This window comes from Symphodus melops, assembly GCF_947650265.1.
Source record: "Symphodus melops genome assembly, chromosome: 4".
Taxonomy (NCBI): Eukaryota; Metazoa; Chordata; class Actinopteri; order Labriformes; family Labridae; genus Symphodus; species Symphodus melops.
This window is the reverse complement of record NC_136694.1, coordinates 25678757-25822935: the sequence shown is the minus strand read 5'-3', so window position 1 is coordinate 25822935 and position 144179 is coordinate 25678757. Positions and strand designations below refer to the sequence as shown.

General features: G+C 40.1%; 7 protein-coding genes across 12 annotated transcripts; 3 read left to right on the top strand and 4 right to left on the bottom strand.

Moving 5' to 3' along the window:
- Window positions 1-2508: 2508 nt before the first annotated feature.
- On the top strand, window positions 2509-14007 carry LOC306823097 (immunoglobulin-like and fibronectin type III domain-containing protein 1; the record flags this gene model as incomplete). The annotated part of the gene is made up of 22 exons (XM_079342462.1): window positions 2509-2536; window positions 5311-5433; window positions 5530-5669; window positions 5755-5854; window positions 5974-6040; window positions 6118-6313; window positions 6555-6668; window positions 6748-6910; window positions 6990-7262; window positions 7747-8076; window positions 8485-8609; window positions 8786-8927; window positions 9007-9300; window positions 9395-9694; window positions 9955-10131; window positions 10248-10376; window positions 10553-10861; window positions 11587-11672; window positions 11794-11986; window positions 12162-12458; window positions 13239-13565; window positions 13982-14007. 22 exons carry the CDS (start codon window positions 2509-2511, stop codon window positions 14005-14007), a joined length of 3939 nt encoding a protein of 1312 aa, XP_079198588.1.
- Window positions 14008-14751: 744 nt separating this feature from the next.
- On the top strand, window positions 14752-17769 carry LOC306822514 (uncharacterized protein). The gene is made up of 4 exons (XM_079341595.1): window positions 14752-15137; window positions 16097-16575; window positions 16694-16841; window positions 16930-17769. The coding sequence occupies exons 1-4, from the start codon at window positions 14868-14870 to the stop codon at window positions 17434-17436; spliced, it is 1404 nt and encodes a 467-aa protein (XP_079197721.1). The 5' UTR covers window positions 14752-14867; the 3' UTR covers window positions 17437-17769.
- A 2342-nt stretch (window positions 17770-20111) lies between these two features.
- LOC306822794 (protein phosphatase 1 regulatory subunit 12B-like) lies at window positions 20112-29706 on the top strand. 2 transcript variants are annotated; one of them, XM_079342013.1, is made up of 7 exons: window positions 20112-20479; window positions 24819-24835; window positions 24996-25134; window positions 26036-26137; window positions 26559-26609; window positions 26707-26757; window positions 29327-29706. In XM_079342013.1, exons 1-7 carry the CDS (start codon window positions 20378-20380, stop codon window positions 29411-29413), a joined length of 549 nt encoding a protein of 182 aa, XP_079198139.1. In that variant the 5' UTR covers window positions 20112-20377; the 3' UTR covers window positions 29414-29706. The 2 variants fall into 2 exon arrangements, with proteins under 2 accessions (XP_079198139.1, XP_079198138.1); XM_079342012.1 differs by having other exon boundaries at window positions 24996-25146.
- Window positions 29707-33364: 3658 nt separating this feature from the next.
- Window positions 33365-61410, bottom strand: LOC306822100 (synaptotagmin-2-like). Of its 4 annotated transcripts, none has more exons than XM_079340835.1 (10): window positions 61229-61410; window positions 61076-61098; window positions 42454-42688; window positions 42192-42352; window positions 40040-40174; window positions 39095-39262; window positions 38279-38446; window positions 37125-37242; window positions 36462-36595; window positions 33365-36324 (listed from the first exon to the last, which is right to left on the bottom strand). In XM_079340835.1, exons 3-10 carry the CDS (start codon window positions 42662-42664, stop codon window positions 36109-36111), a joined length of 1311 nt encoding a protein of 436 aa, XP_079196961.1. In that variant the 5' UTR covers window positions 42665-42688; window positions 61076-61098; window positions 61229-61410; the 3' UTR covers window positions 33365-36108. The 4 variants fall into 4 exon arrangements, with proteins under 4 accessions (XP_079196961.1, XP_079196964.1, XP_079196963.1 ...); XM_079340838.1 differs by having other exon boundaries at window positions 40040-40165; window positions 61229-61405; XM_079340837.1 differs by lacking the exons at window positions 61076-61098; window positions 61229-61410 and adding an exon at window positions 60803-61011.
- A 5017-nt stretch (window positions 61411-66427) lies between these two features.
- mybphb (myosin binding protein Hb) lies at window positions 66428-77497 on the bottom strand. The gene is made up of 12 exons (XM_079340834.1): window positions 77212-77497; window positions 74498-74632; window positions 73724-73891; window positions 70639-70727; window positions 70346-70541; window positions 70096-70235; window positions 69835-69994; window positions 69107-69243; window positions 67728-67914; window positions 67534-67587; window positions 66878-66909; window positions 66428-66790 (listed from the first exon to the last, which is right to left on the bottom strand). The coding sequence occupies exons 1-10, from the start codon at window positions 77426-77428 to the stop codon at window positions 67556-67558; spliced, it is 1461 nt and encodes a 486-aa protein (XP_079196960.1). The 5' UTR covers window positions 77429-77497; the 3' UTR covers window positions 66428-66790; window positions 66878-66909; window positions 67534-67555.
- LOC306822102 (uncharacterized protein) lies at window positions 74650-76396 on the bottom strand. The gene is made up of 6 exons (XM_079340840.1): window positions 76363-76396; window positions 76197-76250; window positions 75979-76044; window positions 75769-75825; window positions 75527-75592; window positions 74650-75315 (listed from the first exon to the last, which is right to left on the bottom strand). Exons 1-6 carry the CDS (start codon window positions 76363-76365, stop codon window positions 75238-75240), a joined length of 324 nt encoding a protein of 107 aa, XP_079196966.1. The 5' UTR covers window positions 76366-76396; the 3' UTR covers window positions 74650-75237.
- A 371-nt stretch (window positions 77498-77868) lies between the features above and the next one.
- On the bottom strand, window positions 77869-142425 carry nav1b (neuron navigator 1b). Of its 2 annotated transcripts, XM_079340829.1 has the most exons (31): window positions 142005-142425; window positions 130304-131103; window positions 130016-130104; window positions 117105-117207; window positions 114856-115209; window positions 97466-97616; window positions 95982-96282; window positions 94274-95018; window positions 93055-93471; window positions 92675-92716; window positions 92421-92581; window positions 91669-91842; window positions 91252-91304; window positions 90937-90960; window positions 90357-90434; window positions 88658-88741; window positions 88155-88272; window positions 87911-88032; window positions 86996-87174; window positions 86512-86671; window positions 85889-86087; window positions 85636-85733; window positions 85442-85537; window positions 84836-85004; window positions 83018-83253; window positions 82758-82912; window positions 82568-82639; window positions 81767-81963; window positions 81538-81656; window positions 81217-81414; window positions 77869-81113 (listed from the first exon to the last, which is right to left on the bottom strand). In XM_079340829.1, the coding sequence occupies exons 2-31, from the start codon at window positions 131074-131076 to the stop codon at window positions 81030-81032; spliced, it is 5751 nt and encodes a 1916-aa protein (XP_079196955.1). In that variant the 5' UTR covers window positions 131077-131103; window positions 142005-142425; the 3' UTR covers window positions 77869-81029. The 2 variants fall into 2 exon arrangements, with proteins under 2 accessions (XP_079196955.1, XP_079196956.1); XM_079340830.1 differs by lacking the exons at window positions 130016-130104; window positions 130304-131103; window positions 142005-142425 and adding an exon at window positions 123242-124276.
- Window positions 142426-144179: the final 1754 nt, after the last annotated feature.

Below are 144179 nucleotides of genomic sequence, written 5' to 3'. Positions count from 1 at the left end.
TTTTGACACACCTGATTGAAATGCATGTTACGTTCTTGAAGACATTTTCAGCTAAAGGCTTATGCTCAAACGTTTAAGTGTGTTTCTTGTAAAAATAGAAAAAGTGACGTTGATGCCTTTGAATGTACGCATTTCTTTCCAGAAGAAAAAAAAGAAATGAAATGGTTTTTTTTGTTTTGTTTTAAAATCTACTTGTATTCTAAAATGTGGAAAATAGTGAAAATAAAGAAAAACCCTTCTATAAGTAGATGTGCTCTATATACAGCTTACAGCTGTATTATTGTGTTATTGATAATACTGTTACTGTTGTGTGTCAAAATTTTTGACCGGTAGTATACATCGATTTAGTGATTGATTTATAGCTTTATTGCAAACATGTAAAAAAAAAAAAAAAGCTGTAGTTAAGAAATTACGGAAAAAAAGAAAAGAAATAATTACATAACATAAGAATGAAAAGTCAAAGTTATATTTGCGTTCACATTTTATGTGCTCGAAAAGGAGGATAGGTAAAAGTAAAAATGTAGTTAATCCTATCCTTTTTAAAAAAAGTCACATTCTGTCCTTATTAAAATCCCCTCAGATCAATTAACTTGTAAGTTCATAAGTTCCCCTCATGAAGTGTTTCGGTCATTGGTCACGCATTGTAACGTCACCTTAAGGTCTGGTGAGTGGCAGTTAAAGTAGGTCACAGTCTTCTCCTTTCTATTTCCTTTAAAGCTAAGGAATTGGGTTACTGTAAACACAATTATGTATCTAATAATAACTTTTAAGATATATATATTTTAAAATAGGCTAATCAAATCAATCTTGCTTTTCACCATCACACACATACCAAAACTCTACATAGTTACTTTTGACAAGCTGTTGTAGATCCAGATTTGTTTTCTAGTTCAGTTACCGGCTTCTCATTAACAACATGGCAGCTAAAGAGAATTACTGCGCAAACATAAATTTTAAGAGTTGTGTATAAAAAAGATTTACAGATATGTGCATCAGCTTAACAGTTTGAATCAAAGACATTCTGCTCTTTTCTATGTTTGGACGCTGAGCAGTAAAATTGCTGGCATAGCCACTTGACCCCACAGCCAGTCGGGCAGAGTCAGCCACTAGGTGGGATTTCACATTCCCCTTTTACTGTGTTCCAGCATGTCTCCATATGTCTGCATGAGTCACACAGGAGTCAAGGCACCACCACTCTGACAGGCGGATGTCATGCAGTTACATGGATGATACATGAGGAGAACCTCCAAGGCATGGTTTCTCAGCCTTTTCTGGCCAGCAACCCCATGTTTAGGTCTCCCTGGTTCTCATGACGTTAACCATCGCAGAATGGTCAAGTAAAAAATGGAAACACCAAATTAAAGAAAAACAATACTGTATGAATAAATTGTAAATTAATAAACATTACAATTATATAGTATTAATAATCCCACCATTCATTTAAACATTCAGACATGTTAAGCATTTATAAATTACCTAAATAAAATAAAAGCTTAATTGGCAATTTTGCAAATATTTCAGTACTTTTGTATTTTGTTTACTTTCATGGGGTTTCCTCAGGTGTGTTGTCGTACTCCAAATTGGTCTTGGTCTTAAGACCACTTTTTGAATGTCTCAATCTCAGAATCAAAAGCGGTCTTGTCTAAGCCTTAGACCGGACGCACAGAGGAATTTAAATCAAGACCAGCCAAGACCACCACTGATTTTTCCAAGTCCTAAGACTATTATATGATAATCAAGAAAACGCCTATTTCTAAAATAAGAAATAACTTAAAACTAACTAAAAATTTGTAGTGGGATTTCTTTTCTTGGCTGTTTATGGCAGCAACCTTCCCAGAGTTAAAGCCTAAGTGAGTGAGTCTCTTCCTGCAGGATTTTTCCCTGTTATTTATGGACTTAGTCTTATCTCGATCACACCCTACCTTGGTCTTGGTCTTGACTCGGTCTCATCCCTAAATAGCTTGGTCTTGTCTCAGTCTCTGAGCACTGTGGTCTCTGGTATGATTGGTCTGGTATTGGTCTCAGTTAGTCTGGTCTTGAATACAACACAGATGTAACATCATGCAATTTCATCGGATTTTTCAAAAATGATATCAACAGCACAGACTCCCGCACTGCCCTCTTTGTATTTTAGCTGAACCTGATTAAAAACAGTCAAAGAACACACCAATGATGTGTACCATAAGAGAAACGAGACTAAAATTAAGAACCATTATGCACCTGCCATATTATCATTTGAGATAAAGGTTGTTAAAGTGTACTTCCTGGACTATACTTACAGTGAGCAGAGCAAATCAAGAAAGCTCAGTGAAGTCTTAACAATGATGGGTTTTTTGATTTATGCTAGCCATGTAAAAACTGCAAGATAAAATAATGTTTGATGACTCTAGAATATTTAAAATGCTATGCATGCTGATATGGCTACATTTACGTATACTACTAGAAGTTTACTCTTTGTGTTTTAAGAACAGACTGACCAAACCCTGGAGTCGAGAGTGAATCAACAACATGAGTTCAAAGGAGCCCAAAGCCTCAGGTAAGTCTGAGTGGCTCATGTATGTTGCTGTAAGTGTTTCTTTTTATTCGTTTGTTGAAAAAAAATTATCATTAACACTAATTTGCCCAAATTACTAAGTTGTGTTAGTCAGAAAGCTCCTGATAAATGCTCTTCAAATATTTTTGTGGTAATATGTATGAACTATTTAAAAAACAGGTTATTCTGTTATATTCAGCTGAACAGAACCTTGTTTTGTCGCAACATATGCACACCATGGATGAGCCACAGTTTGATTAACCCCCCCCCCACACACACACACACACACACACACACACACTCTGAGAATTGTTGCTTTAACCCCCATTTACTAGTAATGTTGACTGAAGCCTTTAAATGAGCTATGAGACAATGCCGCAAACGTTCAATCTGAAAACAGAGTTTTAAACTGCCAGAAGAGCTTAACAATAGCTGTGTGGATAGTTGAGGGTCCTTACATTAAATACATTAAATACATCAGCCATGGGTAATGCACTCTCATGTGTCATTGTCCTCAACCCTGACCGTTTTACTATTGTCATGTACACAGACGACGAAGAAGACATTAATCGGTAAAATAATGCAGGAAAAGAAAATAGAAAAACGCAGACAAAAGAGCCAAAGTAACTACTACTATCAAAACATTAAAACAAAACAAAAATAATTATTATCATATTTAACTGCAGAAATATCATTCATTGGAACTAGCAATAGAGAAAAGTCTGTCTTTATAGAGGAAATGTCTTTATAGATATATGAATTTAGAGCATTCATATCTGTGCAGGAGGCCGAGTGTTTGTGTCCCAGCCTGGTTTATGAAAGGGTTATCTGCTTTAAACAGCCAGCCGATATTGACTTAATGTCAACTGTAGCCCGCCGGGGTCCAAATCTAACAGTGACTTCAGGGAGTGTTTGGTATGCAGAAGCAAATAGTTGCCTTGCTGTGCAAGAAGTCTTGGATTATGTGTGTATCAATGCTGGAGGGACGAGGTTACGAGAATCCTGCCTGCATTCAGATGATATAAGAGCATAAACCAAAACCCTTGAGAGATGACACCGAGTGTGATGAATATTCAGTATGTGCCCTCTAACTGAAGTAAGACTGCTGAGGAAAAAGTCATGAAGAACGGATGATCGGAAACAAATGCACATTACTGAAATAAGAAGCAGACACTGAACATTTGGTCACTGCAAAACCACGTTTTTTGCATTATGCATTCTGATATTGTTGAATTAATGTGTTGCAGATAAAGATACAAAACAGAAGACATTTTGTTTTGCTTTTTCATTAAACCTTGTTTTCCTTGTGTATGTTTCTGAAAACTATTACTACTGTAGAACGTCAGAGTTAAGGCCTTCTGGAACAAAACATTTCATTTTAAAAGTGCATTTTTATAATAATTTCTCGACTGTGTCTTGGAATCAATCAAAGTTATTGATATATCTAGTGAAATATAAACATTGAAAAGGTTATGGTTATATATGCGGATCATTTTTAAATACAAAATGGTACAACCTGTGACTCCTTTCCCGCATGTCACTCCCCACTCTCCCACTCCCCCCAACACCAGAATCTACCCACGGTCCTATCTCTAATAAAGGTGTAAAAAGCCCAAAAATTAGTAATTGACTAATAATGACCACGTTTCTTGTATTGTAACTTCAGTCTTCTATCTTTATGGTGAACACAGTTTCATTAATCAGGACGATAATTGCTCCATTCAGCTTCAAACCTAATTAACCTGCCTAATGGTTGGACACGGTCTATGCTTCACACAGTTGTAGAGATCAGCTGTGACTCACATATTTATAATGCAGCAGTAAAAGTTGAAGCTCGGGGCGAATGAAGCGGCTCTGAGTCACTCCAACGTGTGATGCTTGTGCAGGAAAAGGAGCAACTGTTGAGGATCATGATTTCAGCAGCTGTTGGATGAACTTTGTGTCGTCTGCTGAGTCATCCTGCAGTTTAAATCTTGGGGAGGAAAAGGCCGACAAAATGTGTCAGCCTTCACTTTCTGCAATATCCTTTTGCCAGATGATCGAATAGTGAATTGGCCAGGGGTCAGGGTCAGGTCAGAGTCAAATTTGGTTTTGTATTATAGCTCATTGATCTTGTAACATCAAGTAATACCTGAGAGACACAGACTTGTCAAAATACGTTTTTATACCACTAGATTTACATTTCTTTTAGATTTCCTCCAAATAAAATGGAAATGTTATTAAAATCAATTTGGAACCTTTATTAGCTATATGTGTTGTTCATTGTAGACAAAATCAGACATGAATGAATCAACCATGGATGGTCATGAACACAAGCTCAAGGACTTCCATGTGAAACTTTAGAAAAGAAATACTGACATCTTGTGACAATCTAGCATAACTGCAACACAATGTAAAAGCACTGACGATCATTAAACAACTGTGTTATACTGTATAAGGGATGCAAAATATACTGTTACCAATGAGCAAAACTTAAAAAAGGAGGTCTTAATATAGTAAATACTTTAAAGTATTTGGAAATAAATCCAACCATATTGACTCCTTTTGCTCTGTCAAACAGTGTTTTCATTTTTTTAATTTAAATAAAAAAAATTATCGATTTCATTTGGATGCAACACCAAGCATGAATAACATTTGTGTTTACATTTTATTTGAACTATTTTTACCTTCATCAATTCATCAATTATAATTTGTAAAGCGACAGTTCATAATAAATGTTACCTCCAGTTGATAACTTCAGTAGCTTATCATTTTACTTGTTTTTACGTTCTTCACAGTGGCTATCAAGAAAAGATCCAGAGTCCCTGGAGTAATGATCACTCAGTATGTCGAGCAGCTGCCTTTGGGAAAGTCCACACCTGACTTCACTCGAAAGCCAATGGCTATGACTGTTCAAGAGGGTAAGAACACCTCAAACATAACCTTTATTATGACCACACTTTTAAACACCATCAACAGCTGTATCACAGCTGGACTCAATGTATTCTGGATTTCAGGTAAAAAAGCCCTTTTTAAAGCTATGGTTAACGGAGATCCAGCACCAACTGTAACATGGGGGCGCAGTAAAGGCGAGGTTAATGACCCAGAAAAGTACAAAACCAGATTCGATGAAAGAGCTCAAGAGCACATTCTTGAGGTGAGCAAGAACCACAAAATATAACGCTGTAAATCTTTGAATAAAAGGTTCATTCGAATTCATGGAAAATGTTTTTTTTTTTCAGATGCCCGTTGTGACACCAGATGAAGCTGACGTCTACAAATGCTTTGCCACCAATGAGTATGGAATGGCGGTTGTCAGTGCAACTCTCAAAGTGACCGAAGGTAGACGACAGATTTTGATGTTAAGAAAAGTAAATTAAATATAAGAAAATATGTGTATAAACTATGGAGCTTTGACTCTTAACTTTTGCTTGACTGTTTTATTTGATGATGTTTTTCAGCTGGTTTCAAGAAGAAAGCCGACGCAGATGGACAAGAAGTCAATTTCAGATCTATGCTGAAGAAAACGTAAGTACGAGTTTTTGTCTCATCTTCTTAATGGACATCTACATAAAATACATTTTGCTTTTGTCGTATTTTTCTAGTGCTGTGGTCACCAGAAAAAAACAGCTTCCGCCAAGAAAAGAAGGAGAAATTGATCCGAAGCTCTGGGAACTGCTTCTCTCTGCACGAAAGAAAGACTACGAAAAAATCTGTTCGGACTTTGGCGTTACTGACTTTCGTTGGCTGCTCAAGAGGCTCAACCAAATGAAAAAAGAAAGGGAAGATGAGCAGGCAAAGGTACTGGACCTGACAGCCACCAGTAACAACTATTTAAAGATTATCCTGAATTATGAGCAGCTAAAGTTAATACTTGAGTTTGCACATTTCAAGTTGGAAGTGTTATAACGACACCCATTATTGATGTCACTGTACATCTGTGTATTATTGCAAGGGTGAGAAGATCAGGACTTCTGGACTGGCATATGTCTTATAAGTGGATAAAATGGATGAATAATAACGTGTTGTGCTTATTTTGTAGGTAGTAGAGAAACTGGAAAATGTTAAACAAATAGAGGTAAAACCCAACGGGAGAGCTGAATTTAGCATGGACATGAAGTTATGTGATCCCAACAGTACAATCAACTTATACAAGGTGAGTTGATATGGGTTCCAGCATAAACTATTTAAAAGCCAAACAAACAAGTCCCTGTTTAATTACAATTCTTTCAAAGGATGGGAACGGTGTTCCATATGGCGATGATGACAGTTCAAAGCACAGACTTCAGAAAACCGGGGAGAAGTATGTTTTCAGTATCAAAGATCCTCAGCCAGAAGATGCTGGCTTTTACCAGGTTGATGTTGAAGAGGCAAACGTCCTAACCACTGACTTCCAAGGTAAAGTACTTCGATTTGACTATTCAAACATGAATGAGAAGCCAGTTATTCCACAGCTAACCTTTTTCCTTTCTCTTAGTGCCTGCTGTGGAGTTCATAGCAAAGATTAAGGATGTGAAAGCCGTTGAAAGTGAGGACGCCATCTTTCAGTGTGTCCTGTCGACACCACTGCACAGGATTACCTGGTCCAAACAGGACTCTTCACTTGAAAACGAGGACAAATATGAGGTCACGGTCTCAGAGGACAAACTAATTCACACGTTGAGGGTCAAAGACTGTGGAATGGCTGATCATGGAACATTTTATGCCATTGCTGGGATAACTTCAAGCAGTGCTTCCCTCATAGTAGAAGGTGGGTTTCATATTGGAATAGATAAATGAAAAATTCCTCCAAACTGGATGGTTTGGAATGTGGGATATTTACTGAATGAATAATGCTTCAAAGAAATAAAATTCGGGCTGCAACACCAAATGAACATAAACTATATGTTTAAGTTTGAGCAGACTATAGGCTTGATAAGTTCATGATATCTTTATCGCTTTTCAGTTATAATAATATCTTCATTAATTTGTAAATATTGGCTATTATGAAAGTCTGACTGGATTTGGTATTAAAAGAAGAACATGATATGTGGTTAACTATGTTCAAGAGTAAGTGCTTCTTTTGTACCAGTGTTAAAAAAAATGTATTTTTCATAAAGTGATAAAAACTAAAACCTTTTTCTGATTAGATTTATAGATTGTTAGTTGTGGCTCCAAATGAAATGATGTTGTTATGTCCCCTAGATGACAAACATCTGTATTGTTTTTATTTCTCTGTTTTCTCTGTGACCCAGCTGATCCAGATGGAAGTAAAGGTCGAAAAGGCACCCAAACTGGGGATCAGGATGCATTGACTAAACTAGCATTGGAACAGAAAGCCGAGTTAGAAAAAGACAAGGAGGAATGGAAAGGGAAGGGAGACGGAGGAGATGCAAAAGATAGCTCTGGTGATGGGAATCAAAATGGAGATGGATCAGGAGATGGATCAGGAGATGGCTCTGGTGATGGATCTGGTGATGGGTCGACTGGAAAGACTGAGAAGGACCTAACAGATGGAGATGATGCAGATAACAAGAAAAAGAAGCGATTGCGAACTGGCCCCTTGGTTCCTGACACTGTTATAGGTAAAATAATTATATTTTTGGAATAATGTGTTGCTGCATTGAAAGAGGATTAATTTAGTATCAATGTTCAAATTTCAATCTATCTATCAAACTGTTAGAAAGGGAACTGGAGCAGAGGGAGGGTCTTTGTTGAGAGATACATCACTGAGAGCTAATAATCCATTTGCCTTTAATGCTAAATTGTATTTCAGTGCATTTCTTTACATGACGTTGGTATATCATACAAAGTAAAACAACTTCAAATATGTGAGTCTAGATACTTGTAGGGAAAAGATATCTCCTTAACATCTCACAATGTTTGCCTTTTTGTAAAATCCTAATAATTGTATTCATTGTTTTATAGAAGAAAATACAATGCACAGTCATTTTGATTATCTCTACATGCTCTCTATGTTTTAACTGTTGCAGATCCAGGCGTTCAGTTTGTCAGTGGGCTGTCAGATACTATGGCTAACACTGGTGAAAGGGCAGAGCTGTCTTGCAAACTAAGTAGTGAGACTTCTGAGGGCCGTTGGTATAAAAATGGGAAGCTGGTGAGTAAATTATTCTCGTAGAATAAGATGTGTAGGAATACTGCAATGGTATTGCTGCTTATTAGCTTATAAATATAGAATGGTCGATTTTAGTCAAAAATATAGTTTAATATATTCCATGCATGATTAATTAAAGTGTTTTTCATTCATATTTAATATGTTTTTTATCTTGCAAGCTAACTAATGAGGATGGAGTAACAATTATCAAAGATGGAGCCTGTCACAAGTTAATAATTGATTGCTGTAACAAAGACGATGCAGCCGTGTACCGCTTTGAAGCGGAAGGCCGTAAATCTGAAGCAACATTGAATATTCAAGGTATAAAAAATTTTTTGAATAAGAAGAATCATATTTAAAAATGCATAGTTTCTACCAAAAACTTTCTTTTCCATTGAAGACCCACCAAAATTTGATGTTGATGCACTCGGAGAGTTTACAAAGCCAGTAATTGTAAAGGTGGGTGAAAATGCAGAATGGAAGCTGCCATTCTCAGGTGGGGCACCGATGAATATACAGTGGTATAAGGATGATGATGAACTTTTGCCTGCCCTGAATGTAAAGATTGAAACATCAGCTACTGAAAGCAAACTACGCCTCACTAAGTGCCAAAGGAAAGACTGTGGAGAGATTAAAATTAAAATAAAAAATGAATTTGGTACACTAGAGGCAATTTCTAAACTCATTGTTCTTGGTAAGTAAATTCCAAGTATAACAACTTTTACAATATTAAAGGTGATAAAATCCTTTAATGGTGTCTTTAATATAAGTTATTTTTTTGTCAACAGACAAACCAACCCCACCTCAAGGGCCTGTAGACATCATGGAGAGTGCTGTAACATCTGTTGAATACAAGTGGAAACCACCAAAAGATAATGGCGGATGTCCAGTCACAAACTATATCATAGAAAGGCAACAGGTCGGCCGCAATAAATGGTCAAAGCTTGGTGAGATCCCTGGTAGCAACCCGAGTTACAAAGATACAGATGTGACCCCTGGAAGGAAATACTGCTATCGGATCAAAGCCAAAAATGCAGAAGGCATCAGCAACTACCTGCAAACAGAAGACATACCAGCTGGTGTATTACGTAAGTCTTTATCAAAGCCTGTAGTGCAACGCATAGTTTTGCTCCCGCCTGTCTCAGAAAGCAGATTTTAGAGTAAAAGATTTTAATTATTTTTGAAAATTCAAACAGATCAATGTCCAAACCGATCCTCAATTCAAATCAATTATTTCAACCTACGAAACCTTATTTGACTGATGAATCATATGTTCTAATTTGGAGGTACAATAACTAATAGCTCAAAAAGCATTACATGTACTATATATTATTACGTTTCCCCACAGGATATCCGGGAACACCAACAGCACCAAAAGTGGTCAGTGCCTTTAAAGACTGCATTAATCTGTCTTGGATTCCTCCATGCGACACGGGAGGAACTAAAATAGTTGGTTACAATCTGGAAAAAAACAAGAAGGGCACAAATTACTGGAGTCTTGTAAATCAAGGAGGGCCTATCACAGGTATCTGACACATATGAAAAGCTTTAGGAATATACCGTGATTGAAATTGTTGTGAAATATGCGAAATATCCATCATACAATATTTTGAATGTTAAAGCCATGTCTTGTCTACTCAGATACAAAGTATGCAGTGAAAGATGTTTTTGAAGGAGCTGCATATGAATTTAGGGTGGCTGCTATCAATCTATCTGGTGCTGGAGAGCCGAGTATCCCATGTGACACAGTAATCGCCAGAGATCCAATGAGTACGTACTGCACTTACAACTGATTCAGATATTCAACTAAGGCTTCCTTCAATGAAAAATTAGAAATGCTGGGCTTTGGGATGAATGAAATATTTGAAACATAATGCTTTGGGTAGCTCGTTGTGTAATATAAAAGCATGACATTGCTGGGCTAATAACTCTATACTGTTTTTCAGAACCCCCAGGCAAAGTCACAGACCTGAAGTTGACATCCTCAAATTACACCACACTTTCATTGGCTTGGACAAAACCTAAAGAAATAAAAGGGTTGGAAGATGAAGCCCAAGGGTACTACGTGGAGATCAGACTGATAGAAAACCTTGAATGGATTCGCTGTAATGTCAATCCAGTTACTCTTACTTCCTACACGGTGCTTGGCTTGAAAGCAATGGCTGCATACTGGCTGAGAGTAATTGCCACCAATTACGGAGGTGATGGAGAACCTCAGGGCTTTGACAATTACCTCATTGCCATGCCCCCTCCTGGTGAGAAATTTAAAATATTTTTTTTAAACTAAATTTGAAACATGAACTTAGCTGTGCATTTATAATGACATAACAGTTTTTCCTTTTAACAAAAAAAGGTCACGTCAGAACTAGTTTTTAATTTAATAATACATCCTCACAAAGCTGAATTTTCCTTCAAATAGTCCTTTATCAAAAACATTTGTTATTTTTTGTAAAAAATATATATATATTATCTGTGCCTGTGGAGTTAAGGGGAGCCTTGTTTTGATAAGACAGTTACAGAATTAAGGAGCCAGCCAAGAATGAGATGAAGTTGAATAAATGGCTTTTAAGCTTTCATCAATAGCATTGTTGCATTTGAAAAGAAGTCCCATATAACACCACAGAAGAAAAAAAGACAGAATGACTGTGCATGAAGATAACTTGTAAAATCTGTTTGTATTGACATACTTGAAACTTCTCTTTAGTTTAGTTTAGTCATGCCAGTTTTTGGTTCTGAGATAGAAATATAGTGTGTTGCTGTAACGGACCAAAAGTAGTATTTAAAACAGCTGTTGTACCTAGATAACACATCACATCAAAAAATATATGATTAATGGAAGGACATGAGTTGTCCTAATCATGATAAATTGATAATCCTGACTCCATCATCACCCTATTAACTACAGAAATCATTTAATCCATATTATTAATCTTTTAAATACAAAAATCTAAACCTTTCATTCTACATCCTGCATTCATAGTAAGGCCAAAGTTCAAAGATCGAAACATGAAGACCTTTGTGGTGATAAAATCTGGAAACACAGCCCGCTTAAACATCAACTTTGAGGTACTGCAATTCATTTTCTTTTACTACTACTGTGTTTCATTGACAGATGTAATTTACTTTTTGAACCTTTGATGATCATTTCTGTAAATAGACTATTCTGAAATGCTCTTACCGTCCTCAGGCCTCCCCCCTCCCAGAAATCTTTTGGCTAAAAGACGGTGTTCCAGTGGCCAAACATGTAACAATTACCAACTTTGATAAGGGCTCTCAACTGTTAATCCCCACATCTGAGCGGTCTGACACCGGCATCTACACCATAACTGTCAAGAACATTGTCGGCCAGGAGAGCTTCAATGTTGAAATCAGAGTCACAGGTAAAATACAGCGCTAAATATGGCCAAGAACAATGTATCTGAAATACAGAAAGACATACTTTCTGCTAGCCTAATTAAGATGTTTACTCTGCTAAAAAGGATAGAAAATCATCAAACAAACCCAGAAAATTAAACATCTTTGTGTCTGTATCTCGTTTTAAAAATATGACTGTAGATGATCCCAAACCTCCTGGTGCAGTGGAGCTGGATCAGAACATCCCAGGGACAGTGACTCTGACTTGGACCCCGTCTCCAGATGAGAAGAGGGATGACAGACTACACTACATGGTGTCAAAGCGTGACTCCTTCAAACGCACATGGAGGACAGCGGCAGACAACCTTTTTAACAACAAGTTCACAGTTGTGAACATCTTGCCTGGACGAGAGTACAACTTCAGGGTGTTTGCCAAAAATGATATGGGTCTTTCTCCACCTTCTGAATCTCCTGTGTTTGAAACCAAAAAGGAAAAAGGTTTGTGTCTCATGCTAACTTTCAGTCAACCTAACAACAGGCTGGAGCTGGAGCTGGAGCTGAGGCGGGATTAAAGCCTCTTAACGAACCGTTGGATGTTTCTGTTGGAACCTCCAGACCTACTTATTAAGTTGTTAATGTCTCTACTCTACTAGAATTGGAGACATTAACCATTAAACATTATTCCTGGTTTAACAAGGAACTTGTTACTTGACAGCACGGCTGACCTAGTGTTTAGGTCGTGCCCCATGAACTGACACTTTAGTCCTACAAGCAGGCAGTCTGGGTTCAATTCCAATCTATGGCTCCTTTCCTGCATGTCATTCCTCACTCTCTCTCTCTCCCTGATTTCTATTCACTGTCTTATCACATAAAAGCAAAAAAGTCCTAAATGATTGAATAAATACACAAATATGAAGAGCTGGCTGAAAAGCACTTGATTCTAGGGATGGCAAATAAGCTGACAAACTTACCAAGATGTGAAGAGGAGGAAGTAGATGGACGAGGTTTGGGAGACATTCCACCCCAAACGAATCATTCTCACTATCGCTGAAGATTTCCTTCTCTTGCCACCGAAGACAATTGTGTCAACTACCTTAGCAATTTGCACCATTTGCTGACTTTGTGTCTGTAAGCTAGCTTGATGCAACGTACAGATGCTGTTTCAAATTAACATTTTGTTTAATGTATCAAATATATTCTCAGTGTAACAAACCTTGTGATTTACAATTTTAAAACTTTCTACAACCCTAACTTTTTTTGCTTTTGTCTGTGTTGCAGTTAAGTTCAAAGTAAAAATGCCCGAGGCAAAATGCTTGGATTTCCAGTCACCTCCATCATTCATCGTTCCCCTCAAGATGCGCACAGCTCCACAGGGTTACGAGTGCTTCATGAGCTGTGCGGTTAAGGGTGATCCAACTCCGCGTGTGACATGGTACCACAACAACATTAGCCTGAACACAAACACCAACTTCCACATCACCAATGTTTGTGGAGTCTGCTCCATGCTAATACTTAGAGTGGCCCCCAAAGACCACGGCGAATACAAAGTTGTTATTGAGAACAAACTGGGGACAGCTGCGTCCACAATGATGCTGAATGTCAGAGGTAACACTGAACATTTTTAAGAATTGATGTCATGACTGGTTTGTATAAGATCACACTGATCAGTATTATCAATATGTTTCTTTACAGAGTGAAGAAATGATGCAGCTGATGGACAAAAGCTGAACCATCAGATTCCTTGCTGTGTTTTTAAACCTTAGAATCATATATTCAAATTGAGTTGCAACTTATTCTATTTGTCACGAGTGTGTTTAAACCCTTTTTAAAGACTGTCAAAACAGGAGCAAGTGTCCTTTCGGGAAAGTGCTCAGCTTTAAAACTTTAACAATGTGTCATGCAGGTTCCTGGTCCGATAGGTTTAGTACAAAGCATTATAGTTCTGTAAAATCGGACACATTTCTCTGTCGAGACAGCACTGTTTATCTTGATATGTCTGTTCTGTTTACTTCTATGTCTAGCTCCACTGACAGTTCTCATACAGTAGAGTGAGCTTGCAAAACAACTTCAGAGCTGTAACTTTAATTGCCTTTCATTAAACTGTTCCAAGACAGTCCTGACAACTGTGTTTTTTATGCTCTTCACAACGGTCAGACACATGCAAAACCAACATTAAGCACTACAGTCTATGTTTTCATCCTTTTCCAATGATTGGTGTTCATAAAACAACGCTCACAGTCCAGTGCTTACTGCTTGATTGAAATGTAGACCTATGATGGGCACATTACTTTATAAATTTAGCGTAAGATTTCAAGTGAACAGACCGTGACCATATACAGGCACACAGATAAAATGCAGGTATTTTGGATTTGCTTATGTACAGTTTTTCTTCTTACTTTTTTTTCTGCTTTTTTTTTCTGTTTCACAGGAAATATTGCATTGCAACTGCATTTATGTATCATTTAGCCTTATTATAGTGTATTTACATACTAGTGAATTATAGCCTACAGGCTTTTATAGCTGAAATATGTTCTCAGAGAATCTGTGTTGCTAACATTATTTTAGAGTTTGTATTCATTTTACTACTTAATTACATTGTCCAGCTGATACTTGTGCACTTTCATTATGAATGAAGAACGTAGAAGTATTTTCATGATGACTGAAGTGGTTTGTCTAATTCAACAACAACTGCAGTTACATAATAATATCCTGTAACGCCCCCCAGGACCCGAGCAGTTGCTGTGCATCTTATCAGGGGGGTCCAATGACTTGTCTCCGTCAAATGGTCTCGCTTACACAACGTGACATCGTAGTAAAAAAAGACAAGAGGGGCACACTTTGCTGAATCTTCCTCACTGGAAGCACATACCTTTTGCAAGTCCGTCCAGCCCCTCTTCATCTGCAGCCATGGCCAAGCGTAAAGCCAAGAAGCCGCAGCTCGACGACGACAGCTCCGTGTCGCTGCAGTCATCAGGGGCCCCAGGGTCCAGGAGAAGGCTCAACTCCAACACCACCTCAGCTTTGTTGTTCCTAATTATCTTCATGGTCGGAGTGTGCATTATGGGGTGGTTTTGTGTTCAACAGCAGCAGACTCTTGACCAACTATCAGAGTCCTTTACAACTATGCAAGACAGAATCACAAACTTCCAGCAGGCAGTGACCATGACGGACGAACAGGTGAGTGAGCCAAGCTTATACTGTAGCTCTGTTGTTGTTGGTTTTTTTATGTCTGGCTGACTGTATTTATATGATGTTAAAACTTTTAAATCAAAATTGAACCACATATCAGAGGGAAATTAAAACAATGGCTTTTGCGTCTCGTGTTATCGTTACAGAATCTGACAATCCAAAATGAATGGATGTCCTTCAGAGTAAAGGAAATCAATTGTTTCCTTTTTTAATAAAGTTTGTTTGTAAAAATACAAATAATGTAAAGTAATGCTTACATGAAAAGCTATATTTTTCGAGCCTTTTGATTTTTTTGTTAATGGCATCTATGCGATATTCTCAATTAAATTGTTGCTCAGTGAGATTTACTTTGAAAAGCTGTGCTTGTTAGACATTTCCAAGGGGCTAACTCGATAGCCCTCATAGTAACACCTGTTGCTATTTAAAGCTCGGCTTGCATGTGAGCGGCTTCATTGTCACGTTTCAAAAACATTAGCAACCTCAGAGACAAGAGTGAATATTTACAATAATTTTAGATATTTATAAGTTTTTAGCAGTAATAAGTGTATTAATAGCTTTATTATTTCAGTGCGTCTTATAGCTCTTTTAACATTTAAACAAATCGTTCTGTTGCCAACTTGTCATGATGTGGATTTGATGTCATATTGTGCGTCTGAAATAGGAATATATCTTGAAAAAAATAAGTCACACAATCCCAATGAAACAAAAAAAAAATGTATGTAAAGGAATTTGACTAAGTGATTTATAACGCTGACCAAAATTACTTGATCTATCTGGCAATATATAAAGGATAGTTCTCAGGGTTTAAACAATATTTTGTTACCTGATTATAAATGATGTTGTTGTACCTTGCAACATAACACAACCCTGCTCAGTATGTAATCAAACAAAGGCAAGACTGGATTTCAGATGAATTATTCAAGCAAAAAAAATCTCAATCTGTCTAGACTGATACAGGTTTGGATGTAGAGGAGAGGATCTTCGCCCTGGAGGAGGCTCATAAACAGGCTCAGGAGAAGGCTGAGGTTGCCCAAGCCACATCAGATAAGTTGAAAAATGCGGACCTGTTCTCGCAGATCTCGGACCTCCATGATGAGATGAATGCCCGACGAGCTGTGATAAACCAGATCTCCCTGTCCGTCACAACTCTCCAGACCTTGTTCAAGAACCAGAGTGAGGAGTTTGAGGCCGTGAAAGAAAGTGTTGTGGCTGGTTTGAGCTCCAGCTATGAACTTTCTGAAAATGTGGCAGGGTTGACGAACACTGTGGCCTCTGCATGCTCCAGAGTAGACCAGCAGGTTGCATCGGTGGACGCTCTTAGTGAAAAGATAGAGGGACAGGTATCAGAGCTGGATGAGCTGAAAGAATCAATGGATCTTCATAAAGTTTCACTTCATACAAACAACCAGGAGATGGCTGCAATAAAGTGAGTACATTTAATCTTTCACAGTTTATCTGCATATCTGAAGAGTGTTTTAATTTGCTGACTTTACAGAAGAAACTCACGTTAGTCCTGTCTCCTGTGTGTTTCTCTTTATTTTAAGGGAGCTTATCAGAGCTGAGCAGATCATGCGGGCCCAGGCATTACAAGAGATGGTCAATGCAGTGCAGATGACTCTGGATGAGCAGTTTTTCACTTCACAGACACTCCACAGCAGCGTGATGGCTCAGTTGCAGACTTTTCACAAACAGGTAATCCTGCTTTGTTTGACTGAGGCTATTCTTTAAATACCTACATTATCAAATGCAATATATAAAAAAAATGTTTCTCTCATCTTAGCTGGCCCATACTGCTTCTTGGTCTTTGAGAATGAAGTCAAATGAGGAGAGCGGTGCAGCAGAGGAGCTCATCTCCGCCACAGCACAGAACGCTACCGAAGTGCAGGAAAGCACAAAGGACGCTGAGGAGGAGGTTGAGCAGCAGGATGCAGAAGATGAAGCAGACTATGAGGCACAGAATGAGGAGGATGTTCAGGACGAACAACCTCTGGAACAGGAGGTGGTGAGGGGCGATGCAGAGCCCCAGGAGGAAGAAGAAACTACAGAAGAGGAAACAACAACAGAAGAGCTAGAGGAGGTGGACATGACAAGCGAGTGGGGTGGGGAGCAGGGAGGAGCTGGAGAGGACGTGGCAGAGGAGACGGTAGAGGATCACGTTTTAGAGGAATCATTCGAGGAGGAGGAGGATTTTGAAACAGAAGTTGTGGAAAGCTTTGAGACCTTAGAAGAAGAGTCTGCAGAATGTAATACTGGTGTGTTTTTGGACGAGAATGAGGGGGACGAGTAGTTCACAGGCTATTTTTAAAGTCTTATTTAGATAATCAGGAACCTTTTGTACTTACATTATCCATTTATAGCTAAATTTTGTATTCCAACTGTATGTTTATCTGAGGTATAGGTAGTATCAGATAAGAAGTCCTTTGGGGAAGAAAAAGTAAGAATTTCCAAGAATGTGATACATGAAGTGCTTTGATATTTAATTTTAATGGGAAAAAAGTCATTCAATAAAAACGTACCATATTTCCAGCTTCTTAACACCTGTACTGAAAGCTTCATGAATGTTGTCTGCCTCTTTTTTGAACACATCTGAGTATGTCATTGACCATTTTTTTTAAATAATAAGCCCAACAACTACCTGATTGACAAAATAAACTGATCAACAGTGAAACGTGTCGTCATGTGTGTATGACGGTTTTTACTGCTCTTCAGCCCGCATTAGGTAATGTTACTGAACTTACTTGAATTTAAATGTGATAGAAAACGTTATGATTGATTCACTAATGAATAGTCTGAATGAAAAAAAGCATGCATCTATCTTTGGGAGAGAAAAAAAGGTTTGAGCTGACGACAGTTCTGTTTGAGCAACAAATTACTGGTAGTAATGTGTTCATGAAAGTGACATGTTATGTTAATTAATGTGCACACACATGATTTCAAATAGATTACATTATAAATAGATTTTCATAGAAAAAAGGGAGTGTTTTTTGCACTAAAGGGAGAGATTGAGTGTGACAGTCTGTACAGCTTGTAATTTAACACATGAACATCTCTCTGCAAAGTTATTTCTGGCACAAGACAAGTGGACATGTGGGTACACATGTTTCCCCTGGTACATTCTGATCTTTCACAGGAAGCCCCCTTTATGAAAAGGTCAAAATACTATTTTTTCTCCAGCAGGTGGTGCCAGATTATAACTTCAGACCTACTTATTAAAGAGAATCTATGAGGAAGTCCTCTGTTTGAAACGCTGGGATTGGGAGGAATCAAACTGTTTTGTGGCCTTCTCGCCACACTGCTGGCCTTCTTCGTCCTCAGTCTGCTGCTTTTACACCACCCTGCACCTATGTGGTGTGTATATAACTACCATCTTTTTCAAATCTGTGAGTGTCCTAACATTTTGTCCATATTATTAAAACGGATAGCTAAATCTAGTTTATACCATGGGCTCCTCAACAGTGACCTTTAGTGTTTCCCTCTCCATTATATAATGGACCCTACCCTGAAGAAAATCAAGCTATCCAGGGTGCTGGTTTTGCAATTGATATAATGGTGAAAGTCTTTGCAGTTGTTTTTCTTTTTTTCTTTTTTTTTCAAAACATCAGAGAAGGGGGAAGACAGGCCAGGTGAAAAAAAGCTATAATGTACACTATGTTATGTTAATAGTAGCAGTGTGGAAGGGCCATGACTTTAAATGAAAACTCATTGTTACATCTCTACATTACAAAATGCTTCAACTACAGACAAGAAGCAGCAAGAAAAATAAAACCTGTCGAAAATGATCTGTGCTTTTCGAAGCGCTAAATCCAGATCACTGAAAGAATTGCAATTAGTGACGGCAATTGTTGTATTTATTAAATGAAAGCAGCTGCAGGTGCTCTGAAAGCCAACTGTTTCTCCGGCTTGAACTCATTAGAACTACACAGAAAGCTGAGACTCTGAATGTGTCACCTGGTTTGTTTCACTACGAACATTTATCAGTTCCTTTAACATTTACATGCTTGATTTATTGCAGTTGTTGTTTTTAGCTGAGCGTTTCATTATGACACACATTTACTTTGTGATAAATTTGTCACATTCCTTTACTATTTAAAACATGAGTAACACACAGGCAGCTCACCTCTTTAGAATCCCTTTTAAGAGAATAAATTACAAACAAATGGCCGGGCTGCAGTGTCCTGATACATACACAGAAAGGTATGTTGGTGTGTTAACTGTCAACACATGCAGCTTCCTGCAGCTTGATTAAATAAAGACATCTTAAAAAAAACACATCTAACATGAAGCACTGCAAATGTGTTCATCTGTTTGACCATATTCCTATCTTACACAGAAACAAAGGGTTTGTCTTTGTGACACACAAATCAAGTCTTACTTCTACTTTCAGTTCTTCTTTCTACAAGTTAACGGCCCTTTTTAACCTTTACAGATAAACTCATGATTAATCAAACTATTTTTACACGCACAGAAAAGTACACTTGAAATGATGAGAACTCTCCTGTGCATTTATTTCATATGCATCCCTATACATTTAGGTATATGCTTAGGAACCAGACCAGTTTGTAAGCTCACTGAAAATAACTTACTACAGCATTTTTGGCCCCCAAGCTTATTTGCAATGCCTGCTCCAACCAGGGCCAACAATCATACAAAATCAACAGAGAATACACAAAACACAGCACAAAGCTTTACATATAAAAAGAACACCAAATTGCAGCTCCAAATGAAAGACGCATGAAAATACAAATATATTGTCAATGGTGTTTATCTTCAGAAACAACTAACATAAGACCATTGATGAAAAGAATGCTGCTATACTCTCAATGTTATGCTGAGTGACCCTATGGGAAGCCCTTGTGAACAATAGTGCTGTCAGATCCATGTGTTCCCACACACACACACACACACACACACACACACACACAGAGAGAGACGACAGCCCACCTCCTCCCAGTCCCACCACTTCCTCTCCAGATCTCACACTTGTGCAGTTCTTTCACTCTCATCAGATACCCCGTGTCTCACCATCACATGTAGATCACACAATAGTTAGGGTTACTTTCACACAGGAAACAGGGCATCATATTTTCACACGCGTGGATCACAAATACATCCGTCTGTTTGTTTTGGTTGCTTTTTCTCATTTCGAAGAACTTAAACAAACTTTTTTTTTTGGAGACACCCTGGGACCACAGTGCAGCTGCATGCAGAGGACCAGCAGCTGAGGAGCGATGTCATCTCTACTTTCTCAACACAACGATCAGCCGCGGATCAGAAAGTCAATCTCTGACTCCTCTCCAACTTCCTCTGCTGCCACCACCAAGAGCCTGAGGGTGAGTTCTGGTTGTCCTTAATCTTTTCAGGGTCTGTTTAGTCAGAGGAAATGCCGTGGATGACATCATACAAACACTAACATTTGAGTTCAGACAAATAACTCTGTAACAATCCACAGTATTTTGGACAGGCTGTTTTCATATAACATCCTTTGTACCGTCATTTCAGAACCGTATTTCATCTTAAAGTCCATTTTCCATAATTTCTGGGGAGCACAGTTAAACTATGGCAAGTGGAGTGCGTCCTGAGATTTATTCTAGTGTTTTCTAACCCACGCTGACATTTCTATGGCACCATATTATTTCAGAAAAAAAGTTCATTTTTAAAACACAATCTAGAGAAAGTTTATCATGTGGTGGTGATCAAGAAGCATTTAAGATATCCAGATTGTTTTATAGATGTTTGTATTTTCACCAATGTATCAGTGTATTTAACATCTTAATGTCTTTGTGTTTGCTGAATGTGAATGTCTCTTAATGTTCTTATTGTTATAAATGTTGTGTAAAGCACTTTGCATGACAATAGATATTTGCTAACATGTTATCAGGGTAATATCTATCTAACCATGCACTACTCCACCTGATTTGAATATGAGCTGTTGTGTGTAAACTTTTTTTAAACTCTTTGGGGATTTTTGCTTCTTCTTTATAGTTAGGTTGAGTCATTACATGGAAATTACTTGATTCTGCTTCTAACTTTTCTCACTTGTCCTTTTGTAGTCTAAGATCTGTTTCTATCTGTTTTCCTTTTTTTCTCCTCCGTCTCTTCAGCTGTATTCCTCTATAAATGCATGTTCATGATTTATTTATTTTTTATTCAGTGAAGAAAAAAGTGCAAACAAGCAATTAAAGAGACAAACATTACCTTATTTAAGAAAGTTGGGTGCCAGAAAGCCTCGCAGTTACATCGTGCACCTATGTGCAGAGGCTAGTCCTCATCACAGCAGCTGTGTGTTAGAATCTGAACCCTGCACTTGGCTGCTCTCTCCTCCAGAACTCTCTTGTCCCTTGACTTTCCTGTGAAGACACGCAAAAGAAACAGCCCTTAACAAAGTAAAAATAACATTTGTAAAAAATCAACAGTAAATTGGCAGTTTAACATTTGCACTAAATTTAGCTATTAAACCTATTCTTTCATGCCTGACAGATACATACTTTGTTTTATACAGTATTAACATTCAAAACTTAATTAAGTGTTAACTTTCATTCTCCAAAGTAGCTCTACTGGTGTTGTAGTTGACCTGTTTGAGAAACACTGCCCCTATTCAACCACCTAATAATATATATATTTTTTCTTTTTCTTTGGCATTCTTCTAAAAGCTTTTGATGAGCGTGGAGAGAAAAAAAACCTGTAGGAGAATCCCAGGCAACATGATAATAGGCGGGTAATCTTTTCTGTTTATGTGAAATTAGAATCCACTAGGGAAATATAACGGGCCGGAGAGAGAGAAAGAAGGGAAGAAAGCACAGGGTGAAAGACAGGATGACGGGGAACAGAGGGAAGGAGGGACAGAGTGCTTAGGACTGGCTTGTGGGAACTCAGATGCAGTATTTATGGATGTTTATCTCTCTGCGAGTCCTACGGGAAGCTCACATTTTCCACTGGGGAATAACTGGTCAGCGGACAAGAAGTTCCTCATGGGATCTAGAGCAGCTGGAGGAGAGCTCTGTGACACAGACACAGGACAAATGTCACGAAGAAACAGAGTTTCCATCAGCATCTGTTTATATGGGGTGTCGCTTAATCTAAACCAGAGCCTATTCCAAGTCTGCACACTGTATATCATTAATGACCGTTTACCGAGCATAGCCAAGTGTCCACAGAAAGTCTTTAAAGAAGCTGACATCAGAGTCTGGTGAAGATCCAGAGGTCTTGTAAATGTCTCAGCTGAGGCCTATCACTGTGTTTACACATAGTTTCTGTAACTTAAACCCTTGTTTCTTTCTTCTTCTTCATCTTTTTTTTTTGCAGAAATCCACTTGCCTCTCTTCATGATTTCGTCTGCTTTTGGTTTTTAGTTTATGTGACTGTCACAACAACTCTGTTTGAAAGAATAAAGAAAATGGAACTGTATGAACTTTCTCAAAAAAAAATAATGAGACACATCTATACAGCATGTCTTTGATGTATGCAGTAGTAGTTTCAACAGGTGAGTTCACTTTAAACATTGTAGTTGTAATAAGACGGAAAGATGGAGACATATATATATATATATATATATATATATATATATATATATATATATATATATATATATATATATATCAGTGTCATAGTACAATGTATGTTTTGTTTAAAGCTTACTGAATACTTTCTTGATGTGATTTCAGAACGCTTAAAGACAGGACTATGAGTCTGCAGCTCTGTAGGGCTTACTTAGGCCGAGCAGTGTAGTGCAGTGTATGGAGCTCAATGCTAACAAGATGACATGCTTGCTATAATTCTGTGACAATGTTAATGTGCTGATGTTAAAGCTCCTGAGCTAAATGTTTGTCAGCGTTGTGGACAAAGTGGTAGCAGTTAACTCTGCTCATATCCTGTTTTCTATTAACAGTCAGTCATGTCGGGGCACCGGTGGCACAGTGGTTAGTACGCGCCCATATGAGGGAGGCTAGTCCTCTGAGCGCGCGACCCTGGCTCGAATTCTTAAGTCATAAAGAGCAAGTCTAGATCCCACTCTTTTGGTATGTTAATGATAAGAGCCCAACTTTAAATCACCATGAGCAAGAACATGTTAAACAAAGAAGAGATGTACAGCTTGGAAACGACAAAATGACATCACAAAAGGTATAAGATATACTGTAATTGTAAGTGGGAAGTCAATAACACATTATGGCAACCAGTTCTCTTTCCCAAGTCTTCATATACAGATAACTTTCATGGCTCTTAGAGTCCAGGGTGTATGATCTGCTGCACTGTAAAACCATCTAGGGTAATGTTGGACACTGAGAGCAACAATGCTTTTGGTGACACAGTAAGAAAGTTAAGTTCCATTTGGGGTGGTGGTCTTTGGTTGGCTGGATGAGTTATTCATTGAACTAGCCAATGATATTTGTACTTCATTAAACAATTTCTTTAGCTAACACATAAATGATTATCCTGATCACAAACAATGTTCGTTACGATCTAAACTGAAAGTCCAAGGCACTCCAATACCATTACTACAACTAACCTCTGCATGACAAACAAAAGACATTAAGTCAGTCCTCAGATTTTAACTAAAAGGATTTGAACAGATTGTTTAAAATCTACATCCTGCAATGACAACAACTTGAACTTGCAATCACTTCAGTAGTCTGTTCACTATGATAACAATGGAGATTATGCTGTGTAATGTGGCCACCAAGTCTCCAACTATAAACCATATGAAACTCCTACAGTATGAGTTAGTCATTATTCTCCAACACTACCATAGAAAATAAAAAAGATGTGCAAGAGGAATGGTTTTATTTGTACCAAGAGTTCAGAGAGTTCAGTGTGAAGAAGCACTGAAGCTGTTCCAATAGATTGTGTTGGCTCGACCCTGAACACCACATTTTATGTTCATCTTTTTTTTTACTTGTAACTTATTTGTGTGGGCTTATATCAATGGGGTTTATTTGACTTTTACTGATGACGTAAGAAATACAATCTTTGTCTCTCACCGTGATTTATTTGTCCATATATCTCATCTTTTTAAGAAAGGCTAGGATTTATTTGAGTATCGTTTTCTCTGCTCTGCCACTTAAAAATCTCTCATCAAGGAAACTTTTGAACTCTTCCAACGTCAGCAGAACGTAATGAACAAACTGTGAGGGCCACTGGCAGAGCTATTACCTTTTTTGGATGTGTTTAGTTATCTGTACTTGTCAGTTTATTTTAGGGATAATTTCCTCTCTCCTTCTTTGACTTGGCTCAGTATTTGAACTACCATAACCCTTTTCTTGGAAAACTGAGAAGGAAAAAAAAACAAAACTCTGATGAAGAATTCCTGGTGCTGTCACTTTAAAGAAACTCTGGAATTGGCTTTCAAGGGGATGTATTGGTAATGAATACTCTTGTGCATGGAATAATACAGGTCCTATGTAGCCCATAGTATGTAGCCCATGCTTAAGCTGTAACACAGAGGAAATGGTTCACAATACAACTTCATTTGTGCATTTGGTTCCATATTTCACTTCATAAATCTCACATGATCAAACTGCTTGCCAAGCTAATGGGGAAGTCTGGCTCTGTGTTGTCATTATTTGAGAACCAATGAATGACTGTAGAGGACACTCAGAGAATGTCTTTAAACACGTTGTTGCTGATGTATTTGTTTATTTTGTTCTGATGTAAAACGTTTCTCTTCTCTTGCAGCATGAGAGGCTGTCCAGGTGAGCATCCTCTAATGTCATTCACACCATCAATACATAACAATACCTTTAATTATCCCATGACACGAGGAATCTATGTTGGACTCTGTGTCTCTAAACACTGACAGTAACTGAGTTAAACCACATCGATGAAAAGCCAATACCTCTCATGTGTTGTCAGACTGAACTCATCCGGATCCTCCGATTGCTCCAACAAAACATCAACGAACCACGCAGAGTCGTACTTCAAACTCAGAGAAAACAGACTTTCTGCAAGGAAAAAAGCAGAAGAAGAAACTGCGAACAATGATTATAAAAAGGCAAGTGATGAGGTTAGCATTGCAATCATAGTTTAAAGGACTATTGTTAGGTTACTGGAAGTCAAAGGGATCATCTGAACATCAATTACCATACCTCAATAATCTAAAAGTTATGTAGCCAATGGAGTTTTCTTTGCCTTCAGATTTTGATTGGAAATGTCTTTAGGTCCTGACAGACATCAATAACTCATGTGCTCTGAAAAAAGGAAAAAAGAAAATCTGTGATGTGTAGAAAGCCTGTAGAAACTTCAACCAATGTCTGCCACGAGGTACCAATTTTAAGAACCAATCATGCCTCCCTGCTCGTTCTCTACCCGATGTATGCACAAGTATACACTCAAAGCATGAGCTGAAGTATACTTCTAGACCAACGGCACTCTTGCATGTAAGTGAGGGCTTTTGAGAGAGCACACCAACTTCCAGGAGTGGAAGGAGCACCGAGGCAATGCTACTTCAAAAATCGTGCTAGTTTTCGATAAATGACCAACCTTGCTTTTAAATTAGATGTAAGGACATCCCATATGTATGCTTTTGTTTATCAGAAAATAATAATAGGACACAAAAATAACCAGACCCCTCAGGTTTTACGTAATCTGATCAAAATGTTTCAAAATAAAAGTAGCCAACACAATCCAGGCAGACAAGGCAGGGCAAAGTGGTTTTTTAAATTATTTTTGTAAACTAAATTATTCTAGATTTTCTTTTAGTTAACTGCAAAAAAAAAAAAAAAAAAAACACAGTTTAAATAACTCTTCCATCACCTTCACGTTTTAAACATTTTGATGTGAATTTGAACTGTGTTTTGGTAAAACATCAGCACAGTGTGCCTACTTTGTTCACCGGTGTCTTGAAAATAACTAAAAGCTCCTTTGGAAAACCCTAACAATTGCTTATTTTGTAGATGTATGAAAAAGCACTGGCCACCAATCAAAGGCTGAAGTCGAGGCTACAGACAAGTAAACAGGAGCTCACCGTGATCCAGGACCAGCTGCAGAGAGCACAGGTCGGTGCGGAAAGTCACCTGCTGAAGTCCCCTCATAGGACTTCTGAACTGACTAAAGGAAACTGAAGAGTTACTGAAGAGGGAACTGAACATTACTGTTAAGTTTCAGAAAATCTTCATCACAAAAATCATGAAGATTTTTAATGCCATGTGCACTGATATCATGTTTCATTGTAATGTGGGAGAAATGTGACATGAACGTTTGTTGTTATAAAATTAAGCTGAAACGTTGTGACTAAAGGCCACAGGGCCAACATTTTAAAATGATAACAGTCTTCTGTGTGCAAATGTGGGTTTATTGGATATTTCATATCAGGTGCTCACTGTAATGTATACTTATTATTATGTGTAATTGAGTGTGTGCGCAAAAAACAGTTGTAAAGCAATGTAATCTTTTCTTAATTATCTTTCATCCTTACAGAAGGAACGACCAGGAGACGGTAGCTCCAACATGCTTGAAGCAGAACAGAAGGTAATTCCTTCCAATACTATTAATAACATGTTTTATTCATCTTCTATTATATGTTTACTTGAAACTAATTATGATTGTAAAATGATCCTCTTCATAGGAAAGTTGGAGTCTAAAAAAGAGAATATCAGATATGGAGGAACAGCTGAAGGTAATTCATTACTTTACACCAGAGGTGTGTCCAGAGTGATGCAGGGGTTGCACTGGCCCCCTTGAAATGTAATTGGCCACCCCAGGTTCAGCCAAAAATCCAACTCTAAAATAGGCTATTTGCCTAATCAGAGGTGTGACTTGTGTGCAAATGAACTTTTCTGGCTGTTTTCAACAGGCTACTTCCAGTTTTAAATATGTATTTTGCTCTTTCTGGAAACATTTCCAAAGAAAAAATAATTCACACTGCATGCCATGAGTTACATGGATAATAAATTAATTTTTTTTTTGCAAATGAGTTACATGCATTTGTATGCACTTTTCAAAGCACTTCAAATTGTGATTTCTCACATACATATTTGTTATTGATTCCCGAAAGAATCAAGCTAATAATTGTGTTTATGTATTGGCAAATTATGTTAATCACAAGAACATGTTGGTGGGGATAGATAGGGTAAACATTTGCATTCATTTTTGCCCACACACTTAATGCTAGCCCTTCATGACTCAGTGCCATCGGTGGGTCACCCCAGTTAAAAAAGGTCTGGACACGCCCCTGTATTACACGCTCCTCCTTTGTTGTTGTGTTTATATTGAATTCTGTACATATCACATTTGCACACTTTAAATTTCTAGTTGATATTGTTGCAAGCTTTCTGACCCTGGAGAAATCTAAGGTGATTTGACATGATGACAACAATAAACAATCAAATCGAGGCAATGTAAAGTGTCTGTGGGCCCTTGGTGCCCTCGGTGTTAGCTGCTCTGTCTGTGGAGGTTTTAGCTGACATCATTTGTCACAGTTCTGCTCGGCTGCCTGAGGAATGTGTGAGCACTTTGACACAGCAGCGAGTGAGCCATCAGCGTTCATCTCCAGGCTAACCATCACAAATGTCTGCTGTGTTATGCCCAAGAGGACACAAACAAAAAGCTTTTGTTATCTGTGAATGAGGGGTCTGAACAAACATTGGATGCTGCTCTGAAAATAGACATTCACAACAACAGAGGAGCACTGTTACTTTTTTTTTTTTAATCACAGAAAAAAAAAAAACAGTCTGGTCCAATTGTGTTTGTGTGTCACTTAATGGATGCAAGGGTACAAGATTTGTTTAATTCTGATGATTTTCTAGATTTATCTGGATCAAATTATTATCTTGTTTTCCTTACTTTCTTTGTGGACTAGTTTGTAGCAGGAGAAAAAAAGAAGCACGTTTATTTTGGTGCAGAGCCTATAGCTCAAAATCCCAACAGTGGCCGTGACTCACAGTGTAATTATGATTATAAACAGACGCTCTATTCAATACATTTTTTATGAGAAGCAATGGAACTTATAATTGCAGTGAGAAATAAATCTATAAAAACAATCATCCAAAATTACACCAAAGGAAAAAGAAGAGACAAAGTTCTCTGAGAAGAATGAATAAGGTATATAGAACATCTTTACACTCCATTGTCACTGAACAGAAGCTATACAAATTGTGACTAATATAGTTGAGACTTTTTTTAAGCCTTTAAAAAATGTTGCATGGGTGGTTTGGTGATTGATAGAGTTTTATAAATTCTAATAATTCCTCTTGTGCGTACCAGCCATGGGGAGATCCCTTAATAACACGACTCAGATGTGCACATTCTTCATTCCTTTGTAATACATTTTAAAGTTTAATATAAGTTAATATGAGGCTTCACTGGTCTACAGCAAGAATCAAGAGCTCATTAAAGGTTCTATATAATGCAAAATGTACTTTACCATGCTTTTTTAACACTTATTTGTGTGCATGGCCTGTTAGCATCAGAAAGGGCAGAAACCCCTCCCCCATGTGGGTGACACTCACGTAGTCGTGGCCCTCTCAGTCAGTCTTTCCCATGTAAACAAAAACATAGTCGAACAGTTATTTAGCATTTAAAGCTACAGACACAGAAACCGTCTGTTGGGAGCAGGGGTTTATAATATGTACCGTAATATATGACCTTTAAAAGTAACTTTAATACTTGTGTAATGCATATTCTTCTTCTGTATAAACCCTGTTTCTGAGCCAAAAGTTAAACTGAAATCTCTTTGTTACCCCTTATCTACCTTGGTTTGCTGACTAGAACAGATGTTATTTTTGATCCTATTTTTATTGACAGTAAGACCAGCACCTGCTCTTATGGATGATTGTAGCATTGTGAGTTATGTTTGGAGAATAAATTGGGTCATTTTCATGTGTGGGAGCGCCACATACTGTTTGGATATCATCTTGCAAAAGCCTGCAACAACACATTTGTCATTCATGTCACTGGTTCCACTTTTACTTAATGAACAGCATATAAAAAAAGAAACAGAAAAATACAGATTAATTTTTATAACTGCAATAGGTATAGGTTAATGTGATGTTAGCATGGTCTGGCCTTCTTGCCTTTATTAGACAGCTGATTTGAGACAGGAAATACTGATTTGAACCCAAGGTAGCTCCCGCAAGGAGTGGAGTCTCCGTACATGAGGCGCACAAACATTCCTATACATTTTTAAGACTTTTTTTTACAACATGTACATCTGTGCCCACTTTAGTTATCTCCTTCTCCTTTTTAAGGCCAAAGCTGAGCTCAAGATCGAGAACCAGAGGCTGAAGGATGAGAATGGAGCTCTAATCCGGGTCATCACTAAACTGTCAAAGTGAGACAGAAAGCAGGAAAGATAAGAGGAAGTCAGATGGGTACCAGAAGCCATATCTCTACCTGCATTCATCCCATCCTCTGAAAGAATGTATGTACATAGTTTTCCAGTAAATTGGAAACTTGATTCCATGTTGTTTTCCTATTCTCCAAAACATCTGCAATGCCCAGATATGAAAAAGTTTTCTGTTACTGTACTGGATCAAGTGACACATTCCTCGACAGAAAACACATTTAATCAAACTTCATTTTATATATTCATGAAATTTTCGTAATTAAAATTTGCCAAAAAAAAAAACTGCTTCATGCTTTGTTCTTCTTTGTGAACATTTTGTTAAAGAGAAAGTTGTAGTACAAAAGAATAACCCTGGATACCTAAACAGACAAAATACTGTAGGTATTTCAAAGAGGTATTACCATGGAAACGACAATATTTCGTTCATTCTGCATGCAGACCTTGAAAATTGGCTCTTGGCTGTCAGGGACAGAGGATGATGGATGAGCTACATTTTTCAGGAACGTGGGAGAGTCGGCTCTGATTTAAGAGCTGTACCTTAGAGAGGGTGATGTCACAAACGACAAGCTTTTCTTCCTTACCTGCATTAGAAAAACGATTAAATGCTTGGAAATCACAACTTTCAACTTAAATCCAGGACTCAAACGAAAACTATGAACCAATGAATTCATGGCAGATTGAAAAGCTTCAGATTCTTCTTTAAAAAAAACAACAAAAAAAACCATCTTTGAATGTAATTGATTAAACTGTCAACCTCAAGATCCATTTAATAACTTTTCTGGAGCTTTCATTCACATGAGAATTAGCTAAAAGTTATTATCAATTTGTGTTTTTCTGGCGGGAAGAGATTTTATACCACACCTTTAAATTCACCAATTTTGACAAAATTACTTTATGTGGCTTGAATTGAAAACAGTTTTATTACACAGAGAGATGATGAACTTATGGCTAAAATATTAGGTACCATAGCAGCCTCTTTGCCTATTTGTGAGGCATGCCAGAATAATAAACATTATATAATGTGTACAATGACTAACTTTGTAGTAAAAGATAAATGATTTAATTAAACAGTATGAATACTAGGAAATGCAAAAAAGGGGCAATAGTTGACGATTAGCTGTCTTGATGTAAAGCAACAGAACAGACTTAAGTTAAAGTATTATCACAGATATCCAAGGGAAGTAAAGGGAACAAACTGAGGTGCTATGTGTATCTGTGATCATGATATTTAATAAACAATTCTGAGTAGATCTGTTTTTGTCCTGGCGGTGACAGGCATAAAAGAATGACCAAAAAGTAGCTCATATACATGCATTGGATCCAAGTGTATTGCTCTACTACTGTGTTACATTTGGTGAATGATGCCACCTGTTGTCTGTAGGTGGAAAAGCATCATCTAACTTGACACACACATCACACAGGACCGGGCTACTTAAAATGCCTTTATTTCCTATGATTACACTTTGACAACACACAAGAAATGTCCTGACCACAGCCACTATTCCCAGTATTCATTCAGTTCCACATAAAATGAGTACACATTTATTTTATTTAAGTTTTTTTGTCGTTTTGTTGCCCCACTTTTTTTTTTTGCTGGAAAACATGGATTTTGTATGGAAAGTAATCATGCAGATCACAAAAAGGCACAACTACTGACACACCTAAAACAAGACTTGAACAAGAAAGACTGTCAGGCATTTCCTTTGTCTAGTTTGTAAAGTGGATGAGGTATGGAGCAGGATAGTGATCAGGTCTTTGGAAGTTTTGTGTTATGGTTATGTTCACATACTTATGAGGACTTAAGAGGAACTCTTATTGAAGCAGCTGGCTGGCAGTATTGCATTATGAATAACTTTGCTTTGCACTGTTTGGGTCAGGATGGCTTAGGAAGACAGGGATTTTGTTGCCTGCACTGCAGAAAACTGACAGTCACATACTTTATTGACAGAAAAACACAGAACAGTTTCAGGCTCTATTTTTCCTATATTGGTGGACAAAACAGACCGAAGATGATAGCGGCTCAATTACATGAAGATGACACGGACTATAACTGACCTCAGGGAGGATAACGTCGCATATTGAATATCTGCACAGCATCAGTGAATTGTTTCTCAAATTTCCAATGAAATTTAAGTAACTTTAACTTTTTTTTTGATAAGTACCATGATCTATAAGGGTTTGACATTTCTTGAAAAACAACTTTAAAAAGTCCTTATCTGGTGAAAATATATGATGAATTTAATAAAAACCTAAATGTGTCCTCTATGTCTGCAAAATGCTTTAGATGCTAGTTATCTAGTGGGCTAATGGGTTGTCACTGTTTTAGTATGATAGTGTTTTAGAAAACACTTCTTCAGGACTAGTACACTATGCTAGCTGTTTCAGCACATTAAAACTGAAAGGTGCTATGTAGTCCTCTCGGTCAACTAAAAGAAAAAAAGACAATACACACTAAAAGACGGACTGTCATTGAGAAAAAGGTAATTTTTCTCGATGTCCTGTTTTGTTTTATCAATAATCTGACTCACAAACATGGCGGCCATTTTCCACTGAGGTTACACTGTTTTTGAAACTATGCTGTTATGAGCCTACATTTAACTGATTATTTTAAGTTTGAAAAGCATTCATTCAGGTTTAGGGTATTTTAGGGCTCCTTACTTATCACCCACTAAACAAAAAAAAACAACTGATAGTAAAAATCTGTGATCTGTGATCTGTGATGAATCAAATGTATGATTACCCGTAAACTACATATAGCACATTGTAGCATTCAACCACTACCTGGCTAGGATACTGGAAAAAAAAATTCTAAGTTCTGGTAATTTTTGTAATTTATTTGTAGACTGAGCTAGTACTATTGCAAGCTAGTTATCTAACTTTAATGTCAGCTAGCTCATGGTAATATTAGCTGGAGTCTAGCTTAGCTTCCAACCAAGTCCTTTGACTTACTTAGTTTTCTGTCTGTATTTAGCTATATTAAATAATAAAATACCTTGTTTAAACTTGAAATATGACTAAATGTCTCTGTCAGTTATTTAGTTTTAATTGCTGACCACAAAAGGTGAGGAAATGAGTGTGATTTGTTCAATTCCCAACGTTACATTAATTTCAAACTAATTTCACTTTATTAAATCATTTTTAAATCCATAATACAGAAGTAGATTAAAAGCATATGAGCTTTCACCCTTTCCGTGAAGTCACAGGAAAGTGGTCTGTGTTAATATGGCAAGAAGTGAATGACATTGACTTAAAACATGAAATGTTATGGTCAAAAACAGCATCAATATCTTAAAGCATGCACAAGTAAGACAACACAATACAAGCTCATCCCATTGCAATTGACTTGTTAGACTCACTCATTGGGAGACATCTATAATAAAAAAGACACTTGATAGTTTAGCTGTGACTAAAGCTGCCAAGGAGCACCGCCACAACTAAATTGTGTGATCCTAATACATAGAGCAAAGACCAAACACAAATGATTGTAACAAAATTAAATATTAAGGCTAGTTATGTAGTATGCACATAAGTGGCTTTCTTAATTTCTCACATTAAAGGTTACATTTGACAAGTAAGGGCAGGTTTATTTAAAAAGCAATAAGATGAGAAGGCAAAACGTAATGGAGTAAAGAATGAGGGGGCTACAAGTCAATTTGTTCTTACAGTGTATCTACGAGTAAAAAACTAGAGTTTGATACCTGTCTGACAGGAGTAAATAAAGGAAACACTTTAGGTACGCTGGGATAGAATTTCAAGGAGCTGGCACATTTTTACCTTTTAGACAATTCACTGATCAGGGACCTACAGTATATGCAAGCAGAGAAGAACTAGTGCCCGACTTGTAGCCCAAGCATACCAAAACACTGGATTTATCACAGAGGACACAAACAAACAGTGACAGGAAAACAGACAACCATGCAGCATTATGACAACTGAACTGTTATTTTTTCTAGTTTACATATGTTACACAAAGCACTCCTGCATTCATTTCAGGCAACAAAGACACATGTGACTCCAAACAGGAAAAATCCAGACATACGTTCAGTCTCATTCAGCAATAACACATACACAGTTTGCAGTCAGTGCATACTCTTTTTTTTTTTTTTTTTAAACTCTGTTTTATTGTAAAAAAAAAAAGACACAGAACACAAACACACATACACAATATAATCATGGTTTCTCTTTAAAACATGCTGCTATTTACATTTTCTTTTAAATACATGCTGTAGCTTATTCACAAAGGTTGCGCAATGCAGAATGTTAATAGCAGGAAGAAGAAGTATTGTGAATGGACCAATAAGTGCGCGGCTGTTTATCCTGTTACAAGTATTATTATTAATAGAGATGACTTAATGGCGTCCCACAGAAGCAAAAAATTGCTTTTTTAATTTTAACGTTCTGTTTCAGTAAAATCCAATTCTGAGATTTAATCATAATGTGTACCACAGAAATGAAGATACCAAAAAAAATGTAAGAACTTAATATTAAGCATTAAAAACCACAATTTTTAATTCTCTTCCACTCTCTGATGTAAATAAATCCTGGAGGGAAATTCACGCCTCGATAGTGTCATGTCCGTCATCTTGTTTCGGTACACTTTAAATTATATGAAGCATTTATAATAAAGGTTTTTGTATTTCAAAGAACTGCTGATTTCGGCCCCTTTTATTCTGCAGGGTGGCCACATTGTTATAAGAGTGGCAGGCACCACATATTCAACACATTTCCTTTTTAATTTTAACCCTTTGTTTTCTTACTCCTGGATGAGAATATGAGCCTTTATTTATTCTTCTTCTTATCTAATCAAAGTTTCTGTGTCCTAATTTTCTTTTTCTTTATTGAGCTGAGCCCCTCTGTGATATTTCCACATGACCTACGGCTACAGAGAAGTCCTCCTTGAGTACAAATGATTGGGATGTAATAAAATAACTCTGAGGGCTACAGCTTGAATAAGTAATCATACAACCTGAACTTTACAGTAGAATTCTCAATCATATCTTTTTACTGTTTATGAATCAACTTCACAAGAATGTAGATAAAACAATACTTTAACAGCCTGCAACACATTTAAATGTATACTATACATGTATACTGAATTCAGGGGTGCTCCTAGATAAAATATATTTCAGTGGTGTTCACTTGAATTAAACTTCCAAATAACTAATTGAGTAGCTTTTAATGTGAAAATCCATTTTTTGCCTGCGTCCCTCTACACTCCACCGCAGTGCAGTATGTCTGAGATGATGTTTGAACACCATCGTGTTTGGCTCCTGGTTTACAAATCTTGTGGCTGATGACTGAACCTGTCAAACGACATGAAATACTGCGAGGCATGATGAATGTTAGATTCTGCTGCTCGATTTAGTTCAAGCAAATGGTCCAAGATATGTTTATCATATGTTATGTTTGACGTAGCATTTGCCTTTACAAATATGCAGTTTTTACTTGAATTCCCCTTCTCTTAAAAAGTGGCGGCTACAACTTACAATTCGGAGTCAGTTTTCGATAAAAAACATTTTCTTTTTGACTGAAATCCTGAATCTATTTCGCAAGCATTGAAGTGCACTGCAGCGTGTTCTGTAAACGACCTCATTGGACAACAAAAGACAGACAATCCATTCGTTGCGTATCGAAATCAAAATGCATCAGATGGCACTGTTCTCAGGAAGCAACAGCAGGATTTAAAAGAAGCATAGTCATTGTGGGTTTGAACATCATTGGTTAGCCTTCCTAAGTAGCCTTACTTTGTCCTAGGATAGGTAAGGTTTTACATCCAAGTGGTCACACAGCTCAAAACAGATCTCAAATGGCACATTCACAGTGTCCCTGACTGCTTTTGAATGATTTCAACTCGGTAAGTTCCCCTTCAAAATACAACAAAAGAAGCAAAGAGTCATATCAGGAAAGGCACCCTTGTTCTCCATCAGATTGGTTTGAAGACACAGACATGCATTTTGTTCCTAAATGCATAGATGAAAACAGGCAACTTAAATAAAACAACTCTGTCATCCCTGCCAAATGATTTTTTTTCTGTATGTGTCTCCTTCTGAGTTAGTTAGCTTATAAAATGATGATGATCATTAAAACTGCTTTTTCCTTCAAATAAATTGCAACATGGATTGCAGCATTAAGTAACATTTATCTCATTCACTCTCAGTTTAATCATTTTTGCATTAATAGACTTAAACAGACTCTATGGAGGAAGTAACCCAACACTACAGTACTTTCTATTGCAAGTTATAGCACACTTAATAGCAAGCTACAATACTGGGAATGGAGTATGCAGAGCAGTGGGGAGGTAAGTAAAGCATGCTCTATAAACTAAACTAAACTAAAGCTTTATTTCCAGTATGATCTTCACCTGGACTCTCATTCAGTTTCAGCACCCTTAAAATCAGTTTCTGAGTTTCATCAAATGAAAGAAAGACTAAAAGTCGATCATTCATGAAGCAATCATCCGATAACTCGACGCCACTCCTCCCAACATACAGTAATGTGTGAAATGTGATGTTTAAAATAGTTTGTTTTGACTTAATCATGAATGACTGGGATTTCTAAGATGTCTCTTTTTTGCTGAGCAGGTTTCATGACGACTTGTCATTTTGGTAAATCGTGGATTTTCATGCAAAGTAGGGGCAGGGGTTGGGTTTCAGAGTTAGTGCATTAGCTGGTTGGCGGAGCATGTTACTTCTTTGCATTCAAGGACGCCAGCTGACCATCGATATCCTCCTCTGGCTGCAACGGATGCCACTGGGCAATGGGACGGCGGGGATTAGCCAACATGTCAGACCAGTGCTTCAGGCCGAGGCCTGACGCCTTACTGCCCACAAAGATCTTCCCGATGGCGTCATTCTTACCGATCTTGTCGTAGTCAAACACAGTGACTGCCACCAAGATTTTCTAAAAAATCAGAACAGATCGTGGTGTTTTTGTTGTGAAGTAACTCAATCAAAATGTGAATTTAAATTACGTAAAACAATATATGTATTGTGCATGCATTACACAGAATTCATAGTTTGATTTGATTTGTACTGTACCTGCATCTGTTCTAGGGGGATTTCAAAGCTGAAAGATTCATTATAATAAGGGTTCAAGGTGTTCTTCTTCACTGTAGTCTTCTTTTTCTTCAGGCGCTTACCCCCCTGCAGGAGCTGGATCTTAACATAAGGATCTGAAAAGGGCATCAATGGGATCAGCAATAGAGATTATCCAACAGAATTATTGTTATTAATCTTTCCCTGTTTTTATTCTGCAGAATTTGTATGAATGTATCACTTTCCGTCATTTAATTTATTAACAAAATATTTAGTGTGATCTATATTTTTTGTTCTTGGTTTTTTTTTTTTTGTATCTGCTCCTGCTAAAGTAAAATTGGTGAACTACATTTCCCAGATGTACCTGCATGACAATCCCTTGCTCCATTTGAGGTCAATACAGGCTCTGGGAGTCCCTTAAACCCCAAACATGCTCTTGTTAAGAACAAATGATGGTCTCTGTTATAAAATAAAATAGTCTTTTTACTTTTATGTATTCGGCCTGTTTGACCAATAGACCTGGTGCATTCCCCCCTAAAATACTGCAACTTTTATCGTTCAGTCAGCTCTTTGGGGAGTAGATTCAAAGCCACTAGCATAGCCAGTACCCCATAAAAAAGCACCAATTGCTAAAACTTTAAAACTCAGATATTTGCATTTCTTTACCAGATAATCCACAGGCATCCATCTTCTTCAGGTTCTTTGCCTCCAGGATGCAGACGGTGAGCTTCCCAGCGGTGGGGACGTAACGGAGGGAGATGCAGATGTCTCCGAGTTTCTCAGGCTGAGTTGTCAGCACAGAGAGAGGAGACAGAAATGACCGTCACTAATGCTCATCAGCAAACATCAGGAAGAAGCAGTTTTAGAGAGTAACGATGGACTTAATGGGAGAATGTGCAACATTTTACACATAAATACAGCGCAAGTTAAGTATATGCTCTGAGTCATGACTGTCTACAATGATTCAGAAGCGTGAGTCCGGCCTGCTGTATTTATTGTCGGGTCGTGTGTACGTCATGGTTACATGGATAGAACGGCCTTTGGTAAAGCTCTTTTAGAGAGAGAGAGAGAGAGAGAGAGAGAGAGAGAGAGAGAGAGAGATACTTTATTGATCCTGAGGGAAATTCAAGAATCAAGGACTAGAGAAAGGAAGAAGAAAATAATCACTACTTATTAGGATATTGCGTAAGTGTCTTTAGATCAATTTGGTCATTCCTGGTCAATTTACGTGCAATATGGAGCCATGAGTAAACCAAAGTGTGCTAACATTAGCCTGCTCACACAACAATGCAGGCCAAAGGCAATTGCAGCTTAAGTAAAGAATTTTTTTTTTTTCGTTAACTGTGCTCAATCACGGTGCGTTCTAATTAATAACTACTTAGTTTTTGGAGGTGTGTCGCTGCAGGAGAGCAGAAGCTGCAGAGTGACAGACGTATTGTCAAACAGCAGTTTGTTTTGGCTTCATGCTGGTACTCAAGGGCAACATCTACTGGCCCAAAACTCGCACATTCTTCCTTTTTATGAAATGCCCCCAGTCTTTCACTTTTCTTTTGAGCTGAAATTGAAATTGTTAGCCTTGATAAATATTCAGTTATGTGGTTGAATTGAGAACAGTTCAAGGCTTAGAATGTAAAAGCTTTCAGATCTGCTGCTTTATGCCTAAGAGGGTAAAAATATTTTCAAAAATAAGTCCCTGAAAATGATAGAACTAATGGATTTTTTTGCACCAACCTTTCACAAAAACCTGTTTAAAAACCTAAATCGTTATAATAAATTTTTCTTTTAGTTCTGAATTTATGAAGTGTGATTCTGGACAGCACCTCTTCTTGATCTGCACTCTCCAGATCCCGCCACTCCTCGATTGGTCGTCCGAGGTCGATGGTGTTCATGGCGATCTTCACCTCTCCAATAATGTCATGTTTGGAGAATCGGTCATAGTCGTAAACAGACATGCACAAAGTCTTCCCACCCAGCTCCTCATAGGGCACCTGACGAACAGACACAGTGATTTAGTTTGAAATACATTCTTAACTTTTATTTATGTTTATAGGACTGTATAAGTAAAATAAACCTCCAATAATATGAAAAGAAATTAACTGAACTCTTAATTTGAGAACTCAAGTTTTATTTAAGAGGAATTTTTTTTTTTTTTTTTCCAGCAAAATTTTTCAAGACAATGTTCAATCATTCACAGGAAAACATGAGCGAAAGCTTAAAATCTGAACAAAAAAAATTGAGTTCAAATGAGACAAACTCATTCAGCAGATTTTGTGTTTTTCTGCTGCTGCACATTTTCAGACAGACAGAGCTGAACCAGAGCCTTGTCAAGTTTCTGTGGGTTTTATTAGTCAGGAAAAAGAAGAGCAGAATGTACCTAAAGCTGCACAGACCAGTGAGTCCACACACTGTGACAAGACACAGCCAGTCCTATTACACCCACACAGTTTAAAGGACACACTGGCAGGGGTAAAGATAATTATGTGTGCAGTTCATGCAGACTTTTTCTCACTATTATTCATAAATGTTTGATATCTTTCTGTTTACAAATGCATCAATTCATATATTAGATATAATGAGATGCAATCATCTATTGCACTAAAGTCTGCAACAGTAGATCACAAACTGACAGGCCTTACCTTGAATACGAATGTCTCGTTGAAGACAGGGTTCAGTGTTTTCTTGTGGACTTTGGTGTCATACTTCTTCTTCTTCTCAGGTAGGAGCTGGACTTTAACATAAGGGTCCGAGGTGCCGCCTGAGTCCATGGATATGAGGTCTGCGGCTTGAAGGATGCCAACTGTGAGCTGTGTGGGGACAAAGACGTGAAGGGAGAGTTTTCTACGGCAAAAATAAATGTGAAAGTTTTTTCTGAATTTCGTCTCTTTCAGGGTCACTGCTGTAGAGGCAGGTTATATAACATCATCTGACAAGTTGAGCCTGGCTATCAATCACAGCAGACCTCCTGCTCAAATGGAAACATATTGAGTGTCACTCGATTGTCACACAGTGATATACTATATACTGTATATACATTTTCAGTGTAGATATATCATTTAAGCATTTGAGCGAGTTATACAAGGAACTATTGGACTCTCTGCTCTGATTTTTTTTTCTTTTCTGACCAAGTTAAAGCATTTTCTCTTTGATTTAACAGCTAAGTGTCAATTATTCATTTCATAAGAACAATGTGTCCATATGAAATTGACAAAAGGATTCATGGTGGGGATTTTTGACGAATGTGTTTTCATTTCTCTGAGTGAGGGTTATGGTAAAAGTTATTTATCACAAAGAGTTTGTGTGCACTGCGAGCACAAAAAGATCAGTGCATTTTCCATAGGTGGGTTTAAATACTGCAAAAATTATAAAACTCCATATATGATATATCTATACCTGTATGTGTATGGATGAAAAAACAAAGTAGACAATTAACCACACTCTCCAATATGATTTCTGCAAGACAAATGTTCGGAACTAGTTTTTGTTACATCTTAATCTGTTCACTCTGCTTCAGAAACCAGGCCAACTGGTGTTTCCTCTAAAAGCTTAACGATATGTGGAGTGCATTTCAAGTGACCACATACCTTTGTATTCTCAAAGTCATAATCAATAGAGTATTGCAGCTTCCCAAGTTTCTCTTCTTCTTTCTCCTCTTCTTCTTTTTCTTCCTCCGTCAGTCCGGTTTCTCCCTCGTCATCATCCTCCTCATCCTGGAGTTTCTGTTGTGCGCAGATAACAAGACAAACACAAGTGTCAAACGCTCAGGAGACCACTGCAGAGGAAAAGCGCTCCCACAACAGCCAGCATGCCACAGACGCTGGAGCTCTTTTTTTTTTTTTTTTTTTACATGGGAGATACATGTTTTGGTTACTGCTTACCTTCACAGCACCTGATGATAATAACTAGGTTTATCTGTCATTGGGAATACATCAATACATACTTTAAGGGAATTCTGCACACCTTCTCCAGTGTTTTTGGTTCAGTTCCTTCAACATGCTTGTGCAGTAAAGTGACAGCCAGAGTCAGTAGAGGCTTTGCATGCTACAATAGTACCACTAAGAAAGGCAATGTGCATTCAAACGTTGGCCAATCAAATCAGATATTAGCATACATCTTCCCTTTTCAAAGGGCTTTGATTTCACCTAATGATCAGAGAGATCAATGTTTTCTTCCCATTCCTCAAGGAACTAGCAAACAAGAGCGAAGGCCAGTGCATTTGATAAAAGCCAAATAGAACATAGTATGCAGTCAAAGGAGATGCCTTTCAGATAATCTGAAACTTTTGGCAAGATTGCAATTGGTTGTTATATAATGCCCTGCAGTCAAACATTTATATTTCAAGATAAAATCCCATGCATGCCTTGTTTCACCTTTGAATTCATAAGGCGCCAGAAAAGGTTTCTCTCTTTTTTTTTTTTTGCTCACAATTATTACAGTAAATAGTTCATGATTAAAGGGCACAGGCAGCTATTTGAATAATGTAGATGCTGCAGTTTATTATTGTAGCGAAAGGTGACCATGACTTTGAAAGGTCATCCATTGTCTCAACCTCATCTTTGTATTTCACATCCAAAAGGAAGTATTTGGCTCTCCATGCAGTTTTATCATCACAGTTTTCATGTCTCCCAAACAACCAACCATGCCCTTAATCACATGCACAGATTAATAGTGTTAAAAATGTCTTGCATATCATCTTTTAGTCCAATACTTTGCATATTGGTGTTAAAGGTACATTGTCCCAGGAACAATGTGTTAGATGGTTAGACTCTCCTCTCTGGGGTTTATGGAGCACATCATAGCTTTCCATTGTAACATTCCCAAGCTGTCATAACCAAAATACAAAAAAAAAAAAAAAAAAAAAGAAATTGGGAGGGCCTCAAAGTAAAAGAGCAAAGGAAGCTACGACTTTCATTCCATGAAACCCCCTCTGCCCTGGGGGTCAGAGAGCATCACCGTGAGCTATCCACCTACCGTAGAGCAGGAGTCCACCAGTCAAGAAACACGATGCACACACAAGACAGACACAACGCGGGGAACAAAAAGAAGGAGGAGAGCAGAGAGAGGAAGAGATTCAACTCACAAGACACCAAACACACTACAAGAAGGGGGCAGTCAACACCACCACCACCACCACCACCACCACCACAATCATGATGAGTAATGACACACTTGTTTTCAGCTGGGGATAACACATTCACAATGTGGGCACACGTTGTTGATCGCTTTAATTAACTGTCACTGCAGTCATGGCGATATATGGCAATGTTAGTTAGATTACTCCTTTAATGAATCACTGACTTTTTCCAAGATTTATCCTCTGATTGACCATCCTCAGCTTTCAAAGTCTCTCAATTACTCTGCGAGTCTCAAACCTTCATTTATTTTAAAATGCAGCTCTAGGTTCTTTCAACTGGTGGAAACAAACGTTCCCACTTATGGTGCTCGTTTTTCCTTGCCAACCAGTTTCAAAATGTGTCATTTATCACCACGAGCCCCAATGGAATATGTCAGACATTTAAACAACCACCACAACAACATTGAATAAAAGCAGGGGAAGAGAGCTCTCCTTGTGTCCTCTACAGCCTGGGCTACAAAAGCTGCTGGTAAAAGATCAAATGTGGTTAGCTACATATTTAAATGCAGTTCTTTTAATACACAGCAATACATGCTTTGGAAATGTATTGATTGTGAAAACTAAACACAGCCTGTCAAAGTAAGGGGCACAGTGCGTCATACCTCACCACCCTGCATGTTCTTCATGTTAAAGCCATCCTTGCCCTTCTTCCCTTTCTTGTTCTTCTTCTTCTTGCAGCAGCATTTTTTGATTATGCAGAAGCAGCACGTAAGGATGAGCAGTGCAGCCACTACAGCAATGGCAATCAGAGCCCAGGGAGGCACTGTGTGTTTCAGATAACAGAGAGAAATGGAGATTAGCTTTGGAGTTTCTCACATGTACACATCTCAGCAAGCAGAGAGGATCAATTGCACCATTACTCACATGGGATTTTATCGATTTCATTCAAGAATTTGCTCTTGATCTCCTCAAACATGTCATTCTTGCTGATCTCTGTGTTGTTGGACCCAGTGATGTCTGGGGCAGATGTTGAGATGAACGCTGGGGGGACAGTGGGAGCCATGGTCGCGGTGGTGGCACCTGTGGGCTCGGCCGCTTCCACAGCCTGTGGCCGTCTGAACAAGTTGAACTTCATTGTCAAAGACTAGGTGCAGCGTCCCTGAAGCACAGACAGAGAGGGTGGGATATGTCAAAGAAGTGTCATGACCTCCATGGTGAAACTACAACAAAAGCACCAAGAGATAACATCATCTTCATTATTCATACACTTCATCTTTATGGCTTATGTTTCAGAAGTAAAACACAGTGTAACTTATTTTCCCAAGTAACCCGAACCATATTAGATTCCCAATTAAAGGAAGAAAGCCATTTAGTTTGGTGCATTTGAAACCATGGCGCTCACTGCAAGGCACTTATTGTCAATGATTAATGCTTCAGATAAATAACAGACACTGGATTTCAGAGCAGGACGTTGAGGTAAATTAAGCTGATAAAATCAGAAAAAGGTTGTTGTTTGGTGTCTTTTTTTTTCTGAAGGAGGAGCAATATCAAGGTTATATCAATGGACCAGTAAGAACTCCCCTGGATACTAAAATCTAAATCACAAGTTAAGTAAAAATATTACCTTATAATTTCATAAAAGTCGAGTAAGTTATCCTTGTAAACCGTCTGGGTAACTTCCCCCACACAAATATGGAGGTTTGAATAGTCTTGAGAACTTGCAAGGGCTTACTCTGATGTCTGTTGTGTTGTTAGCAAGAAGGTAGTTTCCTCAGGTAATGTCCGGAGCCAGCTCTGGGTATACAGTTCAATAAAAGCTCACTTAAGAAATGTTGTAAACAACGGAAAAAATTTCCGTTTTATTACTCGGTTTCAAAGTTCTAATTCCACTGTTATGATTGTGACCGACTAATACACTTGTTTTAATTGATTTTTAATCAACAAAAAGCGGGTAAGAAAACAGTTTGCTTTCGAAGCTCACAAGCACTGCTACATAATCACAAACAAAATTAATAGAATATATCGGGCACAAATGCGATCTTGAAGAGAAAGTACACCTTTTTTTTATCAACTTCCAAATCACTAAAAAACATGAATGCTGCTATGCTTTTAACAATTCTATCATTTTTAACTGTATTTATCATAATGAACTGTTCTTGTGACTCAAACAATAATGAAGATTTCAATGTGAGTCTACTAATTAATTTTTTACCCCTTTTAAGGAAAAATAAGTTCGAAATTGATGGAAGGGGGAAAAACACATTTTCTACTCCAAGAATAAAATGCAAAATTTGATTTTTAATTTTAATGGAGCTGAAAAGAGAAGTAATTAGCTAAGAACATGGAGTGCAAAACTGCTAATAGGGGGAGAGCAAAGTGATCAACAGGTGTCTCCAGAGGTTTATAACATAGTGAGTATCTCCTGCTCGTCGTTGAGTTAGTTATTTCGCAGCTGTTTCTCTATGAACAGAAGCGTAAGAAAAGGCAAGACAAGTGTATTTATATAGCACATTTTGGCAGCAAGGCAATTTTAAATGTTTCACATAAAAAAATTAAAAGTATCACGACAGGGAGATGAAGATTAGAACACTTTAAAATCTTTAAAACAAACCATTAACAATCACAGAGATGACTAAGTATAACAAGTCGCTAAAATCAGAGTAGCTTCTATAAGCTAGAGCTCCGGTTGGTTGGTATCCTCACAGTGAAAGACTCCCTGAATAATAATGTGTTTAGCTGTTTGTGAGCCTTGAGGTGAGTTCAGACAGAATATGAGCTTTGAAGGCTAAAACTGCTTACAAAGGCGCTGGAAAAATGTCATTTACTGTGGTTATGACAAACCCAAGTATGACTTATCTGCTGATTTGAACACGTCTTAAAGTGAACAGTGCAGGTTATTCCCTGGCTTCATGAATCTACTTCATGCACATACAGAGAAAAGAGAATGGGAGACCGGAGGGAAATAACATTAAGAACTGGAGTTCCTGGTGAGTTATGGCATCAGTCATTGTATGAGCTGAACTCAAGTTCACAGTTAAGAGGTCATAGTAGCTCCGGGCCAGTTATAGCTTATTGTGGAAAAAGTTGCAACAAATCTACACTGACTCATAAACGTTCCAGCTGTCATCGGACAAATGCTGTAGAGCAAAAGTTGCCAAAATTAAAGTCTAACCACATTTAAAGGTACCGATGGGTGATAGTGCCTTTAACACAGTTTAAGGACAACCAATGGACTTTCTGAAGTGAACAATTCTCCGTTTAATACAAAGTGAATCAACTTCGGGCTGCATATCTGAATGGAGACTGGTCCTCTAAATGGCTGAACTCAGTCAGTACTTTGAAAGGGGAGGTAGGACGGAGGGCAGTGAGCTGAAGGGGTTTTGTTTTGGTATAGTGCCACTGCCAGCAAGCTTTTCCCCAAATTGTCTCTAAACTGTGCTGTCAAGAAGAAGTGCTCAGTTATACAAAACAGATGAATGTGTGAGTTGTTGCCCATCTTCTAAAATACTTTATTTTCTCCTTTCCTGTTTCGTTGCTATATTGTCACTGACTAATACATTAAGATGATTCTATTAGTTTGACAGATGATGAGATCAAGAGCTACAGTGGAATAACTCAGCTCTGTGAAAGGTAGATCGAAGTCAAAGCGTGGGAGTGATGAAAACAGCAGTATTTATTGTTTGTGAAGAATTAAACCAAAAACAGTTTTGTAAAATTCTCTCCTGTGAAATCCTCAAGGATATAAAAAACAAACTAAGTAATTCATTACGCTGATGATGTGAGAATTACTGTCAGAATGAAGAATGAGTAGAAACTCAGTTATCTAGTTGAACTATAGTGTTAGAGAGAAAGACCTGCATCTGTACAGGAAGGGACTCAGGTAGCTCAACGGTTAAAGGAATAATAGAGACATTTCTGTGTGTTTAGTAAGAAAATATAGCCAAGAGAATAACTTCCCATAACACACTTGTACTGTATGCATTTAAATAGAGAGCTCTGGAGAAGCTAATTGTATTGTTCAATTTGGACAGAGTAAGCTACGCTAACAGGCTCCCATGTTTATGGTACAGAAAGAATTTCTCCCCTCACTTTTAGCAAGAAAAAAAACAAATATCCCAAAAATCTCTGAAACTGCACACTGTTGGCACTGACTGCAAATCTGTGAGTAAGGATTTAGAATCAGTCACAATAGTCTTACAGATGTTGTTTTTTTTCTTCTTATGAGCCTTGCAGGGCTTCTTATAAATGCATGTAAAGTTCAGAGATTGTGCCAAAAACCAGTGTTTTGCTCCAGGCACGAGATCTCACGTGCATTAATATTCAATTCAGGTGTCTTTTCAAATTGGTTCACATTTTAATCCTGTAGAAAGTCAATCCAATGCAAACAGCTCACACAATCAATTTTTTCACAGCCTCAAATGAGCAAGTTTTTTTTTTTTTTTTTAATCTATGCAGAAGATGTGCTAGTTTGACCAGCATACTGTTGGGATTTCCCGCTGAGAAGGAAGGTGTTGTAGCTTTGGTGTAAATGAGGCTCGATGTTTTTGCAAGAAGCAGGGAAAAACATATGCTGCATATAATTGGACACATTTGACAACTATAGCATGGACTCAGTTTGAATTAAATCAGAATCTGTGAATTATAATCTAGTGCAGTGAATAAGAAATGCTTCTCTTTGTTATCGTCTATTAGATTACATAAGCAGAGAGTAGCATTGCACTAATTAGACATTCGGAGCAAAGGCGATTCAGTGATTTAGATTTTGGCAACAAGAATAATGTTACTGCAGTCTCATACATACAGTCTCTGTGGGTAGATAATATAATATTTCTGAACTGGACACTGTCTTTGTGCTTCCCTCCACCAGCTCAACATGATACCCAGAATAATTGACAACTCTACAACTGTGTACTGGTTCTGCAGCCAGAGCATCACCATGTCTTTTTGTTGCTTTGTTTGATCTTGGTCCAGGGTGAAAAATTCAAAGGAGGAAAGTTCTTTGACAGAAAGGGTCATGACATGTTTTCATCATTTGTAGCTTATCATACTGCTGTAACAACTGGAGAACAAGCTGCGGCACAAAAAAAGAAGAACACATAAAAGAATCAGCATGAAGTGTATTATGTCCTAGTCTTTTCTTACAGCTTTAAAATGTTCGGAGCACCTCTGTTTTATCTCTCTCTGTCAATACAAATCAAAAGATTTGGTAAAAATGAAGTCAGAAAGTCCTTGCATTGTTTGTTAAGCAAAGACAAAAACGACAGCATCCCAATCACACACATGAGTTTTAAATGTCAACTAAGGATGATACGAATTGAGTTTTATTCCATGGAGATTTTTTAAAAATGTGAATAGGCTGAGAGTGCGTGTGAGGATATCTGTATCATAACATCACAGATAACCAGCAGACCTCAGACTTCCCCATCAGCACTCATGATGTAACCACATCTTCTTTGACACAAAGGAAACAGATCAATAAGTATTGCATTCCAACATCAGTATTTTAGGGAGGACTACGCTCGCCGTAGGGTAAATAATATGTGGTCAGATGTGTGCGGCTGACACACAGTACAGTATAGGAAAGAGAATGGAGGCCTGTGTGCTGTGGGCCTGAAGATTATTGTTGCTAAGCAATCCTGATAGTGTCCAGCAGTGGACTCGAATTGCCCGAACCAGACTATGGCTGAGGTGACCATCCAATCAAATAAAAAAATTGGCTGAAGGCCAGAGTCAAGTCATTGCCTGAGCAGTGAGTATGGGGCATGAGATGCATGCTGACTGCTCTCCCCTGCTGTGATGTATCATGAATATGATTTAAGTTGCAACATCTCCCAAAAAATAGAACTTGATTTCACTTCAAGACTGGACAAGAAATATGCACAGCGAATTACACATGAAATACACGTAACTGACTGTGACTGGGATATATGAGAACTTCAACTTCCCTAACTTAGCAGACGTCTTCCATTTGCCGTCAAATGATGGATGATTAGAACGCAAAGGAGTTCAACACACCTTCATAAGCCCCTCTATTTGTTGTGGCCTTGTGTTTACATTAATGTCATTAGCACTCAGTCCTTATCTGCTCGTGATTTCTGCAGCTCATCTCTGGCCAGCATCACACAACAAGAAAAAAAAAAGGCAGTGACACATTCTAATTCACAAGGATATTCAGGTCTTGAAGAATACCAACACACTGTAATAGTCTATCATGACTTAGTTTAAAAATGCAGACATCATTCTCTAAGAAAGCAAACTACTAGTTTTGCTTAGCCGCTTAAGTACATCTTCATTTAAAAAGGTCTTTCAACAAGACTTACCAGTCAGATGTTGTATTCCTCTTTGCGAGGAGGCCCATCCAATATCAAAAACTGTACGGGCTTCAGTCCCTCAGAGCTGTGGCAACATAGTCTGATCGCTCCCATAAGCAGAGACTGCAGTCTCCTCTCACTTCTCTCCACTGCAGCACTACACCCCTCCTCCTCCTCCTCCTCCTCCTCCTCCTATTCCAGTGCTCACCATCTCCCCCGTTTTCCACACACACCTCCCTACTCTCTCTGCTCTCCCTCAATGTACTCACGCACTCAGCCCCTTTACCTCTTTGTCTCCATCTATCTCTCTCTCTCTTTCTTTCTGCCTCTCTCTCTCTCTCTACCTCCAAGCTTATTTGTGATGCTGCTCACACAGCTGATTGCAGCACGCCACTCTTTGGTCTAGCATTGGAGGGCAGTTGTAAAAGATCAATATGCACAAGCTTTGGGGGTGGAGGGGCCGCGTTTCAATCAAGCCACCGTTTGCAAAGATCAGAGGCGCAAAACATGAGCGGTGGGCCATAGGAGGGCGGACAAACCGTTAAGGGTGTACCCAATGTACCACAACAGCTCCACACAGTATCGTCACACTGAGCTCATGCAATTAATTGGATCTCCAAAAATTGATCTCAGAAGTGTGATTTAACCCTCTGGGGAGAGCCTCCCTTGTTAAAGCGATTCAGAACAAAGAGCCAACACCATGAATGATTGGGTCAACCTGTCTGCCTCTCAATGATCCCTCAGGAGGACCGTCAATGATAATTGGAAGTGAGAAGATCACGAAGCATCATCTCCTGCTACAAAGCAAACATAAATGTAGCCTGTAGTGTTTAGTGAGATCTATTACCTCATGAAAACCACTAATGTGTGATAAAGAACTTCATGCATGAAATGAGAGAATAAGGCTTCAACATGAAATAAGGTGAAAAACGCTGTGCCCTTATTCAGCAGGTTTGATTTAAATCAGTAGTGCATATTATACTGATTTCAAATCAACAAATGCACAAAAACGTGTCTCAAGAGTCACTTTCCCACACGTTTGAACCTTTTTCAATTCCAGCCTTTTCTCCTCAAATGCCTCCCTTCCTCTCCTCTCTCTCCTTGGGGAAATACCTTTCCGTGTGCTCATGTTCAGCCACCAGCTGTCAAAAGCCAGTGTGAGGTGGCTCCTTTTACTTCAGCTTACAGTGCACTGAGCTTTTTCTGCCAGTAGGGGGCTGGAGATCAAAATGCTGCATCAAACCGCATACTTTTTTCCCCCCCTTTTCCATGTGCTGCTAAAGTTGTGAATTTTCCTATTTTGTGAATGTCTTTCCCGAGTTTAATTAAAACGTGCATAATAAGTAAAGCGAAAAAAAAAAAAAAAAAACTACTTAAAACTTTGCGCAGAACTTTTTGAGATGCTTCGAGACTTTTGTTTCATTAAGGCCTTTCACTTCCTGCGAAGCATAATTTTTCTTGCAATGCCCAACGGATGTTTCTTCATCAGATTCTCTAAGTGCTTGACTCTGGTAATGAACACACTCACCTTGCCATCAACTTAGGGGACTCTAATTTCTAATGAAATGTAGTGCTGAGTAGGCTCGGTAAGAGTAAACGTCAGGAGATGGTCAAGGGTGAAGGACACGGGAGAACAAAACCAGCGATTGGAAATGAGGACGCACACGTTGCCTGGTTATGGTTTCAGAAATGAGACGCTGAGAAGATAAAGATGTTTGTGTGATGGAATTTTTGAAGCTTTACATGTTAAATTAAACATAGACGACACTGGATGTCATCATGTGGGTACTTCTAAAGAATAGATGTCTAATTTGGGGAAGAGAGAGAGTTTCATGAGATGAAGTTAGACTGGATAGAAAATAAAGTAGGTCCTGTTGTAAACAAACATCTGGAGTCATGCGAGTGAGCAGAGTCATCTATAGTCTAATACATTAACATTGCCTTCACGGTAGCCACAGCCATGCAGACAACATGTTGATATTTTGGCCTGTATTAACTAGAAGGTAAGTTTGTGTTGAGCGTGCTGTTCACAGTCTAGAGACCCACTTTTATTTCAAGATGTTATACTGTTAACTAAACTAAAGTCAAATGATCCTGGACATGTTCTTACAGGCAGGACTGCATCTTAAAACCACTACATCCAAACAATTCTCATATTGTCATATTCTTACATGAGTGCAACAGAACCAATGTTTACCTTATTTAAATGGATTCATAAACACATCCTGAATAGTCAATTAAAAAATAAACGCTGTTCATTATTGAGGACAATGTGTGGAGTCAAAGCTGCTGCAATGTCAAGGTCACAGAAGATTCCTTGAGTTAATTATTTTAATGAGTCAAATGAGGAGGTGCTGGCAGACTGACTCTATTTTCACGACAGACAAAGTCAGAGTCCCCTTCTTGGTGTTCATAGAGTTTCGTTTTTGTTATTGGCACAAAGTGACAGCCAGACTGAAAAATAAAATCAGTCTAGACAGGTGTTAAAATTGGTAACCTGATTCACACAGCAGACAGCTTGCTGAGGGTGCCGTGACTCCGACAGACTCAATTAACTGATTCTCAGGGCTGGTGACGATGAGGGGGGGCGGAGCCTGACTCTTTGAGGGCTGTGTCAGAGAGAAGGATGCTGTCCAAGTTACGTGGCATCTTGGACAATGTCTCACAGCCACTCCACGATGTACTGGCAAAACACATCCCAGAACGTCACAGACGGTCATTCTATAACTCATCCCCTTTGTGAGTCAGACACTTAGTCTGAACACTCTCTGGACTATTAAAGACTTGGACTTATTTAACAGCCACAAATGGAAACTTCTCCACTGTTTATTCTGTTTATTTTTTACTGTACACAATGTGCCTGCTCACTGGTCAACAATTCTACACACTATGACATGTCTACACCATTCAACACAGCACCTATTTGTAAGTAATGTTTAATTCCCTGTTCTTTGTACATGGCTTATTATCATTCAGAGACTCTCAGTGGTTACTGGAAGTAACTATAAACAGTATATCCTACTGCTTTATTGTGTTTAAGAGCCACTGTAACAATCAAATTCCCCCCTGGGATAATTAAGGATTTCTTATTCTGTTTCTGATTGAAGGAGTTTACACTCTATCTAGTTATACACAAACAGCTTACTGATATAATGTGCTTTTTTTATTCATTCAGTGATCATACAACGAAATTCATGCAGAGTACGGCAGCACTCACCGCAAATCTACATGTTGCAAAGATAAAACTTGTCGAGGAAATTAATCGAGATAAACTCCGCACAATCAGACTCTTTTGACTCACGTTGATGAAGGTTCATACATCAGATGAAGTCTCGAGGAGACATGATTCAACGTCACACTTGTGGTTCAGTGTCATGCTCAAGCAGAACTGCCAGACACTTCCAAAGGCTCTGCGTGTATTCAAAAAGATATGATCGTATCAGGGTCGTGTCACACTGATCCACCTCGACTAATCTGTGACGTCGAGCAGCCTGGAGTGAACAACAAGTTCACCCCAAAAATCCCTGCAGATATCAGGAAGAGCTGTTGACTCTCTCCAAGCTGTCCTGGGTCTCTAAACAGAGCTGAACTGTATCAGGTCTGACTGACATCAGCAAAAGTGAATTAACATTACACATTAATTACGTAGTTACAGAAATTCTATAACAAAACTTTGCAACAAAGAAACTCAAAAGTTGACAAACGTCATTTTTTCAGTCTGCATTTGAAACAGTTTACAGGAAAAAATGTAAAAAACGAATGTTGATGGAAGAAACCAAACCAAACGGCTCCGGTTTGTTCGGAGTGAGTCTGAATATGCTGCTGTGATGTGTTTGATTCCTTTATGTTGTCTCGGCTTCTTTTAATGAGGCTGTGAACCTGAATTGCCCTTCTGGGATCAATAAAGTTATCAGAATCTGAATCTGAAAATATATGTGATACACACATCTGCACATCAACATATTTGCAGAGAATTTAAAAAAAAGAAAAATAAGATTAGAAATTATCTGAAGAACAGCCACAAAAACTGTTTTTTTTTTTTTCATTCATTTCAAGTCACAGCTTTCGTTTGATGAACATTAACTCATTATTTTGAACCTGGTCACTAGTTGTAATCAGCTAATGTTCCTGAGCAGAATCAATAAAAAGCTACCTCCTGACTCAGCAGCTTTTCGCTCGGCAGACTTTAATGCAAGGTCACAACGCAGCCAAAGAACTGACAGCAGAGTGATGGTTTTACTTTGATTCCCAGTGCTTTATGGGATACTCAAACTCTTCCCTGAATCTGTGAATGAGTAAAAGGTTTCCTTTCTCTTCACTGGATGTCCTCTCCACAAAGGATGAGTCAGGCCCGACGAGTGTGCTGTGCTGGGACGTCAATAAGAGTGGCACAAATGACTATCAAAGCCCCCGATATCAAACATGTGCAGAGAACAGCTGCTGCCAAAGTGTGCCGGGACACTTTGATCGAGCTGATTTGTCTCCAACAGGGAGGAAGAGGGGACGTGGAAAACACTGCACCCTCTTAGCTCCTGCAGGGAGTGCTGCAATGCAGGGGTGTAACAGAGAATCACAAAGCTAAAGGCAGTTTGTCCGACAGTCATCTGCAAACACTCTTCCTTCATTTCCTGACGTGCCTCACGCCTTTCTCTCCTTCTTCCTTTCTTTTTTTTCCCCTTGCATCTCTCCGGCCTTTTCTGCCTCCATAATCCCCCTTTCACACACAAACACACACACACACAGACACATGCACTTAAGGGACCAGTCAGACTCTGGCCCATGATACTGCAACGTCAACAACAGGAAACAAAACCTACCATATGGTCCTGTTTGGCTCTGTACAACAGTTGCAGTGTTTGGGTGACTTGGAAGAAGCAGCTGGTCAACGGGCTGAGGCTGTATGTGTGTGTGTGTGTGTGTGTGTTTACATTTGTGTGTGTATTTGTGTGTCTGCAAACACAGGTTGGATTTCTTTTGGACTCTCGTCGAGTGGGGAGATGTCTGTTAAAGAGAAACTCTTGTGCCTTGACAGCAACTTTTTTACTGTAATTGAGTTAGTGTCATGATGATGCTGCAGAGTCTGTCTGCTGAGTAAAGGACGGGAGGGCCGTGACATCCGTCAATGTCAACAGGATTAAGAGACTGAAGTTAAAGCTGCTTAAAACTTAAATTAAAGGGTTAGCCCCAAAAATATGTTTCATAACAAAGCAGACAAAGCCCATTTTTTAGAGCTGCTGGGACAATAAGCACCCAAACATGATGAATATTTATACAAAGAAAATCTGGAGGATGTGACTGAGCATATTTTCAAATGTTAACAAATAGGCAAGATTGTAAAATGAAATAAAAACATTAAAGCTGTTCTTATTGAGGCATCCTCCATGAAATATTCATCAGCAAAGTGTACACAAGACATACACAATTAGAGTGAGGAGCAGGGTGACCTAAACAAAAAGCACCTTTTTAACTTAAATGTTAAGTTCAATAATACACGGCTTGTTGTAACTTGAGAAATTAAACCCCTTTTGACAGGAAAAGCACAAGTGAAACTGATTCTGCAATCAGTGGGTCCATGTTAGGCTCTCAACACACACAAACACACACACACCTACACACACACACACACACACACAGGTATGGACTTCTGTGTGCAGTCATATTTAAAGAATGCATTAAAATGTTAATTACATATAAACAAAAGAACCTATCCTTATAAGGTCCTTCAAAAACATATTGGCCTACTTTCTTTTGTAAGTAATTGCATGCAGGCATGTTTCTTTTAATGATGAATTATTTAATCTTTATGTTCTCCATATTTGAACATTGCCGACGTCTCTGATGACCATGCGAAATAATCAGTATCAAATTTAAGAGGGATTGGAGCACATTTAACCTCCAAATCAGAAATAACTGGTCTGCATTCACAAATATGCTGAAAATAACACATAAACGTTCCCACGTTTTACAGGCGCTTGATATTTTCAACATAAATACTTCAGACTTTCATTCAGCAGCATTTCTACTTCACAGCAGATCATTAATTATGACAGGTATCTATTTATATGTCCCAGTAAACCATGACAGTGTGACAGTGAGCCATGATGCACAGCAGCATCAGGAGAGGCTTCTAAATTAAGTTCAGTCATCATCGTTTAATTATTGACTCTTTTACATTTCAAGCATTAAAAGATTCACCAACCAATGAAGATTCCTTCATTCGATTTTCACACATTACTAGCTTAAAGAAAAGCTTGAAGTAAATCTAAACCCTGACAACAGAAATACGAGAATGAAAACGAGATCATTGTCACAACTCTGCATGCTTTCAAGATTTGATATATAGTAGAGTTGTAAAAATAAAAAGAGAAGGTGCTGAGTCAGCTGTTGTTTAAGATTTAAAATGATCCGGTTGGGGGCGGGCAAGGCAGATATGATACAAAAAGCTAACAAAGCTTAGTTTCCTTTTAAAGTCACCCATGATAGGAGATATTTTACTGTTAAATTAAAGTCCACTTTTCAAGTAATTGAAAAAAACAACTAATTAAGCCCTTAAAGAAGCCTTTAAATCAAAAGTTGGCGTCTTGTTTGCCAATAGAAAATCCATTTATTGTACAGAATATTGCCATCTACTTGAATCATGAAACAAATGAAAAACAATTGTACTCATGGGTAAAAGTCACAAAAGCAATAAACTGCGTAATATCTTTCTACTTAATTTCCCCTGTGCCTTAATTATTCTATGTTAGCTTAAAGGCAAATTATTGCCACTATAACACCCATACACATTTCCCTTTGCTAGTCTGATCAACAAAAAGTGCGTGTGATCATTTGAGCTCAATGACTCTCTGGCTTGTGATCAGAGAACATCGTTTGCATTTTTCATAGTTTCTCACATTGAACTCATTCTGGGGTATTGGACATTGAAACACCACATTTTTACTCTTGTACCCATAATCCTTACACAAACCTAGAGATATTTACTTCCACACATCCTCCATAAACCCGTCTTCTTTCTGCTGGTGCTGAAAATAGCCTGACCGACTAGCACGAGATATTGGTGCATTTAGGGAGTGAGCATCAGGCCGGGAGAGAGTGATATTTAGAGACAGGGAAGAGGGAGGAGTGAGGAGCGGATACATCTCCCCAATGGTGATGGATGTGTTGCCTTACTGCACCAATCCAGGGCAACATGGCAGACAAATGTGTAGTAAGTAGGAGCCGGAAGGAACACAGGCTCAGTCAGTTATCATTTGATCCTTTTGCAGGACTTCTCACATTTTATTTTGTTTTCCTCCGGCCTTGAAACCATCAGAACTGTATTCGAGACACTTGCTAATTAAACAGTGAGGAGTCCTCTTTTTACTACCCTCTGAGCATTATTAAAACAGACATGAAGTGGATGTAAAACTTTTTAGTCTCCATTACCCAGGGGCTGGCAATAAATACAAGAAATAGAGGTGTCACTCTGGGCATCTTCCACTTTCTGCTCCAGCAAATTTCCATATCTGTCAGACGTTTGGTGCTGAGAGAGGAGAAGACAACATGTTTGCCCTTAATCAGCAAAACCTGTTTTAACTTAAGAGTGTTAGGGTTAGGGTTAGGATCTTTACTGCGGTTAATCTATTTCTTAAGTTGCTAAATGAACTTGTGAAGCGCTCATATTGATCTGCTGGAAAGCATTGATCCTCCTTTGAACGACACTGCAGAGATCGAGCTGAAACATTCACTCACAGATATCTGCATGCAGTCGTCACAAAGGTATATGGCAGACCAACGCAATGTAGTAACGTATAATATTATCATAATTGTGGAGATGCATCAATTATTCATTTACTGTGTGATAGTATAATGAATACTTTATCTGTCTGCAGAGTAGTGTAGAGTCGATTTATCAGAGCTTTATTTTTGCTGTGTGGAGGCACTCCTGATCAAAGAGATTAAAATTAATCAAATCAGAAAAGCAATAGAAAACAGACACAATGAGCTGATAGTGTTACATATATACGTGTTCTGTAGAGTCAAGAGAACAATAATTATCCCTTGGTTTGTTACAAAGAGCAACATCACTGAAACCGCAACACTGAAAAGTGCCGCTAATTCTTGGTGTCCAATTGTTTGAAAAGTCAATCGACGTGTTCTCACTGGAGCCTTCATTCTCAACTCAACTTCATTTAACGAGCACTTTACAAACTGTACAACACAGTTGATCCAAAGTGCTGAACAGCGCAGATAACAACATAAAACAAAGCATAAGATAGAAATAGACAACAGTATAAGAAGAAACAGTGGAACGAACAGAGCGATGGATTCCGTGTGCTTGATGGGTTATTGAATGTTAAAGGTAATTGAGCATCAGGATATTTTAAAGACGGTTTTGAAGACATCAATAGAGGGCGAGAGACGGATGATTGGCGGTAGACAGTTTCATAGTTTTGTTCCTGCAAAGGAGAGAGCATGATCGCCATTGCACTTTGTCCTTGATGACGGTATAAACAGAAGGTTTTGTGTAGATGACGTCAGGTCTGTTACCCGCTGATATAGAGATGGATAAGGAGTTCTGAGATGTGAGCAGGGGCAGGTCCATGTAATGCCTTAAACACAGTCAGAGGTATTTTAAAATCAATTCTTAGCTTGACCAGTGACCAGTGTAAGGAGTGATGTGTTTTCTTCTTTTTGACCGTGTGAGGACTCTCGCTGCTGAGTTTTGACTTTCAGTGCTGAGTCAAATATGATGCTGAAATGTTTTACCTAAGATTTAATAATTAATTGCACTCATATAAATGATACATGAATCCTCTGCCTCTTTTCTTGAACAAAAAAAAACAAAAAAACACATTGTTTATTAATTGCCATTACAATTTTGGAAATACTTACAATCGTTTTACAAAGTCTTGTGTAATATTTTCAAAGTTCTTGCTTTTGTTTTCAGCAGTCCAAAATACAGTTTTCAATTACTGTATAAAAAAAAGGAGATATTAAAGAATCAGATTGAAGAACGTTGTAACGACATATTGGTTTCAGTTTTCACTTGAGAAACAACTTCACTGATTAATCGGTCATCATAATAGTTGCTGAAGATATAGTGATCAATTCATCAATATATTGAAGCAGCTCTAGGTCTCTGTCAGTCTGATTTAGTGACCACATGTCCAATTCTAACCTGCTTGGCTCTTTCTGTTTTTCTTGTAACCTTCTCTGTCTTGTTTTTTTTTAATCTGTAAAGTCCATTATCCCTGGCACATTTCCTTACTTTTCTCCATTTTCCATTGATGTTACAATTCCAATCCTGACATACTTCCTGCAAATGTATCAATATTGAATAGACTTACATTTGGAGGTAGATTGATTTCAAATGAAGCAAAAGTGGCCAAAGTTTCAGTGCAATATAATGGTAACCATCGTCTAGGCAAGTTGAACAAATCTAGTGATCCTCAAGCAGAGAAATGCTGTGCTGATGACATTCATCTGACAAAAAAAAAAAAACGCACTGCAGCACCATCAGAGACATCAGCTCAGCAACTTTCCGAGGGAGTCTTTGAGTCTACAAAAATCTCCCTTGACACCACGGTGATGGATGTCAAAATGTCTCTCAACACCAACACATCATGGGGTGTCATTCTGTGCACCGGGATCACTGTGTGTACTGTAGTATTAGTGGGTGTAGAGTGTAAATTGAAAACATCAACTGTGTGCTCTGTTTTCATTGATGCACCTGACAGCCCGTGAAAGAAGAGCTCCGTTTAGTGAGGAAGGGATTATTAGTCTGCAGCAAAGAATCCCATTTCATGAACCATCAAGCAGTAGAAGTCCTCAAGGCATGTTCACCTCTGCTCAGGAGGGGCTATAATATGGAAACTTAAAGTAGCTCAAAGAAGCCTCCATACAACCGCAAGAACAGTTTCTGAAATATTAAGTCTTGGTAAGACATGGAAAGTTGAATGGCAATCATCTCCTGGGATTATATTTGCATTTTGCTGTGCTGAATGTGGGCAGGTTAGCAGTGTAGAGTAAACCACATATACTTCTCTGTTATTGGTCCGGACTGACACTATTGCAGACAAAGTTAATTAGCGTTAAATGCTTGAAGTCGTTTGCCACATACAGCAGACGTTCTCTTCGCTTATTTGTTTGCAAAAAAAAGATGCAATCGAATATTCAGTAACAATAATTATGTCTTCTGTGCTTTGACTGACACTTTACACAGTTTCATTCAAACACTAACATATTTCAATCTGTCGGGTAAATCTACACATACATTATGTTTCTGTTAGCCAGATTGTTTAATCACTCTTTTGTTGATACTGTTCTGTACTAATTACATTTAGAATTGATGAAGAGGCAGCAACTGTTGCTTTGTCCGTGACCTTGGATATAATGTAAACATTACGACGTGGTTTCTGCAGCATGAGTTTAAGTTAATGTCCCGCCTCCTAAAACGCGTCCTCTAATCACCAAACCTCCATCCAGCTAATATCTGGAACGTGTGAAATGGGAACACTGGAAAGGGCCAGAGACAGGAGTGCGTGTAAAAGTAGTTGAAGACTGTAAACAAAAATTGGACGAAGCCATTGGCACATTACACATTGGGTTATGAATTTGTCATTAACAAAGCTTACAGTTCAGCATTATGCTCACTGCCATTGTAGGTATTTGGAAGAAGTTACCATTATTGATATAAGGGTGGAGCTGGAGTGGAGACAGTGGTTGTTAAACCCAAAATAATCAAGGACTAATACAGTACATTAGCTGGCTAATTATTCAGTTGGCTACTTTTTTTCCACTGAAAAGAAAATCTGTTTTCAGGATAGATTACTGGAGAAGTTTAAGAGGAAAAACACAAAGAGCGTGTGAAAACTTCCAAACTTCCTGCAGGGGGGCAGAACGTGTAGTGATTACTACTTATGCAAAACAGTCTCCTCATCACTACGATAAGAGTTACTTCAAAAATAACCAAAATAGCTTTCTATGTACAGAACGGATTGTTTAATTCTGTTCTAAAGCTGGGCTTTTCAAACATGAGGCTTCATGCAGATTGGCTCACTATTGGAGCCAGCCTCTGGTGGCCCCTCACAGAACTGCTAAAATTAGCATCCAGATGCTGGCTTATAGAGTACATTATCTGCATCTGAAGCTGTGGCTTGCTGAAGACCATTAGGATGCAGATGCTCACGGAAAACTGACAAGGGAACAAATGACAAGCTTGGTGTGGCTTCACTGTGGCGCTTTGAGCTACATGCTAAGGTCAACATGATACAACCAATTAAGCTGAAGTGCTGATGTTAAATAGGTTATGTGTTTACCGTGCCCATCATCTTAGTTTAGTTTCATCTAAGAAATGCAATGCTGACTTCATCGCCAGACAAGCACAGACTGCAAAACTGTACAGTGTGATTAATCCTCGCTGAGTGTCCTGCTTCCTGTAAATTCAGCAAGAAAACAACTTCGGATACAAAATGATACGAGAGAGAGAGAGAGAGAGAGAGAGAGAGAGAGAGAGAGAGAGAGAGAGAGAGAGAGAGAGAGAGAGCAAGAGAGAGAGAATCCTTAGGACTGTTTTAAAAGTCTAAGTTAATTTCTTTTCATCTTGACAAATGTACTGTTTGCCCTACTGCTTTATTGCTTTCCTCTTACTTAAAAAATATATATCACTAAAGATTGAATTGCATAACAAATATAATTAGAGATATATGTGATTTAATCATTGCTGCTGCAACAGTTCATCAAATAGGCAGGAAAGCAGAAATTAATCAACATGTTAAGAGCAAATTAAAAATATTGGAATTATATAAATTACAGGTCATGCTTTGTTTTACCATAATCTGCATTTAAAAAATATGTTACTGCCTACCTATTAAACATACATTACATTACATTATTAAACATAATGCACCACAGCAGGTACATAGAGCAGAATGTAGGGCTGAAATGCTGCATGAGTCAGTGTGAGGATACAAATGTGGGAATGTACAGACATACTGCAGCTACACACCCCTCAATTCACCTCTGCTGATGCCAAAAGGAAGTCCTCATTTGGCTCGTACACTCAGGAGTGTCCCCATCATGTACTCAAAACGCCCCCAGGGACTAAAGAACCCACTGCATCACCTGATCTGTTCACATCGCCGCATCATAATCAGCACAGGATCATACACTATCATACTCCTGAGTCTGTGGCTGAATATATCAAAACCACTTTTTGATCGATAGAGAAATATCCACATGGGAGACATATGTGAGGCCAAAGAGAGAGAGAGAGAGAGAGAGAGTGGACAGCGTAAATAAAGAGAAAATGAGACAAATTTCAAGCTTCAGCGCGATCACTGTACATTAGAGGCCAATGCGCAGCATACAAAAATGCAGGTTAATGAGATCGCCACCTTCACTACTGCCAGAGAAGAGAATATTTCACTGAAATGTAACATTAGTAAGTGTTAAACTATAAATTCATTAGTTTAACCTCTACGATGGTGACATAGTTTCCCATCAACACAGTGAGCTCTGCAGACTCTTACGTGGGCCTTTTACTCTTGCTGGCTCAGCAGAATTGCACATGCATGCATGCACGCACGCACGCACGCACACACACACACACACACACACACACACACACACACACACACACACACTCTCCCTGAGAGCTTTTACTGTATAACAGACAGCTGTCTCTAAAGACTCCCACTGTAAAACATGCTCCTTGGAGGAATTAGAGATAAAAGGAAGGGAAATCACTTCTTTGCTGGTTTAAATCAAATTCTTTGTATTTACATGTATTCTTGTTTTGGTCCATAATGTACCTTCAAATATTATACAGTAATGTATCTCGGTATTTTACTTACAAGCAACCAATTTACATAACTTTAGTTTTACGTCAAGTGCAAGTAACCCTGTCCCACACTCACACGTTTCTTTTTTTGATATGTAACATAACACTGCAGCACTACGCACCAGCCATCAGGACTTACCTACATGCTGTAAAAGTTCCCCTCTTGCAGATTTGCTTTTACTTTAAGACTCTCTGCATTAAAACAAGAGCCGACTGGCTAACACTGTCTGCTCTAATTACCACTGAGCCATTTATTCTCTCTCTCTCCCTCTCTGCAGGGCTTTTTCTCCTCTCCTCTCATTCAGACAGAACAGTGTAATGAGGCTAGGTACCTCTGTGACAACCCGGCACACAGAACAGACCCATTAACTGATGATGCTGTTTTGGAAGGAGAGGAGGAAACGTTTCTTACCTTGAACAGAGATGCGCTTCCTCCTGAACAATGAGTGGACACAGAGAGGAAGAGGAGAGAAAGAAAAATATCTTAAAAATCTGCACTCTGGTTTTATCCCACTTTAAAAAGACATTTCAAAAGCAACAATGTTGGTGTAGCTCCCAGTTTCACCTTTCCAGGGAGGAAAAAAGTATTTTCTTGATGCTGCAGATGTGTACTCAGATCAAGGAAACACTCACACGAATTAACATTATTCTTACACACTGAAATCAGCACAAGCATCCGAGCCGGTGCAGTTCCTCTGCTGTATTTCCCGGCAATGTTCGCTCATTGGCTGAGGAGCAACTCAATAAAAACCCTCCTTGTCATCAATTGGGTATAGAGGGGAGGGGTAAGATTTTCTGTGGCGCACCAACAGCACTGCTCCTCCTCCTCTTTTCTTTCTTGCTCTATCACTTTTTTCCCTCAGAACAGGGAGCCAGGGAGTGCTGAGCTTTGAGAATTAGACGCAGGAGGCAAAAGGAGGAAGAGAGAATGGTAAGAGAGGGAAGAGGGAGGGCAGTGTGGGAGCAGGCGGGAATCGATGAGTGGAGAGGTTAAGATGGTAACCAGCAGTCTGCAGTGGCTCTCACCGAGCTCTGTTTTAGCTCCTGTGTCTCTCTGCTGCAGGAACTCTGCAGGAACCTGAGTGTGCAGTGAGGTGTGAGGACCAGAGAGGATAGAAGGAGGGAGGAGGACGAAGAGAGGAGAGGATGGGTGAGGGGGTGTTACCGGTCTGCTCGGGCTGGTTTTGCTGCAGTATAGAGGCAGAACACAGATGGGAAGTTTTTTCTTTTTTTTCTTTTTTTTTTCTTTACAGCAGCAGTTGATGTGAATCTCCAGCTGATTTAGCAGCAGCAACATAGAAAGGAAACTAGTTCCTCCCTTTCTTGTTTACAGGCTTCTAACATGTAACTTGTGAATAATTTATACAGAGAGCAGAAGGTGGAATGAGCTCCAGGAGGGACAGATCTCTGCTGATGAGTCATTAAGGAGATTATAGAGTCTGCTAATTAAACATAAAATCAAGTCAAGCAGGAGTCAAACTGTATGTTTTAGAAGAGCTTTCAGTCTAACATGGCGCTACCTGCTGATGAGACATGTGGCTCCACGTTTTAACATTAATTCATGTTTCAAGAATATTTCATTCATAACCCTTAACGTTCAAGACCCTCAGATCTGAAATGAATAGGAACCTAACTTTCTATACTGGTATGTTGGGTAGAGCTGCATCAAACTGCTGCCGCAGGGTTTTTTTGGTTGTTGGGGAAATCCTTTACACATCGGCTCTGTCAACTTTGCTGTTTGTTCCAGCTTTTGTAAAGCAAAGTGGCATACTGTGTAAAAAGTTTCCCAGTGAAGAGAAATGGTTTATACTTCGAATCATGCGTGAAAGAAAGCAGCCATCTCCCAGGCTGTGAAATAATAAATGGTGCAAGAGGTGCCAAAAGCAGCAGTTCTTCAAGTGGCCAGTTGAGGCAGGCTTCAAACACACAAGATTAAAATCAAGCCACAGCCAGTGATTGAAAATTAAACAAATGCTGAAGTGCAATAACCTGAAGTAGGCTATGTTTAAAATACCTTATTTAAAAACAAATTAAAGTGTCCCCCCCCCCCTTCCTTATTTAGGGGAAGGGGGGAGGGGACTTTTTAAAGTATATATATTTTCTGATTATATCAAGCCTAAAATGTAGACATTGTCAGGAAAATGGTTAAAGTGACAGTTGGGTGCTGCTGGCTGCTGGACATCAACACAGCTTACATTCAGTCATCTCAGACAGGTTTGTGGTTGACGCGCCTTCTGGGATTTTTGATACAAACATTTCACAAACAATGTTCCAGGCAACTCTTGATTCTTTGGTCACTGAATAACCAGTATAATGTAATGTGTATGTTGTGTTGGCTCCTAATAGCAGGTATGTACTTTATGTATCTTGCTTACCAGTTTTTTCATAGTTTATGATACATCGATTGGTTTACTTTTTAAATTACTCGACTGTTCTCTCACCAGAGATTTAGACAATTGAGCAGTGAGTCTGTAAGGTTTACGGTCATAGTCTCTTTAGTCCACAAAATAAACTCTAGCTTCAAGGAAAAGATAGTTTAGCTTTGATTACTTGCTGTTGTTCAACCAATTGTTCTTCTCCAATATCAGTGTCTTCTCTAAATATGCTAATTTGTGGTTCCAATAAACCAAGAAGACTGTTGGGCTTCAAAAAAACGAACAAAACCCAACCTGGGAAGTCAACGTATATTATTTCTACAATGTATGATTTAATGGTTTAAAAAAGCATAATTTTCTTATACCACATTAACTGACCAAGTCTTAGACAAATCAGAAGTGTCCTCGAACAGTCGAGCTGATTTTAAAGTGCAACATTTGTTAATGAAATGTAACGACAGGACACCAGTGTGGGTGCCAGTTTCACCATTAGACTTATTAAACCTTCTGGGAACATCGCCAAAACCTCTGCAGCAAACAAAAGCAGCCAGGCTCTCATCAAGGTGGACAAACCATTTCATTGCCTTTGGCGTTATACCCTTGACACAACAGCAGCCACGCAGGCCAGGCTCGGTGCATTACCAACGATTAGAGCAGCACCAGCAGATGAGTCAGAACTGCTATCGCTGAAGCACCCAGCCTTTATGTGAACCCTCCATCCCGCTGAGCTCATTTGTTTCTATTTCTGCTTGAGGGCTTGAGTGATGGAGAGAAAAGTTTTGATGTGGGCCTATTTTTCAGCCACTGGATATTTTCTGATTGCCTCATCCTGAACTTAATAACTATAATAGATGAAGCTGAGACGCAGATGATTCAGAGGGGGGGATTTGTGCCTGAAGCAGTCTGGTTTCATAAAGGTGAAGCACCAAGTCTCAGGAGCCTGAGACATACAAATCAAATTAGAAAGTGAAACAAGATTGAATACAACACAATAAAACCATGCTAGCTGCTCTATTGGGCAGCTAAATGTAAGTGCTGCATGCTAATGTGTGAACATTGGCAATGCTAACATGCTAACGCTGATGTATACAATGTTCACCAAAAACAACAATGTTCTAAAAAAAGCGATTGTGATGTAAGGCAAGCAAACTGGTTCAGTTGTAACTAATTCTACTTGATCTAAAAGGCCTTGGCATTTTTGTAGTAAGCTTCACAATTGGAAACTTGGTAAAACAAGGAAATTATTAGAGAGACTTTTGAACATTTTCTGCAATCTGTTTAAAAGTTGTTGAGAGTTTGAATGAATGAATGAATGAATGAATACATTTCTGTGTGATGGTAACTTTAAGTTTTGATTGAACTTCAATGACAAAAAAATCTGGATCATTTAAGTAAAGTTAGATATATGGGGGAGAAAAAACTCAATAAAACGATGGCAATTCAGCAAATTGTTGACATGTTTCAGTCTAGACTAAAACGATAGATCAACAGACGGACAGGAAAAAAACATTGCTAGGGGAAATATTATTAGGTTAAAAGACAGTTTCCCTTTAAACAATACCTTTTAGAATGGTTGAATTTATCAGAATAAAACACTTGAGCGACAAAAACAAACAGGAGATACCTGCTCTCAGTCATACAAAGGTTTCATGAGGCTGTAATTTATATTTGAACATAAAGTTGTTTCCTTTAATTATCTTTTTCTTTTTTTTCCAACAATTTTCATGGGAGGTTTGAAACTTTCTCAGAGCAGGGTCTAATTTAGTCTGGAAGTCTCTCGCTCCCTGACCCTATTGCAGTGTGTCAGCATCCAGGGAGCCTCCAGAAGTAGTTCTGAGACCCATTATGGCTCCCACAGCCCATAGGTTAAAGCTGCAACACGGAGAACTGTGCAAGATGGAGGCTTCAAATCACAAGCATATTCGATTAAATATGTGATTAATCAAGCAGGCTATTAGTTTTATTGATGTTTGGCAAACACCAGATTACATGTCTTTATTTGTTTAAATGTAGAGAGAACCAATGTGAATGTAAATATGGATGTACTATTTAAATGGTTCTTTCATACCTTTCATTTCATTTCCAGAGGGCCTGCAAATGTCGTTACTCAAATATAACACTAGAGGGCACCACACTGCAAGAGCCATAGGCCTTTGTCTGCAGCTCTCTGGCACTGACTTACTGCACACTTCCAATTAACTTTCTTCTTTTATCAACAACTACAAACACTACAGTACGTTGGGATTTTTTTTTTTTCCACAAATCTCTCACCAAATTCTGTCACATTAATCCCCTAAGAATGTGATTATATGCATTGTGTGTCTATAAGATAATAATGAAGGCATACCCAGTTAAATTATTCTGTATTTTGATGCGATTTTCTTTTCAGGTTCAGTTTCCCCAAAGTAAAAGAAAGGCACATTTTGCCAGTTGATCTTCTTACTCCCAAAATATCTGGAGCGAGATGGATCTCTGAGGCTAATTTTGTCAGCCTCTGTGTGAACTCATGTGTCTCTGTAACCTGGATATGTCTGGCATGCTGCCCAGATCACTATGCCAGCAACGTGCAAGCCCAAATAGTTACAAGATCAGTAGTATAGACTGGTATTAATATTATGGAAGTCTTAGCATACTGGGATGCGCTCTTGGCTCTCTTGGGCCTTGGAATTGTGTTGCTGTGTCCAGATAGTGACAGGTCTGCAGCCACTAGAGCAGGGGTCAACAGCTACCGTACCGTACATTTGTACAAGGGCCAGCTTTTACTTGACGGACACTCTGGTGAAACTGATGTTCAGAAGTTTGTGTCAGAAGGGAAATGTGATTTCCCTCATAAACCTACTGGAAGAAGTTACAAAATCTGTTTCACTCCTGAAGAAAACAAGGGTTTGGCTTTTGGTTGTGTTACATTGTACTGTAAGGCTTGTGGCTACACACATGCAACATATATGATATATTTAAATTGTCTATTGACACAGATGAAGATACATCTGCAAACTACTTGCACATTTGGAAGTTAGGTTGTGTATTTATTTTGATGATTGAGCGAAGATATTCTATTTAACGAACATGCTTCTAAACTATTTGACTATTTTGAGAGGTGCAAGTATAAAAGCTGCCAACTCAATAAAAGTTGTTCACAAAAACAACACTGTTCGCAGGTGGCATGCTCAATATCAAACGTCTCTTAAGCTTTTTGTACAAAAAAGCCTTTCCACTTCTTCAGAAGATTTCCCTTCAAAGAGCATATTGTATTTTGGAAAAAAAACATCAATGTATATAATAATACATTTCTCATAAAGATTGTGCAAATGACTGACTATGTTTTGCTCAATACAAACTTTCTCTTGAGATTTCACTGTAAAAATCACACTGTGTTAAAAACAACAAAACCAGAAATTAAATTATTTATTGATATAAACACGTAGATGTTACATGTAGTTCTCCTATGAGGAACAGTAAATACATGTCATACATTTCTTGGTGTGCTAGTCAGACTGAGGAGATGATAAACGTGTGAGGAACTGCATCTGGAAAATTTGAGAATTTAGTAACCGACTGAATCGTTGGGAAAGAAAGCTGATCGTGGACACGGATATGGACGTGATGTGGTGAATGAGATTTGCAAAAAAGTGGCAACAATTGTTCATCATAACACAGTGTCACACTGAGCTAGAGGAAACGGGCAACAACACTTTGGTAGCGTGGTCACCAGCCATATATACATGTTCTTCTTCCAGGAATCCAGCACCTTCCTGCAAAGATAAAGACGTTATTTTAAACCGCAAAATCTCTTTCTCTTTGTCAAGGACAGATTTAGAAACACAGAAAGGGTCACGCACCTTATGCTGCAAAGGCCTCATTCCTTCTGCTCCTAATTTGGCGTCGCAACAGACGAACAAAACAACAACAGGTGTTAAAACCGAGTAAGGGAAGAGAAACAGCAGACATCGCAAGAAAGAATGACAGACATTAATCAAACTTTTTTTTAACCCAAATATAAATTTGTTAAAAGTGTGCTTCATGCAGTATGTCCGTTTTTAAAACAGTACAACATGACACAGATCAAAGCTTGAAACTGCACGGTTTTCTTGTGAAAGTAATCTGCTTTTTAAATGCTGTAACTCAGTGTACTAAGGGAGGCCCCCACTGCTACTGCTGAGTCAAAGAAATTTGATTAAGTCACCTTCCCGAGCCCAGGAGGAGCCACCACAGATTTAATTTATGGGTGCTCCAGCTTGGTCTCCTTCAGCAGCAGAGGCCTCCTTTTCCAAGATTAGTACCCTCCATGTATGGAGAGGTAGCCATGGAGAAGGCAGATGTCACCTCAGGACTCATTTAGACTCCAAAACGTTGTCAAGAAAATCAACTAACTAAGTGTTATCATTATGGATTATATTCTCTTGAATATGCGTCAAAAGGCCTAAAGGGTTGGAAGGCGCTGTGTGTTTTGCTTTAATGTATTTATCAATCATAGCACAAGAATTAAACTTCTGACCTGTGAGAATGTGAATGTTGACTTATTTCTTGTCTGCATCTGCAACAACTGGCTCTGTTCAAAGAAAGACACGTCATTAGATCTCAAAATGTTACAAATCTCAAGGAAGACTTGTAAAAAAGCAAGGCTACGAATCAAACACAATCTTAATAAGGAAAACAAAGTTTGTAATGTGAACACTTTCGAAGACTTACGTTTGACCTCCAGCTTGCAGCTGACGATTGCCTCTCCATGATCGTTCTTGGCTTTGCAGGTGTACACACCTCCGTCAAAGTTACAAGGCTTACGGATCTCCAGAGAGCAGATTCCCTGGACGCAGATCTGCCTGTACTTGGGGTCATCTCCGATAATCATCTGGTTCTTCATCCACTGAACCTTGGGCTGCACAAAGACAAAAAATATGGGGTTTTTTTTTGGATGGTGTGTTGTTAAAAACCATCTGATCTCATGGTGGTTCAATCTCTGTTTGTGCCTCTTGGTAAGAAAAAAACAAAAACCTTTTGATTGAAGTGGACAAACTGCACTCAGCCGGTTTGGGACTTTTAATGACAGTGACATGTTAGGGACCTCCTGGGACCTCACGGAGAATGCTACGCATGTGACCCAGCTTCCCCACTGACCTGTCACCCTTCTGGCCTCTTCTCGTCCCACCAGGCTTTAAACGCAAAGAACACAAACTCCATCCCTCTCATTAAGAACATCTCCACTCCTGTGCTCTGTTGTGACACTGTGGGATTATGAGCTCAAACAGGAGGTGGGAGGCTCAGACAGCAGGCTAACAAGGCCAGGACAAGATCTCACACTCGCTGTGTTCGGAGCCGAGCTGCTGAAAAGTCGATCGGAGCAGTGTCACCATTGGTCCTACAGTGTGGTCCAACTCACAGTTAATGCTTATTAGTTGATGTGTTCGAAATAATGTTTGGGTGCACTTCATAACTGCTGGACTTTGAAAAGGTTTTAACAATCCATAAAACATACAGCCCAGTTTTGAACCCTTGTTTGCAATGGAAGTCATTTGTTTCCTTTAAATTCACCGGAAACATGCATGAAATCTACTGGCAGTAATTTATGGAGGGGATTTGCTGCAGAAACCATTTTTCCTTCTCATTATAATTTGTCAAGTTCACCGCAGTCCTGAAGACTGCAGAATTGGGGTGTGTTCAAAGACACGTCATATATTCCAAAATTTGAGTCGAAGTAGCTGAAGCAACCTCAGGGATGAGCTGGACTATCTGTGTGCGGGGAGATTAATCGTTTTTAGCAGTGGTTCTCAAAGTGGGTCCGAGGGAACCCGGGGGGGAGAACTTGAGGGGGATTCCAAAGGTCAAAAGATATTTAATTTCCCCTAATTTCAATCCACTGGCAAGATGGCAAGATGAAAAAAAACTGTATGATGAGACGTGAGGCGTCTTTACTCTGAAGGACAGCCACGTAGACTTTAAACTCTGCGTTTGGGGCGGCCCCAAAATCTGTCTCATCCAATTTCAAATTTGAATCTCAAGTTTTTTACTTCACTTTATTTAAAAGTGCTGCAGTTGCTTCAGGTGTTATCTCTTATATTCTGTGATCGTACCTTCGGGCTTCCCCTGACGGAGCACAGCAGCTTGGTGCTGTAGCCGACGGTGGTGGCTCTGTCATTCAGAGAGGTGGTGAACTTAGGTGCCTCGGTGAAGTCGTGCTCCATGTACTCTGGAGGTTTGTATTCAATACCTGCAGGGAAGAAGAGAGACACGTTGGACAATAAAGCTCCTTCTAATGCACACTGATGACTCTCATTGTTTGTTTGTTTTTAATCGTGAAATGCGAGAGAGTTTTTTTCCATTAATTATTAAATTACAGGTCAGATGTTATTACACCTTGCATCATTGTAAAAGAAATACAATTCTGTTACTACGACAACGTTTAGGATATGTAAAAAAATACTTACGTTTATTGGCTTTCGGAGCTTTTATACACACAATGATTAGGTTTTCATTACCTGAAGCCTAAATTAGCTGTTGACATCCACAAACTTATTAGGTCCTCTCATAGTCTACCATGTTGCAGGTCTGTGTTCAACATTTAAATAGAACCCAAAACTTAAGATGGCGTTTTTGTTTTTTCCTACATTTTACCTGGACTCTAAGTATTCATAACTTCAAGAAAGGAAGTGTGAGAGGAAAGAAACGTACCCCAACATGCACCGAAAACTGTAACCTGCATCTGTCAGATATGATTCTATACATTGCTGCAAAGTGTATGTTAGTTGTTAAACAGATAAACATAGAAAGTGAATAGAAACAGAATAGAACAGAAAGTGACCTGTCTTCAGGATCTTGGCCTCCTCCTTTGCCATAACGGAATCTTCGCTTATTCCACACTTGTTCTCAGAAAACGCTCTGAATTTGTAGGTGTTCCCCATGATCAGGTCAGAGATGGTGGCGTTCATTCTGTGGTAATGCTCCAGCACAGTGAACCAGTCCTGCACACACACACACACACACAAGGTAAATCATTTTAAAAACAACATGTCTGACATGAATGACCATTACATGTGATGTATACTTTACTTCAAACACTTACTCCAGTCTTCTTGTCGGCCTTCTGAATTGTGTAACCTGTGATCTCTGTGTTGCCGTTGTCCTTGGGTACGGTCCACTCCAGAGCCACGTTGAAGCCCCAGGTGTCTACAATCTTCAAACTGGCGGGAGGGCCGGGCAGCTCTGTGAACAACCGGACAATGATTAGGAAGTATTAAAGCCCATTTCTCCAGTCACAACGAGCCTTCAAAACGGTCGACCTCACTCGATCACGTTCACCGCATTTCGCTCACCAACGATCTGCAGGATGAACTGAGCCTTGTCCTCGAAGTCGTCCACCTTGACACACATCTCGAACACTCCAGAGTCGTCCCGCTCAGCTGCACGGATGAACACAATGCTGTCTCTGTCGCTGGTGCGGATGTTCACTCTCTTTGTGTCCAGAGGCTGACCGTCCTTGGTCCAGCTGACCACAGGTTTGGGTTTGCCCTGGTGAATAAAATAGAGAAAGCAGCCAATGGAGAAATGTACTTTTATTAATCATATATATGTATTTTTTTTAAAGTGACAACAGTGTGCAGCTTACAGTGAAGGGGATGGTCAGGTTGATCTTGGCTCCAACACTTGCGACATATCTCTGCCTGAGGAAACGAGGCATGCGGACCTTGGGGCGATCTGAAGAAAAAGACAGTTAGAGAAAAAACCCTTCAGTGTTATCGTTGAAACATAAATGTTTAGCCTTGCCAAAGTTATTTTATTTCCTGGTTCAACAGCTGGTTTGTGAAGGGAAAAAAAAGCTGTCTTAAAAGGATTGTCAGGCTCCCTTTAGAGACTGATGGAGAGACGCATGTGGATTTATTTTTTGTGACCAAAAAAAATCTCAGCGAAATCGATAAACATGACGAGCTGAACTAAGCCCATTTTTATCCAGGGAAGTTTCACTGGTGCCATCAGAGTTGGTTCCAGACTTCACTGAGAGTAACTGTTACTGTAAATCCTGTTGGTAATGTGTTCATCTCCTCATTAGAGAGAAATCCACCTGGGAAACGTGGGACTTAAGTTGTAATGACGATGAAGAACACAAGGATTGACAAATGAAAGGAAGAATAATGTGTCATGTATATTGTGGCTGGATATTTTTGAACGAAGTTGCAGATATTATTTTCACTTTTTAAAGCTTAAATTTGGGATGTAATTTATATTTTATCAAATGAATCATGAAAAAGTATTTGCCATTAAATGTTTTTTTTTTTTTGGCTGTAAACATGTATTTTTCTGTTTTTAAAATCAACATTATAATATAGGATCTAATGGAGATCATTTGCTTTTTTGAGCCAGCCTCAAGTGGACAATCATAGAACTGCAGTTTAATGCACTTTAGTTGGCTTTTAACTTTGTAATACCAGGAGTTGGTGTTTGCTTTAAATGTTAGTCTTTTTTTTCTCTTTTTTTTCCAGAATTTCTTTTCAATATGTGGAGCACATTTGTACAGTAGCCTTATTGGGACAAATTGATTGCCGCTGCGGAGAGAAGAGAGCAGGAGGTGTAAATTTGCTGATAGGAGATAAAAATCTCTATTAAAAACTGAGAGATTATCAAAGTGAATATCATAGTCTAGTGTTGGCCTGCATGCTCATTTCACAACTGTGCAAACCATGTCACACTGAGATCCAGGATCAGAAGCAAAGCCACCTTATACCCCCCCCCCCCATTTAAAAGCAAAACCCCCAAACATCCCTTAAATCCTCATAAAGAGAAGATCACGGGGATCGTTAGCCATCGTGGGGTTTGAAATGACACTTAAGCCTCAGAAGTTTCTCAGCTGGGGCTCACTTTGTAGACGAGGTTTGGTGAACAGGAGCACCTGCTGAGTCCTGCAGGGCAACATTTGTCAGGACTCTAAATAAAGCCTGCCTACTGTAGTATATCACCTCCCGCCATGACGCACGATGCAGAGCTTCAGTTACACCCACATACATCAGAATGTATCAAAGGCAGGAGATGGAAAATGAAAAGCAGCTGTTTCCTGAACTGGAACACAAGTTATTTAGTGTGTGAATGGGATGGGATATTAACATTGGAAATTATTTTATTTTAATCTTAACTTAATGTCCTCTATCTTTTTATCTTTTGCCCACTTGGTCGAGCTTCATAGTGTCTTGCTTGCTTCATCAGGCGTCGTTTTTTGGGGGGGTTTCCATATTTATGTTGTCTTCTGAGCAACTGTTAGTTCTGCAGTCTTTGTACAATTCATAGATTTAAAGGTGCTATAGTTAGGTTAAAGTATAAATTTCAACATTATGTTAAGTGTCTTATCACTTCACATGATACGATTACACTTGATTCATTTCTACCTGTAAAGCTTGTGGCATGTTTCAAAATCAACAGTGAATCTCTAAAAGTGTCAAGAGTGTCACCTGAGACCTTAGATTCATATCCACCACCCCGCTCAGCCACCCACCAACACCCCTCTGTACATCTAAGACACACAGGAATGTACCCGCCACCCCCTTTTCCCCAACCCTGCTCGCAGTCTGTTCACTTGTCGCCATCAATCTTACGAAAAACAGTCTTGACCACCCCCCCCCCTTCCCCTCCCGCAGCAGGGATCACGATGCAAAGCTGACCTCGCCCTGCGCAAAAAAATCCACGATAATAGCGATGACACGCCGGGTATTTTTCCAAAACCTTTGTGGTCATTTTGTCGGAAACATTTCATAAGTTGTTACTGTGCGTGGCTCGCCCGCTATGGCGAAAATGACGGAGAACATGGACGTGACTATTGAAATATTGCCAGCACAGCTTGTATCAAGTGTCCTCCCCCCCCCTCTCAGGTCTCCATTACGCATAACGATGATTTGTGAGTAAGCCAAGGTGACACCCCTCCTCCTTTTAAAGCCCTCAGGGTGCAATCATCATTTTACAGCAAATCACTTTAGATATACCGTCTATGATTAACACTGTGACTGCTACGGCTTTAGTTAAAGTGTCTGCTTAACTAGCTCACAGCTATCACCATGTAGGTTAGTGGATCAGTGTTTAAGAGCAGAAAACATGTCAGAGCTGCTCCACGATAGGACTCCCTCTGTCGTTTGATGAATGGATCAGTAAACTTCAGGCCACGCTCCGAGTCAAATACAACTTTGAGTTTAACTTTGAATGAGGATTAAGCAGATCACATAATCCTACTTAGTCTGTCATGTTTGGATTCTCTGCCTGTTGCATAATAACCCTACAATTCATATCAATAAACATGACCGTTTTTTAATAAAACATGATTTATTTTTGTGCCAGCACTTAGTCGATTGGTAACTGTCACAGTCTGAGTCATCACTTATTCGTGATTGAAGAGTCTCACTCCTTCATTATTATGTTTGTTTATACAGGTTTTAGTAGCGTTATGCTTTATTTGTTACATAAAGAGAGTGGGGGAAATTCCCTGACAGTTTATTCATCTTATAGCATTTTCTTACATTGTTTCTTCCTGTGTAATATCTGTGACTGATTAAGGGAGTGGGTGTCCATTGTTTTCATACTTATCTGTATGATGCATCTGTTGTTATTCCAATATGTGCACCATTCGTCTTAGTTACTTATGTGGGATCACTAACGTTTCTGCTTCAGGCTCTGATTTTCTTGATGCTTAAGGATGCGTTGTGAGCGGTTCTTACCTGCCACCTCTTTCACCACGACAGCCTCGGGGAGGCTGACGGGGGGGCTGCGGCCTCCTGCATTCAGGGCAACCACACGGATCTTCAGACGGTCTCCGGTGGTCTGGTTCTTGATGACATATCGGCAGGACTTCTGCAGATCCTCGTTGACTGCTTTCCAGTCCTCAGCTGAACAGAAAATGTTTGAACAAAATAAAAGGTACAGCTGAAGGAGTGGATCAGAGCTCATTTACACCGGATTCATCTGCACAAAAATAAAGTGCAGCTTTCTGATAGATATAGAGTGATTATGTTTGACATTAATTTGTGGTATTAGACATTGAATCGCCCCTCTGAGTGTAATTAGCGTGCCTCCTCTGCTAAATCAAGCTGCTGCTGATATTAGCTTAGGCCTGTAAGTCTAAAAGCAGGACCTCCAGCAGGACCACAGCAGCTCCTGAAGTGCCTCTTTCCTTGTAGGGAGAAGTTAGGAAGCTCATGATATAACTCTGCCGGTGACACTTCAGGGACAGCTGCAACCGATTTGGCTGACCCACATTAAAACAACAATTTCACATGTTCCTGAGTGCCTGTAAAAAGCATTTCCACTTTATAGGAGTCAAATGGATATATTAATACTAATTTAAAACTTGAAATCAACCGCTGCAATAAAACCTTTAAATAATCCAACAGTGAGCTGACATTTTGCCCCTGTGTTTTATTAATCTGACCTCCTCTGTGCACACGCCAGTCTTGAGAGCACCTGGTTGAAGTTTAAAGTAGAGCAGGACTTACTTCCATCCTTCGCAATTTCAATGGTGTATCCATCCAGGCCGGAGTTCCCAATGGTCTCAGGCTGGCTCCAGATGATTGTCACTGAAGTGTCGTTCTTGTCCTCAATGAACAGATCCAACGGGGCGCTGGTGGGCTCTGCAGGTGGAAGAAAAACACGCAATTATTCAACTGACTTTAAGAACAGACAGATGTGTGAAAAATAATGCAAAAGAAGGTTTATAGGACATGATGACGCAGCTCCTCAGTCCATCAACTTTATTAATCCTACTTTGGGAAATTGGTTTAAAACAACATGCACATAAAAACAACACAGACACAAGTCTTCCTCTTTGCTACATAAGCTACACATATTATTCTGGATATAGTTGTTGGAAAGAAATCTGACAGCTTGTCTCTGTGCTGTCACAATCAGAGTCAGTATCAGGTCTATCGCTACTGTAAGTAGCTTTGCTATCACAAGGGATGTTTCCAAGTTGTATCGACGCTTTACAAAAAAGAGAAACTATTAAAGAACAGGACAAAATCGAGGTTTGAAAGAGAAATAGAAAGTGATGTGCAGACATGAATAAATGAAACCAGAAGCTAACATAATATAAAATCATCTCAAATAAGTACTTCAAAAATGGCGTTCTTAAATGTTATCGATCGATGTATACAAATACATAAATGTGACAAGAAGTCCTTTAAAAAGAAGATAATAGAATGAAAGTAGAATCTCTCAGATGTCGTTTCCTCTCTGATTATAGGGTTACCTTTGGGTGGAGGAGGTGGTGGCGTGGGTGCTTTGGGCTCTTCTGGTGCAGCTTCAGCAGCTTCAGCTGGTGTTAAATAGGCATTTTCATGATTATTGGCAGCATTAAATGAGCAGGATGTACCTCACATCTCTCTGTCTCCCTCTCCGGGAGGTCGAACTATTAACCATACAGGAGAGCTTTTTATCCAATTTGTCTGTAACGTAATCATCATTTAGTCTACCAAAGAGAGAGGAGCGAGCAGGAACATGGTTTAGGGTTTCGCAGGTTGTTTTACCATCAGCAGCGGGCGCTTCGCCGTCAGCAGCGGGAGCAGCGTCTTCTGTGGCAGGAGCAGCAGCAGCTATTATTGAACGTTAGATATTAATAATTAGTGCGTTAAACTGATTGCACACGGTCAACAAATTGTAATAAAGTGTGTGCTGAAACACACGATCAAAGAGTCATTAAGGAGTCAGCGTTGTTAGCTATACCTTTACAGCTTTGTTACAGTACTAATAGATGTATCATGGCTTTTACCATCAGCAGGGGCCTCTGCAGCAGCAGCCGGTGTTTCCTCTGCAGCTGGAGCAGCAGCTAATATTAGATGTTAGAAGACATTAGCACTGGATAATAAAGGTTAGATGATAGTACCATGTTAGTGCTTGTACTTAGCTTTACTGCCAAAGGTTTAGGGTTTAAAGCTTATACAAAAAGACGTTTTCCCCAGTTTGTTTGCTTTGTGTTTACCATCAGCAGGGGCTTCAGCAGCAGCAGCAGCAGCAGCGAGTGTTTCTTCTGCAGCAGGAGCAGCAGCTGATATTTAATGTCAGGAGATATTGGAGTAAGATGTTAGTATTGTATACACTATATATAAATATATAGTATAATTAGCCAAGCTATACGGGTTAGGTGGTTTAAGATATAATATGATGTAAGATGTCTGTTATTCCATGATTTATTTTTACCATCAGGAGGGGCCTCAACAGCAGCTGGTGTTTCATCTGTAGCAGGCGCTGCAGCTGATATAAGGGGTTAGGAGATGTTAGTGTGGTTAGCGTTTACTGTAGAAAGGTCAGGTTTATATAGTACTTATAGGAGATCCACTGTTAATCCACTGATAGTCTGTTTTACCATCAGCTGTGGCCTGAGTGGCAGCAGCTGGGGTTTCCTCTGGAGCGGATATATATATATATATATATTAGAAGTTAGGGGAGATAAGTGGATTTATAACATCCTGGGAATATTAAATGATATTTTCAAGATGTTATGAAAGAGGTTAAACTTCAAAAAAAAAAAAAAAAAGGGAAGAGCAGAAACAGGTGAGTTATTCGGAGGCTGGGACACTCCTCTGGGTGGCATACCATCAGCGGCTGGCTTATCTGCAGCTTCGACAGGAGCAGCTTCAGCTGGAGCAGCTGATGTAGATATTAGATGTTAGAACAATGCACAAATCAAGGTACAGTGAGAATCATGTTAAACATTAGATATAGTAGAGAATTGTCTTGCGAAAAGACGTGTTGTTAATATGCGTTATACTCTTAGCAGCAATGTGTACCGTATTAAACTTTTGTATTTCATTCCATGGCGTCAGGGTGTAACTCTGAGCACTGAGGTATAAAAGCGCATATTAACAACCACTCTGTAAGTGAAAACGTGTTGGCTGAAAGAGGGAATGCGCCCTTGAGCGCAAAAAGCGCCGAAGAATGACTGTCATTAACTTTAACAGTCAGATGCTAAGAGTCCAAGCAGGCGTTTTATGTAGTAAACGTGCAGTCTCCGTTATGTGGTACCTTCACACCGAGCGCGCACCGAGCGCGCACAATCGCGCGTTAGGTTACCGTGTGCTTACCGTGGCATCAACCGGCTGCTTAGATTTTAATTAGAAGGTTAAATAACTAATCCAAGGCTCATCCACTCTGAAATAGCATGTTGGTGAACTTATACGGTGTATTTGACACGCCACTGCGCGCCGTGCTTTACCATCTGCGGGTGGAGGAGTGGGGGGTTTGGGCTCCTCAGCAGCAGGGGCTTCGGCAGGTGCAGCTTCGCCCTCTGCGGGGGCCTCAGCTGGTGCGGCTTCAGCGGGGGCAGCCTCTGGGGCGGGCTCAGGAGCGGGTTCGGGCTCTGCAGCCTTCTCCTCCTTCTTGGCTGGTTCTTTGTTAGCCGCCTTCTTGATGGGGGCAGGCTTGGACGGCATCTTGGAGGTTGCAGCTAATTCCCAACGCGGCTAGAGTCCGTAAAAAACTGTATCCAATGCCGCTGGTCCTGCGGGGGTGACAGGCTTATATAGGGCTCAACAGGTTCAAACCACGCCCCCCTAATGAAATACAAGTCATGGATACTGGGCACCATGTAGGAGCCAGACCACCATGTCTGTTCACCTCACTCAACAACACACCCAGTACATCATTGAAGGTTCAAGTACACAAACTTTGGCCCAGATAGATGTCAATAAAATAGATACATAGTCTCATAACACTATGAGGTTTCAATGTAATACTGCTAATGATCCCATGTTTTACAGCTTTGTTTATGGCACAACAGATTACTCCAAAATGTTCTTTACAAATGTAATACAAAATGCATTCAACTATGTATTTATGGTGAGAAATAGAAGTGAAACACGAAACAACAGCATAAATATAACATGTATTTTATTGATTCCAACAACCAGTGATAGGTGGATGAAAGCCTTCAGAAACACGCCTTATCCAATTACTGGACCAACCTCCGAAGAAATATACCTTTTCTCTCATGGATCATTCTCTACCCTCTCTTATATGATTGTTGCCGCATCCACAATGCTGACCCTATTTACAATCTTTACAATGATGTCCTGTACAAAATAGAGAAATGAAGTTTTACAAAGGATTCTTTAGAAAAAAAAAAGAAAGAAAGAAAAAGAAATATCAAACATTTGAGTATTAAAAGGAAAACATCATGTCAAATGATTTCCCTAACCAATACTTTGTTTGGTTTTCTCATCACATAGCAAGTTTACATGCATGTACAACACGTAGAAACCCTTAACATTTGCACGTCAGTGACATTATACACCGCATAACTTTTTTTAAATTCTTTGTTTAGTCCACAAGCTTTGCAAAAAATATGACTATTCAGCAACCTGGTCTGGTTTGATTCTACCTAAACTTGACTACAAAACAATAAAATGCCAATTCTTGCAAACTATTTGAATCCTTCTTTTATCGTCTTTTGACCGTTTAAATGTTAAGTTATTATATTTTGACACCATTCAAAAGGACATAACAAATAGAAAAACTTCCAAATATCATTTTTTTCTTTCTACATTATTAACCCTGTGTTCCCTGCAACACCTCCTCTCTTAAAGACTCAGTATCGCCTCCTAAAAACAAACATTTTGCACTTTGATCCTGTGATTTGATCCAAATCAATAATCAAAAAAGGAGCCCACATGAAAAACACTGTATCATTTTGCGAAGTTCATAAATTTGCTGTCCGCCAACACCAGTAAAAGTTGCTGCATAGTCTTGATACACTAGTAAGCAAACACAAATCACAGCTACTACAGAGCAACAGGCACAACAACCAGAGGATGAGATGAGAAGCTGGACATGATGGCTTTTGTTAACCTGCAGAATCAGACCGGGGTGAGGCCGGTAATACTGTCTGTTACCGGTAATATTTACATGAGCTCAATCAGCACGGGAGCAGTGTGAGGGTCGTCGGCCATTAACTTCTTTTTTTTTGCTCTTTATCGTCTTTAATTCAGCCCATCTTTTTGTGTTTACAGACCAATCAGAGCTGCAGGTTAGGTTTGTTACCTGGCAGATGCAACCAGTGCAATAACAGCAAGAAGCAGCTCAGATACAAACGTGACACTTTCTTATCAAGCTGTCATTAGAGTGGTCTGACATTCATTTACAGGATGTATGTACATATGTGAAGTTTGGTCTGAGCACCTGAACTATGACACAGCTTGGGATGAAGAGAAATGTAGACACCACTTGCACTTTCATGTGCTTGTTCATTTACCCAATGAGGGATTCTTTACAAAAATGTACACAATGTAACTTAAAAAGGGTATCTTCAGCTTTTTACTCTCGTCTCTACTAACAGTTTGTTTTTGTGACGTGTACCTGAATGCTTCCCAAACATGAGTACCGTACAACATCAACATGGGCCAACAACATACAATGTTTCACACCGACTTCAATTTCTGGACGAGTTGTCTGAAACACTTCATTTAACAATACGTCCTAGAAGTATCAGTATGTATCTTCCAGATCTATTTGTCACATCTTTACTAAGCTACCCTGAAAGTCTACTTGAAGTTCATTCTACAGTGAGACATTTAAGAGCACCGTTTAAGGACCTAAATGAGGATTACGCATGAGTGGCATCAAGAAAAAAAATCGTCAATTCTGTTTTTGAATGAGATAAGCAAAGGTAGCTTTTAAGTCACTCTACTCAGCCGTTTTTGAAAGTCGTTTGCTTTGTGATAAGGCTTTAAAAGCACCTTCTAGATGATTCATACTGTTAAACGTTGTACTTTAACCGTTGTCTATACATTCATAGCTGAAACTCCTAACTTGACAGTCAATATGCATGATTAAAGAACAGTATTTGGTTCAGTATTTCAGATATTTGCACCAACATATAGAGAGAAAGTAACTGATGTAGCCCGATTTTATGTACATTATATTTACAATAAGTACTCTGAATATGGAGGGGGAAAGATTGAAAACAAATGTGCTCTTTCCTTGATAGTTGTCATCGAAAAAACAACAACAACAATGACTTTAATTGAAAAGCATTGTGTGAAATCTCGACGGGTGTTTGTTGTGTTATATTATCCCTGTGTATCTAATACCTGATATACATGGCATCACTGGTGACACTGCTCGTTTGACGCAAAAGCAGATCAAATCAAGTGCTCGGAGAAGGTGGTGCTGTGCAGCCAGAGAGCGATGAACTCATCACCGCTAAATAAGTTGTTGTTTTATGCAAAAGAGTATGACAGCAAGTTTCACTTTTTAAGCTGTGATGAATATTTAAAAGATGAAAAGTTTGTACCAACAAGTTATCAAAGAAGAATGTATCACCCCATATTGTAAATAAAAGAGAAGAGAATAGAAATAGAGAGTTGACGAAATAACTGATTTGTGATTGGTTAAGTGGAAGATGATATACGATGAAAGCACCTGCTATTCTCTGCTGAAGTTGAGGTGACACTGACGTCTGTTTTTAAGGCATTTCTTTGTTTTGACCTGCTTGTGTTGTAAAGTTTGCGGTTGCATACGGGTAAGATTTAGCTTTTGAAGACTTTACAGTAGATATGTACTAAAGTGATAGACAGATAGCTTATCTGATGCTGTCATACTCTTTCCAAAAACCAGACACCGTAATTGCGAGTAGTTGCTTTTGACAAGCACTCCATATCCCAAAATGCACTTTGAGCGCAAAACAGGAAGGACTGCTTGTGCTGTTGCAGAAATCCCCTGAATTGTTAAGTGCTAGAATGAGTTTGAAAGTGATCTATTAGCACCGGAGAACGGAGGGCGAAGTGGCGGGTAAAAGGGAAGTGAAGTGGTCAAACGCAGAGTACATTTATAACATATATGTTTTCATTAAACATTTGTAAACAGTCCTATTTTAAATAGTGTTTGTATTAAGATGATGCATTATCAGACAGTTATGCTTAACCTATAGTGTGAATAACGGTTTAAACCCCCTATCACCATTTCCTAGGGTTCATTTGTTCCTGAATGAGCTCTGTGTCGTCACACTGAAACAATAATAACTGAAGTGCTTTGTGTTCAAAGTTTAGGCAGGCTGGGGTCTTCTTTGTCTGGGGATTCAATGTAATTGGCAGCCTCTTGAAGTTTCAAAAGCATTGCCATCTACAGCAAAGAAAAGAGCATACAAAAAACACATAAGGATCCATTTCACTTTGAAGTGTCAAACAAAGCTCATAAGAAAACACCATCAAGTTCTCTCTCTTACCAGCGGATCAGATTCCATGGAGCTGGGTGGAGTTTCCTTGTGAGGCCGCTCATCGCAGAACTGACCGGGGCTGCTGGAGCCGATGCTGGGGGGAGGGAGGTGGAAAAGCTTCGCCTGGTCCTGCTGGGCAGACGGCCAAGGCAGCGTGCCCCTCACCCACTCCACAGGGTCCTCCCATACCGCCTTCTGGCCGTGCACCTTAAAGTGTCACAGCAGACCAGTAACATTAAAATTAGAGCACAACATTTCCTGTGTAAGGGAAGTGGCTCGAGGAAGAAACTAATCCAAGGAATGAGAAGGTTTTCTGGATTTGTGTCTCACCTTGATGCCGTCTTTGGCCCCCTCTTGCAGGTACGGTATGATAGAGTGGTTCCAGAGGTCAATGAACCATGATCGAAACTCATCAACCGTGACAGGACAGGACAGGAAGAAGCAGGGGCCTGAGGAGAAAGAGGAGGAAGAAGACAAACATTAAAAGGGAAAGCTAAAAGACACACTCCCTCCAGAAGAAGTGCAGCTTCAGCCCTGTCCTGATGAGTGTGATTCATACCGATGAGGAAGTCCGACGTGCTGTGCTTCTCCAGGAAAGCGTGCAGATGATACCAGAGTTTGGGCACCCAGTCCAACACCCTGATCAGGTCCTCGTTGGTTAGGTTTCTCTCATCCTCTGACTCCATCATTTTCCGGTGCAAATAGCGCACCAGGAAGCCGTTGGCTGGCTCCACGTTGTTGGAGAACGTCACCATCCTATGATCATAAAAAAGCAAAAAAAATATGAAGAAGTGAAATAAAGCGAGACCCACGAGGAACAATCTTTTTATTTTTAAATTTGACTGAAATGAATTAACGATTGTTACTTCAACTCGACTTAAAGATCAGTTTGTATTGATGCTTGATGTTAACATTAAAGCGATGTGTAAAGGTTTTTGCATGAGGTATAACTTGTGTCTTTTTACATTAAAAACTGCTACGTTGGTTGTTACAAATCAAATGCTGTAGTTCGTGGAAACCTGAGCCATGACCCTGATGTCTCTGTATTTTTACAGATTATCTCAGGTACAGAAAGTGTGACGTGGTAAGCAGACTCGAGCCTTTAGAGCTCATTTCTAGTCTTCTCGTTACTACAATGCTTTTAGATCAAACTGTAAGGAGAAATCCTTCATGAGTTTAGACTTAGACTTTCTTTACTGTCATTCAAACTTCAACTTTACAGAGCTGATAAGAACAACATTTCACAAGTATTTACATAAGGTAAGTGGTATTTACAAAATAAGGTGCAGATATTAACAGATGTGAAATTACTATACAGATACATAATATATATTATATTACAGTGTTTCCTTGAACCAACCTGAAACTGAGGTGGAGGCCATGGTTTCCAATCATCTTCACTTGCTGATTGCTTGTTCCAATGATGTAAGGACTGAGGGCAGAGACAATATTGCAGTTTAATAGCATTAAATGAAGACATAATTTAAACTGCCGTTGGTTACAGTGTGTGTGTGTGTGTGTGTGTGTGTGTGTGTGTGTGTTGAGTTTACCATTTGTGGTATTTGCAGGTGAGAGCACCATTCACAAGCTCACTGATTGAAGCAGTTTCATGGATATCATCCAGAATCACCACCAGCGGTATCTCGGACATGCTGGTTTCATGATCTATTTGATTGGCCAGGTTGGAAAGATAAAGTTGCAGATCCTGAGCACAGAAAGGAGAAAGAGAGAATATGAAACAAAACATTTCATAAAAAACAAACCAAAAAAACAACAAAACAGAGCCACCCAGAACATTCGTATTCGTCACCTTGCAGGACTGGCGGTGCATGTTGAAAGTAACCACGATGCCTTCAGTGACCTCTCGGGCGCTGCGGTCCACCAGGTACTCAGCAAGCCTTGAAGCCAAGTAGCTCTTACCGGTCCCGCTCGGTCCAGACAGGACGAGGCGGCGATGTTTGAGGAGCAGACTGATGTAGTGCTGCATCATTGGTTTCGGAATGAGAGTTTCAAATACCAGGTTGTCGACACACTTCTCCTTCAAACCTGAACACAGTGATAAAAGGGGAGCGTGGATTAAAACGGAATAAACACCGAGGCTGATGATAACCTGCTGAATAACATGAACAAATTAGAGTTGGTGGTTTGAAACTTGATATTTCAGCACCTCAAATGACTTTGCTGATTTCTCCTCCAAAAAGAAAATCCAAAACAAATAGAGACGAGCCAGAAAAAAGGAGAATGTGAAATGTGTTTCTATCACCTCGCTTGTCCTTCATCGTCAACATGGAGCTCTGGCATTTCAGTCTTAAAATAACTTTGCATCAAATGTTTGAAAGTCTGTGCAACCCCCCCTTTCAGCCAGAAGGAGTCTAATGTTGCACCTTAGCATCTATGGGGCCCACGTGTCTGCTCCACCAGCTGGGCCTGGCAGCCCGGGGATCAGGTTACGCACAGGGCTGTCTGGACTGCCGCTGCTTTCCCAGCTCTCCCAGAACTTAACGCCTCACATTCCTGCATGCGAGGGTGGAGAGGGGTCGGCTATCAACCAGAACCTCGACTTTCCAGCCTGACCTCAGCTCAGATTTCTATTTACTGGTGGATTAATTTAAAATAAACAGTTTAACTGAGATAAAGATCTGCTTTTTTATGTGCACGAAATAAAAAATTACACTCAGCATTTTGGCTTAAGAGTCAAACATGTAGAACTACACTCAATAGATGTAGATTGTGTGATTATAAATATGAAGGTGAAATCTTTTATAATGTTCCTGCAGAGAAAGAGAAGCTAACTTATTTTCTTTTTGCAGCTAACGTTACATTATAATTTAAAGCTAGTTTTGTTCAATTTAAATGTAAAGAAAGATTTTCAGATAATGATGTGACCGTGTGAGTATTGACTTTCAATGTAATAAGAGAGCAGAGGAAACCAAGAAATCTTTTTTAGTAAAGATTTTTAAACACACATACATTATAGTTAATTGGCTCCACATATGTGCGACTCTTAAACTAATACACTGCTTCTGCAGAAACAAGATGTTCATCAGAGGCCACATGGAAATACTAACATTTAACAGCTTGTGTGTAATTTCTGTCGAAACAAATCTCAAGCTGTGGACGGGCTCATCTGTTGTCATGAGGTCATTTCAGTTCATGTTTTGGTTAATGATGAGGACAGCTCACAGGTCAATGTTACTGACTCAACGTTTGACGTGTGAAAGGGCTGTGGAGAAGAGGCCCAGATGTGTCACTATTATTACCGTAGATGTAAGGATTTACACTTAGTGAGACCTCGGATCATGTAAACGACCCCAGACAGAGCTGACGCAGCAGATCAGATGACAAACGTGTTAATGGGAGAAGCTTTGATCAAAACATTTTGACTTTCCAAAAGGAAGAGAGGACAACACTGTGATGCAGAAAGAAAATATTTCTGGTTGATTATGAATAGATGGGAACAGCATACATGGTTTAGTTAGGTACTTTATTGATCCTGAGGGAAAATTCAAGAACATAAGATCCTCTCAGGATTTGAACCAGCAACCTTGCTGGTTCATGTACTTTATTTAATCTATTCAGCCTCTTAATGCAACGTAAGCTGGCCTGAACAAAACTCTTCTCCACTGACCTTTCAGGGCCACCGTGATGCCACTGGGGCCTCTGGACATGCAGCGAGAGGGCTGCGTCTCCGGAGCTTCTCCTCCCAGCACTCTCTTAATGTGGCCCATACTGTAGCTGTAGATGGAGTCTGTAGACAGGCCCAGACTGGAAGTGGGGTCCACCTTTGCTACATACACCTGCAGTGAAAAGAACAGAAAACGGACAGGTGAGAACATCTGGCTAAAAAAGGATTTACAGTGGTTCATTTAAAGTTTCAGGTCTAACATCTTATATCTGCTGAACCTGTGAATGGTGACTGTAAACCTGATCTGTATTTAGTGACCTGATCTGTTGGTTTGAGTGAGCGTATAAATACAAAATGAACTCACAAATCTCCAGGAGTAAGAGCTGCCAACTTGTTAAGGTTAATTAAAAAACCCCTTTCACTCTTAATGTTAACAACTTGTTTATCGAAGTATCCACCAGCATGCCAAAGTTGAACTCTTTGAAGTAACAAAGCAAAAGTCATGCTAAATTTAGCTGAACAACAGAGGGAAACACCGTTGATGCAAACTGTACAGGCTCTTCTGAGCCAGGCGACCTCGAATGAAGTTGTGGGAAGGAGGCGACTCACCTTGAAGGCCTGGCTGACAGCTGAGTCCAACATGGGCCAGTCCATCCTGCCGTTCACTCTGACCGTGCCCATGAAGAAATCCTGCTGCTTCACCTCCTGTGGAGACAAAGTGAGCACGTGTGGCGAGGAAAAGGTCAAAAAACCACGTCTACGCTCAAATCGGGAGAAGAGAGGATAAGAAATGTGACACTTACGTCTTTAAAGACACGTAAATCTGCAACGCAAACCACCACTCGAACGCGGTGATCGTCCCTCTGCGAGGAAAGACTGAGAGTATCTGCAGAGTGGACGTCTAGCGTGGAGGGTATAAAAATACAGAAGCAGAAAAAGAAAAGACAAGAGAACGATCAACTCTGTGTTTTATATTTAAGCTAACCCTTTAGTCAGTGTTATATACACAACCATTCTCACTCTAACCATGCCAACATGTCCGAGATCAAACCCTACCTGAGCTGCTCCCTTCACTCAGCCCTCTGCTGTAGCTTTTGGGCATTTGCATGGCTACCGACTGTCGAGGTGATGAACCGCCCAGAGCAGTAAGACCTGAGGACTGCGAGACGGAGCTGGAGGGTCCAGGAGAGGGACAGGGGGACAGACCGCCTGTCTTCAGCTGGTCGTTCTCAGCCTTCAGGTTCTCCACTGTCCTCTGCAGACAGAGTGACAAAGGTTCGATACATCATGCTGACACTTTTTAAGAGACTTTGCTCAAAGATGTTTTTACACTTCAATTTAATTTGTCTGCAAATTCTAGCTCAAGCACATTTACTTATCATTTTAAAAGACAACACACAAGATTATACACTTCAAATTAGACAGCAAACTAGAAAATGTGATATTTAGTTTGGAGCTTTAATCTCAGAGAATCTAAAAAAAACTTTGATATGACATGAACTGAAGTCTGAAACTCAGATTGAAGATGCTAACATATCTCATAAACAATTCCAATGAGTGCACAGTCTGCACAAAGTGATTACAAGTGTGTTCCTTTAACAGCTCAACACGTGAAGTAAAAAATAACAGTTCTGAGGGAGAGCATTTGCTTTAAACAGAGGACATGATAACAGTCACACCTGCATGCTGTTCATGGCCTCCTGCAGCTGCTCCAGGTGATGGGCTGAGCTCAGAGCCTCCAGGCGAATGTCTGTCAGTTTACGCTCCTTCTCCCACAGCTCTGTACGCAGCTCTGTTACCACCTTATCATCCTCCACCTCCTCACCTGGTTCACTGAGTCTGCAGGTATTCACATCAAAGAAAGACAACTTTACAAACCAGTGAAGATAGACGGGATCAGGATCCTGACGTCAAAAAACCTGCATTTAAAAATACAGCAACAACTCTGGGCACGGCTTTATCAAATCGATACACTCAGAAAAAAGAGAAACATCAAAGCACACATCTCTGTATTACTCCATTCTTTTTAACAACACTTTTCTTTTATGGGCCAAAACATTGCTTTTTCTGCTTCTTATCCTGAGGACTTTTGCCCCAGTACGCGGGGCGCCAAACCAACCACTAGGCCACAGGCACCCTTTGAGTTCAAGAGGGGAAGTTTACCCCGCTGATGTTGCAGAGGTTGAAGATTTCAACGACGAGCTGAGGTTAGCTCCATCATGGTAGACTTTGGGTGAGGAAGGTGCAGAGGACTCGGGGGTGGAAATCTCCTCGATGTCAGCATACGGTCCTGATGGTTTCGAACCCTTCTTACTGAACGCCTTGTTGAAGGAGCTGCGGAGCTGGACCGAGAGGAAATACAGGTGGAATAAATGGCAGGTCGAAATGGAACAGCCGAGTAGATCACAATTAACACTTGTGTTTTGTTAATTCCACCAGAAACGGAGGGATGTATGAATCACACTTGTTTTCTGTGAATGAAATGAAAACTTCAACATAACAGTTTGTGAAATTCATCCCGATGTAAACACTCTGTGACAAAGTGTGCTACGTAACTGTCTCGTGTCATGCAGATCATATCTGAACATTGAACTCTTAAGGATTCCACTGTACATTTGAATACGACTAAACAAGACATGATGACTCCTGTTTGGAAATACAACTTTAAGTATGACTCATAAGGTGCATGTAGGCTGGAGGAGAGCGAGGGGGGGGGGGGGGGGGGGGGGGGGGGGGGGGGTCGGGGGAAGAGGTGGAAAGTTACTGTGGCAACGTCACTCACCTCAAAGACCTAAAATTAAAAAGCAGGGCAGCATGAGGGAGAGACCAGAGTTCGACTTAATAACAACACTTGGAACACGATAGGAGGAGAGTAACACACATACACATGCTGGACATTTTTGTAAAATAAAATAAAAAATAATAAATGTAGCGACACAAAGGCATGTTTTCCTCCTGATGTCTTTATCTGTAGTATTCTGTGTCTCTTAAAGACTTCAGACCGATTCCTAAAAGTACAGTCTACGTCGAACAGTTTCTCATCAGTGTGATCACTACGTTTTGACTGACTGTTCTCACCCAGCCCTTCTTCTTCTTCTTCTTGGCCTCCTGCTCTTTGAGACTCCCCATACTGGAGTGACTGGTGGTGCTGGCGAGGCTGGAGATGCTTTCTGACGAGTTCTGCCGATTGATCATCGGCTCTACATGCCAGGAGGAAGAACACGTATTGAATATCAGGGTGGAATATTGATCTGAATTCACATGATTACATTTGGGTTATTGTGGAGAACGATCGTCATCGTGCCGTAGCTTCCAAACGTACCTGCACCTTTAGGTGTCATGTCTGGATTATTAAGGGCCACATGTATGATTTCTTGGGCCTCTGTGTTCTTGACTTTCAGAATTTCGATGGTGTCTTTCAGGTCATTGAGCTCCGAGTCCTGCATAGAGAAAACAATAAACATTAGTCCATGCTAAGTGAAACAACATTCTTCTATGCAGGGTGTTGTGGAGTTTCTCTCTGCTTTCAAGGAGGCTGACAGGTTGTGTTGAGCTGCTGATGACAACGTCAAGTCTGCAATGTAAACCTCTGACCTACGAGGTTTCAAGAAAAAAAACGTTCCAAGACCGGCCAGCCAAAGCACAATCAGACTTATAGGTTAGCATCATCATCATCATCACTATTATGATCTTTTTTTCCCCATTAAGGATAAATGAAAACGTTTGTTTCCTGGCCTAGATCTCAAAGAGGACATAAATAAATGGAAACTGCTATTTGTCACAGGTTTTGTAACCTTTATCAAGACCAGAATAAACCCATGATACCTTATTCTCTGAGGAGACTGACAGGTTCTGCAGGCGTGCCGTCATCAGCTGCAGACTCTGCTCGAACGCTGCTACCAGATTAGCCTTCAGAGAACGACAGCGAGGGAAAAGAGAGGCAGAGGAGATAGGGCTTTGAGAGAGCAGACAGGTTATGAGTCACAGGCTGCGAGCGGCTCGGTCAAGAAGCCCTCACACGCTCACAGCACATCAAGCTAATGGCTTTCTCCGTCTGCTGGGAGGGGAGGGACCGCGGGGTGGGCAGCTGTGGATGATGTCAGAGATGAAAGAGGACGTCGGGGTAATGGTGGTTGATGGAAGGCAGCTGTGCAGCGCTGAGGAACAACCTTCATCAACATCAACTCTTATGTTGGACCTTTAGGCCGTGATCGTTCAGTGCTGAGGGAGCTTTTCTTGAACACATTAACACACCTGTGAGGCTTACGTGATTTTGTTTCTATGGTTGGTCAGATAACACCTCAACTTTCCCCCCTTTGTTTTTTTAGATTGATCAGGTTTGACAGCTGGTCAAATAAAACCAAAAATTGGGCGACACCAGTTTTGGCGATAGAAAATTCAATCAACATTTACCTCCTTTGACATGTTAGACATTCAAAGAGTAGATCAGAGATGAATGTAAATAGTTGCAGGCCTTTCAGACATGCTACGAAGCGTGTTGATGGAGTCAGCTGTGCCACACAGACAGCCCCAAAAAGAGATGACGGATGATAACAACGTGTCAGCCTGAAGTCCACTCAGAATCAAACACAGGTGACGGAGACACGAGTGGAAGCAATGGTCCAACAAACCTGGCCTAGCTGCTACACCCAGCATCCAGGGGTGCGTGTCAGAGGGACAGCAGTGAGTCCAGCGGTCAAAACAGCCACAGACGTAAGAGAAATGGACAGTTATGTTAGGTGAGGGAGAACACTTCTTACAGTCAAATAATAGAGAGACAGAAAGAAAGATCCGGTTTGTACAGTCACTGGGTAAGAAACTGGGTAATCAAAACAAGATCAGTTGATAGTTTAGCAGATAAAGCAGGTTTAATATGAGCAAATAGGTCACTGTTCAGGCTGGTTGCCTTTAATGCACTGAGTAACAGTGGTTAGGGGGTGTTAAAAAGAAACTTGAGTGGGATTTAGACAAGCAGACTCGAGCATCTGAAAGCTGCAAGAGGGTCCACTGGTTCAGACTCAAACTTTTAAAAACAAGTGTCGAGAGTCAGGACGAAATGTTGTCCATCAACATCGAGTAGCTGGAGGGATTTTAACCACAGTGTGGACTTGTGAGTGGCAGTGTGACACATTTAAATATGTTTGCTGAATGATATTAGGCGCCCTGGTTGCTCGTTGGTTCTGCTGCTCAAACTCCCCTGATTGCCTGTCAGACCCCTACTGTAGCTGTCAAGTAATTGAGGTGTGCTTAAATGTAGATCTGAAGAAAGCTCCAGAAGTTTGCAAATCCTTTCCAGACATTGACCGGTTGTCCTCACTTTCAGAAAGTAAGACACATCCTTCCCTCTCGGATGTCACTCTGATAAACACGCAGAGGAGAAGTGTCTGTGTTTCAGTTTGTTGTGGCATACAAACTCAGTGACTTGGAGGAGGTGTAATCGACATTTGGGCTTGATTACAGTGGAACACAAGAGCTGGAGTTCATCCAACGCATTAACAAAATTAGCTTACAAATTTATACGTACATTGGCAGAAAGCTGCATGGTCAAGTCGGCGACTTTTTCCTGGGAGGATTCCAGCTCTCGCCTCAACTTGCGGATTTGCTGTGGAAAGAAGCGTCAGAGTAAGCCAAAGCACTGTGGTCAATACACACTGTCCAACATGAGCAGCAACAAGGGGTGAGGATTTCAGTGAGGTTTCAATCACGATGATGCAGAGATGGAATGTGATGGATTTTATTTTTTTTGGTTAACTTGACAATAATGTGCAAACAACAATACGGGAAAGTTACTGCTTAACAAAAAAGTCTACAGCAAGACAAACATACTTCAGACTATTGGAAAATATGAAACCGAAATGGGGAGAGTGGATTTTCACTTATTACTCAAGCTCAGAGAATTTATGAGGTCTGACGTTTCTTTATTAGATGTTAGAAGGTGGTGAAAGGGGACAAAGAATATTAGTGATAGACACTGTGGGAGAACTCTTCACTGAGCGCTCATGAGAAAATGTGATGAAGGGACCGTTTTGAACAGGAAATGACTGATGGAGGATGCAGACAAAAGGCACAATGTGAGATGTAGATTTGTGTCACGATGGCCTTACCTCTCCTTGTATCCTCTCCTCACTCTGGAGAAGGCATGGTGAAAACAAATAAACAGTAAAGTACGTTGATGTAGAAGTGAAGGGACAGTTACTCATCCACAGTCACAGGGTGTAACACCAGGGTCCTTAGAGGACTCTCAGACTAGGGAAGGCTTAAAGGGCTATGAATTATTCTGATCAAAGCAATGGAACTAAACCGGCTGTAATGTAGACAGTCTGGGCTCAGATTAATGCTTGATTTGCTTTTTGAATACAGGAACAAACTGCTCAGTCTTACAGAGTCATTATACGTCCATATCTTTATTATCTACTCACCGCTGAATAGTTGGACGAAGCATTGGACGCCAAAGAGAGCACAGAGCCATGCACTGAAACAGGCAGAGGAAGAGAAGCCTTACATTACAAGGTATGAGCATCAGATACTTATTACATGTTAAATATCAAAAATGAATGATATACATTGTAACTCCACCCAGCTTTTATGGAGGCATTATGTAAATAAGCTGTTTGGTCGCCTGCCAGTTAGCTCAGAGCAAAATCAGATTGAAATATTTGGCACAGGCTGTTCTACACGATTGCATCCGGATCTTTATTCTTCTTTTATGTATCTGTGCTGAATGTGTCCTCGACATCGTTTCATGAAAACACAAGTTCCTGTGAAATAATGCTGAGCAGATTTCCAGCTTTGTTTAATCCGAGAACATCTCGGGTGACTACCGCCTTCAGGCTCACCATCGTCCCCTTGTTCTCGGAAGGACCCGCAGCGCATCATGCTTTTTGGCCGGTCAGCCAGGGACATACTGCTGCCCAGGGGGGAGGATCCATACAGATCGCTGGCGGATTCACTCGGGGGGCCGATGCTGTTTGAGCGTGATATCCTCGGGGTGCCGCTGGAAATTGGGGCAACTGTCATAAAAGAGAGATGTTTGGAAAGAGTGTGATTAACAGAAATAAAACTGCAGAGTGCAGAGCAGAGCAGAAACCCCTCTCTCAACGGTACACCTCCAACACACACACACACACACACACACACACACACAGTACACCTAGGACTGGCACCCTTTTCCTGATGACTAAGTGAAAGGCAACACTACGATTCCAGAACAGTCAAAGAGATAAATATAGCCCCGCTTGACCCCCTACAGCTCCCCATCTGCAGCATATTTCAGACTCTAACTGAAGTCTTAATGAGTGCAGACATGGGACAGTAATATTCACAGTCGGATCTGATAGCATTTTAATTTGATGTAACTTTGGCATTCCGACACGAGTGGATCTATAATGACAACTTGTGACAACTTGTCTCTGAAGTGTAAAACCTAATCCGGACCTTCCTCTCAGTGGGGTCTTAATATCCCCCGTCCTCCCGAAGTAATAATCAACGATAAGTCACACAGCTTATCAAAGGTCTCCAAGTCTCATCAGTTTCAAAGACCACAGAGGGCTTTAGGAGCTTGGCAGCCAAATGGAGCGAGCAGACTCACCCACGTTGGTGAGAGGAGCCTTGCCAGAGGAGGGGAGGAGGTGGCGGGTGGGGGAAGGCAGCTGAGGGGGGCTATCGCTCTCTGTCATGCTCATTATGGTGTGGGAGTGGCGCCTTCCCGGTTTGCTTCCGTCACTATCTGACAGGCTTGAACCATAACGTCTGAGGGGGGGAAAAAAGAAAAAAAAAGAAGACATTTTAACTTCAGACAATGAAGACGAATCAGTGTGAGGTTTCATATAGATGCTGACTTACTCTAGGCCTTTCTTCGGTAAGGTATTTCTGTCTGTTTGCAAGCTGTAAAAGAAGAGAATAAAACATGATCAATGGATATCAGTGTGTTTGTCAGGCTCTTGAGTAAGAACTCAGTTCTATTAGGATAAGATTTATGTATCTGGCTCATACTGTATTGCTCACTGGGCACTGGGCAGTTATTGTTTTTAACAGTGTGCACGCTTTTTAGACATTATAATTATAAATAGTATTGAAGTCTAAAACTCTGGTATCGTAAGAAGTGAAGCCCTTTTTTTGCTCCATGTGCTGTAAATAGCTGCGTCACAAACCCAACATTACATTTACAGGTCGAAACTCTGTGCTTGCTTGTGGACATAGATTCTTCTGGAGGGGAAACGTACCTATCTGGTAGGTTGAGGGATGTTCTGCTTCCTGCTCCCCAGGTTCCTGTGCCCCTCTCTTCATTGTTATATGACTCAGGTTTGATAAACCTGGCACTGGAAGGCACGCTCATCTGCAGGGGCAGGGACTCCATGCTGCGGTGCATGCCGGTCAGTTTGGGGTAGAGCAGCGGGGATCCGCTCAGACTCAGGCTCTCGCTGGTGTAGGAGCCTGGGGAATCGATGTGGAGCACAGGCGCTGGGCTGGGCGTGAGGCGGGAGGAGGTGTGGGAACCAGCCAAGTCCTGGAGCTTGGAGTATGGGGGGACTTTGGGAGGCAGGTCTTGGATGGTCACGCAGGAGTCAAGACTGTTGGAGTTGACCTTGTCCAGATGAGCCAAGCTTGGAGGACGACCCAGAGACTTTGTGTTCAGCATCCTAGGAACCCGGCATAAAAACATATAATAAAACATATAAACTACAGTGACTTCGTCAACAATTCATCAACAATTTATGTGGCCTTTGCCCATTTATTTGACTAATAAGTATTTCTATCAGTTCATGTTTCAGTGCACCTCTAGCAATGTCTTGCCTGGCACAAACGTGTGATTCTATTTGCCAAGGCTGTGAGTCATTTGTCTCTTTATATTTCTGCCTGTAAACTTGTTTCAACATCACAAATCAACAGCAACAATGCTCCCTTTCCTCTGGAGCTTTTCTTTCACTGAAAGGTCTATAAAAATAAAAAATGCTCCTCTTGGTTATGAACAGTAACTGGGACATTGTTTGAGGGAAGAAATATTGCTGTTCAAATGCTTCAAAGTCATTTGTAAAATCCTGTGCAGTGAGCCACAACTTAACCATCAGCTCCACTGTAATGGTGGAGACACCCTGAACATATTCAACCAAAGTTAATGATCATTAATGAAATAATATTACTTTTTGTAAATATATGTAGTATTGCATTTGAATCTATTTTTCATATTGATATGGATGCCTATAAACAAAGATAACACTTCTTCTACTCTACACTGTCCAATCATAATGTGCAGTTTTCTTTATGCTGGTATAATGCTTCACATCATGTGTATGTGTATGTGACATCCACAATATCAGTGCACCTACTGTATCCTCTGTCATATTATTACAGTTAGATAGTTTTGCCATCAGAACTGCCTTTAAATTTATTACACTGTGTACATGAACAAACTGCATCATGTGAAATGTTTGAATGAGACACCTTGGTGTGGTGGGAGATGACAGTTCAGGGTATTTGCTGCTGCTGGTCCGTCTCAGGCCGTGAAGCTTCAGAGCAGACTCTCCCGAGGAGCGACCCTCCTCTCCTTTCAGAGAACCACAGTCCATGTCGGCACCACCGGCCTTGGCCTTGGCCCGCTCCTTCTCCTTCTCCCTGTCTGTCTGGTTCACTGGGCCTGTGCTTCCTCGACTGGCCATCTTACTGCTGCTAGGTTCTTTAACCCTGGGGCATGTGGTGGCTATGGGAACAGGTTTTAAAGTCAACAGACTGGGGTCAATGGTACCGCTGGCAGGCCGAGATGGCCGACCAATCACACTGAACGTGCTTGATTTGGCAGGTCGAGGCAGGCTGCGGTACTGAATGCTGTTCCGGGCACTTGGCCCCAAAAAGCCCTGCTCGCTGCTGGCATCGAAACTGTTCTTTCGACCCGAGGGTGGTCCCCCTCCCACCGGCTTCACAGGGATGCCAGATGACTTGGGGGTTTTCCCCAAAGTAGCAGAGCCACTAGAGATGGTGGCTCCCCCTGCTGTCATCAGAGTGGCGGTACCAGTGGCAGTCGGTGGTTTCTTGTAAAGATATGAAGCTCCAGCGGTGGGTTTAACGAGGCCTGACGGGGGCTTGCGATGTTCTATGTGGTGGTCCCTGCCAGCGTCTGAACGAGAACGCTGCAGACCCGTAGTTTTGATGGAAATCTTGGATTTATCCAGGGGCTTCTCACTTTTGGGTGCTACATAAAGAAAGACAGTAGATTTAAATATCAGCGTGGACATTTCAGTAGCAAATGAGCCTGACACATAAAACACTTCAAAAATGAGAAAAGGGTAATTAAGGACATGCTTGTTATACACTGACTAAAAATGAACATAAAGTGTTCACTCAAGCCTTTAGAGCTTTCATAAATCACAAAGCAGGAACATGTAAAATTAACTCAAGAAAGAGTCTGATGTAACAGTCACAAAGAATACGACTTACACTCTTATGTCTATAAAAAGTTAGATTTCCACATGCTTTGTAAGGATCATTCAAGTAAAGCACAGAGATGGGCTAGTTACAAGATTAGAGTTAACAGGTACAATTGTTTTTATCAGGGCTGATGGTTATATTTATATGACAAGACCTTTACCCTTTTTAAAACTGCAACCTGAATTTAAACTAACTAATTAATCACTTGAGCTCACAGCTGAAGGGACTCAGATATAAGGACAAGAAATGTTGGCATTGGGACTCGTTTTGAATCTCTTCATGGTTGCCTGTTTTGTTGAGGATTTAATAAAAGAAGCTGCTGCTGCTGCTGATTGCAGACATTGAGTCTCTGCAGGCGTTTAGAGAAACAGGCTTCTTTCTGACATAACAGCAGAAAAATGACTCTGGCCTGCAAGCTGAGATTTAGTTTTTTTTTTTTTTTTTTAGTGAAATGGATTTCATGCTGCATTTTTTCCCTACAGCATGCTCTGCTGTGCTACAAATCAAAACCTGGCTGACGCTAAGGGGTATATTTCTGTATTCATCTTGACACCAAGCAGATATCCGCCTTGGCTGCTTTACAAAAAGGCTCTGTTTTACATTTGGACCCAGTTTACAAGGAAATAATGGGTGACATAGATTTTGCTGTTGAAACAGTTGTATTACACCAAATCCAAACAGGAGAGGAAAAAGGACAGAGAAGAGACATTCAGATGAAACCGGATACCTGCGACTTTCAAAGTGCTCTGAGAGGTATGTGTGATGGGGGAGGTCACGCCTATTGGAGGATTACGACCCTTCTTGAAACTGCCCGGTTGACCCAAACTCTGAGGTTTCTTCAGCTCGCCTTTACAGCCAAAATCTTCACTGAGACTCGGGGGCTTCTTCCTCCACTTGCTTGGGGCCTCCGTCTTGAGACTACCCGTGTCAAAACTGCTGCCATCGAGCTTATGGCCGGCCTTTCCATCCTCGCTGTACCAAGAAAGTCCACTTTCCACCAGGGAGCGCTTCTCTGCATCAGTGCGGAGCTGCAGAGGGTGGGAGGGAGGGAAGTGAGAGTAACACTCAGTCATGGTCTGTGTTATCTATGGAACTGTTTTCTGTAATCTTTGTTTCATCTCAGCTGCATTCCTGCGGGAAAGAAGGAGATAGACTGATATGCCCCGAGTGGATTAAAGAAAAACACAGAGGAAGAAGAGGAAAAAAAAGTGTATGGATTTAACACTTTCATAGATGAATAGAAAAAATGAAGAAACATATGCAGGATTTCAGGGGAGTCTTACAAGAGCTGGAGTATTTTTTTGTGATGTATGGCTGTGCTGGGGACTAAAAACAGACCGTTACACTGTTATATAAAAAAACCTGATCATGTGGTGACCGGAGGAGGTGGCACAGAGGACAAAATTGGGCATGCCGCTTTTTGGCACCCTGTTAATATAATACAGAGTGACAGATGGCTCCTTGAGTAGCACTAATGTTCATGTCTTCCTACCGAGCAGCCTGTAAGTGAGCAAGGAGTCAAAGTGACTTCCTGTGAGGGAGGCAGAAAGTACAAGGACGAAACCAAAAAGAAGACAAATTACCAAAAAAAACAAAATGAAAGTGTCTTTAACTTCTCGAAATGTATAATAACTACATCTTTCTTTGTCCTTCAGAGTGCATTTAAGAGTGTACACTGTGCACTGGAAGTTTAAAGGTTGCATGAGATGCCTCTAAAAAAGCTTCCTGGACCATCATTTGCTAGTCGTGATGCAACAGAATTATACATTCATCAAGTTAAGGTAAGCACAGAAACTTTTCAACTAGCTGAAAAATGACTTTTAATGTCAAACTCTGAATGTACCATTGACAGTGAAGCTGTGAAACTTAGAACTTAACAATAACCAATTTACATGCAGGGTAAAGAGGAGCTTCAGGACTCGGTGAGACCAGTGGAAGGTTATGGGTTTTTTGTTTTTTTTCACAGAACAAAAGGAGAACCACCATGGTAAAGATGTTTTGCACTCTGTTATCTTGAGTTCAATGACAGCAGTGAGGTCTGCACTTTCTTTTTGTTGCCTTGACACAAAGCAGTGAAAATCACAGGGCGAAGCACAGAAAAACGCTTCTTATAAATCAGTCTTTGGCATTTTAGCACTGCTGTTACCAAAATACGCAAGAAAAGGAAAGTCAGACATGTCACAAGCTGTTAGGTTCAGTTTTTGAGCTCACCATGGCAGAAGAGTTGCGTCTGGATCCCAGCGGAGTGCTCGGGAGGGAGTTTAGGGAGGAGCTGACGTTGAACTCCTCTGAGCTGAGGTTCTCTGAGCCATCGCCCTCACCGTCACTGAGCCCGCTGCTGATGGAGCTGCTCTCGTCCCAACTGAAACGAGACAAAAAGCAGCATTTAGCACAAAAAAGAGGGGGCTGTTATCAAGTTAATGGCGACCATACTGTTTGAGTGAACATTGGGTAAAGCTGCAGAAATCTGTGTTCAAAGGGCAGAGAGGCTGGCAGCAACAGGGTAATGTCCATCTGTTTGCAGTAAGCTGTGTCTGGAGGTGGTCACATGCTCAAACAAGCAGGTAATTTCAACATGGCTGCAGCTGCTTCGATTTAACTAACACCTCAGAGCCACGGACCATATGCTGACCAAAGAGAAGGCTCGAGCAGTTTTTAATCTACTAAAGTTTTCATTTGACTCATCGGGATGACCACCGAACATGGGCTTCCATGATGTTTGGACCACAGTGTAGCATGTGATCAATCCCCCACTACTGCCCAACACTGAAGCTACTCATTAATGCATTAATAATAATCGTAATTACAGTAGTCATTATGAGTGTTTCAAGCTTTCTTACCAGTTCAACCCTTCTCTTATTCTGGATTAATCCATAACAGAAAAGTTAAAACCTCTATGTGCTACTCATGCTAGTTCATGCTAACAGATGTAGCATTATGTTTGCTGCTAATCAAAGGAAACGTTTATCTCTTATCAGTTAACTACATTTCACTAACTACAATGTTATCTGTACATGCAGCCACTGTTGTTTATTTGACTTAAAATCATGCTGAAGTTGTTTTTTGATTAAAAAAAAAAAAAAGACTTGAGCTTATTACACTTTTCTACTCTTCTGACTACTCAAAGCCCTTTTACACCACAGGTCACACCTACTCACTCTCACACTGATGGCAGAGGCCGCTGTGTAAAGTGACCATCCAAAGTGACTCATACACATTCACACGCTGCCGACGAAGCAGCGAGAGCTGGAGTTTGGGATCAAACCTGCTACCTTTCTGTGGAGAGACGACCGACTCTACTAGCTGAGCCACAGCCGCCAGCTAATGTGTGGTTATAAGGAAGAGTTAGGGGTTATCTCTTTGACTCACAGGACAAGGTGACGGTAAGATGATATAATCCACCGACCAAGCACATTGCTAAAATAAATTCATAAATCATTGTTAGAAGATTGCTTGTCTCGTTTGGAATATCAAACGATATCAAGACAAAGATATTTAGTAAGCCTTCCACTGGCAGAAGAGGTAGCTGAAGTCCCAGAAAGAAAACTGTGGCGGCTGACATTCCTGTGTGCGTACAGCTAACATGTGGGGGGATAGCCTCAAAGATTTACTCTCCAAACAGAAACACTGTCTGCATTTGACGCCGGCTGGGTGTAATGTTAGACATGGTTCGAAGGTTTTTGGTAACACTGGTGATGGACATAGTAGACGGGGTGTTTTTTAATGACTATTTGAACAGCTCTGAATTTGTTAAACCATTTTGAGCTTTCGTCAACTAGATAAAATGAACCTCTCGTAAACTTTGCAAAGCTGACAGCTTTTTGCAAACATTTCTGAAAACTCAAAACCATCAGTAGTCACGAGTCATGATTCAGATAAAGTTTTATATGAAAAAAAAAAATTCACCTTGACTAGCTAGCACATTTCAAACAGGGTCCAACATTTATTTAGGAGCTGTAGTAGCTTTTTACAGTACTATAGTTTAAAAGGGAAACTTTACAGCATGTGCTGATATATCGTGCTGCATAAAAAGTATGGCGACTGACAGCTTTGGGTTTAGACAGCGGTCTGGTCTGCTCTAAAGAGGCAGGATGAGGGGAAGTCAGAGTGACAGGATACTAAACCCTTGATGACCTTTCCCGCCGCCCCACAAAGAAGCCCTGCATCGCCCTGAAACAGATGCTGCCAGTCTGGCTCCTCACGCAGAGAAGAGCTCAAACACACTGCTCACCGTGCATCAAGTCTCTGGATGGATTCATATTTGAATACATTAAACATGCAGATAACTGTGAGGCGGTAAACTAAAGGGGGTGGCCTCCCAGTCAACCGAAACATTAGAAAGAAAGGAAAGAAGAGAAAATGAAGAAAACGCTTTAAGTTTGAGGTTGAGGAATGAAAATGTGCTTAAGAAAAGCAATTATAGCTTTTTGAGTTTTAAAATTAGATCTCCAGAGAGATATTGTTTCAAGTCCAACTCGGATTTGCGTAATTATGTTCCCGGTCATTACTATTGGCAACCACAAGTGGTAATCAAATTTATGTTGGCGAAGAAAAATGTGGAAGAGCAGACAAGGTAAATTAATAAAACGCTTTTAAAGCTGAGTCACTGCTTGAACTGAATCAGTTCTTTTCCCTTTCTTTTGCTTTCCCCGCCGAGCTGAAAATGCTCTCTGTGGCTCGGCAGCCTGCAATTAGCAGAGGCATGGAACATGGAAGTGCATAAAAAATACGGAGACAAAAATGGCCCATACACGTTCAGATTGGATTTAATCACACGGCTACAGTTCAGCTGTAAAACAGAGAAGAAGCTTGACACTTTGCACTGTTTTTTTTTTTTTTTTTTTTTTTAAGTTTTGTGGATGAATAAAAATAAAATGTTTTTGATTTATGAAAGGAGATAAATAAGCTAAGAGGTGAGGTTTGACAAGAGGAGTGGAATACTTGAGATGAATGTTTGGTTTAAGAATTTGAGGATGTTTTCTCACACCATCAATAAGGAGAATTATCTTGATTTACATTAAGTCCACATGTTCTCGGTATGTTGGAACAAAACCCCCTCTGTCAAGGCGGGGCAAGAAAAACCCCATAAGGAGGTCAGCCTAAGAGAAAGCAGGAGGACCAGTGATATTACAAGCCAAACTGTCGGCTCTCTGAGGGGAAGCCCAGACAGGGAACGGGTGGGAGTACACCAGCAAAGTGCATACTTTGTACATTGGGTGGCAATTAATTTGTTGTTTTCTGTGGCACAACGCCAACATCTCTCTGATTTGTGCATCAGGGTGATTATTCCTTGTCAGGTTGCTGTGAAAATGTTTTGATTTTAGAGGACTGTGTGTGATGATTGGTTGGTTTAAAGAAAAAGGGTGGGACATAATCACTGTCTGGATCTCGATCTGACAAAAAAGCACCAAACGTACATGGTGCAGCATTCTGCACACAGACAGACGAAGAATAAGTACAGGCATGTAAAATATATTGCATTGATATAGTTGAGCCAAGAACAACATGATATTTAAAACTTTAATTTCTACAACAACACATGAAATCTAAATAAAAGCTCAAAGGATAAAACAGTGCATCTTGCCATTCACTTTTGACATTGTCTATTTTCTGCACAGAGCAGCAAGGACACAGCTTCTTATTGGGTGCAGACTTGAGGCAGAGTGAGGACTTAAGACATCCTCTATTACAGAGATAGCTGTGGTAGCAGAGTTGCACTGTCATCCAAGAATGAAATGAAATGTGTGTTGCCACAGATGTTATAATTTTGGGTGTCAACATACTCTCTTTCCCTTTCATTTTTGTGTTGCCAACATAATGCAAACGTGTAACTCTAGACTGTGTCACGTATGCAATAGACTTACAAAAGACATTTTTTTCCCCCTAAAAATGCTTTTAAGTGTCTCTATTAAGAAACAAAACGGGCAGTATTGAAAACATATTAAAGAGCAGCTAATCGCTTAATGTGATTTTCCCTTCACTGTACCATGAGTTAAAAGTCCAGTCATGTTAAGTAAAAAAAAAAAAAAAAAAAAAACACCATCTATTTAAGACGACTCATTTTACCAATATGAACATCATAAAACAAGAAGGGCCAACCGTAAAACACCTAAAGCCTCTTTTTAACGACTTTAAAATAACTTAAAAGAGCGAGTAGATACATTTTATTAATATATCTTTACCTTGGCGTGTAAAGTAAGGTCCTTCGAGCCCGCGGCGCTGACCGCACAGGACGCACTTTCCCAATCAAAACGCGACCGCTCATTGGTGACCTTTAATTAGAGATCAACACTTCCTTGAATTATCCGTATCTGTGTGTCCTGGGATTCCAATTCATCTCCTCCCCGAGCTAAGAAAGACTACCTTTTTCTCTCCCTCTCTCTCTCTCCCATTCAGTGAGCAGAAAGAAAGGAGCAGTGCGCCGCTGGACAGGCAACACCCCCCCTCTCGTAAAAAAAAAGGAAAGAAAGAAGGAAAAAAGGAGGCAGGGATGACGAGACCAGAGAGACCCCGATGCTTCTCAGAGAAATGATGGCCGACGATTGTCGGACTGAGCAGTAACCGTGGTAACCTTACCAACCCGGAACAATCATTTTATTTTGGTAACTATTTCCCTCTGAAATGATCAATATAATATCTTATTTAGTAGGCCTATTATTATTCTCCTAATCTGATATCAATGATAACATATTTACTGCTGACTGTAAATATGCTACAAACACTATCTACTCCCTTATTTAGTCTTATAGGCTACATAGGCCTATTAGGCCAACTATTGTCTTATTTTGTGTTTTTTGTTTATATCCTATAGTGATTGAGAGCACAGCTCACCGAAGTAACGTTCCTCCTGTGTAAGCATACCTGGCTGATTCTGATCATTCATTTTCAATTTGAAGATCAGCAATGGCAAACAGTCAGCTTTAAAATGAATGGTTAATTGCGATGAGGTTTAGGACCAGGCCTAGACCTTAGAAAACATAAACAGCTACTGTACACATCAATCAAAAGCATGAACATAGCCTACCACACAGTATGTTAAAAGAGCACTTCACCAATTTATAAATTAAGTTTCATCCTCTAAAAAAGTACTTTAGGCTAGCTTACTCAACCTGTGAATAAATACATATAGGCCTTATCTGTTTATTACAGTTGATACAGCCGTGTGAACTCTGATTAAAACATAGGGTTGAATCTACAGTAAAGATGCACAGTAAGGCCTTCGCAACTGGAAATGGATCTCAATACATGATTGCAAAAATTGAGATACAGAACTTTTTCTGGACCTTTAACAGTTGAGTTAAGATGAAGTTCCATATGACTTATATGTATATGACTTTATAACATTAGATAGTGACCCAAAAAAAAGTACTGGGAAAATAAATGCACGCTGCTTTTAAATGGGATTCTATGTTGCTCAGTGTCTGCAATGGAAAAGTTTTCCAGATTAGTTTAAAAATTAGTGAACATCCAGATGTTAATGTAGTAATTAGCAATGAGATGCTTTGGAAATCAATAGGTGGACAAAGATTCGACACGCCATACACTCATAAACCTTTCTAGTCTCAGACTCCCTTTCACTTCAAAGTGATCAAATGTCCTTAAAAATAAATCTTGTTCCCCCTTCATTCATTACCCTCTTGGGGCAGAGCTGGAAAAACTCAGTCCAAGGTATAAGACCTGAATCACTGAGAGTGTAACCACAAACCCGCAGATGACACGAGGACCTCCAGTGAGGCCTGTGCAGCCTTGGAAAAGCTCCCTCCCCCTCTCATTAGCGGTGGAACGGTCTCTGTAAACTACAGCAGGAGGTAAAGGCTCTTTGGGCAGAAGACATCCCACACCCTCTCCACATCTTAGACCAAATCAGTGTTTTCTGTAAATCTATGGGCTCACTTGAGTTCAAAACTCAGTTGCATCAGATTTTAAATAAAACTGAGCAGATTTCTAGGAGAAAATTGTGAGATCTCATCAGACTTTTAAACAATTCATATTTCAAAACAAGAACAAGCTGACCTTAAGTTTTGATGTTCTGACATTTTGAGGCTATTTGAGTTTTTCCAAATCAGACCACATTTTGTAACCTAAACACAAAGGCAGCTTAAGGAGAATTCAAACTGCTCGTCAGTGATATTAAACAGCTGTTGTGCTGTGTGTGTACCAAGACGCCAGACAGACAGGCATTCTTTGAAAAATCTTTACACAGAATGAGATGTTTGATAAAAGGTTGTTGTGTCTGCTGCTGTCTCTTCATATCGTCTCTCTGATCTTCATCTGAAGCACCCTAATCTGCCTGTTGTTCTTGTTTTGCTCACAAAAATCATAAAATATTTGTGCTTAAAACCCTGTTATGCACTCCAGTTCTCTAACTTCTAACAGCAAAACCCGGGATGCACATTTCTCTTCTGTTGCTAATTGTTTACAAAAAAGGACTGAGAAGGGTCTATGTTGCTAACCTCTCCTGTTTATCTCAGCCCTGGCCACAGAGCTGAGCCTGAACTCGTGTTTGTACTGTATAGAAACAGCTGTCCTGCACTGATAACCAAACAGCTCGTGTCGGAAACATCCTCTGCAAGTTTGCTTAGGTGGAAAGCCATTGAGCATTTCCTGACACAAACTGTAATGTGGGTGTTTACAAATTGTTTAAATCAAAGGTTTAACCCATCTGTCAGGGCTTGCATCAACACGATGACCTAAGCGTGCTTTTCCTGAGAAACCTTTTCCATGATCAGACCTTTTCTGTGTGGTTTTAATCGACCATACGTACATACGTACATACAGACAGACAGACAGATCATATCATATCCTATCATATCATATCCTATCATATATATAATATTAAACCTGTAGTGACAGAGTTGTTTGAGGTCAGCTGGTGCTTAAAGTGCTGGGAAGCAAATCATGAAATTCCACTGCAGACACTAACAGGTTAATAAACATTATGGTCATGAAAAAAAAACACAGAACTGTCAAATATATGATAGATGGTGGAACATATGAGGACATACTAGACAATCACAATGAGTGTGTGAGTGTTGTGAATCAGCGATGGTCTCTGCTCTTCTTGCAGCCCTTCCAAAGATTTCTTAACCTTGCTGGAGGGATTTGTTCCCATTCAATCAGCAGAGCGTCTCTGAGGTTTGGCTCTGACGTTGGCTGATAAGGCCTGGCTCTTTAAACCCTGTTGTTCCTGGTCATCCCGAATGTACTGAATGAGATTGAGGTCAGGAGTCTGCGTGCATGACATTTAAGTCTTTCAAACAAGCCGTTTGTTTGCAGGTCCCTCTTATTGGAAACTGCATTGTTGCCTGTTGCTTGCCAAATAGTGAGCCCTTATTTGTCTGTCATGTTTATCTAACATGTCAGAGTTTTCATCTCTTACAGCACGAACATTTAAGAATCAGTTTCATCTGCTTTTTGTCGATGTAAGTGTATTTTATCATATTTAATCAGAATATATTAAAAGGAAAAAGTTTCACTTGTCTTCAAAAACTTAAATAATGTGCAATAAGGTTTGTACTTAACAATAAGGCTCTTTTATTTCTAGAAATGACAGAAATGGCATTAAATTGTATTAGGTTGTGCCAAATAGTGACCATTTGTTGAAATAGTAGCGCAACTTTTATATAATTGTTAATAAATGGTTTATAAAGGTTTTACAAATTGATTTTCAAACCCCTTAAACAATTATTCCTCATTCCCTTTATGGAAGATTTACAAATAGTTCATAATAAAGCGGTGCCGATAACAAAGCAAGCTGGATGCTTTTTCAGTCTGTATCCATGCGCTGTTATGACAGAAGTTGTCCAGCAGGAGGCACAATGAGTTAAAAAGCTGTTCCTGCTACAGTTCAATGTCCATGCTCTGCACCAGAAGAGGCACAGGCTAGCATTTAGAAAGAACAATAGTACTTCAGTGGTTTTGAAACCCTTTGATGCAGAGACAGAGCTGGCATTCCTCTACTCTGTATTCATTCATTATAATGATATGGGAAATTACTTCATCGACAGAAAGACAGCCACACTAGCAAACAGTGTGTTTAGATATGTATGTTTATGTGTTGTTCATTCAGAGGGGTTTTAAGATATAACAGCCGGCTGAGCTTTGCTTCTGTTGCACATCTCTGATCTCGGTGCCTAATTTGATCTGTATTGAGTTTGACCTTTGTGAGGCAGATAGGAGTGGGCTGCAGTGACATTTCAGCGTATAGTAAATGGGTCTGCGATGCATCAGTGACTGCGTCTGGAGCTGTAGCTGGCAAATAGCATCTCCACAGATTCTCAGAAAATGCACTTGTCTGATTATCGGACTGGAAAATGAAGAAATATTCTCTGTTAACCTCACACAGAAAAACTTTTCCCAAAGATGTGGACTCAATACAGCTGATGCACACTTTATCCTAAGAGCCTCCTGCAGCTCTATGTTTACAGATTGATGGTTACTCTGCTGTTTGGGTACTGCTAAGTTGTATGATTTCACAACAATGGTTCATGATATGTTTTGTTTTCTGTTTAGCTTTGGGTTTTAAGTAGATATCATTTTTCAGAGTACCGATATGAACCTTGACACCTTTGAATGGATTTATCACAATTTTATGATTAATCTTTACATCCCTACATGCTAGGTTTGGTGATTTGCCCCTAGTTGTTCTAAAAGTTAAGAATACAATCCTGATGACTTTGTAGCATAAGCCTAAATAGTAACAAATGTTATTATGTAAATATTCTTAAAAAGAAGATGAATAGTAAGTGGAGCTCAGTGTCAGATCCTGCGATGGTCTCAGCTTGTAGCAGAATAGCTAGCCGCTGGTCTAAGCTTGAGCCAGCCCGAACTTAAAGAGGAGATATTATTCCCCTTTCCCCCCTTGTAAAAAAGTCTCCTGTGGCCAAATAAAACATTTTGTGCAGTGCTTTGTTCAAAGTATAACATGAATCAAGCACCAGAGAAGGTTTGTGACCCTGTAAAAACCAGCTCTCTTAGAATGGTCTGTTTTGGTGTGTATGTCTCTTTAAATAGAAATTACATATTCAGAACTCACTCTTCTGTAGCTACAATAAAAGTGGCGGACCTTAGCAAAAGTTTTGCTCTAGGCTGGGGGTGGAGTCAATGGATTGATACCAAGGGAGAGGGGTTTGTTTGTTTGTTTGTTTGTTTGTTTTTTTACCAGAATCCAACTTGTGATGTCACAAACTGAGAAAATTTGAAACTGAGCATTTTTCTCTGTGTTGTAAGACTTGTGCAGACCACAAACAAAGGAGTGGATGGATTTATTTTATATGGGTCGATAGACACTCAGATTACCGAATTATATGTTAAAAAACACTATGAAAGTTGATTTTCTTATATGTCCCCTTTAAAGCTTAGTTGAAAAGGATTGCCTCCTGGACACTGACTGGTAGGTGATTCCAAGCCACCCGTATTGTACATTTTATTACCAGTGGTATTAAAAGCTGAGTTTGAACTGACGTGTTTTGCTGTCTGCGTAAGGCAAACCCAGTGTCTTCACTTAGTTTCAACTCAGGGCCAAAAAATAAAGCATGCAGTTAATTATGAACTAATCTGAACCAGCCATATCCAAAGCAGATAATCTTACACGTTTCACAAACAAACGTGATGAACAATGAGGAATCACAACTCAACAGCTACCACATGATTCACGTTTTTTTAATAAGAAAGTGATCCAAAACAGTATCACATTTTCCACCTGGGGCTGAGCATGATGCACTGCTGGAGTCAAAACTGCACACACAGACGACCACACGCAGACATGATATAGGGGTGATTCATTCTCCCTGGGGTGATGCTGTAATGCTTCATTACACATGGCTGGTGAGGAGGTGGAGGCATGTTTGGTGTATGAGGATCCAGTATTTTAGTGACCCTTGGTGGGGAAGGAGAGTGTCATATTGACCCCAGATGTGTTAAGCTGCTGACTGTGGGAGCCAGTCTGTACTGTAAGAGTGGCTGATAGATCGCATGGCGTTTATGTTTTCCTTCTTTTAAGCAATTTAAATATTGACTCAGATTGAAGAAAAGCCTTACAAGTCGACTTTTCTATAACTTCACATGTGTGTTTGTGGTGTGTGTGGTTATCAGAGGCAAGAAAACAACATCTCTTCTTGAGAAGCCACAGCCCATAAAGTGCTGACCCCGAATTGTTAGCCTCACTAAACTGTAATTCCAGCAGTGCCATCAGAGAACCAGAGCAAAGAAGCCAAAGCCAAATTTTGGGCTGTGTGTGCAGATGGGTTTAAGTGGGTCAGAAAATGTGTAAGGCTTCAATAGTTCACTAAGCACTCAGTGACTATAGAAAAAGGTCCAACGAGGGCAGGAAAGGGAAATTGAATGCAGACTGCCCAGGGCACAGATCCAGGATCAGATGACTGCATGCAAACTCGTCTGTGCATTGCAGAATGGGTATGTCGATACACATAGTTTCCATGAGTGAGGAAGTGAAGTAGTCCAATATTTAGGGAGAAATAAACACTCACTTTCATGGTCAACATGCCAAGCTTTAAACAGATCCTTCAGCAGCATGGGGCAATGCCTTATGTGGTTACCAATGAAATGATGTTACCAGGGGAGAAAAACAAGCCAAGACCTTACCTACAGTATACAGTATCAAAGACAGCTTTCACTGATCGCTAGAGTGGAGTAAAAATTTACATAATTTATTTTCTACAACATATATTTTTTAAGCATTTAAAAATGGCTTCCCAATTAATCACAATAATGGTTTTATCCAGATTTATGACATGGCAATAAACACGTTGTAAAAGTCAGATTGTGTTGCAATATAAAACTTGTAAGTGAACAGGCAATGCTCCCTCACTCAGCATGTGTAACTCTGACCCGTTGGATGAAGACGTGGGTAAAATGATCATGAACACAACGCTAGCTATCAGTTCGATCCTTGGATCAACATGGTGCCAATCAAGTGATCAAAAAAATCAGTGATGTTTGTATTTGGAGGATGGGTTCAGGAGGAAACGTGCTTCATATGGGTATTATGAAAAACATGAAGAACAGCACAGAGACTGCTATACCAACATGCACTTCATGTCATTATCGCAATTGTGAACAATATTATATCTCTAGGGATGTAACGATTCATTGCACTCCCGATACAATTCACAATACTGAGTTTGGCTTCATAGTTGCCACGGTAACGGCTGCTTGTTCCATCCAGCCTCCTCTGCTATACAGCTGCTGACGCTCACGATCGTGCAGCGATCCATTTTTCAGAGTACCGATGTGAACCTTGACACCTTTGAATCGATTTTAAACTGCCTCGCGATTAAGCTTTACATCCCTAATTATCACACATAGATTTTTGTCTCTTTTATGTCTCACATGCCATATCTAATTGATTGCTTTCCATCTCTTTTAGGTCAGTTGTAGAGTGTACCTTAGCAAATTTATATTAAAAAAACCAACACCAAATTAGAGCAATATTTCAAAAAATCCATTAAAATCATATTTCCTACTCTATCGATAATGTGTTGTTTTTCAAGTCACAGAAATAAAACATTAGTTGGGTACAGCATGCCTGAATTTAGAGATGTGCTGATTTATTTCATTTTCTTGTAAAGAGTCAAAGGATTTTAGACAGTCGGTTGGCCAATGCAGAAATGTGATGTACTTTTTGCTTTGGCAAATTGTGATGAGCATTTTTCCAAAGAATTCCACAATTTATAGACAAAAAAACACAGCAGTTAATATTCTGTAGATGAATAGCAAAGAGATTTTTTTTTTTATTTCAGCCCTGGAAACAAACAGTTGTCCACAACTAGTACTGCAGTAAATCCTGGAAATACAAGGACGCAAACAGAAGCTGAAACAATAGCTTTATAAGCAGACAGCTCTCCCACACAATGGCAATTAAAAAGCAATCTAATTTAATAGTTAGCACACCAGTCTCTCTCTCTCTCTCTCTCTCTCTCTCTCTCTCTCGCTCTCTTGCTCTGCACTTTCCATTGGTTAATCTATAGCTGTCTCACATTGTCATCTCTGTGATTCCCTTTTTCTCTCCATCTGACACGCGTAAACACACAATATCGCTCTCACACACACACACAAACACACACATAAAAGCTATCAGACTGACACACAAGTCAGCCTCATCAGTGGGTCAGTGGAAGACGGTTGCCATGGCAGCACATCCCGAGCAATGGTGCCGCATGATCAGAGGTGTGATGCTGCTGAACCAGGCTCCTCTCTCTCTCTCTCTCTCTCGCTCTCTCTCTCTGCATTTCTGTCTGCATGCTGCTCTACAGACCAGTTTCTATGGTTGTCCTCATAATCGCCCCAAACGCTCTGTTACCTTGAAGAGAAAGGACAAGCTATTCTCTTATACCTGTCCTGCATTATGTATTTTTCTACACTATGTGATCTGCAGTATTTGCATCATCGCTGATGTCATCATGTGTCAAGGCTTCTTTGTCAAATGTGACAAAGAAGAGTAACGTAAACATATATAATTATTCTGCACTGTAAAAGAGAGGAGTGCCTCTCTATGTAATATTCTAAATTACAACTAAAAAGAACTCTCCCTGCACCCTATTGTTAATCGTACATTTATTTTTGTTTTGCTAAACAATAGATCAAATGACGGCTTTGTGAATTCAGAGAGAAATTACCAACTGACTCTGTATCCATTCAGCAGTTTCCCAATTTTTCAAAAGACAATAAGCCACAAAAAACATCTGATGAAACTACTTAACCCTACCAAACGGCAAAGCACCAAACAGCAGATGGACGACGATATTATTAGCTTGTAAACAGTAGTAGAAATGTGCACAACAACTTAGCCAGATTTCTCCATCAGGATCAGGATCCTGCTGATCCTTTGATGCAATGTTGTTGTATCGGATGGATGTAAACATCTGCAGCTGTTGAACTGAGAGAAGCATAAATACAGCAAAGATACTGTATATTACACAGCTTAAGCTGACCCAAAGCCAGTTTTATTTGCTTCTATAGACAGTCACAAATGCCAAACTCACTGTTTACTTCAGTTCTATGGGAGCAAAAGAACAAATTAAATATTCCCTTGAGACTGCAATGCACGTTCTGATCTTTGCATCATGTTGAGTGCACCTTAGATCAACTCTGACCAGCAGAGTCACAGTCTCAGACAGAAAGGATATAGAGTAGAAAAAGGCCTTCAGCTGCTTTCAAATGTCTGAACATATATTAACTGTGGAGGAGTGACAGCAACAGTAAAGCTATACTAAGTAACATGCACTTAAGGCATGGGAGAAGAAGGAAGAGAGCAAAAGAAGAGTTTTCTTCAGACTGAGTTCTGAGTGGATATAAAGACATTAGCTATATTGCCATAATATTGGCCAGAGCTACAGCTTTCAATTCGTAGTTTTGTAGTGTTCCAGGTTTTATGAGGGGGATGAAGGGGCACAAACGTGTGGCGAGACTTCAGCTTCCTATAAAACACTCAAGTCATCAAAGACGTTTATTGGAGCTAAGGTCGAAGCCAAACCAAATGCCCAAATATATTCCCCTTGTTTAGTTGAATTCTTCCAATTCATGGTTTTAAAACAGATGATCTGCCAAGCTCATACACTGATGTGTTGGAGACAAAGATGACGTTGAGCCGGAAAAAAAAACATGTTCTGTTATAAACATTAGGCCTGTGTTTACCCATCAACGAAAAGGCATGATGGAAAAAATAAGAAGTGAACATCTGTATTAGTCATAAAAATCCAACCTGTGCTTAAACATAATACAGCTGACTGCCTGCAAAATATCAACCATAATTAGCGAGATACCACAAAAGTGACACAGAGTCATAACTGTAGTCATAATTTAGAGACCAGATATGGAAAAACTAACCAGACAACAGCAAAATAAAGTGATTACTGCTCTACTCACAGACCAGTGCTTTAAGTATGGCTTGCAGTGGGATGAAATCATATGAGTGATGGTTAAAGTCTGCCAGTATGGTGTGAAAAATGAAACCACAGGAAGCAGTTATAATTGTGGATGTGGTCAAGTTTAAAAACAGAAATCATCGCCAACACTCGTGACACATGAGACACAGACAAACACTCCAAGAGTGTGACATGAAATAACTTATTTTATATAAACACGTGATGTTGTTTGTGAAGTTTGGTTTTTGCATTCTTGAGTGACTGTGAAGCCATTAATACGTTGATGAAGTTTTTAAAAGATAGTATTTAATCAGGAAATAAATAAAGAATATTACTATTTCAAACAAATATCTTTCTATTTCACAAACCTGCACTAAGTTTTAAATATTTTGTTTTTCTGTCTGATGTGTTTCTTTGTCTACCATCTATTGGCTTGGTGTTATGAAAAATAATAAAACGTTGGTCATTAAATAAAGAAGAATTAAAGAGTAACGTTTAATATCTTCTCAGGGTTTGACGTGGACCAAACCAGAGCTAAATCCAGACTACATACTGGTCTAATGTTTATCAAATATATAAACAAATGACTCAGTGAATATGTGTTTGTGGTTTTGTCTGCTGAATGTGAAAAGAATCAGTTGTTGATGTAATGGTAATATTACTGTGTGTTTTTGTGAGCTCACTTTTGGTTTGTCTGCCCACTAGTGGACAAAAGGGATTTTGTCTGCTCGACCTTTGAAGGGCTTCTTATTTAAATGTTGACGATAACTTTATAAAGTTGATCAGTCAGCCAGGGCCACTTGTTCTAATTCAGATTCTGACTTTTTTTCGTGTTCTGGCTCAAACTTATACTTGCAAAAATAGCAATTTATAACAGATAACTTGTCCCTTTTTCCCAAAGAAAAATAAAAAGGCAATTGAATTAATAATAGACTGGTTTCTTTACTATTTTACTTCTTTAATTGGGACAAATCAGATTGTCATTGGGCTGTGTTGCTCCAGAGCGGCGACTCTCACTGATTGAAAGAAGGAGCTCATGAGGAGATTTGGGATGTTTGTGTCCTCAGATTATTGATGGTGCAGACAAACGGTCGCAGAGATTACTGTCAGTGAGTGCACAGTTAGCCTCAAATAGCCAGTAGTGTCTGCTGTGAGCTAATCAATATCCATTACACATCAAGCAAATGTGCTGTTGTTGCTGAAAAACATCAATTTGTCCCAATATGCAGACATGATTGTTTTCATGGTTACATTATTCTCTTATACACTAACAAAGCACTATGTTTTTTGATTGACTGACTGGAGTCTGCGTCAACTGTTCAAGTCTAGGTCACACTTTTCGGCTAATGTCAGATCAATGAGTGTATGAAATGTAGAACTGGAGCTTCAGTGAAAGGGAACACAAATTGCACTTCTTCATACAGTCGATTTACCAGCCGGTTTCCATGGTTACGTAGGAGGAGCTGATCTATTTTCAAGAGCTGGTAGTTAATGGCTCTCCATGAGCTGAAGTGTGAGAGTCTGTGACGGGGGATGTACAGTAGAAATGCTAATGTAGCCCAGAAATTCACAGAGGGAAGTGTAAGAAGAAAATTGGAGCATGTGCTGCTGTGCCATACTGCTGAAAAATCAGAGACGCTTGCCATTAAACCAATGCTAACACAGACCAGCAAAGCATACACACCAAACTGGTTTCCACCACCAAAAATAGCATACATCCTACTCATGTCTTCTGAAGTATTTCCAAATCTTGGTGCATTCTCGCAGATATTGAAGCCCATAATTTTGGCCTTGATAACACGCTGGTAAATATGCATGCTAATACAGAGACACAGTCCCAATTAGCAAGGTGCTAGTGTTAAGAAATCTCCTGTAGGGACTGAGTGTCATCTTGTACAAACGTTTTAGCACAGTTGACATTGATGGCCTCACACTGAGCATGATGCAGCATTTTTTTTTCAAACAAGGTTACGTAAAATGATTTGCATCCTCGTAGCCTGTGGCGCACAGAGGAGACGAGCCCCCCACGCTCACCTAGCACATAAATTTGAATCACCGCAGTTGATCTTATGCAGCAAGGGAGAGGACAACACAGAGGGCCGATTTAAATGGATTTTGAGTGGATGTTACTGTGGAATATGACATAATCCCTGTTTAATCCTAATTTTATCAAGGGTTTTTCTGTATGATCTGTTTCACCTCCAAACAAAAACATTTTCTACACATGGAGCTAGTTCTCCATTTGTGCTCATCCTTCTTAGTCCCACATAAATCATGGTTCGATATGATGAACGAAACTCCAAGTTCTACATTTGGAGAATTAACCTACATCCATTTTACACTCTTCCCCTCTTGCTCTAATTTGTACTCATCCAAAATGTGCCTCATCTCTTCTCGTCTCCTTGCTGCAAATGTAGTAAGAACGTGACCTGGCAAGCAGGGCCTGCCGAACGCTCCAGAGGCTGAGCCTAATTCCCACTGCATGTGCAGCGGCGATAAAGCTGCTAAACCACACTAGAGAACTGTCCTGGATTCCTTTGCTCCCTCCCTCTGACTCTCGCTGTCAGCTGACAACTTGGGAGAAGGAATTAGGTAAAGACACGCAAAGGAAGTGAGAGGAGGGAGGTGAAGGGAAAGGTCAGGAAGCAGAGAAAGGAAGAGAATATGTTCAAGTAGAAGTCGAAGAAAAAGATGAAAAGAGGGCAGTACAGGAAAAAGAAGAAAGCCAAAGTAGCAGCAGGTAACAAAAAGAGAATACTAGAACAGGAAGGAGAACAAAAAGAAGAAGAAGAGGAGAACATCTGTGAAGAACAGCAGAAGGCTCAGGAAACAGACAAACAACTAAAGATGGGCGCAGAAAAAAGCAACAGGGGACAGGAAGGACAACAAGATGATTAAAGGGCATAGGAAGACGATGAATGATTCCAACCAACTCAGAGTAGAAGCAGAAGAAGGAGGACAAAAGGATGACTGGGAGATAAAAACAGAGCACCCAAGCTGGGAAGAAAAAGAAGGAAACGTGGATAGCAAAGAGTAAAGGAAGTGTGATAAGGAAAACTGACGAGGAGAAGCAGAAGTTGTTGAAAAAGACGAGACAACTTAGAGCTAAAAGAAGAAGACGACGCACAAGACCAAATGGCAGAGAAATATATAAAAGAAAGGAACAATAAGAAGAAGAATATGAACAAGAAGAGGTTGAATAAGTGTGACACCTCTGCTTTAAACGATTGGTTTCTTACTTGTTGTCATGCATTTCAACCATTTAGCAGTGAGTGAATATTTATTATGTATCCAAGTGGACACCTGAAGACTTGATTACCTGGAAACTTCTGAAAGCCTTCTCTTACAGTCAGCAATGTCAAAGGCACTGTGAAGAATCTTTAAAGAGTAAGACAGAGTAGTGCATCTGGACATACTGCTGATGAAAGCTCTTTGATAGGCCTGCCAGCTCCAAAACATCAGATTGCAGCTTAAAAAGCAGAAAACCATGATGTCGGCATGAAAAGTTTCCATCCTGAGAGTTTGTGCTCCTCGGTTGAATGCTAAAATGTTACACTCAAGGTGTTGAAATGCAGCAATGTCCGACAAGTATTGTCTTGATGACAACTCAGTTAAAATGGAATTTGACAACCACTCTTGGCTGATCTTGCAGCCACAATTGGTCAGGTTTTAATGGTAACAAGAGCTTAAAACCCCTGCTTGTTTAGATATTCTTACCCATTAGCCAGGTTATCATCATCATCATCAGGCAGGCTCTTTCCGAGAAGGTCGCTGTCACTCAGGTAACCAGACTTGAGCTCTGTGTCATCCAACCCTTCGATAAGCTCAATGCGGGATGTGCTGTTGAGACGGCTGGAGCAACGAGCTGGCATGGTATTGGCTGTATACTGGGTCCCAGTCTTGCTCCCCTGGTATCCTACGCCTGTGGAGGATGGGGCGTCCCCAGCTTGGAGACGAGGGCTGGACTGCCCATGGCGCCAGGAGAGGGGGGATGAGCGGTTGGACATGCTGGAAATGCTGCGAGCGTTGGTCTCGTCGCTGTCATAGCCAACATTACTACTGTCCAAACAGCTGAAGACACATGAAGGAAGGGTCAATGAGTGGTGCGTTTATCTTCTAGAGACATTAAGCCGACAGTCTTGACTAGAATGATGCGCAAAGTCAGTATTTCAAAGCATAAGATGAGATCAAGTAAAGGATCCAAAGTGTCATTGAGTTGCTGTTGACCCAGATAGAGAGTATTTCTGTGGCGTATTGTCTTTAGGGACAAAAGCTAGAAATGTGGACAGAGATAAGACGACCTGATTTCTCCGTCTTAACACACCATGCAGCATCAGTCTCTTTCTATTATTCTGTGCCTGTTGAGTATATCAATGTTATTCAATTCACTCCTGGAAGTGGGTCAGGGTTAGGAACGTCCTCCAAATGGCTTTGAGCGTCTTCTGTGTCTGTCAATTACATAACTGCCTGAACCAACTCACTCGAATAAATATTGCAATAGCTACGACCATGGGAGTATTTTTATCCGTTGCTGATGGATAATTTATCAGTGTGGAGGCGGGTTCCGGTGCCAGTTCAGCTCTGAAACTGACAGACGGAGTTTCTACTTTTGTCAGTGATGATCAGTGCTGCTAGATTTACATGATGTCTTCTTACACTTAAGTCTTAATGTGTACTTGGTGTCAATAGGCACAATTTTACCAGTGTGATACCACTTAAATGACTGATAACATGAGTATATGATCAGTCATTGATTCATCGTATTGGTTGGCTTAATATTGTATCACTTCCATTAAAATGGCTTTTAGAGCATTTTTTTTAGCAACAAACACCTCAATCCAGAGGTGCCACCACATATTTTGGGCCCCATGTTGACTTTAACTGGTAATTATTATAATCAGTCTGTTATCATTACTTGGCAGTTCACTCTAATATAACCCATACTTTTAACATAATTAGTGGCACTATAGCCATTTGTAGGTGGCAGAAAAAAACTCAACGCATACTAATACTTTTATTTATGAAGCCCTTTAATCAAAGTGCCGTACAAAGCTAATACAAAATACAGCTTTAAAAACATTCCAGAAACACACTCGGACTTCGAAAAACATACATAGACATCATGACTCATACACAACAGTAAACAGATGGGTCTTGGCTTAAATACCTCTACAAGTAGAAATACACAACATTTGACTGGCTTATAAAGTGTGGGCTAATCTGTTAGCAACCACATTCAGCAGACAGGTTAAGAAGACTGTTTGGAAGACAAGTGTGTTGCTAACTAATATATAAAGCCAAGGTTGATACTTCATTGCCTATTGTTTTGCAGAAATCTTTAGATAGCCTATCTTTACAAATCTGCTAATCAGTACGACAATGAGCCGTTTTATGCTAGGATGTTAGCTCGATGAAAGCAGCTTTGACTCATCTACACTGCTAACTTGGATTGTAAAAAATAATAGTGATCTTAAACATCTGCAGAATAAATCTTACCCAGGACATGAAATGTGTGAAAATGAAGTGCCCACTAATGTTAGTAATGTAAGCATCTTGCACAGGATATTCTATCCAACCTTTCATGTCCAATAAAAAACAAATACCTGTTCTAATTTTGTTTTGGTTGTTGCAACATATCTACGCCCTCGGCCTTTGCCACTAGAGCTGAACAGAGATTCCTAGCATGATGTCATGACCATGAAGCCGAGAAGGGCCATTTAAGACGGATAGGAGCCAGATGTTAAAGAGGTGGCACCTCTCCAAGGATACACAGCACAACTGTTTATACATAATTATGAAATGCCAACAAGCGATCCACTGCTTTTCACACAACAGTGTCTTTCAAATTAAACCAAAGCCAGAATGCTGCCGAAGTTTTATGATTTTATGATCAAAACCTGCACTGTACTCAGTTCATATTAAATGTGTAGGTTTAAATCACAACAATTTAAAAGCAGATGACTCACCTATGGCTGAGCTGCGAGCCCCGCAGGCTTGACATTGTGTCCTCCAAATTCTGGCGAAGGTCGAGCACATTCTGCACGGTCCGTTTCCTCTGTGACTCGGGGTCTGTTGGTCAACCATGCAGAAAAAAAACATGTTATAAAACATTAAGTGTCAAAATACAACAAAGATAGAGGCTATTGATGTAATGCGGCATGTGTTTTTGTGTTTTAACAGAATCCTTGCGTGCACACAGACAGATTTCTGCCCAAACATGCGTGTGGTCCTGCTCGCTTTGTTTGCATCTAAATTGTTGAGACAGGTGTCGTCCTTGTAGGCACAGAGCCAACGTATGTTCACATCATTAGGCAGACAAATTTCACTGCATGGGCTCCCTCTCCATGGTAACCATTGCTTAACCCCCCTTATGCACAAAGATGCTACATCCTGAATATGATATACTGAAAGGTTTTCTGTTATTTAGACAGCCCAACAGGAGAGAGTATTCTGAAAGTCATATACCACACCAGGATCTCTTTCAGTTTGCTTTATTGGGCTTCATTTTTCAGTTGAGCTTCATGGCAGAGTTGTTCAGTTAAAACTCTAAGGCTAACAATTAGCTAAACTCTAACCAGAAGTATGGCCCAACAGATAATCTTTTTCCAAACAAAGCTGCTTGCATTGTCAAAGTGTGGCGTCAGCAGGTCACGACCATGTCAAATCAATATTACAGTTTATTAAAAAGTGTTGTTTGGTTAGCTGGAAACAGATGAGAGAAAACATCCTGGTGACAGAGTTTTCCTCCTCAGTGTGAAAGAAGAAGCCCTGTGGGAGAGTCATAAATTATCATGCTAAGCATTAGGTGGTGTAGCTGTAGAGGATGTCAGGGGAGCTCAAGACAAATAATGTGCAGCTCTTATACTAAGCTTTGAACTAATAAAGCAGTGTAGAGGGTGTGAATTGTAAACTTTAGTATAATACACTTTAGTATATGTTCAAAAGATTTCCAAATATTCCATCGACATTTTCTCCGATCAATTACAATTATTTAGCTTCTTTGCTGACAGTTTTTATGGACTTGGCTTAGATGAAAAGAAAAGAAATCATAGTTTGAGGTCTCTGGTGGTTAAAATTTACTGACCAGATGTGTTTCTACAACAATCTGAGCATGTCAATAGAAACATAAATCCAAAGTCAATCCAAATTAATAATTACATTTTAGAGGGATTAATGTTATCAGAAAAATCTTAACGAATCATCAAATACAATAATGTGTACAAAGATTTCCTGTGAGCCCCAAAGGACATGCAGTTTGGTTTAAGTGACCTTTTGAAAAGGGAAACTTAATATCATGTTTACATCATTTCAAGGTCAACACTCTTATTCCCAACCCTCGTTTCCTAATGTTTTTGGACGTGAACAAAATTCGAGGTCAAAGAATATATATTAGGGGTCACATCATATGCACATACAACAACTAACAATCTAATTTAGCACTTGTGCTCATTTTGTTTGGATTAGATTCTGGAAATGTACTCAAAAAAAGAATCCTGTATGTCCAGTACACATATCACATCTGTTTTAAGTATATCCTGCATACAGTTTACCCTGTGATCCTGTGCAGTGACTGACAGTTCTCTGGCACTCTGCAATGCAGTGATGGCTATGATACATGAGAGGGAAACTCGGACAGAATACTGAAGCAGATGTGAATCAGGAAAGCCCCATGAATGATGCAACACGTGAGGTGCCCCATATATTGAAAGAGTGCGGAGGTAAATATTTCAAAACTGATTCTAAAATGGTCCGAAAAGCCCAGAAGATTACAAACACATTATATTTACAGGTCCAACATGTTCAGTTCAATGATTGACAGAAGAGAATATTGTCCATTTCAAGTGTCTTTAACAAACTGAGATGACTGACACGTCTATTTTATATCAAGCCTGTTTGATTTCATCAAATTTCCTAAGAAATCTGAGGTAATTGGCAGCAAAGAAAGGGAGGGTGCTTCATTGCACAAAAACAAGTGATGCTTTTCTTCTGCCTCGAATAGGCCGCGACCTTTTCAAAAATGTTACTTTGACAATGGTGGGCGACACAGTGAGTAAATAATTGCCCCTCATTAGAAATGAGACACCGATGAGGTGGCTGATCAACAGTGATACATGTTCCCACAGTGACCCTCCGTCAATTACCCGTTAAAATAATCCAGAATCTATTATAACAGAAAACATCCATTTTGGTTACGTTTAGATTAAGAGTTACAATTTGCAGACTTGGTGGTGTGGCTGACCTGACGCACAGGAGGCACACTGTAGCTGTTTTCCAGGTGGCTAACGAGCCTCCTTTACTCGAACTCTTTTGTTACTACTGTAGGTTGACAATAAGGTCGTTTTAGGCTGAACCTCGATTTCATCCATAAACCCTGAGACCTGAGCCCAACAGACATCATTAACGTCACCTTGAATGTGATTGAATGCATGAGGCTGCAAGGGCTCGAAATGGTTTAATAGCACTGGAAACGAAAGTTGTTACTTCTCTGTAACCATGAAACCTTATGTGACATATGGTATTTTTTATTTTACACCTTTTAACTTTTCACTCACCATGGTACTTTTGTAAAGTTCTGACTTAAAATACATTTTTCCATTTAATGTAGAACTCCATCATTCAGCTTTAAACTCTGGTCCAGAAACAATTGGTAATGTCACTGAGATTACATCCATGTTTCATACAGTTTCACATTGAACATGTCAGTAACTAATGTACTTTACAAATAAATAAAAATAGTGTTGTTATCCCTGTTTAACTTAAATGACATGTATATCTTTGGAAAATTCTTTCTCTGATTGTTAATAGGTGATACATTTTGATATCTGTAACTTTTTCTTATCACTGAGGTTATTTCATAATAACTGAAGCTAAAAAAAGACAGAAAACAGGCCTTGTGCAGCTTAGCTTACACTTCACGGTTTGACTGATAAAGGCACATGGAGTCAGCATCTCACATTGTTATGACTCTTCCTACTGATGGTTCACATTTAATTACCTGAAACTTTATCCATAGTTGTCTTATTAGAGGCTCAGTTTTCTGTTCAGAAACTTCACAGACTGAGATCTGTTTCTTCCCAGCGTGTTTGTTTGCACTCTATGACATATCAGCAGACAAAAGCGCAGACAAAAAGTGACAAAGAGCTACCTTCTTGAAACACAAACTCCGGGGAAGCCATGAAATGTTTTGCCCTCCAGTGTTTGCAGGGTTTGACTGCCATTTGTGTCTTAATTAAACAGTTTGAAAAATGTTAGCACTACCTGTACTGTACCTTTAAGACTCTACATGCTGTGACCCTTGCATGCCCGAATAGCTTGAAATAATGTCATCCATGACCAGTGCTTCAACCTTATACCCCTCCACTGCCCCACTTTGATTCCACATAGCTGAAGGCCGTTGCTTCGTTTGATGTCTTGCATGACGGATCACAAGCAATTACAGTAAAATGAGCTTTGCTCATCCCCTTGTTGTCTCTGAGAGTCTTTTCCAGGAGCTCTGATGTCTGCACAACTCTAATCTGTCCTCATGACCTCGAAACTGATTGTCATAGTGCATTCATCATGTTGAAAATACTCTAAAGCAGCTGTTCTCAGGTTAGTCTGTTTTCATGTATTACTCTGCAGACAGTTGAAAATATCATCTTATCTAGAGGTGATTCAAAGTTTTTGATTAGTTGTGCGTCTGCAGCCTTCTCTTATGACAAGGCAGCTGTTTGCTGTGTGAACAGCACTGTGTGTACAGCATTAATGCATAAACTTACATGGCCAGTTTAAGCAATGACCCTGTTAACTAAGTTAACCATCCAGCATGTCATATTCATAAACAAAGAGACCCTCTGTGGTCAGAAATAAAAGCATGCTTTCAGAGAGCTTATAATGAGATATGCTGCAGAGCATAGTGTAAAGCTGGCTTTGAATATTCTGCTATGAATGAAAAGAGCTATTTACAGCAACAAGCATGTTCACTGTGCATCACAGTACAGCGGAAGGACACAGGGAGCTGATGGTATAACGAGTGTTGAATAAGGTCCACACTTCTACACAGGCAACAGTGTGCAGAAAGAGCTGCAATGAATGCAAGACATTTATTTTACTTAAATTAAAGAAATCATTTAGATCAAGCTGATCAAATGAAATCAATCATACATTTTAACCGTTGCTTTATCAACTTCTGTGAATGTTTTTCCTTTCATGACTGCAAGACACGTGTCAAAGGCTCACATGGGATCATCTTCCCAAACATTCAGAGACAATCTTTCGTATGTTGTCGATCACTTTCAGTAAATGATCTGTGAGGCAATAGTTTCAAGCCTCCTCAATGTTTCCTGTTTCCAGTTCAATGCAGATTTTTCTTTAATAGCCAAAGAAGCACTTGACTGGTGTGAAAGGCCCACATGGGATTATCATCTTAAATTACGATAAATGATTCATGAAGACAATAAACTTTTTTTTTTTTTTTTTGGGGGGGGGGGGATAATGACCTTTAATTGATTTGGAAACATCATTGAGGTCAAAGCATTTACTGATGTATCAGCTCAGAGCAATTTGCTGCATGTTTTATGTAAATGTTTTAAGGAAGCAGATGTGGGTGCGGCGCCATATGCTACAGAGATTTGTGAACATTTGAGTCCTAGTGTCAAACAAAACTATGTAGAAACCCCCGTCGAGGTGGCAGACCCCTGCTCATCATAAACTTGTTATTCTTAGTAGTGTGACTAATGTGACTGATAGACGCCTACATATCATAATGAGGCATGGATATCAGATTTAATCAGCACAGATGTGTCATTAAGATGCGACACTGAACATGCTCTCCTGATAGAAGTGGAGCAATGGAACAACAAATAATAGATGGTGTATGAATTGGTCCCTGGAGACATGCTTGAATGTTTCAATGATAACATTTCAGGAATTTGAATTCATGCAAGATGTCAATGAGTTAGAAAATGACCCTCTTAGAATATATTTTAATAAACTAAAACAACCGTCTACTAAAATTGGTATCAGGAACAAAAACAATGGCATTTAATTTTCAAGCCTTTGTAGTTTTATGCATTTTAAAAAAGAGGCAAGTGTCTATAAAACCATTTCTCTGCCCAAAAGCGACTCCAATAGTTTAAAGGTCTGGAGATTAAAACAGCTCAAATCTAAGATTAAGACACTTTACAGGATTAGCTGAGAGAAAAGATGGATATCAATTTTATTGCATCTACATTTGGGATGACAATTTAATACGTTGTCCTTAAGATCAAATGACACCTGTAATTTAACAAGGACACGTCCTCTGGTATGCAAAAAAAACAAACAAAAAACGATCAAATTAATCCGAGTCATAATCCCCATCATTTGATGAATGCATTTGTTATTCAGCCACCCTTCTGACTGATAAACCTGACCTACACCTCTGGGGAGAAAGCCATTTTCTCTGCCATTTGCACCGTCGTAGTACACAGGGTGTGAACCATCTGTCAATGCTCTACAGATGAATGGAGCTGGGAGGAGGCTAAATATGTGTCTGAGTGCCTAAAATGAATTCAATATGACATGCCTTCTTCCCATCGTATTTCTCTTGTTTTTTGGAAGCAAGCAGCGCATGGACCCTCGGGTGCAACGGCACATGTTGCAGTAAACGAGAGCTTTACAAAAGGGGATCAGTCTGCCGCTAATAATCCCCAAAACCCTGAGGCTTTTTTCATGCAATCAACCGGCAATGCTACAACAGGAGGCAAGCATATTTCACACAATCAATGGCACCAAGCCCCAAACACCTGACACACCAGAGGAAGAAGAACAATAGAGCATCCGTATAGCTTTGGTGTTGTACTCATCATTAAGCTCTGGAAAAATTACTTGTATAAAGGAGAAATCAATACAGAATAAGAAGCAGGCTATGCTCTAAATTCAAAACAATGATGCCTTTGGGTTTTTTTTTAAACGGAAGGAGCATAATATATAATCTGCAGCATCAAGCAGGTGCCGTGTGGTGGCGGAATTAAAGGGGGCGTGCTGCCGACTTTGAGTAATTGTAACGGAGGGGCGTTTGGTTTGTAGCACATGGCCGCCACACATACTGAAGTGGTATCAAGACCGGCTCTGCTGTACTCACCCAGCATCTGGCTAAAGAGAAGCTGCTCCAGATCGCCCAGCACCGTCACCACCAATTCTGGGTCCACCTTCAGAAAGGGCTTGTCTCCCCCTTCCTCCCCCTGGCCTTTGGATCCAGCTTCTGCTCCTGCACTCTGCTTCTTAGCATTAGCCTTAGCCTTGCTAGAGAGGATTTCATCGTCTGACTTCCCATCCTCAGGTGCCTTGCTCAGGGGCTTTACCTCGGCGTAAGGACCACGAGGTATGCGGCTCTGCTTGCCCAGAGCAGAGGGGGCAGCCAGAGGGCTGAAAGGCTTGGGTTTGCCCTGGAACAGCGAATGTTCTGATTTGGAAAGGTTTCGAGAGAGAGGGGCACCCCCTCCGGCGCTGCTGCCACCCCCTGCTGTCTTTGGCTTGCCCGCCTTAACCTGCCCTGCTCCAGGCTTGGACATGTCATCGCACCACTTGGGTTCATAAAGGTGCAACTTCTTCTCTGCATCGGTGAGAACAGCCAAGTTTGTCATGGACCGCTGCTTGCGGAGACTGGAGGATACTGGTATCCTGCCATCAGAACTACCTGCCCGGTAAACCTTCAGTTCACCTCGTGGTGTGCTCTGGGGCACTCCAGACTTGGCCCTCTTAGCTGCCATGCCAACTCCTTTGCCATCTGCTTGGCCGTATGCCTTTGTGCTATCCGTCCTGTCCATCTTTAAATCTCCTTCTCTGCCTTTCACAGTATTTCCAAGCATTCCTCCTTCATGAGACCACAGGAAAAAGCATCAGCAGGGGAGAGAATCAGCTTCCTTATCAAACCTTTTTCCTTGTGCAAGAAGCAACAGAAAATGCTTCCTTTAAGGCAATCCTGCAGCCTTCTTTTTCTCCTTCTCCTCCTGCTCTTCCTATTTTCCTCCTGACACGCTGCTGCAGCTGCAGCTGTTGCAGTGCTGCCCAGGCACTCCCTTTCTCTCCTTTCCTCCTTTCCTCCGTTTTTCCACACTCCTCCCTTCAGCGCTACCTCCTGCCGCTGAACCGCGCAGCAGCGGAATGACAGTGGCGGCAGACGCAACAACGCTCCCTCCCTCCTTCCCTCCCCCTGCTTTCTGCTGCCTCTCCCTCGCCTCCGTCTTCCCTCCCATCCTCCCTCCTCCTCCTCCTCCTCCTCCTTCCCCCGGTTTTCCTTCATTTAAAGATGATTTGCCAGGTCTCAGCAGAATATATTATATGCAAGAGGGCGATGTGAACTGATCCTCTCTGGCTAGTAAAACTGGGCACCATTCTCTTCTAACACACCATGTTTTTTCCCACCACCTCCTCCTTTTCCTTTGTTCTTCCCCTCCCCCTCCCTCACCTCCAGTGTTGCCTGTTCGATACACTCAACATGATGCATGATTTGTGATGTTAGTGGAAGTGTTATTAATGAGAACGGGCATACATGTAGGTATGCAATTACAAACCTTAGCATAAAATGTCCTCACTATCTGCACAATGCAACAACTGGAGCATCCAGATTATCTCTTCATCCTGTCTGAGCTTGCTTAGGATATCAATTCCAGATTTACAGCTGGGTAAATCATATGCTCAAAATCAGCCATGTGCTCTCCTGCTATAAATACACACCACCAGAACTGTGGCAAATAACACAACACACATAGATAATTGTGATATGCTAATTGTCAAAATGTGCAGTTTACTGACTTGTTTGTCCAGTGCTGAGAAAAATTGGCTAAAATTCCACACAGCATATCAGCCAAATAGGTGACATCACCTCAGCAGAGTGAGCGAGCGACACGATGTGCCAGGGTAAGTAAGTAACACACCCAAAACCACCATTTGAAAATATCTCAAAGTCAGTCTCAGACGCATACTGTGTACACCCACCCACTCACACACACACACACACACACACACACACACACACACACACACACACACACACACACACACACACACACACACACAACCATGACTGTGTTCATTACAAAATCCAGTCATATTGTTTTCAAACAAGGCTTGTATGTTTTTGCAAACATACGAGTATCATCATGTTTTGAGATGTTCCATACTGAGACCTCTCAGGAGGATTGAGGAGCTGTGCAGCGCTCCATGGAAACCAGCCTCTCTCATCGCCTGCACAAACAGCTAATAACAGAAACATTTCCCCATTCAATAAGCTACTACTGTGCAATATGTCTTTTTTTAATAATACTAATTCAGTGCTAATACTTGAATTGCTTTTCAGTTCATGCTTTCAGGTAAAAGACTCAGCAGACATTTGCTCTTTTCCACAGCTCAGTGAGACTGAAACCAATTATGCCACATGGTGCAAATCTTCTGGTTATGATTGACCTGTTAGTAATAATGCCCAGAGGGTATGACTCAATCCCTCGCATGGGTTTGCAACACACTCCACTGCATTTGTTCTTTGAGTTTGAGGGCACCTGCAGTGGGTCAGGGACCAGTGAAGGTGTTTGATCAGGCAATTAGTTTCTGGAAACAATGTGACGTCTTTTTCTTCCTCATCACGAGTTCCAGATCTTCCCAGCTGACTGCAGATCTCTCTTGGAAATCTTTAATTCCCATGATTCAGTGAATGGCTCATTTGTTTAGGATAGTGGGAGCTTCTTAATAAACCATGGGATGAACACATTCTGACAAGCCAAATTCACTTTGAGCCTTTGCTGAAAGTGTTCATTTAAACAGAAACAAAACCACCGCTCATACCCAAAGATGAGTTCATATTTTAAAAAGCTTATCTTGACTCTTGTAATGGTCACATAACTCACCACTGAGGTCCATGCAGCAGATTGTATAACAGAAGTGGGCCGAAAGAAGTTAACGTCATCCATTGTTGGACTACTGCTTAGGAGCCTTCAGTTTTGAGCCACAAGCGAAAGCAAATGGTCAACAGAATGTGTACTCAATGTTTCATCTCTATCCTAGTTGAGCAGTCATGTGGTGACCAAGACCTCCAAAAGGGAGGTGACATCCTAATCAGAGGCCTGAACCACCTTAAATGGCTAATTTCCACACTGGCTCAGGGGCGAAGGAGAAGTAGATCTACTACGAGCTCCCTCCATCAATGTAATGCCAAAGTAATAAATCAAGTAAGAAGTAGAAACTGGATGACTGAGAACCTACACAGACAGAGTCTCCTTCTGTGGACCAATAAAAAGCTCCTTAGCATTAGCTTCAGTATGGAAAACAACAAGCTACATCCAATTCTTTGCAGAAAAAAAGCAAGTCAGAACATGACTTGATGGTTTGAATATATGGTACAGACTATCAACTATCACCTTTTTTATGAAGCATGAAAGCAAACAACTCTTTTGATCCCGACTGTAACCTTAACCCAGATGGCAGATTGCCATTAGTGGTTCAGAGTGAAATGTCTCGACAGCGATTGAATGAAGTGGGAATAAAGAATAAATGTGGAAACGTTCAGATGCAGCCACTTCTCAGGAGGGATCAGGGTGGAGTTGTAGCTTTCATTTGGTCTCTTTCACATCTGGCTCTGATTCTCCATCTCAAACTGGCCATGTGAGTAACTGTGTGTGTGTGTGTGTGTGTTTATGTGTGCGTGTGTGCACGTGGTATGACAGCACAGTTGCACAGCTGTCTGAATTATATTTCCCTGGACAGCCCATGTAATCATTTTTGGGCCAGCTCAGCTGTTAAAGGGAACAGATTCAAGAACATTTGGGTAGACTGGGAGACTTCCACGTGGGCTTAAAAGGGGAAATCCAGAAAATGTCAACGATAAATTCACACATGTATGAGCATAGTGTTAGAGTAACGTGTATGGAGTTGAAGTATTGAGGCAAATATTGCTTTACAAAAAGTAATTGAAAGGAGATCTAAGAGAATCATTGTGCTTAAGTGAGCAGCCGAAGGAAGCAAGACCAATGCGAGTTACACTGCTTTCAGATGCTAAGTAATAATAAGAATTTCCCTCAAGTTCAATGAAGTATCTATCTATCTATCTATCTATCTATCTATCTATCTATCTATCTATCTATCTATCTATCTATCTATCTATCTATCTATCTATCTATCTATCTATCTATCTATCTATCTATCTATCTATCTATCTATCTATCTATCCATCCATCCAGTCATGATGATCTCAAGCTCTTGAGATAATGGGATCCTTGTTTTAATGGCAAGTACTTTTACATATGAGTAATTTGTCCTGGTGTATTGTTGTATTGTTGCAAAAAGAAGGATTTCTTGAAAAAGAAGAATTTCTCACAAACTTGAGAAGCCAAACGTGGCTTTTGTTTCTGCAGATGTTTTGACAGAAAGTAACCAGTCATTGAAAGAAAAAAAAAACCTAACTTCCTCTAGTCTTCTTTGTAGTTGCTGAATCACAGCTTACCAAAGAAAGATCACCGCTCAAATACTGAATTTACAAATCCATCCTGTCAGTCCAGTGGGGACAAGAGGAACTCCCAGACAGGAGGTGAAAGCTGATCCTCCCAATAAACCACTCAATCTCAGAGTCCTGCATCTGTCCACCCCGAGCAGAGGGACACTCTGTCTCTGGTCTGTGTCTCCCTGAGGACGCAGGCTGGAGGCTCTCAAACTTCACAGTCATTAAGAAGACAGCCAAATGCTTTATAATAGCCCAGTACCATCAAAGGGTAATAAAAGGTTCCAATTTCAGTTTGTTGAGTGATGGAGAGTGAAGAGAGTTATATTTGGTGTATTGACTCATTGTGAATTAAATTAAGTTTTTAATTTATTTTTAAATAAAATACTGCTACTTTAGACAGTGCAGTCGTTTCTTTGTTGTGTGTTTGATGGCTGCATTTGAAGTCTTTAAACTGTGTAAAGGTCTGCGCACTGTTCAGCTCCTCATTGTCCATCATATTCAAACATGGCAACGTTTCGATCTACAAGATCTTCCTCAGGCTGTTGGGTGTCAGGCCTCAACAGAACAAAAAGTAAGCAACCTTTAGTTTTTTAAACCAGAAGAGGATGAATTGATGAAGCCACTGGAAATCACATCTACCCATCGCTTGCTTTTATTTCGCACAGCAAACATGTTTAAGTATTCATTCTGTTTGTGACCACAGCTGATACTCCCTGAGGCCCGAGTGTCTGCTTTCTGACTTCAATCAATATCACTTATTTACAGACGATCTTTAATTATGTAATCCCTGTCTAATTGAAGCTAATTGACTGAATGGTTGTGGTAATAATTTGCTACCAGTAAATTGCATTCACTCTCCCTCTAGTTAAGAAAAATTGAGCCTGTGTTTGCGTAAACGCAACGTGTTTGTATGTCGGTCTCTAGGAAACACGATGTGTAAGGTACGGAGTTCTTTCACACATATGAACAAACACAACTATCACTTTTTAATGCACATACAGCGCCAACTTAATGACGCACATTAATCAAAACTGCACACCAGAGACACAAAAACGTCTCACAAACAATGGTGCCTTAAGACTGCAGTGTGGTTTGAGAGAAGTTCTCTCTGCCAAGAATCTTTGTTTTCCCACATGCGCATAAAGAAGAACTGAAGTACTGCAGGAAGTACTGATGCAAATAACAGGTGGTACATGCAGTATGAAGCCTTCGTTGGGAGTTGGCAGCAGCTCCGGTGAGAACAACTGCCACGCTGAACACAGTCCAGTGTCAACATTCAGCCATATTAAAAAGCTTGGCTGTTACTGGATGCATTATAGCAAAATTGGAATAGCAGAGTTTTGCATAACTAAGAGTGTGAACTCAATGAACTGAGTGAAAGGTTCATGAAACTTCTTCAGGCACTATGAAGAAAGGGAAGTACTTAAAGAGGGCAGAAGGTGAAATCAAGTCAATTCAGTGATATTTGTTTGCCCTTTCATTTGAAGATCCCACACAATAACCATTATTATCCCACAACAGAGTCACTGCTCATTGGAAGGGTCACAGCAATGATTTTAGAACACAACTTGGGTGTAATAAGTCCATTATCATTATGTTATAGCATTAAGGCATGGTAAGGACGGATGGGTCAAACTGAGGAATTTCACTGAGTGGATGGAGTCCATGTCCCATGTGAGAGCGGGGCCAATGATATGTCACATCACATGTGAAACAATGATTTCCAACATGAAGCACACTCTTCTAAATTATCAACTGGTTTTTGTTGCTGAATCCTTGTTCAACTGTTACAGTTTCTTGCAATCTAATTAAAACTCCTATAATGAATGAGGTCCAGTATCAATCTGCTTTACATTGTGGACATTGCTGCAGACTTGTTGATAATGATAGAGGATTGTTCCTACTTTAGGCTGAAACTTGCCCAATAAAAAAAATGCACCAGAAAAGATGAATCATTCAGAAAATAGTTGTTTGAACCGTCTTTGGTTTCCAGAAGTTGCTGATGTTTTTACAGATTGAAAAGGCTGAGCTGTGGGGTCAGTTTATCGGCACATTTCTTATGAGGGGGTAAACATTTTTCATTGGATAGCCATAAAAAAGAAAAAAAAATATAAGATGAAAAAGAAGAATATAAGTTGCCACCAAACCTTTGAACATAAGACATGTGAGTAATTCACCTTAAGAGTGAAGTTTCTTCTCATATTGATTATTTGAAGAGTCTCATTTTCAGCATCTTTCAGCAGAAATGAACAGAGGAATCCATATTCTTAAAGTGTAGGAACATAGTTTGTTCCTGTCCTACAGCCAATCCTTTTGTAACCATTTCAATTATTGTTACAAACTGTTTGTTTTAAAGTTAAGAAATATCGACATATATATTTTGAGGACAGAAATATCCATGTGAGGATCTAAGAATAGACTCACCTAGATCGTCACAGCAGACCTCCATGGAGTCGGATGAACAGTCACTGAGATCGTCAAGCGTGGCATCTGTGTCCTCATGGACCGGATATCTGCCAGTCAAAGAAGACACAAAAACATTTTTACCAACCAAATTTGATTGAATGCTACCGAAATGTACAATCCACTTTTTAGAAACCGAATTGGTCATTTATGTAAGAAAGCTTGCGATGCCTGAGGGCTGCATCATGTGTCTTAGAAATAAACATGCAGTCAGGCAGTGATCTGAAAAAGGTGAAACACTGCCCTCACCTGAACCTGAAGGGAGCAACAGCAGCCATGTTGACTTGCCCTGGCTCACTGGCTCGACGTGGCATGCTTAATGTTTGATAAGAAGACCTCATGTTGTTGCTGGACACCAGTCTTTTGCATCCTCGCACGTCCCGGCTGGAGACGTTCCTCGGCTCTTTTTGGATGTTTCCCACTCTGGCTGAAGACACCCCGGATTCCTCGTTTCCATTTGTACTCTTACTGTGAAGCAGGCGTCCTCTTCCCTGACCTGAGAGCCTGCACAGGGCGTCATCTTGGGTTGCATTGTCCACACTTCTCAGGCGATATTTCCCAAAGGTCCAGTTCTGGTTTGTGTTGCGTCTCAGCTGCAGGTCTCTCAAAGCCTTCTGGGTGAGCGTGCTGGTGCGGAGATCGAGTGTGTCTTTCGAGCGCGGCGCTGGTCTCTTTGGTATCTGCGGGCTGCTGTAGGCTGAGCACGTCCCGTCGGTTCGCTCTGTAGCTGCCGGGCTTCTGTGATAAAGCACCCCGGCTTTCTGTTGCAGCAGGTGGTTCTTTAAAGTTGCACCTCTAAGCTGCTCTGCAGGACCTGAGGAGACAGAAGATAGAGGGTAGGAAGGCCGTCTCTTTGCCGGCTGCTGATACTGAGTGGTGGGATTGGAGAGGCCGCCGTATTGTTGTTGCTTTGGATCCATCTTTGAGAGAGGCATCACGCTTCGAGGTAAAGGCAGAGCTGAGCCGACACCTGCGTCGCTCTGAGTCTGAGATACGACTTTGATGTTCACTCCTCCACTCATGTTTGCTGAGAATCACCAGGCTGAGATCTGGGAAAAGAGAAGGAAGATCAAAGTCATACAGTAGGCTATGTACAATATGTTTAAGCTCCATGACATGTGACAAACACAACATTCAAGTGCTACAAATATAACTCAGTGTTAAAACATACAAATAAAGCAGAGGAACATAACTCAATGACAGGACAAGTAAAGATTCATTGGCATTTTAGAAGAAGCTACCCAGACAGTCGATGTCACTTAAAAAGAAATCAACCATTTTGGTATTTGTATAGACAGTGATAATCACTAAATCAATAAAAGGTACAGAGGTCGGATATCTTTGTATACCTTGTGGAGAAACACAGTGCAGGAAAAAGTCAAGTCATTCAAATCTCTACACACTTGCGGTACTTTGCAGAATACTGAGATTATTCTGAAGGTTTTATACAGATTGTGGATTTGCTGGTCTCGGGAGGCCGTGGACATCCGTCCTTACTGCACGTTGTAAAGGGGATACAGTGAAGACAAATACTGTAAAACATTACAGTAAAACAGCTGTGCATTCCAGACATCTGCCTCACAGAGACGAGCTTTATAACCACAGAGGCTCGAGTAAATGTGAACGTTAGTTGAGGGAGAAAGAAGAAAGACGAGAAGGTGGTTTGAGGGGACGGATCACTCCGCTGGAATATATCATTTACAACATGAAAGTAACCTAAAAGCTTGAGATCCAGGTTAGTCACCCGTTCAGATTACTCAGCTGGAAGACGCACAGAGATGAAGAAAGGGAATTCAACTCGGAAGTGAGGAACTGAAGATTTAAGAGGTTTTAAAAGTTAAATATGGATTAAAAGAAACACAAATGTCTGTTGTGATTAAAAACAATCAAACAGAAGCTCTCCAGAATCAATGAAAGCTCTGTCTGAATCTAAAAGGACAGCATATGTTTGAACAGCTTTTCCTAATGTATTCTGGTCCCGTGGCCGCAGCCTGCAGGGTGAGACGTGGGGGGGGGGGGGGGGCCAGGGGCAGACTGACACCACTTGGCACGTGCAGCAGGAGCACGGCTCCTTTCAGGCCGTGCCAACACCGGCTGTCCCCTCCCGGCCCTGCAGACACCACCCCTACTCCACAGATATAAGGGTGGGGGCTTCAACAGTCCCCCCATTTCCCATCACCTCCACACCTTCATCTGAGCTGGGAATTTATAACGGTGCAAAATGTTAATGATCTAAATCATCTCTTTATGTGTATTTGAGCCAAGTTCTTCTGTTTATGTTATCTGATTAGAAGAAAAAAAACAGCAATTAATTTCAAATACTGAAAAACAGGGGTGTGCGTAATTAGACGACAAAACAATAAATAGACGTCATCCTCGCCCGTCGGCAAGTCGATTAAACTAATCTAAAAAGTGTTTTGAATGTTGGCCAACAATTCTGGTTAAATGTTGTTTCCAAGCTGTAATGCAGCCGTCCCGTCCCCCCCCCCCCCCCCCCCCTCGCCTGGCACGTAGCTCCTGATGACAGGCCTGCTCTGCGGCCCAGATGAAAAGCAGCACAGTGGGTGGATGGTGACTAAACTAACTTATAAACACTCCACCAGCAGGCTGGAGGTGCTAGCACTACTAACAATAAACTCTCACCACACACCGATACGACATCTTCTCCGTGCAGAGTGATGCACGCTGGATAAAGTTCCACACAAACTGATTCAAACAGCAATGAAAGAAGTTAAAGACAATATGGTCACTGTGCAGTTTGGAGCGATTTCATAACTTTGAATGAGTTGACCAGTGTGAAATTATATAAACATTTGACTGAAAATTGGCTGAGTACATCCTTAGTCCACGAACAGAACTTTTCCCCTGCATACTTATGAAGAGGGTTTTTTTTTTTTTTTTTTTTTTTTTTTTTTTTCAAGAAGAGAACCAATTGATTAGTACATTACATGCTGGTCAATAAAGAATTTGAAGAGCGATCACACAGCGGTCTTTTTTTAAAGTAAAAACTAGAAACACTTCTGTAACACTTCCAGCATCGTACAAATCGTCACAAATAGATTCAGTCAGGTTAGAGCAGAAACACAGAAACATATCGCGCACTGGTCGATCTCACTAATTAGCCAAAATAAAAGCCATGTTTCCTTCTGTGATTGCAAAATATCTTTCAACTTGAGTCCTCATTTCACAACAGTTTTTAAGGATGTATTTGTTCGCTGTTACTCTGGGGGGGGGTGTGTGGGTGTGTGTGTGTGTGTGTGTGTGTGTGTGTCCTGAAAAGGATTCTTTGCCTGCTGCGTTCCTGTGGTTTGTCCCATTGTTTCTTTCTTAAAACATTTCTCCTTTTCCCAAAACAACAGAACTCAGTCTTACAAAGCCTTCGGCACGTACGACAATGAGTCCAGGCTACATAAATAAGCAAACTCAACACAACTGTCTACTTCTCAACCATCTTATATAATGAATCCCGTCCGTTAACTCAAATCAACAGCTTGTCCCTGTGTGCCATCCTTCCTGAAACTACCTCTCTCCTCATGTCTTATTTATAAGGTGAAGTGAAGCCTTGAGACAACGTGATGTGCATTATAAACACTGTTACACACACACTCAGATATATGAATAACACAATATCCACGTGTGTATAACAGCAGGTAATAAATCTTACATGAAAGACAAAGTCGTTGAACTCAGTGGCATCAGACTTGAGACATGATGAGAGAACGTCACAACTCTAAAGAAAAGTACGAATAAAAAAAACGAACGAGCCTGAAAAAGATCATTCCTCGCCTTACCTGACTGACGGCTATGTCAGCCTTCAGCTCAGACACAGGAAGACGTCGAGAGTGTGTGAAGGTGCGGTGCAGACTAAGTTGCTCTCAAGTTGCTTTCATTATGATGCAGTTTACAGTAACAGCATTTAAACCCCTGTGCTGCTTTAACGTGAGGAGGGAAAAATCAATGTTGAACTACAGCCGAGGAGACCAGTGAGAAAGATGAAGCAATCTACAAGTCTTCACGTCCCCTACAGCCACACACACGCACACACATTGTAGTATCGCTCTCTCCTATATTACCCCCTTTATATATTAGTGACTCATGTTTCAGTCTTTCTGGTGACATCATGCTGATATTTCCTCGTGTTTCTGTGACAGTCTGCCTCTGAGCTTCTTTGTGACATCTCAGCCTTTCAGCACGCCACCATCAAAGCATGCAGCTGGCTGTACGAGGAGCTGAAGCAACTACAGACCTCCTAACCTATAATCAGCCTGAGGGCAAAAACTAAAGATACTCGTACTGACCGACAACATGGCGACAGAGGATCAGTTAACTCTTGAAAAAGTGCAGTGCAAACGGGTCGCGAGCCTATTTTCCAAATGCAAGAAATCCATTTAAAAGACAGAAAGATGACCCGTCTGAAAATGCAGTCAACCAAATCGGCAACATCACCATCATCATCGAACCATATCAGGGTTTCAGATGTCCTCTGTAATTATTTTTTTCTGCCAAATGTTGTCTGATGAAGTGTCAACTTGTAAAAAAAAAAAAAAAAAAAAAAAGTCATTTTTTCCTGCCACTTTCTCCTCTTTCTGACCGAGCACCAACAGATGATAGAGTTGAACGAGTGCATCATTATCCACATAACTCAAGTTTCCACATGACTGTCTTACGATCTAGGTTTTCAATAAGGGCCTGATCTCATTTTTATATTTAGCACCAAGTCCCAGATTCCTGATTTCACTGCTTCCTCGGCCAGTCAGAGAGGAGCTGTGTCGTCAGGGTGTCACACATGTGAAACTGTCTCATGAAGAACATGAGAGTGGACAGGAGTAACGCACAGCTCTGCTTACATTTGTCTGAAGGTGATACTAGTCCAGACTTTGTGTTGGCATTGTTTGTGACGGATCAAAAGATGCACTTTGTGTCGAGGTTTCGCCTCCAGCACAAATGTTTGTCAGCGGTTTGAGTCACTCTGAACACAAGAAAGCTACAATAACAAAAGTACACTCATTTTCTTGTTATGCTTTATTTTGACTCTTTTCTCAACATGAACATTTTTTTTTAGCCTGAATTGTTTAAACTGCACCGACCCTCAAGAGTCTGTCACTTGTAGTTATTTCTCTTGACCGCCCGAGGCCTGGAGAGAGTTTGTGAAGAAACAAAACTTGTGCAACATAAAGAAAGAGAAACATGTCTAATTATAAAATACAAATAATTAGTACTGGAGGGCTTTATTGTTATAGTTTTTAACAAACAAATCTTTAAATTGTTTCAGATGACATCATTACAGCAAGTGTGAGTTTCCTGCTTGTGGAGTTACATTTCTTCATAATTGTATTGCCTCTCTCTCTCTCTCTCTCTCTCTCACATCGATAACAGTCTCACTCGCCCTTGTCATCCATCACACGTTGTAATCAGATTTCTACACACTGCCGCAGCACTCTCCTTCACTGTGCTCATATTATAAAAGGCATGTGCATGAAGCAAAGTCTGTTTTTCTGTCCTGTCATCACCAACAAACATGCTGCTTCATCCATCTTTCTCAGGTTTGCTCATGAACATCTGTTTGTAAGAGATTACCATAAAACCCTTAAACACAAGCATATTGTTTTGGTTTTAAATTTAAATTACAGCCCACTGTGTTTTTTGTAGCACAGGAGATTAGAGCAAACATTTAGGCGGCTGAGATAATCTGTTGGACCATTACATGGATTTATCCCTCATAAGTCACATTAAGTGATTTAACATGGTCATTTGGGCCATGACATCATCAACACCCTTTCAAGGTTCAACATCAGGCAGCTCTTTCAGTTTGACAACAGTAAAAGGTTTAGAGATTACACCAAAGTCGTGCTGGTCAGCCTCTAATAGCTATTTTAACATATATGAGCGTGTACAGTATTACAAATAAAACAGACAATAACTCCAGCATAAACAAATGTTCCAGAAAGGATTTGCTGTAATACTAACAGCTGCTTTTCCTACTGTGTGATTTATAAACGTGTTCCATGCCCCGCTTTAGTTCAGTCAGTAGAGCGGGTGGCTAACAATCAAAAGCCGTAGTCCTCAATGCATTGGCTACAGGTTCAACTAAAAAATATATATATAGTACTTTGAAATCATTAATGCTATGATGAAAATGTGTCTTTGCTTTGGAACTAGGGATGTAAAAATGCAAATCTATTCAACTAAGGACAATTTAAATCCATGTGAAAAATATGATATGGCAATACTCATTTTTTTAACAAGTAGAGGACGTCATCTACTTTTGGCTTTTTTTTGTTTCACATCAGTTGCTGAAAACGTGATCTGTATAGACAATGATGTTTTTTTTGTCAATATGCTTCAAGCTAATGCACTGAGGGCATTGAAATCATGCATCGTCTTCATTATATCATGTAAAGAAACGTGCTGTTGGGCTGAATTATTTGTTAAAGATTTATTCCTAGGTTCTTATCCTATTTGTCAAAATTAATTTAAAACTGGAAGTGTCTTCAGCTTTAAACGCACAGTTTGTCAGTTCTGCCACCAGGGGGCACTCAATCAAAATAATAACAGAAGATGACGTCTGGGCTGGTGGGGAATCATGGGAGTGAATCTCTCTGGAAAGCTCTCTGTGAATCTCTGTAAATCTGCACATTGTACCTTGAAAGGCAAGCAGGTCAATGAGGCTGTTTCAAACACTGCGGCTCTGAGATAAATTATTTCTTTTAACCTGAAACAAAAGTAGACACGGCCTCAGAAGGATCAGAAAAGGGATCATAAACAGCGCAGGATGGTAGATGGTAGATTCCCATGTGTGCACTGAAACAACCTGCCTCTGCAGTTCTGCTGCTGTTATGCAACTGACACAGTTCTCCGAGTTTAACTGGAGCTCACGAAGAAACATGAAGGCGCTCCGCTCGGCATAAACTGCAGCACTGTGATGAGTTAAAGCGTGGGCAGTTTTCCTTGATGGAACGCCAGTCTGCGAACTGGGTCATTAGAACAGGTAAGAGAAAAGATGTGCATCAGAAATAAACCTGACAACTCTTTAAAGTGTGCAGCCACTAAACCTAAAATAGCACAATTCATGCATAAGCAAATACAACACAGTTCTTCACTTTCATCCTGGAGGCTCAGAGAAAAAGACTGCAGCAGGTAAAACTGTGTGCATCGAGATTTGAAAGAAAACATTTAAATGAAATAAAATAACTCCAAAACTGTGTGAATTAATTTCATAAGTTAACTTCAAATAATATATCTGAGGTCTATGATTAAGTGACAAACTAAGAAAGATAACAATAAAAGCTGAAACTGAATTTGCACATGCTCTTATTTCAAACTAGAGCCGGGATACCTGCAAGTGGGAGCACAATCTCACTAATCCCAAACTTGGCTCATTCTGGCTGTTCCAGCCTGCAGCAGCAGTATCAAACGTAACTTTAGCATTGTTGGATGAACCATCAACCAGAGAAGGACATGTGCTAGAGGCATCCGCAGTGGACGCCATTCTCTTCCTCCACAACAACTCCAAATAAAACATAATGGTTGGATTATGCATTGTATAAAGTATATAAGTTTAACTTTATACACACAGTACGGCAGTACGGTAAAATATAACGGTTGGTGCCGTCAAGTCAGGTCGAGTTTGAACAGAAATATGTGGCCCGATGTCTTTAACAAGAACACATTTTTATTTAAGCCTCATCATGTGAAAGATGTCTCATAAAACAGGTTTTGACAAGACACTTCTTGAAAGTAGAAAACATCAATATTGAGATTTGACTGCAAAAATCTGTCGTATTGAGTCTGACAGGTCATTGTCTCAGCTGCTTCAGTCACGGTAGGTTTGTTTGACCTGTTGAGAATCTGCTCCTCTCAGTCCTCAGAGCTGTCGTCGCTGTCAGCTTGATTCAGCAGCAGCAGCCTAAATTATACAGGATTTTTCTTTTTTTCAGCTACAGGAGCGCTCGGAGTGGAAATATGGAAATACGTTTTATGCCAGGGTGCTATTACATAACAATGTGCTGAACAGATATGTGTGCACATTTCCATTCATTTAAAAACAATTCCTACTTTTCAGAAACCGTCAGCCATGAGAGCAGGAATCAATTAGTGAGAGCTTAAATGATTGGAGTGGAAACCTGCATGCATATGGCTCTCAGTGGCACCACTGAGCTCGCTCTTTCACACAGCAGAAGCAGAAACACCACCAGCATGCTGACCCGCTCCATCTGTCTCTGTAGCTGCATCAGACTCAAGAAAAACTGCATTTTAGGGAGCGAATGAATCCTCTCTTTTAATGCCAGAAACATTTCCCTTTATGTCATATTGGTGGAAAATATGTTCATTTCGCAAAACTGTAATAAATGCACTCTTGATACCGCTCCATGTTGCCAACTAAACCGTCTTCAGACAGATTTTAAAACTGAACTCAGGTGCTAAAATAAAGACACATATCAGCCCTAACCCTAACTCTCTAAATTCATTTAAAGCACAGCTCAAAACCCAACGTTTTCCATTCAATCTAGTAATAACCTGGAGTTGTAGTTTATAACATGTAACAGCAAAGTCTTGAAGCATTGGCATATAAAATAAAATGGATATCAATGTTTTCATAAACCTCAATCAAATTTCCCCCTACGTCACTGACTTGTGAGCAAAGTTTAACAACAATCTTGATTCAGTTCTACTGAACAGGTCAAACTCAGGACGCCCAGTATGTCTGAAAAGGGCCACTGAAGGTCACTAAAATACGTAAAAGTGATTCATTTAGAGGCACACATTTCATTGACGTGAACTTCTCCCTGCCAACTCAAGGTGAAGAGAGCTCTGAAAATACAAACAGCCAAGTATCTCCATCATGACTGCCACGTGTTGAAGATCACATAACGAGTGTACGAGTCTGTCAAAGCTCTCTGTCAAAAGCTCTGACACGAGAGATTCAAATACTACCACCAACCCATGTGCACTGTGTTATCACCCTGAGCCTCGTTTGTTCTTCAGTCGACGTCAGGTTGAACTCGTCTTCAGTTCACTGCAGGGAAAGCTGCTCTGAAATGTCAGTTCTGCAGGGAGCTGCTGTGGCTGCAACATGTCTCTCAACTGTGACATAAATTGTAGCCTTAAGACCTCAGAGCAGCACTTGATTTACTTACTTAAGTTAAAGTCGAATTTGGTGTACTGTCTGCCATGTTTAGCTGTGGATTATTTTTGATAAATGTTGATGTCTATGCCGAGAGGAAGGTGCACTGTCCTCTCACTCAAGAGCCAATGTTCGTGTGAAAATATGTAAACAACGTTATCCACTAAAAGTGCCTAAATTTTTACTCCAACTCTTTTTTGGATTACTTTTGGATTAATATTAAAATATTTGTTTCTATTTTTTCAAACCATGAGTCTCATACAATTTCTGCTCATACAAACACTTATACTCCACATAATGTTGTGTCACAATGCATAAAAAAGGACAAAACATTATAACTGTCTTAATGTGTTTTACTCAATAACTAGGATGAAGTCATTATTTAGAGCTTCAGCTTTGACCTTTCATCCTGAGCACATTCATGGGAGACAACTCAACAATAGATCAATCCGACCTGCATCTCTGCACCCACACAAGAACTCCTTCTCTCCGAGTGCCAAATGTGGTATCTGATCTTTGAAACATCGTTTTTCTTTTACTGAGCAATCAGTGTGGTGTCACAGCTTTGCAGGGAGCATATAAAATATGTACAATGTTTTTTTTCCAGAACCAGAACACGTGCTCTTTTGGGTTAGCTAAGGTGGAACATGTCTGCCACTGGAGCGTGTCTGCAGACTAGACCTTCCAAACCAGACAACCAAACACACACACACACACACACACACACACACACACACACACACACACACACACACACACACACACACACACACACACACAGACACACACACAGATGCACGCACACTGACGGCACTGAGAGACGTGGCATTTACGAGGGAACAAGAAAATTGTGTCCTTTGAGAATGTCTGCTCACTGGTATTTGAATATATCATAAAATCCCCATGCATGCATTTGTGATCATAATATAATCATCATAATTATTTTGAAGATAAGTGTAGTTTAAAATCAGCGGGAATTACCGCACAGTTTGTCAGCATGACCACAAGGCCTGCAGTGGTTGGTTTGTCTTTGAAGGAATGATGGGAAGAAAGCTACAAAGAATCTGCTTTACGTGTGCAGAGCCTCCCTCGGTGTCCTGAGCATGATGCAGACGTCAGTGTAGAGAGAAAATGATGCCCTCTGCAGCGTTTTTCCCCACCACAGCACAGCACTTATGTTGTTGTGCCTTAATCAAGATTGACATTTAAGTCAAATAAGTTGAAAAGTGCAACACGTTGCACACGTACAGTAGGAGTAGGTCTGTTTTATTAGAAATGACATCAGCCCCCATTAGTGGTGCTTCCAGAGCCATGCATGGACTCTGTATGTAAAATTGAATTACTGCATGGTCTGGACTGCATGCATTATAGTGCACAGAAAATAAGAAGACTGAAGCTGGTTTTGAGATTTAATTCACTCTGGATCCAACCAGGATAAAAATCAAATATATTCAAGTTTTGTGAAATATTTTTTATTACACATATTTCTTTTTTGTGATTAGCACAACGATTGAAGGAACTTTTTTCTTCCCCAGAGGAGGATCTAAAATAGCTGTAAACTGAACTATAAATGGATGCAAAACATTTAGCAGAAAATGCTAAACCAGTCCACAGAGCTACAAAGGAAGATCTGAGACCGAAAGTCAAGATTTTCACTTTGAGGACAACCAAGATGTAAATGTGACATTTTCTTCATGTCACGTTATCATTTTCAAAGACACAAAATATTGCTTACTGCAGGCAGCTTTACCCAAAAGGAGGTGTTACAGGAAATTGTGTTTGTTTTCCCCATTGAAACAACAGTGAAACCGTTCTTGTACCACCTCTAATGCATGCACAAGTTTGATTATACAAAGGTTTTTCATGGGACTTGTTAAGCCTCAAATTTCAAAGACATTATTCTGAATGAACAGCTCTTGCTGATTCACTCTTTAATGAGGACATCAAACAGCACTTCATGAATGATCATGAAGTATCTCAGTGTAAACCAAGAAGATGGGTAGTGTGATGCAGTGGTAGCCTGTAGCACACACAAATACACACACTATGAGTCAGCAGTATAATCCCAGACAATTACTAAGCACATGGCTCTCTGTCCCACGGCAGGACAATAAAAAGTCCAGCATGATACCGCATTGTCTTTGCAGGAATTAGTCCTGCAGTCCTGCTTTTTCCTTCAGGCCTCCCTCTGTATCTGCAGTCACACATGTGACAGAAACATTTCAGCCACAACACACTGATGGTTATTATTAAAGTCCCAGTCTCATGCACTTTGTCGGATTGCAGTTAAACAATCCAGCTGCTTTTGACAAAGTCATTAATGTGACCAGACAGTTTAGATCAATACAGTGATTTAAAGAGTCTGTGAGGACTTTTTAGCTGGTTATGAAACAGATTAAAATGAATACTGATGCATCTGTCTGACCTCCAAAATCAAACAGACCATCAGGGAAAAGATTGGTAATTTCTACGTAGTGATTTTGTCATGCTTGAGGAGATTGACAACACGCTGCCCTGTGACATTACCCAACGAGTGATATGACGGACTGTTAAAAGAAAGCAGGATGAGATTTTCCATCAGAAAAAAAAATGATTGCACGTGAGCAGGAGAAGATCAGCAAAGAGACACGAGGTACTGCTTGGTCCACAGGGGGCAGCAAAATCAACGCAAAACAAAAGTTCTTAACAGAAGCTTTAAAATCCAGTTCTACTGAAAGTCAAGTCTCCCTGTGCATGCTGCACACTTGTCAAACTTTAGTGTCATGAATTCTATCAGATGTTTTGTTTTGTTTTTTTACTGAGTAATAATCAGCAAAGCAAACTTACCTGAAATGATGTTGACTGAAATCGTAGTGACATGAAAACAAGTGCAACGGAAGCAGAGACCACTTAGCGATGATAGTGCCGAGCTGAGTGATGGTTATCTTCAGTTGTGCACTGGTCAATTCCTCTCATGTGGCTGCTCTGAGCCTTGTGCCTCATTGCAGTGTCCGACACGAGAATCCCCAGATGGGACAGCAAACAGCAGCTCAAAGGCTACAGAGGACGAGAGCATTCCTGCCTCCGTCCGATGTCTGGATCAAAGTGGGACTGCTCCCTTCCTGCTTGCATAACAATACTCCTGACGGATCCTCTGCTGCGGTTGGTGCATGTACATCAGACTACTTTAGCTTGCAAATGGACCTGGCGCTGCTCCAGTCCAAGCCTCCCTGAACAAAAGTGCTGAGCTAAAACTGGGCCATAAACCAGGTGAAATACTCATAAAACTGCCTGATCCTCTGTCTTTTTCTGTCACTGTTCAGCATGTATGCCTCTCCTCTGCCTGGCGCTCAGTGTCCTGAGTCACAGCCAGAGCCAGTGAACTGGACTGATTTGAATTGTCACTGCTTGTTTGTAGTTGGCAGCCTGCAGGGCTCGGGGGTTTGGCTCAGCACGACCCTCAGAGGGAAAATCGGGGCCAGAGGAGGCAGACTCAGAGGTGTCAGCTCAGGAGGAAAAAAAAGAGCGACAGAAGAGATGACATGGTGGCAACATGGGGTCACACGCACTTTCAGTCATTAAATCTTTGAGGAGGGGATTACAAAATGTTCCCTCAGTGCAAGACCAATAAAGCAAAAATGACACACCTCAAAAAAAAAACCTCACTGGGCAAGAATTTGAGCAGGCCAGAGATGTGTGGTGGATCGTGACCAAATTTAGTTTGTGCCGAGAGCTATGACACCACACGCACGCTGGTGCGAAGATGCAACGCAACATGGTCGTGTCATGGTGGGTTGTGTTACACTCCCTTGTGCACATCTGAACAAATTGCCTCTCTTTGAAGTTAAATCGCTCTGCAGGATGACTGAAGTTCATGAGGAGAGATTATAGACTCGAGGCGGTTTGGAAATTAGAGCGGTGCATCATCTGTGTCGAGTCGGAGACAGAAAACGAGTGAGGATTACAGTCGAAGATATGTGGACTGACTGGTCGGAGAAATACTCAGATATAAGTCGTTAATCTGCACGCATGCACACAAACACACACACTGTACTCATATTATGTTTGACCTTGAAGGATACAACATGCTATCAACATTTTGAGATCCCGAGCACAGGGATGGGATAATCACAGCCTCATTAAAGGTGCAGAGATAAAGATTCAAGCAGGTACTAACAGCACAAGTGACTTGAATTGATATCAGAGTCCTTCATGCCTCATCCTTCTCTCGTAGCTTATTAACCGTGCACTTCACACTACAAAGCATTTCCCCCATTTGCATCACAACTGCTTAAAGCAGCCACACACACACACACACACACACACACACACACACACACACACACACACACACACACACACACACACACACACACAGTAAGACGCAGCAAGAGAGAGAAATCAGGGTGTGTCTCAGCAGCATCACTCACATATTGCCTGCCTGTATGTGACCCCTGCTGACTAATTTATGAAATTGCATCTACTTTTCTAATCACCACAGTGCATGCATGCAGAGCAGGAGTCAGCACGGAGCATTTTAAACTCAGAGAAACAACAAACTGCTGCCTGTTAGATCAGCAAAAGAGGGTCGTCCAGCTCACACATTCTGCCCAAGTCCTTCTGCTAGAAACACAATTATCTCATTTCCAGATTCAAATGTAGTTCATCTAATATATATATTCATATTTTGCCAATAAACTGCATTTTCAACAATGTCTCAAACATTTCTGGGTACTATTTTTGAAATGCAAAAAAGGGCTATAAAAGGAATAAGAGCCTCATTGATTCAAAGTTTAATTCAGACAAATGAGATGCTTAAGAAGAAAATAGCGTTCAGTCTGGTTAGTGCGCTTTAGGACACCGTTTAGAACATTACACTAATTTCAGTATATACAAGTCGAGTTACAAATAACAATTGAATAACATTATCACTTAATCAGAAAAAATATATGTCAGGAGAAAATGGTCAATAAATAAGCATGGAGAAAGTAAAAAGTGATCATCAATTCAACTCGAGCTGAA

Bases quoted from the DNA above. Each gene is read 5' to 3' on its own strand.
- LOC306822100 (XM_079340835.1), bottom strand. From the start codon at position 42,664: ATGAAGTTCAACTTGTTCAGACGGCCACAGGCTGTGGAAGCGGCCGAG. The intron at 40,175-42,191 runs GTATGACGCACT...TGCGCACAACAG, and splicing joins AGAACATGCAGGGTGGTGAG to AAACTCCAGGATGAGGAGGA. The intron at 36,596-37,124 runs GTAAAGAAATGC...TGCCCTTTTCAG, and splicing joins GGATGCCTGTGGATTATCTG to ATCCTTATGTTAAGATCCAG.
- mybphb (XM_079340834.1), bottom strand. From the start codon at position 77,428: ATGCCGTCCAAGCCTGCCCCCATCAAGAAGGCGGCTAACAAAGAACCA. The intron at 70,542-70,638 runs GTAAGCTGCACA...TTTATTCACCAG, and splicing joins ACCTGACCATCCCCTTCACT to GGCAAACCCAAACCTGTGGT. The intron at 67,588-67,727 runs GTAAGTCTTCGA...TTCTTTGAACAG, and splicing joins CTGCAAGCTGGAGGTCAAAC to AGCCAGTTGTTGCAGATGCA.
- nav1b (XM_079340829.1), bottom strand. From the start codon at position 131,076: ATGAGTGGAGGAGTGAACATCAAAGTCGTATCTCAGACTCAGAGCGAC. The intron at 90,961-91,251 runs GTGAGTAGATAA...TGCCTTCTCCAG, and splicing joins CTTCGTCCAACTATTCAGCG to AGTGAGGAGAGGATACAAGG. The intron at 81,657-81,766 runs GTATGAATCACA...CTTTCTCCTCAG, and splicing joins CACGTCGGACTTCCTCATCG to GCCCCTGCTTCTTCCTGTCC.
- LOC306822102 (XM_079340840.1), bottom strand. The intron at 76,045-76,196 runs GTAAAAATAAAT...ATTAAATATCAG, and splicing joins TGTTGAGGCCCCTCCTGATG to CTGCTGCTCCTGCTGCAGAA. The intron at 75,826-75,978 runs GTAAACACAAAG...ATCTAATATTAG, and splicing joins TGCTGAAGCCCCTGCTGATG to CTGCTGCTCCAGCTGCAGAG.
- LOC306822794 (XM_079342012.1), top strand. From the start codon at position 20,378: ATGTCATCTCTACTTTCTCAACACAACGATCAGCCGCGGATCAGAAAG. The intron at 25,147-26,035 runs GTTAGCATTGCA...CTTATTTTGTAG, and splicing joins ATAAAAAGGCAAGTGATGAG to ATGTATGAAAAAGCACTGGC. The intron at 26,758-29,326 runs GTAATTCATTAC...CTCCTTTTTAAG, and splicing joins ATATGGAGGAACAGCTGAAG to GCCAAAGCTGAGCTCAAGAT.
- LOC306822514 (XM_079341595.1), top strand. From the start codon at position 14,868: ATGGCCAAGCGTAAAGCCAAGAAGCCGCAGCTCGACGACGACAGCTCC. The intron at 16,576-16,693 runs GTGAGTACATTT...CTTTATTTTAAG, and splicing joins CAGGAGATGGCTGCAATAAA to GGAGCTTATCAGAGCTGAGC. The intron at 16,842-16,929 runs GTAATCCTGCTT...CTCTCATCTTAG, and splicing joins TGCAGACTTTTCACAAACAG to CTGGCCCATACTGCTTCTTG.